General features: G+C 37.5%; 2 protein-coding genes across 2 annotated transcripts; one reads left to right on the plus strand and one right to left on the minus strand.

Moving 5' to 3' along the window:
* Positions 1-2,661: 2,661 nt before the first annotated feature.
* On the plus strand, positions 2,662-121,432 carry LOC125234489 (G-protein coupled receptor dmsr-1-like). Its single transcript, XM_048140749.1, has 7 exons — positions 2,662-2,810; positions 72,961-73,334; positions 82,837-82,995; positions 103,029-103,165; positions 103,797-103,899; positions 105,996-106,576; positions 118,990-121,432. The coding sequence occupies exons 2-7, from the start codon at positions 73,023-73,025 to the stop codon at positions 119,009-119,011; spliced, it is 1,314 nt and encodes a 437-aa protein (XP_047996706.1). The 5' UTR covers positions 2,662-2,810; positions 72,961-73,022; the 3' UTR covers positions 119,012-121,432.
* LOC125234920 lies at positions 8,297-9,343 on the minus strand. The gene has a single exon (XM_048141342.1). The coding sequence runs from the start codon at positions 9,341-9,343 to the stop codon at positions 8,297-8,299; it is 1,047 nt and encodes a 348-aa protein (XP_047997299.1).
* Positions 121,433-144,179: the final 22,747 nt, after the last annotated feature.

Here is a 144,179-nt window from a genome sequence, read left to right on the forward strand (position 1 = left end):
GTCCCCCCCCTCTAACTTTTGAACCATATGTTTAAAAAATATGAAAAAAATCACATAAGTAGAACTTTATAAAGACTTTCTAGGAAAATTATTTTGAACTTGATAGGTTCAGTAGTTTTTGAGAAAAATACGGAAAACTACGGAACCCTACACTGAGCGTGGCCCGACACGCTCTTGGCCGGTTTTTTTTTGCTATAATATAAGGTTCTTCTAAGTGCATATTCATCTTCAAATAGGTTTATGGGTCATAAGGTAGAACAGCAGGCGAAGCAGCAGCTACAACTTTAACAAACACGACCGTATAGACTGTATCAACTATAAATATTCGTTATGTGACATATACTTATATACATATTTACATATGGTTTGCCTGGTGTGGTGAGGGCTTAACAAAGTCACCACTCCCATTTCCTCCCTCAGGTGTCGTAGAAGTCCACTGTTTTTTCCGTTGTGGTGTACACGACGGGCAAGCAACCAGTCACTGAAATAAGGTAAGGTGGGGGAAGTTTGAAGGGATTTTCTTACGGGTTAAGATGGAAAGCCGCCCGTGGTGCTTCATTATACGGAACATATTTCATCTTATCCCTCAAGAAAAGCCCTTCAATCTTTCCCCACCCTACCTTACCTATTACAATTTAGCTTTCTTTCATCTCCATAATTTGCTATGGGTGGCACTGAAACTAGAAAACCAGATTCATGTATGTTGGCTAATCATTTCGGGAATACAAATTTGAGTTTATTGTAAGCCCTTCAATCAATTCATACATTTATTTCGTTTCTGCTGCCTCTTTTCGTTCATCGGCATATACACTGAGAGAAATTCGCATTGTGAATTTAACAAGTTCGACTTGTTGCGGTTTATCCGTTTGAATCAGCCAAACGTATGTTTAAAACAATATGTGTCAGGTTGTTTTTATAAAATCGACTTGTTGATTCAAATATATTGCCGATTCAAATGACAAGTAGCTTGTTGTTTGAACCAAAGAGCACGTAGGCGCTATTTTAACCAAAAAACTTGTTGAACGAACATGAAAACTGGTTGTATTTTTCTCTCAGTGTACACAGGGCACGTAGAAAGCGCCTGTAATCCCTCCTAATACACTAATACGCCGATTTGAGAAATAGGTAACTTTTGCTTCTAAAAATCCTTTTGTTTGTAGTCAGGTAAAATATATTCAAAAGATATATTATGTTCTTATCAACTAAAATAATATTCATGAATCAAAACACATCATTGAGATTTCAGTGGAATATACGTATATGCTTTTTCTGGATATAAGAGGATTACTCAGGCAACTTAACTCCCTATTCGATATTCAATCATTATATTTATTGCAATGGTTGCACTAAGTGGATCATAAAAGTTTTATAATGAATAATAACATAACGATGAAGCTGTTTAACGTTTTCAATGGAAACGTTTGTGTATCGGTTTTTAGGAGCTTTGCAGCGGAAAACAATTATGAACGAACGGAACGGAACCCACCGAGTGGATTTTTGTCTACATAATGTCAAACCACCTTACACCTTACACAGATCAACTTAGCCCCAAACTAAGCAAAGCTTGTACCTACTATGGGTGCTAAGCGACGATATACATACTTAAATAGATAAATACATACTTATATACCTATGTACATAGAAAACATCCATGACTCAGGAACAAATATCTGTGCTCATCACACAAATAAATGCCCTTACCGGGATTCGAACCCAGGACCGCGGCTTAGCAGGCAGTAATAGTTTATATTTAGATAATTAAAAAAAAACTTCGACTACATGTGGTCAGAAAATTTTATTTGTATTAGTGTAATTAGTTTATACTTATTATATTAAAAACAGATATACAAGCTATGCAATACATCATGTTTTTATAGGATTTGCTATTTTATTACTTTATTTCGAGCAGTGACCCAGTGGACATAGCTGTCCCTCACTTTTGTATGAAAAATGACGAAATGATGAAATGAAATGATGTTTTGTATGATGTGACGGGTGACAAAAGGGCTGGCCAGTATTTTGCTCAGAGAATAAGCATCGCCATTCAGCGAGGCAATGCGGCCAGCCTTTTGGGCACGCTGCCTGTTGGTGGCGACTTGCAGGGTGTTTTTGATAAATTGGTTAAAATAGTTATGACATTATCAGAAAAACTTCAACAAGTTATGCTGCTTATCATGCGCGAAGCGAATACTGTTACTGTATGTTTGTAGGTACTAAACCTACAACTTTTTGACAACACAAATATCTGAGTGACATAAGGACCAAAATATTTCTGATTTTCCGTTTTAAATTGGACGTAGTTACGCAATAACGTTCCAATCCATCTGAAATTGTCATTGAAATGAAAGACTTTTGTTTTCATACAAGGTCTAAAACTTAATGACAATTTCATGTGGATTGGAACGTTATTGCGTAACTAACGTCCAATTGCTGTCGTCAGTGCGATAGACTCTCACTGACGACAGCGATTTTACTTTATGTTTCAAAGCTCGACAGATATAAATAACGAACAAAATATCTTTAGTTGCATCTGTACAACATTTGAAAGTTGCTAAACTAAGATTGAATAGTTCATTTGGCCTGAACGTTAACGTTCGCGGCACCTGGGGTCCGCGGGCGAACCGCCTACTAGTTCAGTCTCAATCGCTTGGCTCTCGGAGCGACACGTACTGCGCCCTACGCCGCCACTGAGATCGCGGACGCCCTTAGTTCTGGTGAACAAAGTTACTTACCTAAAATTGTGAATTACTCAATCTGTGTTTAAGGACTCTTTGGACTTCTATTGCGAGTTTTGACAAGTTTTCAGGCAGGTAAGGGCCGAAATAGAGATTAAGCAAAGTTTGATTGTCGTCTTGGAAGATTTTTTTACATTGATATACGTTGATGATGCTGGTAGGTCAATTAGTTATTTTGTAGAAAAGTAAGAATTACAAAATAACTATATACATACATATTAATTACATAACTCAAGTAACACAAAGCCAATTATAGGCTCCTACCAGAAGCAACAGGTTGACAAACAATGGTGGTTAGCAATGAATTTTATATTATAACGTGTTACCTATACAACAAACGATGAATATTTTTATGTATAAAAACAAAACTTATTACTAAATTAATACTTACATCAACAATCGGTAATAAATTATTTTGCAATTTTCCATATTTGGTAACTTTTTATTTTGAAATTCAAGAATTTGTCTCTAAAGAAGATAAAAAGATCAATATCAGTTTGCCTACAAACGTAGCGCAGAAAACTGAAAAAATAAACGAAAACCGGCTTGATAAAAAAAAGCTTCACTCACGCGTCTCACTCCCTCGATCAATGAAAAGGATGCTGTCGAAACTAAGTTTAATTTGTAATTTAATTAAAACAGTCTCTTTAGCCGCAAATATAGCGCTATTATTGCAAATACCGAGATCAAGCGGCATTTTTTCTGAAAGTTTTTTCTTGGACCTTCTTTCTTGGATATTTATTGTTTAAGCTCTTAGATATTGTGATATGACCGCTTGTTTCAAAGATAGCCTCCAGCATAAACTATTGAACATTTATTTACACAATAAATAGGCATGCTGACAGATATACCATTATTATAGTTTAACGTTTATTGCCAAACGTTAAATAGTTACTATAATGATTCACTGTGGCGAACACTAAAGAGTCTATGGGTAACCTTTACTGGAGATAAATTAAACTTTAAATGTCCGATATTAACTCTGTATTTAATCCGACTTTATATGATCAGAAGGTTACAATTATAAGTACACAAAACTATGTGAGGGCCAGGCGGTGCCGCGGTACGACTACTAGTTTGTGTGCGCGCTGTATGCCTCGCGCTCAGTGACTGACTAACTGTTAGCTAAAGCTCCAAAGTAATAAGTTCATATTTGCTGACTCTAATGCATGCGTCACCGCCGTGCCCCTACATCATTCCCCCCCTTTTCTTTTTTTTAAAAAGAAAAGAAAAGGTCCAAATTAATACAACATCATACAAAAAATAATCAAAGCTAATAATAGCCAAGTATTTGCTAACAATGTAACACAAACCTTACAGTGCTAAAGGTTCAAGGAACGCTTACCAAGCTAACGTTCATATGGTAAACAAGAGTTGCGAAATCATATCCGCTCTAGTTACATTACATTACATTACACAAACACTGTTTCATTTATAATAACATACATCTAGTTCTGAGAACTTAAAACTTAATAACACAAGCTAAACATGTTTCTTCACATAATGACACTTATTGTTAATACACTTGTTGTGGGTTAGCAGGAACAGTATGAACTTTGATCGCTGTGGGTGGTATGTTCTCCACAGTTCTCTGTACCCACGATCTTGCACATTGCTTACATTTCGTTCTTACAATGTAACACATTGCCAAAAACAAAATTATTCCCAAAACGATGAGTCCAATTCCGACATAATTTAGTTTTGACTCCACTTGATTAGACAAATTTTCTACTTTTGCTATAGCAATAGCATTGTGTGAGTTACTATCGTCTTGCTTTCCTTGAGATAATCCCATTATTACACAATCAAGATGTTCTGACACTATGTGATACTCTAACGTCTAATACGTTTCGAGATGAATTTGGATTTAATACATGTAGTTAAAAAAACATCTGTTTAAATATGCTACAACAATCATGAATCAGTATATTACTACTTATGACATATCACGTACCACCTTGATACGCATACTTAGCAATTAAACATCGTCACAGTACCTACGCGACCTGCCGTACATTAACTCTAAACTAAGTTGCGGAACTCTTTTATAGAGCCCGACTTGAAACTGAAAAAAACTTTAGCGATAAGTAATTATGTTTGAATGTAGCCATCCACCCGGTGGAGTGACTAACGTCCTACTTTAGGGAATTTCCATTCCCAGGGTCCAGTCTCCATCCAGGAGATACTAAGTTAAAAGACAAATGTAGTGGACCCGGGTTTCCTGCACTTAGGAAAACCTGAATTAAGAAATGATCACTTGCGGGAAACCCTCCGCGCAAGTAACTTTACTCCTCAGCTCTCGACATCGATATTCTTAAAGTCATTGTACTCCCATATATTGACTGTGGTACTACTTGTATGTGACAACTATCCATCAAGCAAAAATCTAACTGGCCTATTTATAACTCGCCCGCTCCGCGTGGTACGAGTCACAGGTGTCGGCGTTTGTTGCACTAAAGGCTGTTTAGGCTCATTTGTGCTCAAACCTGTATTACTATTACCTGTCTTTTCAGAGGAACTTTCTACTTCTGGTTGTTCATTTAACAAAAATGCTGGTTTTAACCTATCTATGGATATCTCTACTTGTCTGTTAGGTAACTGAATTTTATAAGTCTTAGGCCTTCTATTCAAAACTAAATATGGTCCGTCATAATTAGGAGTAAGCGGTTTACGTACCATATCATTCCTTACAAAAACATGAGAACATGACTCTAACTCTTTATGCACAAATAATTTTCTTGAATCGCTATTCGCTCGTGACGTGGGACGTAGACTGTCAACTACAGATCTAAGTCTTTCTACATATGAAAATGGGTCGTCGGAACTTTTTTGTGATTGAACGTAAAAATCACCCGGTAATCTCAATACATGACCGTATAGCATCTCAGCTGCACTTACCTCATTGTCTGACCTGCACGCTGCTCGGAGTCCTAGTAGAACCGTTGGAAGCTCGTCCGTCCAGGATGCGTTGTCTGCTAACCTGGCTGTTAGAGCACTTTTAGCTACCCGATGCCAACGTTCGACGATCCCGTTGCTCTGAGGGTGATAAGGCGTTGTACGTACCTTCTGAACGCCTAGAAATTTCATCAAACCCCTAAATAGATCGCTTTCAAATTGTCTACCTTGATCCGTTGTAATTAAACTTGGACAACCGAATCTACAAATCCAATTTTCATAAATAACTTTAGATACTGTTTCCGCTGTCATGTCAACTATTGGTATGGCTTCCGGCCATCTAGTGCGACGATCTATCATAGTAACTATGTACCTAAAACCTTGAGCTGTCGTGGGTAAAGGTCCCACGATGTCCACATGAATATGCTTAAACCTTTCCGCGTCCTGAAATTTACCTAACTTCGATATCGTGTGCCTATTTACCTTTGCCCTTTGGCACTGTACGCACGCCCTTGCCCATGTGCCTACATCTTTATTCATGCCTGGCCAAAAATATCTTTGGGCTACCATCTTACGCGTGGTCCTAATCCCAGGATGACTAACGTTATGTACTGACTCGAACGCTATCTTCCTGAATTGTTCTGGTAAATACGGTCGAGCCACGTCACCTGATATTTCACAATATAACCTTACGTTTGAATTTGGCATGCCTAACAATTTATACTTTGTTCTATCTGTTGTAAACAGGTCCGCGAACTGCTTATCTGCTTCCTGTGCTTGCGCAATTTCTTCGAAATCGCTTGCTACAGGGCACGCTATTGTTTCTACACGTGATAGCGCGTCAGCAACTATATTCTGAGAGCCGCTAATGTGTTCTATTTCGCTCGTAAATTCGCTTATAAACATTAGCTGTCTCGCTCGCCTAGGTGTTTCTTTCGCTGAGCCTACTTTTGTTAACGCTACCGTGAGGGGCTTATGGTCCGTATACACTATCAACCTCCGGCCTTCTACCATGTTTCTAAAATGTGCTATAGCCATGTATATTGCAGTCAATTCCCTATCATATGTACTGTACTTTTTCTGAGCCTCTGAAAATGCTTTTGAGAAATACCCGAGGGGTCTCCAAACGTTATTCGTGCGTTGCTGTAGCACGCCACCTGCACAAGTTCCAGACGCGTCGGTCATAAGAGCTAGTGGAACGTCCGGTACCGGAAATGACAATGTAACGGCGCTTTTAAGGCTTTCCTTACACTGCTCGAACGCGGTCTCTGCCTCGGCGTCCCACTCAATTTTCGTCTGATCTTTTTTCTTCGAGTTGTGCAAAAACTTATTTAAATGATTCTGTATCTCCGCGGCTTTACCTAGATGTGCTCTATAAAAGTTAACCATTCCTAAGAAACGCCTAAGTTGCTCAACGGTCTCGGGTCTCGGATAGTTAATAATAGCCTTTACTTTGTCGTCGCGTGGTCGTAATCCGTTTTCTGAAACTGTATAACCTAAAAAATCTACCTGCGACAATCCAAACTGACATTTACTCAAATTAATCGTTAAACCGACTTTTTCGAAACGCCCAAAAATTTTTGCAAGATGTTCCCTATGCACACTATCGTTCTCTGAAGCTACTATTATATCATCTATGTAACAAAATAATGAAGACTTTGCGCCTAGGTTATCAGTGATCGCCTCGATGTCCTGTAATTCAGCGTTCATGAAACGCTGAAACGTTTGTGCTGCGTTACGTAATCCAAAACATAACCTTGGGAACTCAAATAATCCGAAAGGCGTAATTATTGCCGTTTTCTCGATGTCCTCAGGTGCGACTTCTATGGCATGATATGCTCGATTGATATCTAAAGTGGAAAATAGTGACTTACCCGCTAATCCGTACGTGAAGTCTTGTAACCTGGGAATCGGGTACCTGTCCGGCTTCGTGACAGCGTTCAGCCTCCTATAGTCTCCGCACGGTCTGATCTGCCCGTCCTTCTTCGGAACTATGTGTAGAGGGCTGGCCCAAGGACTCTTACTCGGCCTGCAAATACCTAAAGCTTGCATGTTACGAAATTCCTGCTTTGCCTGCTCATATCTATCTCGCGGTAACGGCCTAGCTCGCGCATATACCGGAGGACCTGATGTCTCTATGTAGTGCTTTACACTGTGTTTAGCAGGTTCTTTAAACGATACGGGGTTTGCTACGTCCATGTAACGCATCAAGATGTCACGGTATGGGTTATCATCCCGAATACATTTTATGGACACATGTTCACAATGCTCAATAGACCCTACGCATCTAAAGTTTGTCACTTTATCAACTAATATTCTACTGTCCAAATCTACCATTAACTTATGAGTCCTTAAGAAATCTGCACCGATGATGGCTCGAGTCACGTCACACAATATAAATGTCCACCGAAACGCTCTCCGCAGTCCTAAATTGAGCTCTAGCGACACTGTACCGAAAGTTTTAATTTCCGTGTTATTAGCTGCGTACAATTTTAAACCACACTCGCGACGCACTGTGGCACTGAATCTACTAGCTGGTACGATGGATACGTCTGCTCCGGTGTCTACTAAAAAATTAATACCACTATTGAAGTCTAAAACACACAAGCGGTGGCTTTCCGATCTCGGCTCCACGCACCCCCCAGCCGCTCCAGGGTGCACCGCGTCTAGTTTCCCTGCGGTGGCTGCCAGCTGAACGCGGTCGGCGGCTCCGCGCCTGCCGACTGCTGCTGCCAGGTATCTGCTGTCGGCGGCGCTACGCCTGCCGACGGCTGCTGCCTGCCCCAGGCACACGGCTGGGTACAGCTCCGTGCATTTTCTCGGAACTTGAAGTGGTATCTACACAACCAATTCGGATTCCTGTTCGTGCCGCGCGACCTTGAACGCGACCGGTTCCTGTTCCGACGGAAATCTCTCGTCGGAGGCCTTGACCTGAGTTCGTTCACTTCAGTCCTAAGTTGCCTTATTTCCAAAGCCATATCTCGGAATCCACTTATCAGGTCAGTATTTATCGCCGTGGTCAACTGGCTCTCCGGGGTTGCTACAGCTGCTATCACCCCCGAGCCCATGGACTCCTGCACCTTGTCGGCCATCGCTGCCAGCTCCTCCAACTTTGCGCTCTCTGGTACCATTGCGAGGAGCGCCCTCGATGCTGTCGGGAGTCTCTGCAACCATAACCTCCGGACAGTCTCTTCTGCGACGTTAGCGTCCCTGGCCGCTTCGGCCATTCTTCTGTAAAGCTGCGACGGCTTCTGTTCCCCTAAGTCCATTTCTTTCACTAGCTTGTTAAACTGCCGGTCGGCGCTTTCCTGAAACGCCTTGATGAGCCTAGCTTTCAGGGTGTCGTAATTCCTTTCCGTATTATCTAATATGTCTCCTATCGTGGTCAGCTCTTCTCGGCCTAATTTGCCCACTACCAGGTCGAACTTTGCCTCTTTGGACATCTTCTGGGGACCCACGATCGCCTCGAACTGGTTGAACCATTGCTTAGGCATATCTTTCCAGAAAGGATATATCCTAGCTGACACTGTAATCGCGGCTAGTTCACTCTCCATGGTCGCTGTTTTCTGTTCAGTTGTCCCTGTAGGCTGCTGTTCCAACCTCTCGGCGCTGGATACTGGACGCTCTGGCGGTATCTGTCCTTGCACGGTCACTGGCACTGGCACGCCCGCTAGAACTGGCACGCCCACTGGTCTGGATCCTCGATCGCACATTTACGCACTTGTCACTGCACGGAATGTCACTTTCATTCACTAAAGTCCTCACAACTTCGCAGCCCGCCTGGCTCCTCTGACTTAAATGATGTTCATCACACCGGTTTAAAGTTCACGTCGGGTACCAATTAGATCACGTCGGGGTCACCACTTTAACGTTTATTGCCAAACGTTAAATAGTTACTATAATGATTCACTGTGGCGAACACTAAAGAGTCTATGGGTAACCTTTACTGGAGATAAATTAAACTTTAAATGTCCGATATTAACTCTGTATTTAATCCGACTTTATATGATCAGAAGGTTACAATTATAAGTACACAAAACTATGTGAGGGCCAGGCGGTGCCGCGGTACGACTACTAGTTTGTGTGCGCGCTGTATGCCTCGCGCTCAGTGACTGACTAACTGTTAGCTAAAGCTCCAAAGTAATAAGTTCATATTTGCTGACTCTAATGCATGCGTCACCGCCGTGCCCCTACAATAGGTTTTACCTTCGAGTGGAATCAATGACATGCATGCTTAGTTGGTGTAATATTTCAGTTTCTGACTTTTTAATTATACCTACATGTAAATATATACCCATATAATTATATATAATACTGATAATAACGTGTTAAACTTTACAATAGCGTCTTATTGTTGTATACAGTTATTTCATAGGATGTTTTCTATTGAATGTCGCATGGCATCAGATCGTGAGTTACAAATAATATCGATCACAATAATTTGCTGTGACAAAGCCATTTCGCTGTTTGTCAATTCTCAGTTACTTAGTACATACATACGAATTAAAAAAATGCCTGAGATGTAAGTACTCAATAATAGTCTTGAGATGAGTACCTACACTACCTACAAAGTACATTTTTTTGTACCGGACCGGATTGAGCATAAATAGAAGAGATGAAAACTACAGTTAGATTTACGTAATAAAAATTACGTAATTTGAATTTTTTTAACGGTTTTACTTTTTTAAATTTATTTGTCATTCATCGTTAATTCACTTCTACGCATTTCCTCAAAGGTTGACTGGAAAAGATCACACTAAGGAATAAGTCCGCCTACATCGTATATTACTGACTCTGGAATTGTAGTAGTAGTAGTAGTAAAACACTTTATTGTACCAGAAAATAATACAACACACGGGAAACAGAGCTTATTATAAGTACAAAGGCGAACTTATCCCTTTAAGGGATCTCTTCCAGTTAACGTTTGAGCAATTGAGGGAGAATTGGAGATGGTAGGCAGGCATACAGTACAAACGGCGCAGGAAACGGATTCTAGGTAATAATAAATTATAACTTACATTAACATGCAATATATACGAATAAATACATAATATACAACTAAACAAATAGCAAATAACATAAATATATAATATATAAATTAAATATATATTTACATAATTGTTACATAATTGTGTCCCTTTATGTACGATAAAGCTTATACATACACATATACATAAAACATAAAGTAATTAAGTTTTTACTTTCCTAATAATCGAATGATTTTTTTAGTAATCAAGGCTTACAAACTTTTGGCAATTCATTTAGACCCTCGGCCTCACTGCAAAGTTTAGCCAAGTGTCATAATTAAACTTATACCTATAATAAGTAATTATGATATTTAAGTAGGTATATAGGTACTCGTTTTTTTATTTCGATTATATCACTTATAACAGTATGTAGTCATCTGGGCCACACTGGGTCCTTTTTTGTCAATTAATGATTAACTTTCATATGGCCTAGACAGTATGTCAGTCAAAGGAAATAGCATGAAATGTTCGTACGTTTCCGTTAAAATACGAAGGAAAAGCTTTTCGTAATTACTTAGATAGTGCCTATTTCTTGTGGCAGTAGGGTTGCAACTACCACTAAAACAGCGTTATAGTTACACCTAGATATTTTTCTAGCACGAACGTTACTCGTAAGTTGTTAGTGCTTGACAATCGACAAACGTATTATCGATTAGTTTAGTTTAGTTTTATTTATTTCATAATGATAAATTACATTATAAATTATGCTATGTTAACCTATACGAATTTACATTATGATCGTCAATATAATTATTTCACATGCATTCATTCAATTGTATAATATCAATAATAATAATCAAAACAAAAGGAGTTAACATAAAATCGAATTCAAACTAAAAAAATTAATACATAATGGAATACATTTCAAATGAACAAATCTAATAGGTGGGTATAGATATCTCATAATAATGATCGTCATATTAAAACTAAGAGCATTAATTAAGAAAATCACAATGTCGAATAATATAAATTTGACATAACATAGGTAGTACTGTCAGTTAATACAGTTTTAATTATAAATTCATGTAATCATTCACTGAATATAACGGATTATTCAATAAAAAGTTCCTCAATTGACGTTCAAATGCTTCGTCAGATATTTCAGTTCGTATTTCGGCGGGTAGGCGTTCATAATAAGTTGGGCCTATTACACGGGGATTCTTACATGAAAGTGCCAATGCCATGCGACGCGGCACTGTCCGCAGTCTTCCCGTCGATCTGATTTGTTTGCCCATAACTTCAACACGCTTGAACATACTTAGGCAAGTTTTTTCTGACAAACATCAAGACTTGGAACATGTATAGCGAAAAGTGCGTCATTATACCAAACTTTTTAAAAAGTTCTTTACAGTGGTGCATTTGTTTTACCCCAGCCAGTAAACGGATTGCACGTTTTTGTAGAATCAGTACTCGCCCGGCATCTGTGGAATTTCCCCAAATCAATGTACCGTATGACATCAAGGAGTGAAAATGCGAAAAATAAACAGTTTTAAGTGACTTCCCTGATATCAGAGGTTGTAGTTTTTTCAATGCAAATATGGAACTACTTAACCTGTTACAGAGCTGATCGACATGGCACTTCCAATTCAGATTTGAGTCAAGTATAAAACCCAGAAATTTTGTTTCCTTACATAATGGCATTGGAACACTACTGATCCACGGCGGTATTGAGGTGCTGCGACCAGAGAACATCATCACATTGGATTTAGATATATTTAACAGTAGGCCATTTGACGAAAACCATGTCTTTAATTGGTCACAAGCTTCATGTATTTTCTCAGCTAACTGCTCGTGTGTTTTTGCCTTAACAACAACAGTGGTGTCGTCTGCAAATAACACCGATAGCCCATTTGTGATGGCAGAGGGTAGATCGTTGACAAACAATAAAAAGAGTGTATTTCCAGCTGCTGACCCTTGAGGGATACCTAAATTGATATTGCCAGTATCTGAAATATGTTTTTGGCCATTTAGTGACATTTGAACCACTTGTTGACGACCAGACAAGAATGATGCAAACAATCTGTGCGCGGACCCATTTATGCCATACATACTTAATTTATTCAAGAGCGGATTATGGCTAATGATGTCAAAAGTCTTAGACAAATCGCACAGTATGGCAGCCATCTTGTACCTATCATCTAGACCAGTCAAAATGCAGTCGACGATTTTGTGTGCTGCAGTAGTAGTGGAGCGTTTTTGTCTATAGGCATACTGGTTGTCGGTGAGTAAATCGTTCTGTTCTAAGTAGGTCATTAGGGACGATGACAAAATGGACTCCACAATTTTCGAAACCGTAGGTACGATAGTTATGGGCCTGTAGTTGTTTACGTCACTCTTATCACCCTTTCCTTTATAGACCGGACACACACGTGTATTTTTTTATCGTATTGATTAAATCGATTATTAATTACCCCTTATAATAATCTCTATAGATAATCTCTAAAATTATAAATAATCATGTAAGAAATTATGTTAAGGTAACGGATCCAATCATGGACAGTTTAAGAAAAAAGTTTGCCTGTTTTGGATATTTCACTGATAAATCTAAAAATTCTACCGCCTAAGCGTGTTAAATCTTGAATGTCCTATCCTTCTTTTACATTTCAAGCGTATTGCAGAATAGATACTCCTATTGGTTTCTTCATAGTTAACAAATTAAAACTAGGTGTTTTTTCTCCAATTATGGACGGCAGTTCTCCAGTAATGGATCCCCCATTTTGGACAGTGAAATAAGTTTAAAATTTTACTTTTAAAACCAACTGATACTCAATCAGTCAATTTTATATACCATAAATAAAATTAGTTTGGGTTATTTTAACATAGGATTGTTTCTTGTAAATTTTGGTTTTGTAAATTGTTCCTTGTCCATCATAGGAGGTACGCAGTTTTTCGGTTCCAGTAATGGACAGTCGCAAAATAACGCTATTTCTTTATATCTTTGGAGCAACAAACTACTTAGTATGTTTTATACCTTATCTCATGCTTAATGCAATAAATAAAACTCATTTAAGTTTACACCGAGTATTATTTTTTTATTATTTTATACATGAACTCAACTCTCTTAGCAACATTGCTAAGAATTCGGCTTGATATTTTTTTCAGTAATCTGGTGAATTTTATCTTGTCGCCAAATCGTTCAGAAATAACCGAATTAATCGAAACTTCAAAATGAAACAGCTCTACAACTCTAGTTTATGGTACAGGGTTGGGCGGATTAACTGTCCTATTGTAATACATGTCGTTATCTATTTCGATATAACAGATTTCTATTTCCTGTGTATCATTTTAAATCCACAATTTAATGCCCTTCACGGATTCTAAAAGACACTTCTATTACAGTCTGTTTAATAATTTTTTATAACAAAATTGAAAAGTATTTACAGTTGGAAGTTATGACAGCGAACATTGCGGATTGGTCGAGATATTCAACTGACTGAAAAAAGGTAATATCCAATATTGCTTTGATATTGCATACCAAAAATCGTTTATAGAAGTATTTTTCTTCTGAAATCAAGTAAAGATTTTGTAGGAATTGGATGGTTTGTGTCAGTAAAGTAGCTACAAATAACCATGGGCGAATCATACAAAATTGTGCTTAAAATTATAAAATATTCAATAACATAACATAATTGAACAAAATAACCATGAACTAAGGGACCTAAACATAAAGGATAATTTATGTATGTACGCTGTTTCTTTTAAAAATGTGAGGGCTAGATACAAAATGTTATTTACGCGGCACGATGGCCATTTTGCAAAGAAAATGCATTTCGATTTCAGGAGTTCAACAAATGTCAGACTGATGTTGAGTATGGTGTTATATTAAGGAATAGAAACGAAGATATTTTAGCCATAAATTTATTCAAAAGAGAAACTCAGTCAGACCACATCTTCATGAGGAAAAGTGCCATTTTCGTCGAAATTTTTAGGCTGATATTTTATCTTGAAACGTACGCTACGCATCTTTAGGTAACTGATAACTATTAATATTTACATATAAAAATAAATGCAAAGTTTTATTGAGATGGCAAAAGGCTAAAACTGGCATTTATTTTGGGGTCGGGTAGTCAAGTATTGCATGACTTAGCAGATGAGCTCGTGCGTGCCGGGTCAAACTCCTTCTACAGCAAAATGCCTAAATTTATGCAAGTTAAAGAAAAGCAAGTAAAATATACATAACACTTTAAAACTTTAAGATGTTATGGATATAAATCATAGCACTAGTTTTCACATTATCGTGTTTTTAAAATTTTATAGCACTTTTTAACTAGGACAGTTATTCTGCCCAACCCTGTACATTGCCGTCATTTTTTAGAATCTAATTTACATACTTATTTTAAAGATTTGTGTTTTTTGTCCATAATGGCATCACCGTCCATTATAGGGTATTTTACGTTAACTATTAAAATATGGTTCGTTTTATTATTCTTCTCCATTTATTTTCAAACGTGTGACATTTGTATAAAACATTAATGTTATATACACTTAAATTCAAGCCTGTATTCCCTAAACGGGATAGGCAGAGCACATGAAACTACTCAAGATTCAGTGCCACGGTAATAATTAATGACATAGGTATTATAATGTAAGTTATGTCATGATTTAAAAAACATTAATACTTTTATGCTTGGCAACACTGACATCGTGCTCCCTTCTGTATGATCGATAAATAAAAATATAAAATAAGTGGGTACTTCGAAAAAAATGACTAGACTAAGACGGGCGGAACGGAATGTGGGGTTGATTGAGCGAGTGGTAAGATGGCGGATGGAGTTTATGAAACATAAGGTGTATTTGTGATTTGTGATTAATAAGTGGAACTTGTACCGAGTAAACTAATATCAAAGCAAGTGGTGAGTTTCATTTCAGTTATCTATGAACAAAATAAATATAAATAAATAAATATAAATAAATAAATATTGGGGATACCTTACACCAGCGGTTCTCAAACTTATTTTTCCATGGAACCCTTTTAGAAAGTAAAACATCTGACGGAACCCTTAAATTAAATATTTTTTTTTATTGCAATCTTTATTTTAATTTAATAAGCAATCATGATAGTAAAATCTAATCATACATGAAACTGTTTTTTATTTTTTAACAATTGGTGAATATTTGGTTTTATGGAAGAGGGTTGTAGTTGCATATCAGGTACCCAAAATTCACACGGAGCTCCCAGAGAGGCTTTGCGGAGCCCTAGGGGTCCGCGGAGCACACTTTGAGAATGGCTGCCTTACACAGATCAGACTTAGCCCCAAACTAAGCAAAGCTTGTACTATGGGTGCTAAGGGACTATATACACCGTGTCCAATAAGTTTGAATACAGCACAAATAGCCAATAAAACAAAATGAACAAATAGTTACTACATTATTATTATATTTTATGAATGGCACTCTTATTTACTACATTCACAACAAATGTTTTGGAATAACTCCAGCATTAACTTGTTTACCAGCCTCAAACGCTTCTCAAACGGATCACACGCGGCACGCACCGTTTTCTTCACATTTCATCCCAAATACTCTCAATAATCTTTTTGAAATGATCTAGGTTTATGATTTTATAAAAATTTAGTCTTCAAAGCATGTATGACCATACAAAGTAGTCTAATACGCCTAAACCTGGAGGCCTGGGTGGCCACTCATGTTTCGGATAAAAAACTGCCAAATTAGTCTGAAACTACGCTAGAATACCATTTGCCGAATGTGCTGGAGGTGCGTCTTGTTGGGACACATGATACTCATTCCCAAGCATCCTTTTTAACTTTAAGGCATTTTTTTCTCCAAAACCTTGGTTTTAAAGAAAAAAACGTTGATTTTAACGCTTTTATCTGTAAGTACTGAAGGTAGTTTACCTCGCTTACATACTGCATCCCACACCTGGGCCGATGGTGAGCTCTGGAACCTAGGCACATTTTTCTAGTTGCCCGGAACGTTATCTATCCTCGGTACCCATAATAGTTTATTTTGGACACGTGGCGTCTGTTTTATCACATACAGATTCTGCTTATAAAAAATAACTCGTCACCTGCGTGCCGAGCAAGTATTTTGTTGGCACTTTACCTCTTTGTTTTTCTTAGACACTTCGGAAATTTCATGAACTTTGTGCTTGTATTTTATTAAAAGGAATATACCCTTCAGTTTAAATAAGAATTTGATGGCCTGTGATCCCTATATCTTTAGAACTGAGGTAAAATGTGAGTATTCGGACTTATTGGACACGGTGTACATACTTCAATAGATAAATACATACTTATATACATAGAAAACATCCATGACTCAGGAACAAATATCTGTGCTCATCACACAAATAAATGGGATTCCAACCCAGGACCGCGGCTTAGCAGGCAGGGTCACTACCGACTGAGCCAGACCGGTCGTCTAAATATCGGGTCCTCGAAATATCAGAAGGAAGTCACTAGTGTCACTTCGTTCGTGCCAGAAAAATATCTAGGTATAGTTATAGTTCTCTTACAACAGCGGGAAAAATGAGACGTCACTGTCAATTTCTTTGATAAATTGCGCTTCCGTCGTAGCCAACATGCTGACGGCGTCTAAACGTGGTCTAAACGCTCAATACATCACGCATTATATCACGGATATTGACAATAACTGCTGTCATTTATATCGACTCGAACCGTGTGTGGTTGGATGGTATTTGCATCAAAAAGTGTCGCATTATTAATCGCGTCACTTACAAGTATCTAAGAAATAATTTTTAAGAAAAAAAAACCGCCGCCTTTGGGGTTCTGGTGAAAGCTACTTGCTAATGTTGGATTATGTAGAAATGTGTAGATATTTTTTAAAACTGCTTTTAATGCTTTAATTATTTGATGGCAAGACAAATCAATATACGTCGTATACTGTTAAGGTTTGTTTCCTCAATTCCTCATGAATCCGATTATAAGAAATCGAAGCTTGACAAAATTTGACTTAAAAACTCAACTGTTCTGGACGTAAGTGCATGCTGTTCTTATAAAAATACCAAAGTCACTATAAGTGTGCCGTTCAGATTTGAGGAGTTCGGTTCTGACCATCATCAGCAGTTCCACTGCACCCAATATCACTGTTCTGGACGTAAGTGCATGCTGTTCTTATAAAAATACCAAAGTCACTATAAGTGTGCCGTTCAGATTTGAGGAGTTCGGTTCTGACCATCATCAGCAGTTCCACTACACCAAATGTCACTATTCTGGACGTAATTGCATGCTGTTCTTATAAAAATACCAGTGTGCGTGTGGATTGAGTGAGCACCTTCCAAAAATAAAATAATTTTTAAGAAAAAAAAACCGTCGCCTTTCGGGTTCTGGTGAAAGCTACTTGCGAATGTTGGATTATGTAGAAATGTGTAAGAATTTTTAAAACTGCTTTTAATGCTTTAATTATTAGATGGCAACACAAATGAATATACGTATAACGTTAAGGTTTGAGGAGTTTCCTCAATTCCTCATGAATCCGATTATATTATAAGAAATCGAAGCTTGACAAACTTTGACTTGAAAACTGAATATGCTTAACAAACATAACTAAATAAATGTCACTGTTCTGAACTAAATGCATGCTTTTCTTACAAAAATACCAAAGTCACTATTAGTGTGCCGTTCAGATTTGAGGAGTTCGGTTTTGACTATCATCAGCAGTTCCACTGCACCAAACGTCACTGTTCTGGACGTAAGTGCATGCTGTTCTTATAAAAATACCAAAGTCACTATAAGCGTGCCGTTAAGATTTGAGGAGTTCGGTTCTGACCATCATCAGCAGTTCCACTGTACCAAATGTCACTGTTCTAGACGTAAGCGCATGCTGTTCTTATAAAAATGGCAAAGTCACTATAAGCGTGCCGTTCAGATTTGAGGAGTTTGCTTCTGGCCATCATCAGCAGTTCCACTGCACCAAATGTCACTGTTCTGGACGAAAGTGCATGCTGTTCTTATAAAAATACCAAAGTCACTATAAGCGTGCCGTTCAGATTTGAGGAGTTCGGTTCTGACCATCATCAGCAATTCCACTGCACCAAATGTCACTGTTCTGGACGAAAGTGCATGCTGTTCTTATAAAAATACCAAAGTCAATATAAGCGTGCCGTTCAGATTTGAAGAGTTCCGTTCTGGCCATCATCAGCAGTTCCACTGCACCAAATGTCACCGTTCCGTACCTAAATGCATGCTGTTCCTTTAAAAACACAAAAATCATCATATGTATGCCTTTCAGATTCGAGGAGTTCCCTCGATTTCTCCAGGATCCCATCATCAGAACTGGGTTCTGAGAAAAATGGGACCAATCTGTATGCATATACATTCAATAAAAAAAAAATTTCAAAATCGGTCCAGTAACGACGGAGATATCGAAGAACAAACATAAAAAAAAAACATACAGACGACTTGATAACCGTCCTTCTTGAGAGATATGAGACGACGGTTAAAAAAATATGCTGATCATTTAGTAAAAGTTCTAAAACAATTGTAAAACGAATCTCTGAATTTGTAAAAAGATAAATCAAAAGATACAGTCATTAACATGTGCTCACTCAGTTCTCACAAACCACCAATGAAAACAGTTATTGTATTCATTTAACATATAATATTTATATACTAACATTTAGTAAAAAATATGCCAACCTACCTCTATAAATTTTAGATTACCTAGTGACGTCTTTAATTTTTTACAACTAGTTTCTTATGCTCACTCAATCCTCACACTTTTGAAAAGCCGAATTTTGATGAAAAACATAAGATTTAGACCGCTATTATATGTGTATAGTTTAGTAAAAGTGAAATGGGAATTTGTAAAATACAAAACGAACCACTAACGTGTCAGGTTTTTATAATAAATTTTTGTAAGTGCTCACTCAGTCCACACGTTTTGAGAAAGTTAAAAATATAAATATCTTAAGATTTATAGCACCACAGACACTCGAAAGTACTTCAACATTTAGTAAAAATTTTTACTAAATATCCACCATCTAATATTTTATATTCGTTGTCTGGTTTTAAAAATATTCAGATATAACTTTTCTCATACAAATGTATCAAGTAGGGTGACCACACTATGTCGGCTCCTGATTTTCCCCGCTTTCCCATTGTCATATTGAGAGTGGGGAGTTTCGTTCCATTTTCGTTTCGCGTCGGAGAAATGCCATTCGGCTACGGGGCCTGAAGTGATACTTTGTGTGCCATATCCACATCGCTGCATAAAATACCTACCGTGACGTACCGTGTGTGTCATGACGATTTCATCAAATATCGTCCACACCAGTCTATTTAACTATACAGTGACATTAACACTTGACACTGAAAATGTTGTGGGTTGATTAGTAACATCATTGCTCAGCATCGATATTTCCTTGTTGAACAGGGAATGAACTTCGAAGTGTGATTGTCGGGCGACATTGTCATTATTGTGCCTAGTTCTGAAGTAGGTATAGTTAAGCCTGACCACGTCAATTAACCTACTCAGTTCCCGTAGTTTGAGCAACGGTGAGGCTGAGCTTATGTATGTCATCACTTGAATAAAACTTTCCAATACCGACTAGACGGCCAATTTTGGCTCTAGGATGTAAGTGTACCGAAAACTTTATCCCGACCCACAAATTCATATAGTATTCCCTATGAGCTTGAGGAATTGAATATATGTGGTTGCAGAATAACGAATTTAAAAACACATTTTAACCTCCTGGATCCTGAAGGTATTAAATCTGGAAAAACTGTATTTTTTTGGGAAAAATCGATTTAATAAGTAACCAGTAACGTAGGAAAAATAGTAAAAAAAATCATAGTGTTTTCCCCTCGATTTTTCCTTATGGGCTCAGGCGAGTACATGGGGACTTTGTCCTCACTCGAGACACCAAACAAATAAAACAAAATACTACAGAAATCAACTTTAATTACATAAAAAAATATAAAAAATACTTATTATATGAAAACTATATTAATTCAGTCTGAAATAAACCGAAATTCTAGAATCTTGCATAATAAACACAAAAAAATACTTCTGTAGGTACTTAATAGTACAGGCAAAAATAAATATTCGGTTTGATATTAAACTCTTCTGGAATAAATTGTGTAGGTACTATTAGTATAATAGTACATATGTAACAAAGGTACGTAAGTTGCATATTAAGCAAATTACTTGAATGAAAACTAAACTAGAAATTACAGTAACAATTTTCCTTACTAAATAAATAACATTTTATAGCTGACGCTTCTTAGGACATAATAATAATAATAATAATAATTAGACGGTCGGTGAAGGAGCGCTTTTTCAGTCGGCTCACAAAAGTCCTTAACAGTCTTTTGTCAGGAGGCAACAAAGTACGCGCCTTTAACGCCTGGGTAATGCCTCTACTCACATACTCCTTTGGCATACTACGGTGGACCCAGACTGAGCTGGACGCCCTGGATCGGAGGGTCCGTTCACTGCTTACCACACATCGTATGTTACACCCGCGCTCGTCTGTTATGAGATTGTACATCCCACGGAAGTGCGGAGGTCGAGGCTTCCTAAACGCCAAAGATCTCCACAACCGTGAGGTGTACAATCTCAGGAATTACTTCCTTAACAACGAGTGTGGGATGCATCGTGATGTGGTGGCAGTTGACGGAAACCTCACGCCGCTCTCCTTGGCGAAAGAGAACTGGCGCAAACCTGTGGTACTAAGTACTGCGGAACGCAAGGCGGTATGGGAGAGCAAGCAGCTACACGGGCGGTTCTACAAGGCCCTCACGGGACCCGATGTAGACCTGCTCGCATCGGTGAACTGGTTACGATTCGGGGACCTCTTCGGAGAAACCGAGGGTTTTACCTGTGCAATTGCGGACGAAGTTATTATGACGAACAACTACCGGAAATATATCCTGAAGGACGGTACGGTCGACATTTGTCGGGCATGCCGCCGTCCCGGAGAGTCACTCAGGCATATCATTTCCGGTTGTTCTCATCTTGCTAACGGCGAGTACCTGCACAGACATAATCTCGTAGCCAGGATTATTCACCAGCAACTTGCTCTTCAATACGGCCTTGTGGACCGCGAAGTACCGTACTACAAGTACTTGCCTGCGCCAGTTCTTGAAAATGGTCGTGCCACGCTCTATTGGGATCGATCTATTATCACTGACAGGACTATTGTAGCCAATAAGCCTGACATTGTGATAATAGATCGACCGCAACGCCGGGCCGTGCTCGTTGACATCACCATCCCCCATGATGAGAATCTCGTGAAAGCCGAGAAGGACAAGTCCAGTAAGTACCTAGACTTGGCTCACGAGATAACCGCCATGTGGGATGTTGATTCAACGATCATTGTTCCGATAGTCGTTTCAGCGAACGGTCTCATAGCGAAGAGTCTCGATCAACATCTTAAGAGACTCTCGCTAGGTGGCTGGATCAAGGGCCAGATGCAGAAGGCGGTGATCTTGGACACGGCGCGGATAGTCCGACGGTTCCTCTCTCTGCAGCCCTAACCACCGGCAGCTTGGGCCCTGCCCCGCTACTGGCGGCACCCTAGGTTAGGTTTTTTATAATGTGTTTATATGTTTTTTATATTGTTTTGTATGTGTTTTTGTATTTTACTTTTATATTCATATTATAAAAAGCTTAACCTAAGAAGCAAAATAAATAAAGGAAATAATAATAATATATACTTTATTGTGCACCACTTATTAAAAGGAGATTACATTAATAAAACGATTAAAACTAGGTAACAACAGGCGGTCTTATCGCTTAAAAGCGATCTCTACCAGACAACCTTTGGGTAGCAGGAAACAAATTACCAGAAACAATGAAACGGGTAGTGCCAACATGAAAATTACGTGTAGAATAAAACTGCACACATCAAAAACTAAGAAATAAGTAGTTACATAAACATAAATATTTTATTTATACCTAAATAATAAAATACATACAATACATAGCAAAAAAAATATATACATATAAAAACATACACAAATATATTATACTCGTATAAATATAAAGGCAAATCAAGGTAGTGAGAGGTAATGAGTTTTCAAAAGACTTTTAAATAAGGGAAGGGATTTTGCACATCTGACATCCAACGGTAATGCATTCCACAAACGAACAGCCCGAAAAGTGAAAGAGTTAACAAAGAATTTAGAAGAGGAAGATGGAGGAACAAGAAGAAGCTTCTCCGCACACCTCGTAGAAGACAGATAGCTAAAACGTTTTTTAAGATAAGGAGGTGTGGCTGGGTTATAGAGAATATTATACAGAAGGATTAGAATATGTGAGTTGCGACGCTGACGAATGGGGAGCCACTTGAGCTGAGCACGAAATTCAGAAACATGGTCGTATTTACGAAGGCCAAAAACAAACCTTATGCAGGCATTTTGAAGCCGTTCGAGTTTGTTGAGCTGATCTTCCGTAACGTCCAAGTAGCAAATGTCAGCATAGTCTAATATGGGAAGTAGAAGTGTTTGCGCAAGTGCAATTCTGGTAGCAAGCGGCAAAAAATTACGAAGTCTACGAAGTGATCCCAAAGAAGCAAACAATCTCCTGCTGACTTCACTGACTTGCGGAACCCACGAGAGTGTGCTATCAATTAGGATACCAAGATCCTTTACTTGGCCCGAATACGGAACTTAGATACCGTCAAACACTATGGCTGGCAAGTTGTGAAAGTCAATCCGAGCAGTGACATTTTTATCTTATCTTAACATATAGTTTAGTTTTAATTCAGTACCCAACTTTAATCTTCAGTTTTAGATTTCATAGGACATTTTTATCTTACCCTATAGATTAGCTTTAATTAAGTAACTTAAATTCTCAATATTACATTAAATAGGACTTTTCTCTTACATTAAAATTTAGTTTTTAGTACATGTGTTTTTCGGTATCAGTGACTAGTGAAGATAATTATTTTGTATCTTAATTTTATTAACAATACAAAATAATAAGACTCACAAAATTGACTGTTGATTGGTATGGAAATCAGTATACATACATAACAGTTTCTCTGAATAGTTAGACACGGATACCCAAAGAAGTAGTACCAAATGCTCTAGCTATAATTTAGAGCATGTGGTTCTACTCTTCTTATATTTAGGACAAAAATATATAATTTTTTGAGAAGTAGACCGAAAGAAAAAGTGCTTTCTTGTTTTTATCAGCTACTCGTAAAGAAAGGTCTTTAAGACCATTCCGTCCAGTTTTTTGAAATTACTTGTTTCCTTCCACGTTTCCACAATCAGTTGAGAGCACACGAGTATAAGGAGCATATATTTAGATGGAAAACCTTACAAGAATAGACATTCTTGTAAGGTTTTCAAAGGGAAATACGTAAGCCATTTTGAAAAGACTCCCCTCATTTGTCTCTTCTTCTAATAATATCAAATATATACATTAATGCTCTCACGTTAAATGTCTACCGACCTAGTAGGTTACTGTTGACCGCACAAAACCTAAGGAAAATATACGACAAAAACCCATAAAATATTTATCTTGTATCAAGTTTACCCGGAGAGTACATGATTGTACTGAAAAACCTTTTGTAAGGGCAAAATGGAGTACAAACAAGGTTTACGCTTCAAGGACTCGCCCGCCGTAAACAATGAACTGGGTCGCATTGGCCTACCTATATGACAAAATATTTTGGCATTTGTGTTCGATAAACACGTATCAACATTTTGAAATGTATGTTAACATTTTCGTATTTTATGTAGGTACTATACCTACTTACATATGTATAATGTATACAATTAGGTATGTCGATAGTTTCATAGGACCCATTTCTGCACTTTTGTATCTACTATAGTACTAATATCAGATGGTTTGAAGAATTGCTGTAATTCAGATATATTAGAAGGAAATTGAAAACAAAATTTGACGATTTTTCTGATAAAAAGTACCTAGCTCTCTACTTTTCTAATGTATATAGTAAAAATATGTAATTTATAGCCCTTTTCTTAAAAGCGATAAGCAACTTTTCTACGCGCCCGATCTGGCTGCATAGCTTGCTAATTGTTACAGCTTACTAGCGAGCGAAATGTATGTAAGGCCTGATTTAGACGGAGTGCGAACTCGCATGCGATTTTAGATACATTGAGGGCTGTTGAGGTTACATACAACTTTGCACAGCCATCAAATACCGCAATGTAATAAAACTCGTATGCGACTTCTCGTGCCGTCTAAATGGGCCCTATTGTCTCATTAAAATGGAAGAGTGCTAGAGAGATCCTGGGAACGCAAGTGATTGTCACCTTGGCGAGACCGGCAGTTACGGCGCAGGATATATATTATAATAGTCCAAACTCTTGCGGTTAATTTTTAGAAAATTAGATTTCACGAGCTAACTTTCCGTCGTAAAACTTAAAATAGACCACAACGTTAAGTGGTTAAGAGTTTTACGACACTATTTACCTGTCGTAGAAGTTAACTGTGGGATATGGGTTCATTTGCGGTGTGCGCGACGACCAAGAACTTGTCACTGCGAGATTACAATTTCGTTTCTGTCAACACTTTAATTGCTTATTAGGCCCACTTGCACCAAACACTTAACTCAGGGTTAGTGGGCTTTCATCTGTCAAATTCCATATGAAATGGTGGGTTAACCCTCTATTTTCGTTGGTGGAACTGGCCCTTAGAGTGCACTGAAACTTGAGCAGTTCCACGTGCTCTGGCTTCCCCTTTCGGGAATACATGCGTGAGTTTATATGTAACTATGTATAAAAGTATCATATTTTTAGAAAACAAACACACATTCTCTTGTATTTTTATTATTGACACGAAACTGGTAGGTATTCGTTTAAGCATAAGATCTGAATTTTTGTAGCAACACAGTCGTCATATTGAGTTATTCGTAATAGAAATGCTTCAAGTTTATCCTGTTGAGAGCGACTGAGTGTATTCATTTAGAATACATGACCCTTATAGAATATACTGTTACGTTGAAAGAAAACAGAAAACATAGTAAATAAATAAATATTAAAGGACATTCTTACACGGATTGACTGAGGCCCACGGTAAGCTCAAGAAGGCTTGTGTTATGGGTAGTCAGACAACGATATATATATATATATATATATATATATATATTAGTTTATATATATATATTATATTTAGTTTACCTATTTTTATTGTACTTATGTACAGTCAGCATCAATACTAGGTTGCTAGCGGATGAAACAAGGCATTAAAAGTATCTGAAATCTTGAATAACTTTTCTAAATATAAATAAATCTGTACATTTTGAAATTTAATTAGGTACCTATGTTGACGTAGCTGTAGGCTTAGCACATGATGGCCGCGGGAGTATGTCGCCGCGAGATAGATGACACGTCTTTGTCTAATTGTATTAATGACATAAGGACAGGTAGTCTATCTCGCGGCGACATACTCGTACTCCCGCGGCCATCATGTGCTAGGCCTGCTGGTGACTGAAAGCAATGCGATACAGCGAAGAAATTTATTAATTATAATTGAATTAGGTCTCGCAATCAACCGGCAGAAGACCGAATATCTACAGATGAGAAGATACAAGAACACCAGAATAAAAAGAGAAGATCTAGTAGTTGAACAAGTACCTACAAAGGTGTGGATCATTTCAGGTACCTCGGATGCACTGTGACTGATACCAACCAAAGGGAAGAGGAGATAGATATTCGGATCCAGAACGCCCTAAGATGCTCGGCAGCGCTCCACCGAGTGTTAGTGTCCAAGCTGATCAGTAGACCAACCAAAATTCGAGTCTACAAGACTGTTATTAGACCAATTTTGATGTATGGGTGTGAAGCTTGGACACTGACACTGAAAGAAGAGAACAAGCTTTTAGTGGCGGAAAGGAAAATCTGGCGGAAGATTCTAGGCCCAATCAAAGAGGGAGATGGAACCTGGAGGCGCAGGAGAAATAGAGAGCTGGAAGAGCTAATAGCGGTGCCTAATATAATTGGCGAGATCAAAGCCACACGACTCCGCTGGCTTGGCCACCTGGAAAGGATGGGAGAGGATCGTGGTGTGAGAAGAGCATATGTGGGACGCCCGGGTGGAAAACGTCCGCGTGGGCGTCCCAGATATCGCTGGTGCGAGGAAGCCCTGAAAGACCTGTCCGCACTTGGTGTACCCAACTGGCGTGAAGTGGCGCAGGATAGGGCAGAGTGGCGATCTCTTGTGTCGGAGGCCAAGATCCTTTTTGGGTCGCTGAGCCAGTGAAGTAAGTAAGTAATTGAATTAGGTACTTACTTATTGCTTTTTTTCAGTGTGACATAAATTATAATCTTCGTCTTCGCTGCATGAGGTACAGCGGGGCAAATCCCGACTGGGGGACAATAATTGTAACTGATCCATTTTATCCATTAAGTTGAGTTCCACATGTATCCATTGAACACTTTATATAACCAGTGGACACCCTAATTTATAATGCAAACATTGTAAAACAGTCGAAATTGCCCCGTTGTACCATATAGTATAAAAGTCGCTTCCCACCTGACTGTCTGTCTTTCCATAATTATGTATGTTGTATACTTAGGTCATTAAAACTACGCAACGGACTTTAATGCATCTATTTTAATAAATACTACTATATGTTATTCAAGAGGAAGATTTACATGTATAATACCTGTGCGAAGCCGGGCGGGTCGCTAGTTAATGAATAAATGAGTTTTGCCCTGACTTAAGCAACAAACTTTGAGGAAGAAAAAATAACAAAGAAGGATGAGAACGGATAGGATTTAAACAACATTAAGTTAAACTTGGTCACGTCTGGAAAGGATCGCAGGGACCAAGGCCCGAGGTAAGTTAAATGAGGGTCAAAACAAGCGTTTGTTTACGTGAGCATTAAAAAAACCTATTTATTTACTTATTAAATCAAGCCACTTTCACAAAAGTTCCGCCTGATACCACATTTACCGACCGCCGTGGTTAAGACCTAGGTTTTACTAAATCAATGCCGGTAAAAGCCCAAAATATTTCTCACATCGGGGTTTTTCCAATCAGCATCGGTAAACCTAGCATTTACCGGTAAAACCTAAGGTTTTACCTTACTTCGCTCAACCTATATATATATATATACATTTTACTGCAACTTAACGAGAACGACATAATTATATCATTATCAGTTATAGGGTCCTGATAATCGTTCGCTGGCAACCGCGCATCTTCTTATAATGACAAACAAGAGATCAATAATAAAAAAAAACAATATTGGCTTTGTGTCGAGCGCGACTTGTTAGTCTGTGTAAAAAGACAAGACTCGTAGAACTTATTGCATGAAGAATAGAGACTATTCTATTCTCCATGACTTATTGAATCCTGTACAATCTCAGACGAATGATCCTATAGACTTGACGTAAGCGTACACCCGTAAGGGACAGATATAGAATAATGGAGCGAAATTAAGAAGTACTTTAAAAATGGCTGACAGTTTACCATAAACAACCTACGTAATTTGGGCGGATAATAAGCTTGATATGTCACGTACTTATTTGTTTGCCACAAACTCGATTGTGGCAGCGGCGGAAAAGTGAAACTATGACAAAGACAAAAAACAAAATTTTGCTCTCTGTCACTCTTATTATAACTTGCATGAGACCATCTCGTTCGGTAGTGGTATTATTATTTGGCTGTCAAGTCTATAGGATCATTCGTCTGAGTGTACAATTCATAACTCTTTTCATTCCGCTCAAGGATTCCTAGCCGAGTTCACAATCGCTTACACTACCTACTATGTTTATCGTAGCTAGCTCTCTCAATCGCTCTTCCGTATTGACGATAGAGAGACTACTAAAACGACATTATCGTAAAGAATTGTGACGTTGGCTAGGAACCCAGACTCCATAATGGCTGCTGCTTCTCTTCAAATCTCGCACACGCGTTTCGTCTGACAGCGATATATGATTCTAAATTTGAATCATAGGTAATTTTCGACAGTCTACGCTCAAGAGAAGACTGTAAAGGTTTTTATATCTTATATCAAACAACTTGAACAGAGTGAACAGGCATCTTCTGGGCGAGCTCACTCCATCGTAGGCCACGTCTTTGCCTTTGGCTAGTCTGTGGCCAAGAGTAAGCCCATTTATAAAAAAAAAAAACTTTGGTGGGTTCCCGTTATGAACAAGTGAATATGTTTTGTAACACACTTTTATTGCTGATTGTTACTCAGTTTAAGATAAACAAAGAAAATGTTTTATTTCTCATATTTAATTCCTCTTTTCATATATAACTTTTACTTGAAATATTAATTTAAAATGTCCCTCATAAACATTGTTCAACTTTAGTCTTGTCTTATGTAAATACACGTGTATTTAATTTTTCATTTCTCGTGTCCGTAATGAATTTTACTCGGATTTCTCGGTATTTTTTACCTGTAAATTAACTATACGCTTGTGATCTCACTACGCTCGAGTGCCAATTAAATTACTCAAGAGGCAAGGTTGTTCATCCCTGGTTAACAATGTTTTACTCTGTAGCATTTGTTTGTTTGTTATCACTGCCACGCCTAACGGATTACGAACTTGTAACATTTGTTTCAAGAACGATTTAATACTGGACTGAAAGCCCATACAAAAAAGCGTACCCCTGAAATATATGGACCTTTAAGGCTTAAAACTAGATGGCGCTGTTTGTAACCTAGAAGTGGCCAATATCATATTTTCCTCAAATATTTTTGCGTGAAAAATAAAATCATGATACACATTTTGAAAAAAATATAATAATAATTTGTAGGCATCATCCATCAGTAGGGATTGTAATCCGGTCTGATATCCAATCCGGCCGGATCCGGCCGGGTTTTGGTCCCAATCCGGCGGATCCGGACACACTAACACTTTAACATAGATATAATGATCAGAACGAGACAAAGTATTGAATTTAACACTCTGATATCTAGTTTTAATCTTAAGCTTGCAATATCTATCCCTACACGATTACAAAGCAACACATGCATCGATAATATTATCCATAATATTCGAGGTGTAAAATCTGATGTAATAGATCTAGTGATCTCTGACCACACTGCCCAGATTCTTAAGTGTCCTGTGAAACCTACGTGTATACTATCTCATTGGTTCATACTAAAAAGAGATTTTAGCAACAGCAACGTTCAAAAATTCATAAACTGTTTAAAAGAGTTGAGCTTTGCCGATGTATACAAATCAAATGACCCCAATGAAGCATATAACTGTTTTAGCGACCAATTTGAACTATTTTATAACTTATGCTTTCCATATATTAGACTTAAGATCTCAGCATTAAATAAGCCGAAGTGGGTTACAAAAGGCATACGAAAGTGTTGTAAAAGAAAAAGGAGTATGTTATGGAAATGTAGACTAGAGCCAAACAAAAGTAACAAGAGCGACCTTAAAGTATACTCTCAACGACTTCGGAAAATTATATTATCAACACAAAAAGTACAAAACGATTTTTACATAAAAAAATCAGCAAATAAATCCAAAGCCACCTGGAACATCATACAATCGACAAAAAATAAACGCCTTAAAGATAATATTGCTGAAATAATTGTTGACAACGTATCTATTACAGAACCTACCCAAATTGCCCAGAAATTTAATGACTACTTTACCGACATTTGCGATCTAGACCAATTGAATAGGACACACCTAAATGATGAAAATAATTTGAATGATAATGTAATTAATCCCAAGATAACAATGACATACAACTCATCCAATTCTATGTTTATGAAACCATCGACTCCTGATGACATAAGAATACTAATTAATTCCTTAAAAAACTCTAAAAGTACCGGTTATGACGGCATAAACACAGTAATAATAAAAAATGTCGCGAATATAGTTTCATCACCAATAAGCCACATAGTAAATCTATGTATAGAACATGGTAGGTTTCCAGATAAACTCAAGTTATCAATCTTACGACCACTACACAAAAAGGGTGAAAAATCATTAATGAATAATTACAGACCAATAGCTTTGTTACCTGTGTTTTCAAAAGTGATCGAGAAATTTATATATAATAATCTAAATAATTATTTTGAAACCAAAAATTTATTCGCACAAGAACAAAAAGGATTCCGAAAGCACAAATCAATAAATATGGCAATCTATGACTTACTGAATATTATCATGAGCAATATAGATAATAAGGTACCCGTGTCTGCTCTCTACATGGATATGACCAAAGCGTTCGATTTTGTTGATCATAAAATACTATTGACTAAATTATACAGATATGGAATCCGAGGAAACGTTTTTAGTTTAATTGAATCTTACCTATCCGGGAGAAAGCAATTTACCCAACTGGACTATATATGCGTCAAGTCAAAAAACCAAATTACTGCTCTATCCGATCTTAGGGAAATAAAAGCAGGCGTCCCACAAGGTAGTGTTTTAGGACCACTCTTATTTCTCATTTATATAAATGATTTCCCTTTAGCTATCGAGGAACCCATGATTCTCTTTGCCGATGATAGTACCGTCATATTCACTGGAGAAGACTTACTGACAAACGAAACAAAAATAAACAATTGTTTAAAATCCCTTATTCATTGGCTTAACAGTAACAATCTCTGTATTAATTTGGACAAAACAAAAATAATGCACTTTAAACAAAGAACAGACAAAGTGACGGATTTAAATTTAAACGTATCCTACAAGGGACATATAATTGATGAAACTGACGTAACAAAATTCTTAGGATTAAGCTTAGATAATAAATTAACATGGAAATATCAAAGTGACAATATATGTAAGAAACTTAGTAAATTTTCATATGCGCTTCATCACCTTAGAAAGGTAGTAAACCAATCTGCTGTCCTAACCTCCTATCACGCGTACGTCACGTCAACTTTAAGATATGGTTTAATTTTCTGGGGAAACTCAACAGACAGAGATTTAGCATTTATAAGTCAAAAGAAATGTATACGTTCAATATGTGGCAGAAACAAATTTGAACCATGTAAAGATTTATTCACTTAAGAATTAAGAATTTTAACTTTTCCATCCCTATATATATATGAAACAGCATTATATGTCAAAACGAATATAGGACAATACACAAAATTTAACAGTGCTCGTAAAGTTGACAATATAAAAAACAAATTGTATAAGACAGCACTTCTATCAAAAAGTATATTTGGAATGGAACCTCGAATTTATAATAACTTGCCAGATAACATACGAAGACTACAGGACGTGAATATTATATTCAAAAAAGATCTTTTTAATTTTCTTGTTAATAAGGCGTATTACTCCATAAAAGATGATTGTGACATACAAAATATCAATTAGAAAGTAATGTATAATGACTATCTTTTGTATTTAATTGTAAATCTTTATTTAATTTTAATTGTGTCTATTTATTTGAATTGTAATTTTAAATCTGACTAATTGTAATTTATTAATTTTATATTATTCATTTGCTCTCGTGCCTCTCGTCCTTTTTGACATTTGTATGCCAACATAGTTTGTTCAGACCATTCATAGACCTAAGACCTATTATGTACCTATGTTTTACAAATAAAGCATTCTGATTCTGATTCTGATTCCGGCCGGATCCGGCCGGATTGGCCTTAAGGATTAAAAGTACCCAAATAGTAACTTTTTTTGTATGTTTTCAGCATAATATGACAAATAAGTATGACGGTATTTTGCTTCACGATTAATAAACCAAATGTTGATTTCTAAATCAACATTTTTACCAGGTAAAAAGTAAATTTTACTAAAATAATCAGTCGCAAAGAAAATTCTTTCGTTCTTTTTAAACTTTCATAGGATAACAAAATTATTTTTACTGTATTGTTTTACAGTAATACCTATAGAGCTTTTAAGATACAATTTTATTAAGAACGGACATTATAATATTACCTACATGCATTATGACTTCCATCAGTGTAGTTATGATAGTATGTAATAGGTGGCGCTAAAGTAAAGTGCTTAGTATGAAGTATGTAAATCCTATATAAAAAATAATCCTTGATTTGTTTCAACAATATCCAGTAGGAGTAAAATCAAAAGTCAAAATAATTGTTTTATAAATAAACTTGAATTTAAAATGTCGAATATTGGCAGCTTTTGAACTTATAATTTTGGAATTTTGCTTTTGGAGGACTCCGACCTGAGTGCTCCTGTGGGCTTCGTCGTTATTCGATATATATTTATTTTTACATTTGCCCCTCTTTGACTGTCGCCACAAGCGTTTCGAAAAATCATGCAACTGATTTGTGTTTTGCATAGGTATTTTGTGAACGCAAAATTTACAAAAGTCAAGCATTCAATTCATGAGAAATTCCATCAAACTTGGAACTGAAACTTCGTAGTGACTGTGTCAAATGGTAAAATGATTTTAGTGAGTTATTTAAATAAACGAAAAGCCGCTTAACCGCTCTCGCACAAAATTCAGTAAGTGAGTGCGAATGCTGAATTTAGTTTCGTTGATAATCGTCAACGATACGTGGCGATCGAAAGCTCTGCACCTACAGAAGAGCGATACGTAGCGTAAGCTATTGTCACGTTGGCTAGGTCTCCTGTGTGCGTAGCCGAATGCCCTGGGTGCCCTGAAAACCAGTGCCGCGTCTATTAGACACGGTATTCGCTGAGTGGCATCCTATTTGGTGTACTTCCTACTTGTTTTTATCATGTATCTGTATGCCAAATAAATATTTTCTATTCTATTCTATAATGCACAAACGCTCACGGAACGCTCACGATTATATCTCTTTCGTAGCTATCTATCTCTAGCGCTCTTGCGTAATGGTGCGACAGAGCCAGACTACATTTTTGCGGCGTTTCGGTAGCGTTCCGCTTCGCAGAACAGCCACAGGGCCTGATTCGGCTACAGGGCCTGTTATATATCAAGTTTTTGTCAGGTCAAGTCAAGTGAATTTCGCCAATTATGATTTTTCCGTGAAACAGGACTCCTTTATGTTCCACAGATTTTCCTCTTCGTATTAATCCAATTACAGACTTTTTGCATTTAAAATTTGTTTAGTAAGTAGATAGAACATTTCCTCTATCGATTGAAATAAAAAATGCAATTTGATAACTTGCATACCTAAACATTTCATTTTAATTCACAGATTATAAAAATTTCCCTTTATTCATTCTAAATCTAATAAAAATTATTAAAATAATTATATAAAAGTTTATTTATTTTATATTTAGATTCATGTTTTGGGGTTATGTATTTAATGTTATTTTGTCCCATATTTATACATTTATAAATTATAAGCCAAGCCATAGAGGAATAAGTAAGGGAAGAGTTGTAAGTATCAGTAAATGCGAGTTATTTGTATAGGCATAGTTATAGTGACATCTAGCGACAATCACCCGTCAACTAGCCCAAATTATCAGTACTGCTACTTGTCAATAGATGTCGCAACGAACGAAAAGTCTAATGCTCACCAAGTTTTAGCTAATATTACAATAGTAAAAATCAGTATTCTGTTTTCAATTCTTTCTGCTTGTAATAAGTTGTAAACTGTTCTAATATTAAAATTTTGGCAGACGAGACACTATAGACACCTAGTACCGAGTAGTGGTACTGATAATTCACACTATTTGACGCGTGATTGTCGCTAGATGTCATTATAACTATGCATATACAAATAACTCGCGTTTACTGATGTATGGAGTTCCTCCTCCCTTACTTATTCCTCTATGGCCAAGCATAGAATCTCATATTACCCTAGCAGAACTATGTAGATACATATCTACTGTCGCCTCTCTCAATGGGTCACAGACGTCACACTACTCAATAGAAGGAGCTGGTCAGATGGCTTCGTTTAGTCATTTATTTTATTACCACACCGTATGGCATTTAGTAGCAATAAAACCTTGACGCTCTACATCGTATTATACTTATATGTACCTACTAACTCGCAAAATCTATCCGTCAAATCTATCAGGGTCGGTAGCACGACTATTATAAATTTTGTGGCAATACCAAACCACCAGCACCCGTCCCCGTCAAAGCGTTCGCCTGATTTGTATTGTACGGGAAGTTCTATGTAGACTGCAGCGTGACGTGTATGTTAGATGTGGTTGATGCAACTGGCCCTAATTACAAGGTGCACCCGACATCAAAATGATATACATAATAGTTAAGGCGAGATGATCTGTCAAACTAACCAATCCAAGGGGGTGAGGTGCGCGGCGTCCGGGCAGCCCCGCCCGCGCGGCGATGTTCGCTTGTCGCACGCGGGAACTCAAATTCGCGCGGCAGCATGACACAGACGGATCGCAGTCATAATGATCGCCGTATTTTAACTGGGCTTTCTTAGTTTTTTCATGAAATAGGAGGCAAATGAGCAGCTCATCGCCTGATGGTAAACGATCACCGCCTTTATTTTTTTTATTAGGTTTCATAGGCCTTTGCCCAGCAGTGGGACACCACTATAGGCTAGATAAAAAAAAAAAGGTTTCATCATTTGTGTAAGTAATACTAATGATTTATAGTTACAGTGTGTTTGGTCAGCGTTGTCGGAGCTTTTAAAGACGTACCTAAAGTACAATCAATTTTATCAAACTTCTAGTAATCGCACTTATTTACAGATCGACAGGGTGAAATAAAAAGGACCATTCAAACTTTGCATAGTGACTTTTGAGGTCATTATGAACAACTTTTATTAAGGGTCCAATGCTGAAACATATACGAAAAAAAATTGGATGTTCCATAGAAATGAGCTGTATCATGACAGTCGAAATGTATAAAATAGATATATTTTTTTGCGTTTTCAGCATTAGTCCCACAGTAAATAGAAGCACAATTTGATTTGATTAGAAATTACGAGTTACAACTATTTACCTGCAAATATATACTGTGTAGAGAATTTTATGGAAATATACCTACTTCTCCTAAACATCATAACTGTAGCTATTCCTGAATATATAAAAAAAACTGAAAATGGGGACATAAAAATGGGGAGGAGGGTGAAGATTAACATCTCGGCGAGTTTTCTACTTCATTTACAAGTTTTTTCTTATAAACCTATTGTTAACAGAACACAGTAACCGTCAGCTTCTTTGACCATAAACTTTATACATACATACATACATACATACAATCACGCCTGTATCCCATAAAGGGGTAGGCAGAGCACATGAAACTACTAAAGTCTCAGTGCCACTCTTGGCAATTAAGGGGTTGAAAGAAAACGAAAAACGAAAAATAAACTTTATGTAAAAAGATATTATGTCATGTCACTGCTGTTTAAAAATACACATTATTTTTTTCAGCCGTGAATAAATAACGCTTTTTCATTTTCATATTGAATGCCTTTAACCTGTATACATGCCAAAGTTTCGAATTTTATTCTTGTTGTTCATGAACCTACTAATAGCAGGTTACTTACTCGTATAACGTATTTTGATGATCATGATGAAATCACTCATCCAGTCACTGATGAAATCTGTGCTATTTATATTAAGATATGAATAAAATCTAAAGTATGAAAACTATGCAATTGAAACTTTGTCTATTTAATAAAGTTGCTATTGATATCATATCCTGACAATTATCTTTATCTGGTTTAAACCAGACCCCAAATTCGAGGATTCAGAAGAACGACAAAATGCTTCAAGAAAACAGCTTTTCTCTTCGCTTGACTCGTGTTGGTGGGGGCACTACCGCCACTAATATCTCCAAATAAAATACAACCCAGCACAAGATAAAATATCATACTTCATAATAATTTATTGATAAATCAATACCATTCTATGCCTACCTCGAATTCTCAAGTAAATTCAAATCAAGTATCAACTTTTGTCAAAGGAGTCAGACAGCTTGCTGAAGGATTCGTATAAACTTGCAAATTAGACAAATATCTGTAAATATAAAGTACCGTAATCATACCCACCAAATAAAAATAAAAAAAATTGTCCAGCTTTATCAATGTATGATTATGGACTTTCATCAAAATTTATTGAGAAGTTAAAATACTGAAATCTTTTAACTATTATGGAAAAATGGCGACAGTTGACAAACAAAATTTCTGTCAGGCTGGCCACATGTTTGGCATAGACATAGAAAAAATATAGACGGAGGGTAGCACGATCTAATTAACCTTATACCAAATTTTGAAAGACAGAAATACCTACCCTACCTGATCTTCAATCAGTACTGTATCTACCGCCGCCTTTTCTTTCGAACAACTCAATATGTTTATGAAAATTATACGTAAGTTTGTTCACTAGTTGGACATCAGTCATATATTTTCTAAGTGGAAAGTTGTGCTGTAATGACGTCACAGACGCGTCATCTAGGGGTTTCTACAATCTATGATGTTTAGATATCGTAAATGTCACTTGATAACATCATATGAAAATGAAATACTTACGAGTATATATAAATTATCATTTTCTTACCTTTTCACAGTCTTTGGTTAGAATTTTCTTTATTTATTTGTTTTCTAGCACGCAATTATTTTTTCTGCCTCCTCAAAGCTTTGTTCCCCATTGTTTCAATGACACGTGACCACGCGGAGAAAACTGACACAGGTCCGTCCTCTGAAAGCGCCGCCGCGCGACTGAAGAGGCCATAAGTGCCATCGAAAATGTTTTCAATTTCAAAAAATTTTTCAAAAATTTTTTTTTTTTGCAAAAACAGGATTAGTAACGGATCTTTAAAATTGGGTTCATAGTTGTTCCATCTTTCCTTTGCGGATTTGGTAGTATTAGTTAAATATTATATTATTTTAATGACGCTACCGGCACAAACTCATCAGATTCGTCTAGATAATCGTATTACCTATATATTGAAGTAAAAAAGAAGTCAAAAAAGTTTTTATCCCAGCTATGGGAACGATTTATTGTTTAAAGAAGAGGTAACTTTGGGATCATTTTCTATCGAGCGAAGTTGTAACATTCATGTTGTTCAACTCCATAACATACTCACCAGATGCTGAAATTTAACATATATCGTTTTCAGATTTTTCCATTGCGTTTTCCTATGTTTTTAACGGCTTCAAAAAACGAGTGCGCGCAGCGTCTACGGAAATATATCGCCTTAATCCATATAATACTACAGCTACTCGTATAACACATGTCAATATTATCATAGCATGTGGTTTCACTAATAGAAGTATTTACTAGGTACATATATTTTAAATATGTATTTTTTAATGGTAAACGGGGATAGGTAATATTACCAAGCTCAGGTCTAGACCTAAGCTCTCATTAATCTAGTAATGATGTACCATTACCGTGTAAATTAAAAATTAAAATTTAAAGAAAATTTCCTTTCTTGTGGAGATTTTGTCTCGGAACGGCTGATTAGGTTACCAAGGCAACGTGACAATCGGTAATGCTTCGTAAGCGTAACGTAGGTAATCTCTCTCTCCCTATCGCACTTCTGTACTGCCGCAACCGAGCGATCCTGCGTTTCTTTCACCACCTAGCGTTAACGATTGCCACTTTTGGCCGAAGGGTATCAAGTTCCGACAGTGGCGAGAAGGGTCCCTCTTTTATAGGGTGTAAAACAGAGGCGTCTAGGCTTTTTGCTACCTGTGAGATGAGTCTGTGTACAGTCGAGTTCACAAACACCTTTACAAACCAACATTCCAAATATATGGATGCACGGTCATTTGTCATAAGCAGGGCCCGTAACTTTCATGCCGATGACATCATTTTGACGTCACGTTGCACGTTGCATATAGGGTGATTCAAATAGTTTTATTGTAATAATTAATCATTATTCATTAATCAATTTAATCATGTACATGTAAATGACTTGATATGTGAAAGAAAAGCAATTTGTTTTGTTTTAATAATTTATTGAAATTATAACAGAACTATGTGGAATAATTAATACCGTATAAAGTAAGTATTAATTATTTACTTGATATAGTTTTGAAAAGTTCATATAAAATTGGTATATAGATTAACGAAAATGTTTCTCAACAATTGTTTTGTTTTAATAATTTATTGAACTTATAATGTAACTAATGTTAAGGTGTTAGGTTGACCGTGAGCAAACCAGAAACGACTTTTTAATGTAAATTGCATATGTCAGTGTTAAAACTCCAAGCGCGCTTCTATAAATGGCACAAGTTTTTCATAGAACTTCCCCAAAACTTTTTAAATAATTTTATGATGAATGATTTTCTTAAACACACAATTATGAATGTTATTAAATATTTGTATAGAATTTATGATTAAAAATTTTCGGCTAAATGATTATTATGAAGAGTGATGATACTACTGATAAGAGTGATGAAACAAAATTATGATAAGTAAAATTATGAGAAATGATCATTCGGAGCACAAATCGGTATAAACAATAATTTTATAACAAATAATTTTATATGAACCAATATGGACCCGTTTTGAAGTCATGATTAAAATTATGATTAATAACGATTAATTATTAAATAAAACTCTTGAATCATCCTATATGCAACATGTCAAATTTATGTCATCGGCATGAAAGTTACGGGCCCTGGTCATAAGACGTTATTATTTATGTTAGACATATTTTTGGCATGTTGTCTGGTAAAGATGTTTGTGAACTCGACCGTACCTACATATTCACAATTTCAAATGTTAAACCTCCAGTTTTCGTCGGGATAATAGGTAGGCATCTGTGTTATTTGATTATGCAGACGCAGTTTCGCGAGAAGCAAACATTTCCGAATCGAGTATAAAATGTTTGTTAGAACCTGATACTATTCAAGTTTATACAGTCCACCACTAGTTTACATTGAACGGTGGTTTACGCATTTCTGACAAACAGTGAATAATATTTATTAGGGAAACATGGGCAAGAGAATATTTAGCTAGAGGTTATTTACTAGCCGATTTTTTGGTCTTGTCTGACGAGTTTGTATTTTGTACATACACATTATGTGTAGTTTTAGAAGTAATTCGACTATACATTTAATTAATTACATAGTATTTAGAGATCAATAATAGTAAATTCACTTAGAGATCAGTTATGACTATTCAATACACATATCATTGAACATTTGTAATGCTAACATAACATCAATAAAATTAAGAAATTTAACAATAGTAAGCTCATCAAAAATATTGCTGTCGTAACACAAAATTCCCTACTGCTATTAGTTCAGAGATCAATAATAATAAATTCACTTAGAGATCAGTTATTACTATTCAATACACATATCATTGAACATTTGTAATGCTAACATAACATCAAAAAATTAAAAGATTTAAAAATAGTAAGCTAATAAAAAAATATGTGTAAATTAACACCAAAGAAATCAAAGGTCACTTGTCTCAGACAATAATCATACAACTATACAGGAGGTAAAAAAAAAGGAAGAAGGCAATAAGCAAGTAGATACCATCGGCCATCCTCGTTAAGCGAGTCTCTTCGCTTCGCGCACTTCTAAGTGTTACAAAACTGAAGGCTACCAAATCTATCAATTACTATGCTTAGGTAACATCAATAACAAATTCAGTGAACTCATACACATTAAACTTTTCACCTAATAGACAAACGTTACCATAAAATTTATTAAATACAACAAACGGACATAAAATTATGAAATATAACAAGGACGGTAGTTGCATGAAATGATAATATAACAATCAATTGAATTTAATAAACGTAACATACGTAAGTACCACAGATGTCACAAACAAACAGTAGTAATTATAATGTATATATTATTGCGCTTATAGGTGCCTATACCTATCCTATCATCATGCTTATTCGCTTTCAGCCGCGCTTTGGCTAGATGCATCAGATTCTAAATCTCGAGAAAACACCATCCAAGGTTGCATTTTATCAATAGATATAATAGCCTCATACCTCCTGCCGTTCTTTCGAGTCATTGGTGTATCCTCTATTAAAAACCTGTCGTTAGGGAGAACTTTCATAATACGGTAAGGACCCTGATACTTCACCGTGAGCTTTTGAGATTTTCCGTCGTGTGGGACCTGTCTCGCTACCCGTACCAAATCACCCTCTTTATATTGCCTTGACGGCTTCCTATGTTTATTAAAATTAAGGATGTCTTTCGATTGTTGTGCTTTTATTTTATCACTAGCGTCCATCCTAACGTTCGGTAATTCTTCGATAGGGATTTTGTTTAGAGTATCATTAATTACTGAGCTGAGAATACCTTCTGTTCTGCCAGTAATGTTGAATCCGAATAAGAGTTCCGATGGACTCTTTTGTGTAGTCTTGTGTTTGGTCGTGTTTATACCCACCTGTATGTCGCTGACGTGTTCGTCCCACGATTTATCGTCCTCACCATGGGTCGACGTGGCCAACGCGTCCAGAATTGTCCTGTTGAATCTCTCAACCTGTCCGTTAGCCCGCGGTGTTGCCACTGCGTTAACAATGTGCTTTATACCAAGTGACGCTGTAAAGTCTCGAAAAGTCTTACTGGTAAAGCTCGAACCTTTGTCAGTAATGAGGCGAGATGGAACACCAAAGTAACTAATGTGCTCTTTTATCACTCGGACTGATGTCTTCGACTTCGTGTCTCTTACAGCTGTTATATTTACATACTTGGTGAATCCGTCGACTAACACCAGTAAATAACTATTACCTTTCTTGCTCTTCACAAAAGGCCCCAGATGGTCTGCGTGGATCGTGTGAAAAGGTATACTCACTTTTTCTATTGGGTGTAACTCACCTTCACGTTTACCTCCAGGAGTTTTGTGATGAGCACACTCAAGACAGGACGATACATATTTTTTTACAAAGCGACGCATCTTTGCAAACCAATAATGGTTTCTGATTCTCTGTAAAGTTTTTTCAAAACCACAATGTCCAACGTCATCATGATTCATTTTTAAAATCTGCCAACGGACACTCTTTGGAACTAGCCATTTTAGTTCATCGCCTACTACACGATAAACACGGTCGTTTTTCAGTTGGTAATTTTTGTGTACATCCGCAACTTCTGCCGTTTTCGAGTCCAGAAGTATATCTTTAATATTCCTTACCTCATCGTCGGCGGTCTGTACCGTTGTAATCCAGTCTGTTTCCGTTGTTTGTAGTTGTAATACATCCAACACATGTGATTCATGTGAAGTAGTGTCGACAGGGTTCCTGCTGAGCGCGTCCGCGTGAGACATCCGAGCGCCAGGTCTATACTCGATGGTGCAATCGTATTCGTAGTTGTACCCACCAACGAGCAATGCGAGATACTAAATCTCGTTTTGTCAATGTTGACCTAAGAGCGTTACAGTCGGTGAGAATCTTAAATGATATACCTACAAGGTAAACCCGAAAACGGTTTAGTGATGCAATTACCGCTAACGTCTCAAGTTCGTAGGAGTGCATCTTTTGTTCCTCAGGGCTAGTTTTGCGACTGAAATATGAGACCGGTTGCAGTACACCATTAATATTACGTTGTAATAAAATACCTGCCAGTCCCTCCTTGCTCGCGTCTGTGTGTAATTCTGTTTCCGCTTTAGGATCGTACAGAGCAAGCACCGGGCGATCTACGAGAATCTCTTTAATGGTTGTGAAAGCCTGTTGCTGCTGCAATTCCCAAGCCCACTTGGATTCTTTTTTTAAGAGATCAGTCAATGGAGCAGCAATCGCGGCATATCCCTTAATAAAACGTCTGAAATATCCAGATAGCCCGAGAAACTGTCGTAGTTCATGTTGGTTGGTAGGTTCTGGAAATTTTGAAACTGCATCTGTTTTCCTACTGCCAGGCCGGATTCCCTCAGCACTCACCTCAAATCCTAGGAAGTCTATTTTACTGAGGAAAAAGTGACACTTACTCAATTTTAGAGTGAGACCTCCTTTCTTCAACAGTTGCAGCACCTCTTCTAACCTCTGGATGCCTTCCGCAAAGTCCTTCGATGGGATTAGTATATCATCCATGTAAACTATTGCATACTTAACCTGGGCCTCTCTAAGTATTTTGTGGATAGTTCTTTGGAACACAGAAGGGGCATTCACCAATCCAAAGGGCATTCGATTGTATTCAAACTGCCCATCCGGTGTTACAAAAGCAGTTTTGTCGCGAGATTTTTCGGCTACCGGTATCTGATAATACCCGGAGGCAAGGTCCAGTGAAGTGAACATTGTATTACCCGACAGCAAATCCAACTGGTCCTCAACTCGGGGTAGTGGGTAATGTTCTTTTTTGGTCTTTCTATTGAGAGCGCGGTAGTCCACGCATAAACGCTTATCACCTGTCTTTTTTTGCACCAATACAATGGGGCTAGCATAAGAAGACGAGGATTCTCTGACGATCCCGCTATCAACCATTTCCTGAACCATGCCTCTCACCAGTTGTCGCTCAGTATGTGACATCCGATAAGGCCTGTATACAACTGGTTGAGAGTCCTCTAGATCGATTATCATTTCGGTGGTGTCAGTGAATCCTAAGTCTTTAAGCCCACTAGAGAAACAATTTTTATACTGTACAAGTACCTGCTCTAGTTTCGAGCGCTGCTCCTTAGTGAGTTCCTGGTTGCAATTTATTGTATTAATGTCAGTGCCAGCGATTTCGACATTAAAAACGTCCAAGGGAGCTACCTGATTTGTAGTATCGGGAGGCGAAGTTCTGGGTACGGATCTCGTCAATAAAGTTCCCTTTTTGATGATCATATCTTCGGATGTCATATTGCAAACTAATAGAGCGCCCCGACCATTTTTTATTTCATACATACCAGGAACAAGATAGTATTGCTTTTTTTCTTCACCACGCAGCGAGCCATTCACGTATACACTGCAATTTACTTGCAAATTCGAAGTAACTGTTATTGGCCACAATACATTACCGCTTATCGTTGCGTCCTTCTCTGCTACAAGATGTACACGACCTTGAGTCAGTCTTTGGAAAATGAGTTCGTCCGGTGTTTTAGTAATAACAATATCCGGTTTTTCAGTAAACGAGTGCCCTAATAAAGTAGGATGGTTGATGACATTGTCGTCAACAATGTATATTTCAATTGACTCTTGTATTCCTTGAACCTCGGCGACTACAGCAGAGACACCAAGAGGTAACGTCAGATTTTTTCCCACCCCCCTAAGCAAAGGTAAATCTTCGCGGTAATTAATGGGAATTCCTAAGTCTTTTGCCGTGCTAACTCTTATCAACGAGACTTCACTGCCTAGGTCAATAAGGCACTCAACAGTCGTATTATTAATTCGCGCATCCATTATAAATTTTTTTTTTGGATCGCCACTATTCATAGTCACTACGCAAACCTCTTTAATGTTTTTGTCTTTAGTAGTTTCACTCCTTTTATCAGAATTTCTATTTTTACTACAATAAGTATCAATGTGCCCTAACTTGTCACATGCCGTGCATCTTACTAGAGGTTTGTTACATTTGAAACTAGGGTGACCTGGTTCTTTGCAATTAAAGCAAATTATATTCGCATTTACATGACCGCGCCGACTAGAACCGGGGCGATTGGACGTAGACATGTTATGATCATTAAACTTCTTTTGTGGTAACTCATTATTTCCACGTACAGTCGCCACCTTGACTGTTCGAAAGTATTTAAGCACATCAGCAGGCTCTTTAAACTGCGCTGCCTGAGCCCCTACTTTAATTGCCCTATCCTCAATTCCATAAACAATGCAGTCTACGGCTTCTTTACCTTTAATCTTACAACGATTCAACAAATTCACTTTTGCATAATAATAATGTTCTAAAGATTCGCCATATTTTGCTTTCTTTGCTAACATATCAGTAAGAAGTTCAGCGTAGTCTTCCCGACAAGGAAAGGATTCTATTAATTTCTTTTTCCACTCTGTCCACGTAAATAGAAGAGTGGGTAACCCTTGATACCAGGTTTTAGCTACTCCGGTCAGCTTGGGTAACGCATAGTGAATTGTAGCCTTTTCATCCCAGCCGTATATTTCGGCGCATTCTTCCACTTTTGTCAACCAAGCTAACACGGTCTGTTCTTTCATCATTGGATCAAACTCGGGAATGACATTGGTGTTATAGGGTAATTTATGTTTACTCGGGCTCCTAACCTTGTCGAGAATGCTAAGAAACTTATTTAATATGACACTAGCCTCTGACTTTTCCCTTGATTCCCGACGTCTTCTTTTAGGTTGAGGTGACGAGCTGCCACCGGATCCAGATGACGATAAATAGTCCCTCAGCCTCCAGCATTCCCTGCTCCGACTTTTCCTACGATTGTTCTCCTTGTTTGAGTCGCACCGACGACTCTGCCTAGACCGACTCCTCCTAAAATCACTATCCGTTTGTGCCGGGTTCTCTATCCTCGAACCCGATGCACTCCTTATATAACCCATTTGTGCCGGGTTTTCCATCATCAAACCCAATGCACTCCTTGGTTTATGGCCATGTCCGAGCCCTTCCTCTCGACTAAGTCCAACAGCATTCCTCACTGGCTCTACTGACCCTCCTCCTCGATCAGTACCGCCATCCCTCCATTCCTCAGAACTCTCCATTCTGAAAATTTTAATCATATGTTACCCTTATATAGCTTTATTTCGAACCAGCTTTTGCCCATTAGACAGAGACAATAGTAGTCTATGTCACTCTCCATCCCTTCAATTATCTCCACTTTTAAAAGAAAGTCACGTTGGTTTGTCACTCCATTTTGCCAAGAAAGACGGACAAAGAAACAGACACACACACTTTTCCATTTATAGTGTTAGTATGGAGTAACTTCCTACAATCTCTTCCATGTACAATAATTTTTATGTACAATATTCACCTAATATACTGAATAGATTCTTTATTTATTTTTTTTCAGTAATAACAGACGAAGAAAAGATGAGTCACTAGTGTTCACAAAAATGTCACAAAACACCGGCCACTTCTATAGGCCAAAACTGTCACTGTTACGGTTTGTTTTTGTACACTACAAATCTAACTCTGATCCTTAGGTGGACCTCCTTATAACATGTATTGTCATTGACTTTTTGCCAAACATTCCAGTTATACTTTAAATGCAGTAACTTATAAGGCAGAATCCAACACAAATTGACTAAAAAGAAAACTGTCCAAGCACAAAAATATGTCAAACTTCCTGCCATTCAAACACTAAAATAAAAAATACATAAAAGTAATGATGTGAAATTAGTCAAAAAAAATACAGCAAAATGTTGAAACATTTTATGTATGAAAAACAGTCCTATACAATTTGAATAACTGTCTTGGATCAATGAGATCCATAAAGTACTGTGTGACTTTCAAACAACTGAATGGCATTTAACCAAAGGGTCAAAGTACATGGTGGAGTCTAGTGTTGAAACTTAAGATCCACTTTATGTCATTAACTTCAAAACCCCCATGAACTATTTTCACTGAGCTGGAAACTAACTTGTATATCAGAAATTAATTTCAAGTAGACATTATGCCAGTGTTTATAAAGCAATGTTCAGTTTGTATTTCATATCTGTAGATTTGAAATGATGCTACCTAATTAACTGAACGAATGAAAGACAATTCATTCGTAAATAGTAAGTACAACTTGATGAAATCCTTTGTTATCCAACTCAACATTCCAACCCTAGTAATTCTGTATAACCAGACAAAGCAAATGTTCCAGCCATAGGTATGTCTTAATTATCCATATCTCAACCTGTTATACAGTTCCAAACAATCAGTATGGCAGTATAGCTTCTCTCAAGATAATTTCCCATTAGTTGTTGATAACAGTTGTCATATCAATAATATCATTTTGAATCATTCAATTCTGTCCCAGATACTCTTAAGTAAAAGTAAAATTGTTTACCTGCCGTCCAGGCAGTTGTGGACGAGGTTTAGGCGACAGGACGCCACCGATCCCGCTTGCTGAACTGATGGCCTCGCTCCAGTCTTGAAATGAAACCACTTCTTTCTGCTCTTTTGTTTATTATGAGTCCAATCTCACGACGCACAACTCCAGTTACACAAACAGCCGTTATTAACTCAATAATATTGGTATTTCTAAAAACTATCCTCGCTTCGTGTTCCGTTGCCCTTTTGATATCGATACCTCTGGGTTCAATTGGCGTAAAGGACATTTTGGCGAAAATGAGTTATATATACAGTTTTGTTCAGAATTTCAAGCGCTATCGATCTGTGTAGTTAAAATTTCGATATCTCTTAAAAAGTTGCCTTTACGACCAAGATTTTCTACTATGGACTTGCAAAAATAGCTTTTCTGAAGGGGCGTAAATATCAAGTCATTAATTATAAATTATTATTTGTGTCGTAAAGGAAATCTACAAATAAAAATATAGTCGTAAGTCACCTTGATATATATTATTGCCCTTTAAGCCCTTACTTTTTAAGGATCACTTTCTATAGTAGTGTGGTAAAGTTGGGCGTAAAGGACAAGTTTTTTTGTTCTTCGTCCTTTACGACCAGCACTAAAAATATTTTATCCGCAACTGTAATCGATATCATTGGGTTCAATTGTCGTAAAGGACATATAATGCAGGTTTCCAAGAGAAAGATAAACCCACTTTTTTGTTTTTTTGGCCTATATTTGTGACGTGTATAAGAAAAATATGCAGATTACGAGTATCTTTAACCTAGTGTAACAACCGTAGTGATAAACTAAACGATTTAGAAGATAGATGGTTGTAAAGGACACGTCAAAAGCTATTAACGTCCTTTACACCCATGATTTGATAGGGTCGTAAATGACGGTCTTAGATGATTTTTATACAAAACCGGGGCGTAATTGTAACCGAAATGGTACAAATGTTGTGCTAAGTTTACAATTAAAAACTGGAAAAATGTGTCAAAACGTACTTAATATGGCATAGAATAGACATTAGTTTAATGCAGTGTATTATTTATCTAAGCTATCTTAGAAACAAAAAAGAACAAGACTATTTTATATCCAGTTTTGTAATAAAGAAACAATATTTGCTTAAAAACGATCTACTAATACTTTGGCAACAAGCTCAAAGTTATTTTTTTAGTATTCGCCGCTGTTGAATAGTCAGTAGGTTACGCATTCAGCCTTTAATTCTAGCGGGGAAACGCTTTCGTAGTATTATTATACTGCGACGAGATGTAGGTAATTTAAAAAAAACACTATGGTAATCAGGGTACGTACCCACAACGTATGCACAAACGCTCACGATAATATCTATTTCGTAGCTATATATTTTTTTCGTAGCTATAGCTATAGCTTTATCGCTCTTGCGTATTGCACCAGACTGCATTTTTGTCGGCGTCTGGCGTCGACGATTGCCATTCAGCTACGCCGCCAGTAAACTTTAACAGTAGACTATACTAACATTTAGTGCGACAATAACAGGTGCGTTTCGCTAGCGAATGAGCGTTAGCGTTTGGTGACTTGGCTATGTACCCACAGGTACTTAAAGCATTGACTATAATATTTCTAGGATTGAACTCATAATTAAGATTATTCTTACTTAACAGGTTAAAGACTAAATAACAATCTTCTGTTTTAAAATTATCAAAAATATGCATCAACATAGTAGGTAGTCTTGACTACAGTTACTATTATTTATTAGTTGGTCACAGTTTGTATACGCGTCTTAACTTGCGTTTATAAATTGGTACTTAACTCTTAGTTATTCTTAGAACTTCTTTCTACTTTATACTTAAAATTACTGTCGTATTAATATAGTCTACTGTTCACAGTTGCTGATTAAAGTTTACGTGATTACCATTAGTGTTTTTATATTTACTTAAACTACGAAAGCGTTTCCCTGCTAGAATTAAATACTGAATGCGTAACTTATTGAGAGTTGAGACAGCGGCGAGTACTAAAATAATAACTTTCCAAAATACTAGATAGTTTTTAAGCAAATGTTGTTTCTTTATTGCAAAACTGGATATAAAATAGTCTTGTTCTTTGTCTCTGCTAAATATTTAGATAAATATACACTGTAACACTAATGTGGCTATTCTATGCCATATTAACTACGTTTTGATACATTTTTCAAGTTTCTCAATTGTAAACTAAGCTAAAAACAGTTGCCATTTGTACCATTCCGGTTACATTTACGCCCCGAATTTGTATAAAAATCATCTAAGACCGTCATTTACGACCCTATCAACTCTAATTGTTCAAAAAAATCGTGGGTGTAAAGGACGTCCATAGCATTTTGACGTGTCCTTTACAACCATCTAACTTCTAAACCGTTTAGTTTATCACTACGGTTGCTACACTAGGTGAAGGATACTAAAAATCTACATATTTTTCTATATACGTCACAAATATAGGTCAAAAAACAAAAAAGATATAAACATTTTTCTAAAAAAAAAGTTGTTTTTTGCTTCTCCTGAAAACCTGCATTTTGTCCTTTACGCCAATTGAACCCAAAGGTATCGATATTTCATAAATGACCGTGACGTGGTTTGACCGAATGTATGAACCCAGCTTTACGCTGATAACTACGGTTATTATGGGGCCCTTGTTTACACACACACCCTGTCTGCCAGGCTTAAATAAGCAATGGCTTTTATCCAGTTTTTGTATTTTGTCCGAATTTTGTAGCTTACCTATTGCTCGGAGCCTTCATATTAATAGGTCAGGTTGAAATCTTTTACTTAAATCTTTATAAATCTGGCTTAAGTTAAGCTTTAAAACAGAATAATAATGAGGCTAAATAAACAAACCTACTTATAATGATATTCTATTTTCGATATTTTATAAAATCTGTATTCATTCATGTTTTTTATAAATATACTAGCTTTTACCCGCGGCTTCGCCCGCGTAATAAAAGTATTCTTATTGAAACGTTTACAAAAAAATAAGATTTTCATTTGGATCCGTAGGTTTCTTTGTAGGTACATCTGTCCGCGATTATTTCGATTAAGGTAAAGCGGGGCAATTCTCGACTGGGGGGCCATTGTAACTGATCTATTTGCTGTACGGTCAGCCAAGAACCTTACACTGCTTTTTGGCTGACTGTACCTTACACATATTACTATTGTTTTAAAAGAAATTCTTGCAATGATTGTAGAATTGTTACACAGCGACCACAGCGTAGGTAGTAGGTACGAATATGTATGTATTTTACCTATACATATAAATATTTATACTGGGGAAACTTCATACAACCCACATAGCCAGTATGTCGACGCTATGGTCGGTAGGGTAAAAAGTACTTCCTTGCATTATCGCTTACAATTTTTTCCATTTTGCTTATACTTACTGCAAATGTAAACATATAAAAGGCAAGCAAACAACGATCTTCTTACAGCACATTGTATATAATAGTTATCACGGATGCAGGATACTCGCCGATGCCTACTTACTAATCCCTTCCCGCTGAGCCACCTGCATTTTACACTGCCTAGATAGCGATTACCGACCGGAATAATTTCCGACCCCAATCCCTATTCTTATCCCCGTCCCTATCTGTATCCTTGTCCCCGTACCCATCCCCGTCCCGTCCCTGTCCCTCCCCTATCCCCATCCCCGTCCCCGTCCCCTATTTTTATCCCTATCCCTATCCCTATCCCTATCCCTATCCCTATCCCTATCCCTATCCCTATCCCTATCCCTATCCCTATCCCTATCCCTATCCCTATCCCTATCCCTATCCCTATCCCTATCCCTATCCCTATCCCTATCCCTATCCCTATCCCTATCCCTATCCCTATCCCTATCCCTATCCCTATCCCTATCCCTATCCCTATCCCTATCCCTATCCCTATCCCTATCCCTATCCCTATCCCTATCCCTATCCCTATCCCTATCCCTATCCCTATCCCTATCCCTATCCCTATCCCTATCCCTATCCCTATCCCTATCCCTATCCCTATCCCTATCCCTATCCCTATCCCTATCCCTATCCCTATCCCTATCCCTATCCCTATCCCTATCCCTATCCTATCCCTATCCCTATCCTATCCCTATCCCTATCCCTATCCCTATCCCTATCCCTATCCCTATCCCTATCCCTATCCCTATCCCTATCCTATCCCTATCCCTATCCCTATCCCTATCCTATCCCTATCCCTATCCCTATCCCTATCCCTATCCCTATCCCTATCCCTATCCCTATCCCTATCCCTATCCCTATCCCTATCCCTATCCCTATCCCTATCCCTATCCCTATCCCTATCCCTATCCCTATCCCTATCCCTATCCCTATCCCTATCCCTATCCCAATCCCTATCCCTATCCCTATCCCTATCCCTATCCCTATCCCTATCCCTATCCCTAACCCTAACCCTATCCCGTCCCCGTCCCCGTCCCTGTCCCTGTCCCTGTCCTTGCCCCTGTCAAATTATCATGCTAGGAGGTGAACTTTGAAAAATCCTTCCTATAAGGAACTTCCGTGTCAATTTGAAATCTTGAACCAGAAGTATAGGGTTCGTTCTCAAAAAAGTGGCACCGTCAGGGTAAAGTGAATGAAAAAAAATGAAAATGGTTTTTTGTACCTTTTTGGATTTAAATATGTTTTTGAGTGCATCAATGATACGGAATTTGCAGGAGGGAACGAAATAGTCGTAAAAACGTAGAACTTATAGCGAGTTGAAATTTTAGACATACAGGAGAAAGTGAATAGACAGGGTAGCAGGGAAAACGTGGCAGGATAAAGAGAGTTTGAATAAAAAAACAAGTTTACCACTAATAATTCAACGTATATCGACTATTATGATTTCGTTAGGATTCAATTTTTTTTCTTTAAGTAGAAACAAAAGCAAAAAAAAGTATTTTATTAAACAATATCCATTATTTTTTATTCAAAACAGTTGAAGTACAGTAAATATCTGATTATTATTTTCAGTCACGATGCCTGCAGTATTTGACTGGTAGAGAATGCCTTAAGGCATTATGTACACCATTTTGTACACCATTTTGTACTTTTTTATGTGCAATAAAGAATAAATAAATAAGTACCTACAATCACAGTCTTGTAAAACAACAAAGCACATATCATGATTCACAATGTGAGTTGTACTTGTGCATGTAATGCCTGCAATGGCTGCCCCAGTGGAAGAGTTGGTTCGTCTCCTTGATGTCTCCTTGGTAACATATGTCGAGATAATGAGGTCAGTATTTAAAATGAGGGCCACTCTAGGGCCGGACGGTGTGCCTTGGCTCTTTAAACATCTTGGAAGTAGATTACGTGGCCACATTGACGACTGCCTCCGAGAGGGTATAAATTCTCGTTGGAAGGTGGGCAGACTGTGCCTTTCGAAAAAAGGGTAGTCCAGCTGACTGTCCCTTAGGATACCGTCCCATTGCCCTCCTAGATGAAACTGGCACGATGTTGAGCGCATCATCGTAAGTCTCATCTACTGCTGTGCACGCATTTTGAAAGACACGTGCCCAAACATCAGAGATCGGGTTCTGGGAGGAGCGATAGACGCAATTGATGCGCTGATAAAATACAGCGGTCTGGTAGCAGAGAAAAGGCAGGGAGCTATCGCAGTATCTCTTGACATTGCCAATTACTTCGGCTTTCTTCCTTATGTGGTAATAAAATAGGCGCATTGCTTCCACGATGCGCCTTTCTATTTGAAGATCATCATTCACCATAGGGCATTACCTTGCAGATAGAGTACTGCTCAATGAATCAGGAGGAAGATGCCTAGAAAGACGAATGGAGTGTGGTGTTCCTACCGGCTGCGCCATATAAACGTATAGGGACAGGTCAATGAGACTACGTGCTCAAATCAAGACTGACTTCTTTATTATTCTTCTTACCCACATGCATATTCATAATAATCATAACCTACCCACAGTTTTCCACAGGGGTCGGTACTGGGCGCCTGCTCTGGAGCATTGGCTTTGACTTGGCTATCAGAGTAGTCCAACTTCTCCGCATGATCACCATTTGTTATGCCGATGACACAATAGTAGCCGTGAGGGGAAGAAAGTACCAGGATAATAAGGAGAGCCACAGTGGCAACTGAGCTCACAGTTAGGCGCATTAATTTGTTTGGGCTTGCGGTGTTACTTGCCACGACCGATGACGTGGTTTTCGAAGGAAAGGTTGGCTTCTGCCCGAAGAAAGTGATTGCTGCCGACCTAGCCAAAATGATAATCGTTGACGCTATACGCCGATCGAAATGTAATCTGGTTCTGTAATGCCTATATGCAAGAGCGATAGGGATGTTGCCTTGCCTATTGGCGGTGAGGCGGTCCCTCTTACGCCCCAAATTAAGTACTTGGGCTTAAATTCAAACCAAAATTGGTACTCCGAGGAACATTTTATCAAATTGGTTCCTAGCCTCGTCGGGACTGCTTCGGCGCTGAGCAGACTATTGCCTAATATCGAAGGACCCAATGCCCCATATCGGCACTTATATGCGAACGTCATCCGCAGCGTGTATACAAAATTTCAGCTCAGTCGGTTGAATATTTCTGCTTCAAATTGGGTTGCAAGATTTGACCTCCACATACATACAAACATACATACATACATACATTGCAAGTTAGTAAAAACCATGTCAAAATAGCTTTTTTTTACTTGTATTTCTTTATCCTGTCAACAGTCACTTTACCCTGCAGAGTGATGGCAGGATAAAGTTACACAGGGTGTAGTGAAAATCTGATTAACTAGATATTATCTCCGAAACTGTTGATAATACAACTGTCATAATTTTAATATACATAGTTATACTTCAATACAACATTAAAATGTTATTGGTAAAAAAACTGCCGTATTAATATTTTAAAATAATTATGCCAGAATAAAGTGGACATACCTGTTACAAACTCCGAACGTCACACTTTGAAAACTTCTAACCACAAGACCGCAGCACCTCACACACAAACCTTTACACCGGCGGCTAGAACCATACTGGCTACGTGTTTTACGTATGTTAGGGCCTCAATAAGACTTTCTGTGTGTGAGTGAGGTGCAATACCGCGGACGCACAGGATATGGAGAAAATATCGCTGGACAAACTTTGAAGGTGAAAATTAGTGTTCAAAAGTAATCGAAACATCCCGTGCAACGTATATTTAAGAATATAGTAGTCTATTCTCTACAAAAAACGATATTTTATTATCATAAAACTGCAATTTAATAATCTATAGAGCGAAAACTTGAGCAGTGTCGCGTTGTGACAAGGCAGGGTACAATAGAAAACGGTCTTCTTTATTTTTTTTTTACAAAAGTATTATATTTACAGAAAAAATATGTGTTGGCCTCGATGTGTCACGTTAATGCCCACTTATGAAAATTTTAATTATATGTGAAAATTATATATTTCGCATACTTTCTATTCAAAAACGTGATGGCAGGGTACGATGCCACTATTTTGAGAATTACCCATAGATAAAAACTAAACCTACACTTATGGCTATTTTGGATATTTTAACCCCATTGCACAACAACAGGGGAGAAAATATCTTTTCCACCTCATTAGATTTTAAAATCGTTGTATTTATCGTGATCAGCGACCCGATAAACCATAAAAACGATACCCATATTGTGTTTTTGACTTTACCTCCTTTAGGGGTCAAATTTTCAAAAAACCTGAAACATGTATTTAGTCATATGTCTTTAGGAATCCTCCTGTGAAGTTGTCCCTGTCCCTGTCCCTGTCCCTGTCAAATTATCATGCTAGGAGGTGAACTTTGAAAAATCCTTTCTTAGTGCTCCTCTTATGAATCCTCCTAGGAATCCTCCTGTGAAGTTTAGTATAAAATAGTCAAACTAATCTTGTTTCCCCATACAAACTTTGAACCCCCATTTGAGCCCTTTAGCAGGCGAATTTAAAAAAAATCCTTTCTTAGTGCTCCTCTACACTATATAAGGAACCTACGTGCCAAATTTGACATCTCTAGGACCAGCGGTTTCGGCTGTGCGTTGATATGTCAGTCAGTCAGTCAATATCTTCTTTTATATATATTTTTGATATTTAAACCCCATTGCACCACAACAGGGGAGAAGGTATTTCACTTCCGCCTCGTTAGATTTTAAAAACGTTGTATTTATCCTGATCAGCGACCCGATAAACCATAAAAACGATACCCATATTGATTTTTTGACTTTATCACCCCCTTTTCACCCTTTTAGGGGTTAAATTTTCAAAAAACCTGAAACAAGTATTCAGTCATATGTCTTAAGAAATATTCCTGTGAAGTTTCGAATAAAATAGTCAAACTAATCTTGTTTCCCCATACAAACTTTGAACGCCCATTTGACCCCCTTAGGAGGTGAATTTTGGAAAATCCTTTCTTAGTGCTCCTCTACACTACATAAGGAACCTACGTGCCAAATTTGAAATCTCTAGGACCAGCGGTTTCGGCTGTGCGTTGATATGTCAGTCAGTCAGTCAATATCTTCTTTTATATATATATTTTTGATATTTAAACCCCATTGCACCACAACAGGGGAGAAGGTATTTCACTTCCGCCTCGTTAGATTTTAAAAACGTTGTATTTATCGTGATCAGCGACCCGATAAATCATAAAAACGATACCCATATTGATTTTTTGACTTTATCACCCCCTTTTCACCCTTTTAGGGGTTAAATTTTCAAAAAACCTGAAACACGTATTCAGTCATATGTCTTAAGGAATCTTCCTGTGAAGTTTCGAATAAAATAGTCAAACTAATCTTGTTTCCCCATACAAACTTTGAACCCCCATTTGACCCCCTTAGGAGGTGAATTTTGGAAAATCCTTTCTTAGTGCTCCTCTACACTACATAAGGAACCTACGTGCCAAATTTGAAATCTCTAGGACCAGCGGTTTCGGCTGTGCGTTGATATGTCAGTCAGTCAGTCAGTCAGTCAGCTTCTTCTTTTATATATTTAGAAGTATTTGTATATTATATATATCGTTGTCTGAGAACCCACAACACAAGCCTTCTTGAGCTTACCGTGGGCCTCAGTCAATCTGTGTAAGAATGTCCTATAATATTTATTTGTTTATTCATCTGGTTCATTAAAATTCCGATAAAGGTGAATATCCGACTTAGCTATGTTCAAAGTTCATAAGTACGAAAGGAGCGCGTAGGTTGACAGTTGACACAGCCAGCACCAATAGAAGCTGACAACAACGTAACAAAAATAGAGTGCACCCTCTGAAAAGATTACCCGTTTAAGTCAGGTAAAAACAGGTTGACCTAAAACTCAACTTGCCATTAATTGACTAGTTATGTCAGTGAAATGAATTTAAATGTATTAAAAGACAAACATGATTTATATTGCTGTTTAATAAAAACATAATTTAAGAATAAAAATAACTTCGACACCGGGGGCCTGTAAAGCCTCGGGGCACCGAGGCTTTGCAAAGATAGGAAAATGGGTAACTGGTGATAACAGTTATTTATTATTTATTTATTTAAACTTTATTGCACAAATTATCAATAAAAAGTACAAATGGCGGACTTAACGCCTTGCATACAAAAAAATAATAATAATAATTAATTAATAACACTAGGTTAGGTTTTTTATAATGTGTTTATATGTGTTTTATATTGTTTTGTATGTGTTTTTGTATTTTACTTTTATATAAGGTCCTAATTTATTAGATGCAGATATTTTTACAGCTGATAGTACTCGGTCTCTGGAGTATATTAAACCGTGAAACATTATAGCTTTTACGATGTTTTTTTGGAGAAAACGGAAAAACAAATTTGCTACGTAAAAACACCCTGTTTATGTGATTATTAAATGAAAACTCATTAAACAGATTCTAGTACCTCTTTTACGTACCACTTAACTGTAACTGGCCACTTCAATGACATGTGCAGTTTTCCCGCCGAACCTTTACGACATTTACAACAAACAATTGTTGACATGACAGACAGTGTTATTGTGACATGTGATAATGCACATGATGATTTTTTAGATGAAATTATAATTAATTTTTTTGTTAGGAAAATGAAATCAAAAAAGTTACATGAAAAGATTTCTTAATTTATATTTAAAGTAATTAATTTTAATGTAAAGTATCATGTGTTAAAATATCTGCAACTAATAAATTAGGACCTTATATTCATATTATAAACAGCCTAGCCTAAGAAAGAAAATAAATACTGAAAATTAATTAATAAAAAATGAATTGCATTAGTTGCATTTTTTTGTAAATTTGTTTGAAATAAAAATATTGAAATGAAACAATTCGCATATAGACCATAAGCTTTTAAAGAGAAAGATTATACTTGAGTGTAGGAACCATACCATTTCACTTTGCCAGAAATGACTTCTCTAATACTTACCTAAATCTAGTAAGTCCATGAGATGTCATCTCATGTTCGCCTGGTAATGCCTTCAGGGAATAAATACTTAACTTTCGTGTTATCTGACGGGTAACAAGGGGAATGGTCACGAAACTAATTTCGCTGGCACGAAAATAGTTCAGGTATTCGGATTAAGCTACACGTGAGCTACACTCTTGTGTTTTGTAGTTGTTTTTTCTCAACAGCGAAATCAGGTAGGTAGTGGCACGAGGACTGTGCTCGACATGTCAACAACAACGAGCGATAAATATACTGCTCTAGTAATAGCGTGTGTCGTGAAGTGAAGTCGTGCAATTTCCCTTAGACATCTCAAGCGAAATAGCTCGATATATCGTGATCTTCCTTAGAAACCTCGCCGACACATCAGGTCCACTAGTGTATCGTGTATTCAGCCCAATTGGTAGACTTTGACGAAATTGGAAAACATCGACGAAATGTCACTTTTGACAATGATCTGGATACCCAACAAACGTCACAAGCGCTTAGGTTCCGTAGCGTGCAGAAATAAGAAGAGTAGAAATTAAAAACCGGCCAAGAGCGTGTCGGGCCACGCTCAGTGTAGGGTTCCGTAGTTTTCCGTATTTTTCTCAAAAACTACTGAACCTATCAAGTTCAAAACAATTTTCCTAGAAAGTCTTTATAAAGTTCTACTTTTGTGATTTTTTTCATATTTTTTGAACATATGGTTCAAAAGTTAGAGGGGGGGGGACGCACTTTTTTTTCATTTAGGAGCGATTATTTCCGAAAATATTAATATTATCAAAAAACGATCTGAGTAAACCCTTATTAATTTTTAAATACCTATCCAACAATGTATCACACGTTGGGGTTCGAATGAAAAAAAATATCAGCCCCCACTTTACATGTATGGGGGGTACCCTAATAAAACATTTTTTCCCATTTTTTATTTTTGCACTTTGTCGGCGTGATTGATATACATATTGGTACCAAATTTCAGCTTTCTAGTGCTAACGGTTACTGAGATTATCCGCGGACGGACGGACGGACGGACGGACGGACGGACGGACAGACGGACAGACGGACAGACAGACATGGCGAAACTATAAGGGTTCCTAGTTGACTACGGAACTCTAAAAAGCGGCAACATTGTAGTGTCGTCCGGTTTCCTCAAACATATTGATTTGAAAGGGATGACACTACAATGTTGCCACTTTTTAATTTTGGTCAGACTATATCGTAGATATCACTCGCCACGTAGCATCAGTGATGACAGTGATTGTAACTTCGAGGACTAGGTATATCATGTCGAAAACAAATCGAATATTAAAATTTGAATTTGGCTTTACTTTTACAAATTCAAAATCCAAATTGTGTCGCTTAACTTCAAACCTGGGTAAATCCATTCTGCTTTAAGGTTGATTATATAAAAAAATATAATATGATCTGAAAGATAATCAACCTTATAACAGAATGGATTTACCCAGTTTTGAAGTTAAGCGACACAATTCTGGCATACAAGATTGAAGCGCCTATAGCTTTGTCAAGAATGTCAAGTAGTGGCGTTGATTGTCATTATCACAAATACACGTAATTTTTACACACACACATCTTTTACATATAATTAACTACCTGGTAACTGTTGGAACAAAAAATCCATAAGATTTAATATGAAATAGCAGATCGGAGAAACTTGACCTTTTCTAAACCCTATAAACTAGGTTAATTTTTCCAATTAAGTATATGTCATAAAACTATATATTAATTATATGTGCTATGGATATTGTATTATAAGATAAAGGATCTAATAACAAATAGCACCACTTGAACGATGATCGATAAAGCCTTCATTAACATTCTACATATATTATAATGCTAAATATCCAACATACATTCTCCTAAGTACTTAGGAGATTAACGTAAAATTAAAGCATTAACGTCATATGTACGTCCGCGTCCGCCTTAGTTGATAACAGCCAAGTAAAATATGGTTATAATTTTAGAGATATTGCAGTAGATTTGTAGATTTTTCTGTCCTCCCCTCCGCTACGGCCGAAAAGCGTCAAATTTCAGGCCGCTGCGCTAAACGAAGTTACCACTTCCCGGCTCCGTCGAACAGAAAAGTAGTCCTTACCTTAGTTACTTTAGTACCATGGTCGATAAATAAGAGAGCCTCAGATCACAAGTTTGTTGACCTCGGTTCAGCCTCGGCCGATAATGACATGTGATCTGAGACATTTCTTACTTTAATAATCCAAGATAAAAAAATAAATGGATTGAAATGTAACGTGGAGGTAAGTCCAACCTACATTGACGTTACCCATAAGTCTTGTAACACTCAGCGTGTGCCAAAATCCATAAAAAAAGTTGTTTTATGATGTGTTTAGAATAAACGGTTATTGTTTGTAGACAACTGACTATGAAAGTTTTAAATAGCTGATAAATGCAGATGATTCAATCAACAAGATTAGCAATAAAAAGATACCGAGCACATAGCAGCGTGTGAATGAAATATAAACGTAGACGTGTTACAATTTTGTTAAGGTACTATTTTTATAGTCTCTGAGTTTTGTTAGGATTATTACTATAAATATTATAATTAGAAAACATCGAGAATAACCTTAAAACATGTATGGCACGGATTTGCGTCTACTCTTTGTAAGGTAAAATTTTCATACACACTTGTTTCTCGTTTATCATGCTTACGCTACAATTTCTTCGACAAATTCGTTCAATGCCGTCACGTTGCTGGAAATGGCAGGAAACTTTACAACATTAACCGATTTATCGTTAGCAAGAACCGTCGTAACACCACTAACGTAGTTTGGTACCGCACTACGAGTATTGCGTTAACTAGATGCAAAGTCCATGAGTGCTTGACATTTACTCCCGATTTTTGTGCCTTCGGTATTTGTGCATAAGGGCTGCACAGTTTAGTAGGTACATGAGGTCAGTAATTTCGAGAATGTCAACAAGCTTTAGAGAGAAGGATTTAACGTTAAACTGAAAGGAAAAGTGGTTGCTATTTTGAACATCTGTTGAAATATGATTAGTTTTCAAGGGGTGCGTATCGATCGATATAACTTTTTTTGATATATTTTTAGTCGTTATAACGATCATTTGATATAATTATTGAATCATATAATAACAAATAACATACTAACAAATTGTATAATAATAATTATTTAATATAATCATCATTTTCTCGAATAACATTTATTATAACATACTTTGAGTATAATGCTTATTTCCGATAATAAATACATTGTATAACACAAATTCTTTCTAAAGCACAGTTAGTATAAAAAAAAATTGTAAAATAAATTAGATCCATCATTTACCAGAAAAGTAGATTAGGTTAACTGTGTCAACTGTGACCCCTTCACACAACGCGCTGCTACAAAGAAAAGTAGGTTAGGTTAGGTTAGAACTGTGACCCTTAAACATATGTACTGCTATCAGAAAAGTAGGTTAGGTTAGAACTGTGATCCCTTCAAAAAAGAATAAAATTAATTCATGAAATGTTTTATACTGTTTGCTAGTTATATTATACTAGTCGTATATCAATAGATAGTTATATAACGGTTATTATAAATAAATGTTATACAAAATAAAAGTAAATATTTTGTGGTTATACCAAATGTTAATTATGTCAAATGAGTGATTATATCCTTTAAATATATACCAAATGTTGTTATATCAAATGTTACTATACCAAAAAAAGTTATACCAATCATTACACACCCGTTTTCAAGTACTGAGCTGAATAAATTTTGGTCAATTTGAAGATTATAATGTAGAGGGGCATTTTCAGAATTTGGGACACCTCAATTAGCGTAAGTTGTTAACAAAAATTAACTCACTGCCAGTTTTGTGACGATAATTAAGCAGAGTTTGAAGAGTATTTTTCAACGGACGTAATCCTAATATTTCATACCATGTTTGAGAACATTTTTCGGTGTTGTATATGCTATCAAGTAACGTACGGTTAACAAATTTGAATCCTAGGCTACTCTAGAACCCTGTTTTATTGAGTCCGTGCATCATTGTCCATAGAAACCATGCACTTTTGACGTTGACTGTGAAAAGGTTCTACGGTGGCCTAGGATTCAAATTAGTTGGCTGTACCTATCAGTGGCAGCTGGAGAAAATTTCTGCTAGGCAACACTGAGCAAAAAGAAACCTACCTTAAATTAGATACTTACTTTACTAGTACCTAATCAATTTTAGAAAGGATTTTAAGCCGCTCGGCTTCTGGTACCTATTCTAACGCCGTGTCTTGCGTGGGCGACGGTCTCGCGACCGTCGCCGTCGCGTCTCATACTTCCATATCGATAAGGTTTGATTTCGTATGCGTCGCATCGCCGTCGCGCGACCATCGCGCAACCGTCGCCCACGCAAGCCACGGTGTAAAACGTCAAAAGCCAGCAAAGGTTCTGAATCAGACACAACACAAACAAATCGATAACTTTTAGGAATTTACTTTAAATTGAATTAGGTCATTATTAGTTATTTGTTTTACAAGGGAGCAAAGTTGTTGTTTAACCGCACGTGCCAATATTGATACCCGAGCGAGCGAAAAATTCCAAATTTTTTACCACACCAACACGAACAAAATACTGACTATAAAACATGAAACTAAATCAAATCCATCACTTTATTCCATATTTATGATTCAAAATCTTCACTAATAGGTAAAATCTACCAGCCAGCTGAAGACATCATGTTAAAATTTGTATGAAATTATGAAATAAAACTATGGAAACGGATTAAATCGCGTTTTGACAACTAATCCTCAGTCACAGTCACAGTCAGTCCGAATGATGAATCCTCAGTCATCCGTTGACCACGAACGCTGTAAAGAGTTCGAAACGACAGGATGTATTTTAAATTCATTATACGCGATTTAATCCGTTTCCATAGTTTTATTTCATGAGTAACTATGAAATTAAAATGAAATTACTTTACAGTCTTTGCACTCTTGTGGATAAAATGCTTTATGTCTTACGATGGCCAGTAGATATAGTTACCATAAAGTAAACAATATATTTTGAAACGTCAAAATCTCGAGCGGAAAACCGGCCAAGAGCGTGTCGGGCCACGCTCAGTGTAGGGTTCTGTAGTTTTACGTATTTTTCAAAAAACTACTGAACCTATCAAGTTCAAAACAATTTTCCTAGAAAGTGTTTATAAAGTTCTATTTTTGTGATTTTTTTCATATTTTTTAAACATATGGTTCAAAAGTTAGAGGGGGGGGACAAACTTTTTTTTCCTTTAGGAGCGATTATTTCCAAAAAAAAAACGATTTTAGTAAACCCTTATTCATTTTTAAATACCTATCCAACAATATATCACACGTTAGGATTGCAATGAAAAAAATCACTCTCCACTTTACGTGTAGGGGGGGTACCCTAATAAACCTTTTTTTTTCACTTTTTATTTTTGCACTTTGTCGGCGTGATTTATGTACATATTGGTACCAAATTTCAGCTTTCTAGTGCTAACGGTCAGTGAGATTATCCGCGGACGGACGGACGGACAGACAGATATGGCGAAACTATAAGGGTTCCTAGTTGACTACGGAACCCTAAAAAGAGCGCTAGAGGCTCTAATCTCTCAAGTAAATGTACTTATGGGTTGGCTAATCGCATAAAATACTCATAAAACAAACAATCGAAACGAAAGGTTTTGCTTGTAATTCCATTTCCGAAATTAGTAATTTTGATTGCTCTTACTTTTGCAACGTAACTGAGCCGATTAAGATCTTGTTCAATAATTCCATTAAAAATAATTATGCTAACTAAATTACCTTCTTTTTAACTTCTGATTAGCAGAAACGTCTGCAATCGATGCCACTAGGCTTAGAATAAATTTAAAAGTGGAAAATGTCTGCCTTGGGTGAGACTTGAACTCACGGCATCTGGATCAATATTCCAGCGCTCTGCCAACTGAGCCATTAGAATAAATTTAAAAGTGGAAAATGTCTGCCTTGGGTGAGACTTGAACTCACGGCCTCTGGATCAATATTCCAGCGCTCTGCCAACTGAGCCACCAAGACTTCAACCAAGCCAGCGAAATTTTCCACTACTAAGGTCAATGGGACCCGTAGCGACATCTACCGTAAGAGTGTTAAACTTCTTAAACGGCAACCGGAGTTCCAAGTCATATTGGAAATTCACCAGTTACGATGCGCTAACCATGCTAAATTTTTAACTCTAACTACGGGTCCCATTGACCTTAGTAGTGGAAAATTTCGCTGGCTTGGTTGAAGTCTTGGTGGCTCAGTTGGCAGAGCGCTGGAATATTGATCCAGAGGCCGTGAGTTCAAGTCTCACCCAAGGCAGACATTTTCCACTTTTAAATTTATTCTAAATTACCTTCGTAAGTTCAACTATGGATTGAATCAACCAATGTTACATAGTTATGCCTAACAAGTTAATAATTGATTCTAGGTTTGCAATGGTTAGGAATAACAAAACACCTAAGTAATTAGTTCAATCATACATTCCCTTATTGTTTTTAGTAATCGGCTTTATTTGATTTTTTTTTAATCTTTTATTTTATAGAGGCTTCCGTACACTCGTGGTGACGATGCCACCTCATAGGAGATTTCACATGTGTACCTAACGCTCAGATCTTAGTGCGAGATATTTTTTAAAATACGTAAATATTTTCTCACCCTCTTTTGACAAAGGCTGGGAAAGCCAGATATTTAGGGATATTTATTTGAATTATATAAGATCGTAATTGTAGTGATTAACTTAACGTCAACTAAGAGACATCTGCTCTTAGTTGGTCTTCATTTTTTAGTGTGAAAACTCTACTTACCAGCTACGTGAAGCCTGACCAGAAATATATTATGACTATTGTCAGGAGGGCGCTGTTATTCTGATGTATGGAGTGACAGTTCAGTCTAGTATGAAGAAAATAGTTCTAATGAAATTCCGCAAGATGGCGCGTAGTCATAACTATATAATTCTGGTCAGGGTTCGTAGCCGAATGGCACAAACGCTCACGAAACGCTCGTAGATAACTACGCACCCTGGTCGCGAAACGAAAACGAAACACCGCGAAAGGTAGTCTGGCCCCGTGCCGAATGGCATTTCTGCGACGCGAAACGCCACCGAAACGCCGCAGAAATATAGTCTGGCTCTGTCGCGCCAATACACAAGAGCGATAGAGATAGATAGCTACGAAAGCGATATTATCGTGAGCGTGTGTGCATTCGGCTACGCACGCAGGCTTTACAAATGTAGTGCAATGGTTTTCCATATATTTTCGGAAATGTTCGTATTTGTCATGTTAGTTAGTTCAACTTTTGTACTTCTTGTATATACTGAGACTGGCTGTAATAAAATGACGCGTTCGGGAATTTTCATGCAAACACAAAGGAAAAAGGTATCCGCTTCGATGAGTGGAGACACATCAATGTAAAATAATTCCATGCAGACTTCTTTTGTTTTTAATTAACCCCCGACGCAAAAACGACGGGGTGTTATAAGTTTGACGTGTCTGTCTGTGTGTCTGTCTGTCTGCCTGTCTGTCTGTCTGTCTGTTTGTCTGTCTGTCTGTGTGTGTATCTGTCTGTGGCATCGTAGCTCCCGAACGGATGAACCGATTTAGATTTAGTTTTTTTTTGTCTGAAAGCTGAGTTAGTCGGGAGTGTTCTTAGCCATGTTTCATGAAAATCGGTCTGCTACGTCGCGGTCGGGGTTTTTTTTTTCAAAATTTTAATTTTGTTGTGATGGTCGGACTGGTTGGGACAGAAGGTAGGTACCTAGACCTACAGTTTTGGGATTATCGGACTATTTCCGGGAAAAGCAAAATAAAATGTAATTAATTTTTTTTTCAACTGAATAATTCAAGATTGCTAATGGTAGGTATTTACGTCAGGTAACTATATTTTCAAAATGTCAAATTGATAATCATCATCATCCTTCTTGCGTTAATCCCGGCATTTGCCACGGCTCATGGGAGCCTGGAGTCTGCTTTGACAACTAATCAAAAGATTTGGCGTAATTGCTAATGATTAACAAAATTAGTTACCTATTTAGTAAAATACATGCTGGTGTTATATTTTTCATAGCTACATTTAATATTTTTTGACCTTTTCGAACGACGCGCAACTTTTGTTGTTTTTGCAAAGTAGTCCGTCGACTTCATTCACTTTATCGGGAGTCGGGAGGACATGCGAAAAATCTCTAGAATTCCGCCTTATCTCGATCATCTGACAACCCTAAAAGTAACGTTCTATTAAATGTTGGCATGGAAATTTATTATTAAAATATTTCCTAATTTATGTACAATGTCATATTATTACCCTTCGGTACAATGAAGTTAAATTAATAAAGTTCGGGATTATATTATTATTATTTTGAATTTAGTTTTGGTTTTAATCAAATTGTCTCTTTGATGAGCTTTATTGTATGAGGTACAGTACGGTTGAAAACAACTCTTTTGGTTTTGTATACCAATACTTTTTTGTTGTTGTTTATTATGAATTAGTTGACCATTATTTATATTGATAGGTACTTACAAGGTACTAGTAGGTAGTTACCCTTTGAGTTGGAAGGTCATATGGCAGTCGCTTTCGTAAAACTAGTGTCTATCTATGCCAAATCTTGGGATTAGTTGTCAAAGCGGACCCCAGGCTCCCATGAGCCGTGGTAAATGCCGGGATAACGCAAGGAAGATGATGATGAGGTACCTATGAGTATACTCTTCTTTGTTGGTATAACAAAACTATTTATACGTCCAGCTAGGAATATCTTATTTTACCGTTTTGCCGTGAAAGACGGACAAACAAACAGACACAAATACCTTATCATTTATAATATTAAGTATGGATACAGCATTATAAATGTTAACACTCGTATATATTTAGTTACTCACGTGACATGTTTTGAATAAATGGCGGGACTAGTGTAATACAATATGTGTGTCATTGTACTCGTATCGTGTTCTTAGTTAGGTATGTGAGAGTAAGAGAAGAACCGAATTCGGAAAGTACTGTTTTCGATAAAACTGTTTCCAAAATGACCATTGCCGCACTCAATTTTGTTCTATCAATGAAAATTAATAATAATAGCCATGCGGATTTGTACTAATTTGTATAACATGTAATTTCGTGCGGATTATTTCACATATTGATGATACAAGTCGAATTTGTTCAAACAACAAGGTAAAACTTGTTAAATGATATTTGATTGAATCAGTCAAACATAATGTTTAAAACAATATGTGTCATCTTGCTTTAATAAAATCGACTTGTTGATTCAAATATTTCAAATATATTTTTGATTCAAATGTCGAGTAACTTGTAGAATGTACTAGTTACACTTAGCAAAATCTAACTTGTTGTTTGAACAAAAGAGCACGTATTTTAACAAAAAAACTTGTTGAACGAACAAGAAAACTGGTTGTTTTTTCTCTCAGTGTAGCGCTTTCATTCGACGCGCGTTTTCGATGCGTCTATGCCCCGTGTACTGCGGGCCCTACTCATAATAGCTCGTAGATACAGTCAACCAATTGGAACCCTAGGCCACTCTACAATCATGTCAAAATGACAAGCAGTAAGTATGAGATTTCCATTGCTGGGCACCGTTAATCAAATAGTTAACTTCGATAATCGCTAATCCGTTACTATAAAAGTTAACTTCGTTAATCGTTAAAGCGATACATTTCAACAAATATAACGGAAGTTAAAGTTAATCGATAATCCGTTAATCCTGATAAAACAATAATTTTACTGTAGCTAGTTGCATCAGTTATCAACTATTTAGTATTTGCGTAAGTTTATTTATGTCACTGTAAAATACTGAAGTTCGCCAAAATCTCTTAAGAAATCCCAGCTGCCAATGGGAAAAAGCGAAATGTTAATAAATATTGTTCTCTTTGGACTTATATCGACGTTGGTTCGGTAAATCCTAGGTTTTACCATGGTGACCTGTAGGCATTGGGTCATTCATGCGGTCGTAGTCATGGTGCGTAGGTTCCTCGGATTTAGACACCTCTAATCGAAGTTGTGATCCACGGTAACTTGGTAGATAGCGCGGCCCGCCGAACTCTGGCTTGATGATGCGTCGGTTGCGCGATTTGTGTGTCATGCCTGATGATTTACATTCTATTTCCCAGTTAGTGATGAGTCCAGTAGGACTAATAAACTTTGACAGGTTTCGAACAAGTGCATCCAAAGGCACCAATTGTAAACTGTGAATTTTCTGGAGAATCCTAGGTTTCGCCGTACTCCGGGCTTTTACAGTAGTCAGAGCAAGTTTTACTCGGCGCGTGCGGAACTGGATTAACGATTAACGGACTCGAAGAAATTTAACGGAAGTTAACGAATCCGTTAACATTTTTTAAAGTTAACTTAAAAGTTAATCCGTTAACCAATATGTTAACTTCGTTAATTAACGATTAACGAGTTAATGCCCAGCTATGGAGATTTCCTACAATCTGATTGATAACGTCGCTAATACTTTGAGTAATTATGTTAACTAATTACTCAATGCGCTAATATGACATAGTTCTACAGTAGCCTAATAGGGTTCCAATTCAATTCATTTATTTTGCCTGAACATACACAGTTACTTGGTTGACTATACTTGTTACTGCACTTAACCGTTGTTTACAGTGTGCAGTGTTTTTATCGAACATCATGAAAGAATTTGGTAGTCAAATATAAAATTACTGCTTGATAAGTAGGGGTTTTATTATAACAGTAAAGTTTAGGAGATTGAATAAACGCATAATGTTGTTTATTATATTGATTTTTATTCAATATTAGAATTTTCTTTTTCAGATTGTTATATAACAATAAAATTATAAGTACGTAAAGATCCATTACCTATATCATAGCCTGGTAGGTACACATTGTAATTACCTGAAAACCAATAAATAGATATTAAGATAATTTTACACACTTATTGAAAACTGTTTAGACAGTTTTGTGCCAGGGTTAATCTCGTAACGTGAAATTAAAATAACATTATTATTTATGCATGATAGTTTTCAAAAAGTCTGTGTCACCACTCTCCTGTGTACATTTGGAATACCTTGGTCATAATAGGTATGCAATGTACATATTCCATGAAAGGAATTTAATAAGTCATAGATCGTTTAATTATGGTAATTCTAGCCTTTGCCTGCTATTCCATAAGCGCAGACGTCGTTAAACTACCCCTCCTCTTTTAAAATTACCCCCCCCCCGTATCACCCCCCCCCTTATTCATAAACGTATTCTAAAGTTATCAAGCCGATGAAGTTCGTTTATCTGTTTTCTATCACACAATACGTCGGAAAGGGACAAACGAACTTTATCGGCTTGATAACTTTAGAGTACGTTTATGAATAAGGGGGTTATTCATTACCTATGAAACTATAGGGCACAGTTCCGTATTTCACTTCTTCGTATTATCTCCTAAACCGCAATGCGCACTACTAAGAGGCTAGCAGATTTTTTGTTTATTGTAATTTGTAGGTAACACATTGATGATTTTGATAGGAACATCCGTCCAACCACGTATCAATTGAGATTCTTTTATAAGTATTTGAAGAAATGTCATTTTAAGATTTTGATACTTTTTACTGACACATCAACAGGGCCCGTATCTTTCATGCCGATGACATCAATTTGACGTCACGCTGCATATAGGATGATTCAAATAGTTTTTTTGTAATAACGAAATGAAAACCATATTTGAACATTCCTGCTTGGCAACATAATATCAAAAACAACCCCTGTAATTTGGACGGGTTCATTTGGTGGGCAACAAGAAACGTGTACGTCGCTAAGGATAGACTTTTTAAGTATGTAGAAAGCAAAGGTGAGACTACTTATGACAAGAACAAGAACAAACACAACTCTCTCTGCTCTTGCTCTTCAAAATTCTTCAGAATTTTGGTCGCTAATTTCCCTCGTCCTTCGAGATCACATCTCTTCATAGTAAATACTATATTCATGGAGTGATATCTTAGAATATTTATTCGAATCGGACTGATCACGTCATGTTGCATAACATCACAGCACTAAACTGGGACAACGGGCAAAGCAAATTGTGTCGCTGAAATTAACACTTTCGCTACCAAGAACCCGACTGTCGGGCACACCGCTCGTAGAAGCGTAGCCGATTACATGGGTTTCCCCGTATGTAGCGAAAATGTCGTAGCGCCGCGTAGAGCCCGGTTTCGAAAGTGTTCATCGTTTTACACCGTCAGACCGTCGTTTGACGACCGGTCTGGCGCAGTCGGTAGTGACCCTGCCTGCTGCGCCACGGTCCCGGGTTCGAATCCCGGTAAGGGCATTTATTAGTGTGATGAGCACAGATATTTGTTCCTGAGTCATGGATGTTTTCTATGTATATAAGTATTTATATATTATATATATCGTTGTCTGAGTACCCACAGCACAAGCCTTCTTGAGCTTACCGTGGGCCTCAGTCAATCTGTGTAAGAATGTCCTATAATATTTATTTATTTATTTACGTGCCTAAATTTGACTGCGGTGGTATTACAAAATGCCACCAAATTGCTTTATTTACGGCCAATAAAGTGCCTCACTCTGCTCTGTTCGTGTTTTTATGATCTTATACAGGTAAACGCGCTGGATGTTGCTTGACGTCATTTATTTTGGTGATACTGGGAATTTCATACGCTTACCAAATTGCGTAGGTATACGTAGAAATTGCTTTGAATATTGAATACTTAAAAATACATGAATAAAAGGAACTGATTTTGCAAGAGCCCATCCACAGCTTCACAGTCAATAAACATATTATCTCCATAATATACAAAGCATTTTAGAAGATAAAGAGAATATAATAAATCCCAGAAAAATCTTTACAAAAATGATTTGTTAGATGGGCTTCCCAAACGCTTTAATTCCTTGCAGCTAATTTTCTTTTCGCATTTTTTTCCGAAAGCGATTATCCTCAAAAATGCCCTTTTTCACGCACCCTGTATGTTTCTTACAAAATCTGTAAATGTCATTTTTCTTCAATTTGAAATCGAGGGAAAGTCTTCTTAGACCATTTTCGCGTAGAACCACGGGATCTCATAGCTGCCCTTATTGACTATCCGCTATCAAAATACACCCTGTATAATTAACGGGCAAACAATAGACAACCATGAATTTATACGTAATATTCAAACGCGTTCACACAAGTTCAAGAAATTTGGTAACTCAAGCAGCGGCAGTGAGTGAAATTCGTAATTTGAGTTTTTTTCTTTTAAGTCCGACTTACGCTTGACTGTAAATTTTTTTGTAAATGTAAATTTCCTGTAATCTATAGATTGAAGGCTATCTCGTGTATCTTTTTGACAATTTTACGCTAAGTAGTTTCGGAGATAAGTGGGGGAATGGTAATTTTTTGCCTATTGTCTTAAATTACTTCAAAATTTGACTTGACTAAAAGTTATTAAAAAAAATATGTTTGAAATTCGTATAAAAAGCTCTTTGATTTCATATGTAACTTAATATAGTTAGAAAATATCTACAGGAAAATATGTTAGGTATACAGTAATAAACCGAATGGGAAAAACCACGTTTGTAAACAAATACGAGCATGTTAAAAATAGTTTTAGGGAAATAATGCGAGAAAAAAATATACTAAAAAATAATAAAACGAATGTGAAAAAATCCGTTTGTGAATGCGATCATAGAAATCACTACCAAAAAATAGTAACACAGGGGAATTAAATAAGTGGGAAATTTTGCGACTGTGAATAATGGCGAAAAGAAAATTAGCTGCAGGGAATAACTGCGTTTGGGAAGCCCATTTAACAAATCATTTTCATTCAGTATTCACTCAGTTATACATTTAATTAGGTATTGCTTTGTGTGTACAAAAGATCTTATAAATGGTAATGACTCAATACCACCCTGTAAGGGCACTGCAATAAAGTAACAAACTAAAACGAATTAACATTACAATTAATTAGTTTTGTGATGTTGAGGTGCAAAATCAATGTCGACGGTATAACGACGGTAAGATAATTTTGTAACTAAGTAAATTATAGTCCAACATTGTTCATGAAACATTTGCCTAGATGTTTTAAAATGTCCGAATCCACTTAAGAGATTTCCTGCGGATGAATGGCATTGTTATCTTTTATTACATCCAATCACTAGTTAGCGGCGCATATTGAATGCAATAACAACAATATAGATAGATAGATAGATAGATAGAATACTCTTTATTGGCACACCTCAGCAAAAAATACAGAAAAAATATACAGTGGAGACAAAACAAATGATTATAAATAGAAGCAGAGACAACAGGTATATTTCATACAATAACACAGTGCCGCTTGAAAAAACAATTCAATACCGTAACAGGGTGGGATTTACGTATTTTTAGGGTTCCGTACCTCAAAAAGGAAAAACGGAACCCTTATAGGATCACTCGTGCGTCTGTCTGTCCGTCTGTCACAGCCAATTTTCTCCGAAACTACTGAACCGATTAACTTGAAATTTGGCACAAATATGTGTCTGTGACCCAAAGACGGACATGTAATTTAAATTAAGAAAATTTAATCATAGAGGCCACTTTTGGGGGGTAAAAGTGAAAATTAAAAACCAAAGTTTCTAGAACTATATTGTGTTACATATATCAAATGAAAGAGGGTTTTATAAGTATTTCAAAAATATTTTTTTAATAATTTTTAGTAAGTTAATTTTCAAGTTATAAAATAAATAAATATTAGGGACACCTAACACAGATCAACTTAGCCCCAAACTAACCAAAGCTTGTACTATGGGTGCTAAGCGACGATATACATACTTAAATAGATAAATATATACTTATATACATAGAAAACATCCATGACTTAGGAACAAATATCTGTGCTCATCACACAAATAAATGCCCATACCGGGATTTAAGAAAATAGGCAAAAAATGACCATTCCCCCCCCACCCTATCTCCGAAACTACTAAGCGTAAAATTTTCAAAAAAATACACGGAGATAGTTTTCAGTCTATAGATTACAGGAAAAACTATTAGAAATATACAGTAAAGCGTAAGTCGGAATTAAAAGAAAAAAACTCAAATTACGAATTTCACTTACTGCCGCTGGAAGGAGTTACCAAATCTCTTGAAATTGTGTGAGCGCGTTTGAATATTACATATAAACTCCTTTCTGTTTCGTTTTGTTCAAAATATCGATTATTCGCAAAAATTACTTGTTCCTACTAAAAAGGAGGCGCTTAAGCCCTTCTTGTAGTGTACGGAACCCTTACAACGCGAACTAGTACAACTCGCACTTGGCCGGTTTTTACTATTTATTGTAACAACTAGGTAGTATCTACCACGGTTTTGCATTGAACGAATACATTTTTTAATGATCAAGCAAGAGAACAGCTATGCTTTTTTTTATAGGATAGGAGGCAAACGAGCAGACAGGTCGCCTGATGGTAAGCGATCACCGCTGCCCATGGACACCCGAAACACCAGAGGTGTTGGAGGTGCGTTGCCGGCCTTTAAGATGGGTGTATGCTCTTTTCTTGAAGATTTGAAGGTCGTATCGGTCCGGAAATACCGCAGGCGACAATTCATTCCACAGTTTAGTTGTGCGGGGCAGGAAGTTTCTGGAGAAACGCACAGTTGAGGACTGCCAGCCATCTAAATGATGACGATGGAAATGTTGTCGCGTAGGGCGATGGCGGAAAGAAGCGGTAGGGATTAATCCGAACAATTCCTCGGAGCACTCCCCGTTATACATGCGATAGAAAATGCAGAGCGAGGCCACATCTCTACGCAGCGCCAAGGGGTCTAGCCGATCGGAGATATGCTGGCAGTTGATAATTCGAGTTGGTGCACAGCAATAACTGTAATAAGTAATAGTCTAAATCAATACTAATACTATAAATGGGAAAGTGTGTGTGTATGTTTGTTTGTCCGTTTCTCACGGCCAAAACGGAGCTACGAATTGACGAGATTTTTTATGTGGAAATAGTGGAAGGGATGGAGAGTGACATAGGCTATTTTTTGCTTCTTCTGGCCCCCCGCTTCCCTAAAATGGAGGGTGGAAATTTGTGTGGAGCATTCCGAAATCTTCGAATTTAACGCGAGCGACGCCGCTAGCAAAAGCTATGTCGGATTGCTACCTTTTGGATATTATTAGTAGTAGGTACCATTGTTAGGTATTACACTAAAGCTACATATCTATTAGATATTTATTTGTTTTTATTGCGCGATATGAAATTGTACGAATGGCTTGTCAAATTAATCGTCTGTCCCGTTCCATCATTCCAATATTTCCAATACGTCGGAAAGGGACAAACGATTATTAATTTATTAACTTCAGTAAACGTTTATGAATAAGGGGGTAAGTAAATAAGCAAATATAATAGATATTTTATCTTGTTTCAGGCACATGATGCGGCTTCACACAGAATATCGAAGACATTAATGAAAACAAACAACTGAATTTAATGAAATCCCTTAACACAAGTAATACGATAACAATGTCGAACAAAACGCAAATCGTGTTGGAGAAAATTTTCCAAGATATTCTCGCGGCGGCCGGAGATTCCTCAGAGACCATCAACCAGTCGCAGATCATTTCGGTGCTTCGGAAGCAAGCGGGGAATGAAGACTTGGAGTCTCTGATGTTCAAGGTGATGAGAGACGCTCAGAGCCGCCTCAACCTGAGCTTGAAGCCTGAAGCCTGTGGGTACTGCGCAGGGGGCTTTAGAGAGGTCATTGAGGCATATAATAGCATCCATGGATACGTCAGCTTACTGGTAAGTGTTGAAAAAATCAGCAAACTTAATAAACTGGTACAGGAATGTAATTTTGTAACAAAAAAGGTATTGCAAAACTAAGTAACGCCAGTATGCGTTACGCCGTAGACAAACGCTTACCAGATGAGGCGAGAATGATTAGTGCTAAATAATTTTTCATCGTATAGACATTTACGTAAAAATACCTAAGTACTCTAAGCAAACAAGCAATATATCTGGGTCGAAAGAGCTATCTAGTTTTATGTACTTCCTACTTTTATGTATTTACATACATACTCTACATACACTCTTCTGTATTACCAAAAAAGGGTAGCCAGAGCACATGAAGCTCAGAAGAATGCTGAATTTTCAGCGCAACTCTGAGCAATTAAGAGGTCGAAACACAACAAATCATTTTTGACAAACCTAAATAGTCGATAGCTCGCCGAAAGGGACAGAGCAACGCATTAGAAAGGGACAAAACTATTCGACCGTGAACTGCAGAGAAAATTCGTTTTTCTAGGAAGTGTCCTTTATGTGCGTAAGTACTCTTGTGATTAAAGCGGCATATGTTAGATCCACACGTATCTAATTTGCTCACGGCACCTCACGTCCCGTGTACTTTGATGTTAAACACAGCAATTACATCCCACACACCATTTTCTAACAAGGACAGGGAGAAAATAATAGTAATAACAACTTACTCCAGCTCGTCTTAGGGCTGATTGTGTTTGTTAATCTAATTATTATGCTCAAAAATTAGTAGGTACTTAGAAGTCGATCCTGTCTTAACAATTCGTTAGGGTATTAATTTTTAAAGAATATGAAGACGGCCTACTCTGAGCTTTAGGCACATGGTCCCACCGCGAGCTAGTAAGCTATGAGCTATCGGGTATAAAAACGAACAAAAGATAAGCACCCCCGTGCAAATAAAAGAGACACGGCGATATTGATAGCTCACCGCTGGGCGAGTAATTATAAACATCGCCGTGTCTCTTTTATTTACACGGGAGTTATCTTTTGTTCGTTTTTATAGCCGATAGCTCATAGCTTACTAGCTCGCGGTGGGACCAGTGCCTTAAGGAATGTCAAACATTAGCTCTAGCTGCGATATGGCAGTGTCAAATAAAGTTTGGTTCGAACTGTGAACGACGACGTTGAAAACTGAAAATCGTGCATTTAAGTGCGCAGCAATCATACTGAACATCGTGTGAAATCCATAGTCCAGTGTGTGCACAAACGCTCACGATAATATCTCTTTCGTAGCTGTCTTTCTCTATCGCTCTTGCGTATTGGCGCGACAGAGCCAGACTACCTTTCTGCGGCGTTTCGATTTCGTTTCGCGTCGCAGAAATGCCATTCGGCTACGGGGCCTGGCTTTAGCAGCTTCATTTTATATAGAAAGCTTTCAGTGATCCTTATCATCCATAATTTTTAGGGTTCCGTACCAAAAAGGTACAAAAGGAACCCTTATGCTGCAACTTGTCCGTCTGTCACATTACTAAATATCTCGAAAACTAATACTTATGCTATTGATTTGAAATTTGGAATAGTTATTATGAACATTGTTAACCTCTACAAATTGAAAGTATTTTTTTTTTTAATTTATTTATGTTGTTAGAAAATGGACCTTTAATGTCAAGTTACTAGGTCAAGTGGGGTATAATTAGAAGAGCTTAAATTGTACATATTAATATTAAAACTTTTTTTTATATTTTTTTTGTTGTGGAAAAAAAAATTTTTTGAAGAAAAATGTAAAAAAATACCGTCCAGACCCCTTTTATACTACGTCAGTGGCAAACAAGCATACGGTCCACCTGATGGAAAGCGGTCACCGTAACTATGGACGCCTGCAACTCAAGGAATGTCACATGCGCATTGCCAACCCATTAGAAACGTGTACACTCCTTTTTACAGCAAAAAGGAGTGTACAAGTTCTAAGGAGGATTCGGGTTGCCGACGACTCAAAGGACAATAAACGGAACAAATTCGTTCCGTAGGTCCTTCCGTCACCAGCACACCGCACCCTCGTTGAGCTCTGGCAGCCTTACTCACCGGCAGGGACACAACACTATGAGTAGGATCTAGTGCTATTTGGCTGCGGTCTTCTGTACGGCGGAGGTACTTCCCCAGTTGGGCTCTGCTCTAAATTCGAGCGAGATGATATCCGCTGTACTGTGCCCTACCATACAAAACAGAATATCATTCGATATGCCCTACCTCCTGACATAGAAAATTTAGCGCCGATCACTTATGCCCGGTCCCGGTTAGTCAGGGACCAAACGACCTATTTTACAAAAAGTCGTCGACATCTCTTCTAAATACCTAAAACAGGTATGGATGTGTTCCTCGTTATCTCCAGATTACGAATTGACCTGTTTTAGTTTAAGAAGGGGGGGACGGGTTGAGAAAAAGGGGGGAGAAAGATGGCGGCCGACCATCATAGATATTTATCCACATCTCGAGTCCTATGGCACCAATCTGTTCGTGCAAGGTGTCGTTTGAAAGCTTATTAAACCTACTTTAATTGTTTTTAAATAACTATACTCTTAAAAGTAACCGTTTACGAAATATTTGAAAATATGTGTTTTTTTATCGCGCACGAATTGCACAAGTACTAGAAAAAATGCGTCTAACTCAATAAACAATAACTTTACCGCAATTGATGTTATTATAAAATTTTTGCGTCTATTCATGTTCTTTCTAAAAATATAAGTTTCATTGATATATGATAATATATAACCATGTAATTACGAATTTGGTTTAGCAGAAGTCACTCTGCCCGGTCGCAGAAATGGGCGCTGACCGTAGTAAAGTATTAAATATTTTAGAGGTTCTATTTTACGGATCCATATGCGAGAGCTATCGTTTCAAAGCTAATTAAACCTACTATATTTTTTTATAAATAACTATAGTCATAAAGGTGGCTGTTTAGAAAATATTTGAAAATATGTGTTTTATAGACCATGTCGCACAAGTACCTACTGGTAAAAAATGGTTCTTAATCAATAAACAACAACTTTTCCGGAATTGATGTTACTATGAGATTTACGCGGAATTTCGTGCGCTTTCTAATAACATAAGTTTTATTAGTGTATGATATTATATAACCAAGTAATTACAAATATGGTTAAGTAGGGGCCACAGCGTCCGGCCACGTATGGATGCTGACCGTCGCCAAATTTTCTATATTTTTCAGATCCTATTTTATTTAACAGGAATCTTTTGAAAGCATATTATGCGTACTATCATTAGTTCTCAATAATTTTAGTTGTAACTGTAGTAGCTAACAAAATATTTGAAAATATGCATTGGAACCGATGTGAGTAAAACATGCTTCTAGCTCAATGAATTATATTTTTTTCCGCAATTGATATAGTTAATAACAAAATAAACGGCGAAATGTATGACCTTTTCAAATAATATGTTTTGTCAGTATTGCATAAAGAATTAATGTTAATTTATCCATCATACTCACTGCGCACCGTCATATACATGGATGACCATTTTCGTTGCCGTTTTCATAATTTTTAAGATTGTATCTTGGTGCATGACCAATAAACAATAACTTTACCGCAAATAATGTTATGATAAGATTTACAGGACATTTCATATGCTTTCTAAAAATATAAGTTTTATTGATGTATGGTATTATACAACCAAGTAATTACGAATTTGGTTTGCAGGTGTCACTGCACCCCCGTGACGTAAATAGGTGCTAACCGTCGCCTAATTTTATGTATTTCTCAGATCCTATGTTAGCGATCAATTTGTGAGAGGTATCATTTGAAAGCATATTATGCGTACTATCGTTACTTTTTAATAATTTTAGTCGTAATTGTAGAAGTTTACAAAATATTTGACAATATGTGTATTTTTACTGTATATGAATAGCATTCGCACTGATACGAGTGAAACATGCTTCTAGCTCAATAAATTATATTTTTCCGCAATTGATATAATAACGAAATGAACCGCAAAATGTATGGCCTTTACAAAAAATGAGTTTTGTTAGATTTGCTTAAACAATTAATGTCAATTTGTCCACCATACCCACTGCGCACGGTCAATCGTCATATAAACGGATGTCCACCGCCGTTGCCTTAATTTTTTCATCATTTTACAGATTTTATTTTACTGATCAAGTAAGTAAATTCGATACGTGATAGATTATATTTATTATGAATATACGATTAGTGAAATAAAATCTGAAAAATCATGAAAAAAGGCAACGACGGTGGACATCCATTTATATGACGGTGCGTAGTAGGTGAGCTGAACAAATTCAAATTAATTGTTTATGCAATACAAACCAAACTTATTTTTTGTGTAAGTCACACATTTTCCGTTTATTTTGTTATTATTTCAATTGCGGAAAACTATAATTTATTGAGCTAGAAGCGTGTCTTATCAATTCCAATGCTGTTCATGCACAGAAAAATACACATATTACTAATCAAATATTTTGTAAACTTCTACAGTTTCGACATGAAATATTAGAAATAAAGATAGTACGCATAATATGCTTTCAAATGATACCTCTCACAAATTTATCAGTAAAATAGGATCAGAATAACGTAGAAAATTTGGCGACGTCAGTCAGCACCCAATATCGTGACAGGGCGCAGTGACACCTGCTAAACCAAATTCGTAATTACTTGGTCATATATTATCATACATCAATAAAACTTATATTTTTAGAAAGCGCATGAAATTTCGCGTAAATTTTATAATAACATTAATTGCGGTAAAGTTATGGTTTATTAAGTTAGAAGCATTTTTTATCTGTATATGTGCAACTCGTGCTCGAAAAAAAAAACATGTTTTCAAATATTTTGTAAACAGCTACCTTTATAACTATAGTTATTCAAAAATAATTATAGTATGTTTAATTTTCTTTCAAATAATACCTCTTACATATGGATCTGTAAAATAAGAACTTAAAAATATTGAATACTTTACTACGGTCAGCGCTCATTTTTATGCGACCGGCGGAGTGACCACTACGAAACAAAATTCGTAATTTCATGGTTATATTATCACTTACCAATAAAACTTATATTTTTAGAAAGCTCATGAATAGTCGCGTAAATTTTATAATAACATCAATTGCGGTAACGTTATTGTTTATTGACTTAGAAGCATTTTTTTACCAGTACTTGTGCGATTCATGCCCGATAAAAACACATATTTTCAAATATTATGTAAACAGCTACCTTTAATACTATAGTTATGCGTAAACAATTATAGTAGGTTTAATTATCTTTCAAACGATACCTCTCACATATGGATCCGTAAAATAAGACCTCAAAAATTTTTAATACTTTACTACGGTCAGCGCCCGTTTATGCGACCTGTAGGATAACCCCTGCCAAACAAAATTCTTAATTACATGGTTATATATAATCATATACCAATGAAACTTATATTTTTAGAAAGAGCATGAATAGACGCAAAAATTTTATAATAACATCAATTGCGGTAAAGTTATTGTTTATTGAGTTAGACGTATTTTTTACTAGTACTTGTGCAATTCATGCGCGATAAAAAAACACATATTTTCAAATATTTCCTAAACCGTTACTTTTATGAGCATAGTTATTTGAAAACAATTAAAGTAGGTTTAATAAGCTTTCAAATGACACCTCGCACGAACAGATTGGTGCCATAGGACTCGAGATGTGAATAAATATCTATGATGGTCGGTCGCCATCTTTCCCCCCCTTTTTCTCGACCCGTCCCCCCCTCCTTAAACTAAAACAGGTCAATTCGTAATCTGGAGAGAACGAGGAACATATCCATACCTGTTTTAGGTATTTAGAAGAGATGTCGACGAAAATCGTGAAGGAGACGACTTGTGGCCAAATTGGCTCTAGACTAGGTCGGATTTGACGTAATCCTTAAATTGTTAAAGTTACTTATTTGATCGCAGTATGCAAACAATTTAATTTTGTGACTACCAAAATGGCAAAATGACGTAGGTAACGTTTCAAACTGAAGTACGTCTCGAATGTTCGGTCAAAATGCTAAAATAAATAGTAAGGAGAGGCTTGCATTAGAACATTTCAATGAGTTCCATTTATTGAGGAACGTTCTGAAAATAACAGATAGCTTTTGCGATGGTAAAAGTAAAAGGTTTCTTGGATGATTTCATTTATAAATCTACTTGTGTAGTATTTTATATATCTTATGTAGTTATAGCTTATCTTATGTGTCTAATGTGTCTTATGTGTCTTAGCCCGTGTGGTGACGGGTTAAGAATTTCACCACCCCCTTTCTTCCCGTGGGTGTCGTAGAAGTTGGGTTAAATTGTGGCGTAGGCGAGAGGCTGGCAACCTGTCACTGCAATGTCACAATTTCGTTTTCTTTAACCCCTTTTTGCCAAGAGTGGCACATAAAACTGTAGTTCATGTGCTCTGCCTATACCCCTTTTGGGATACAAGCGTGATTGTATGTATGTATGTATGTAATTATGTTATGTAGTTATATCAACACATAAAAGGTTTTTATACGTTTTAATTTTTAGAGGTAGGTTTTGTGTTATAGGTAAGGTTGATTTTATAAGCAGGTAAAGTGTAATACAAACCCACTCGCGTTAAACGCTCGTTGACAGTTACTTTGAAAAGTTCATATTGCGTATGTTAATGTCATTTACTGTCATCGCAATCATCTTTACAGTACATTGCTGCTGATGAAATAATTATGAGGTGATCAAATTAAGAGTAACTTATAAAACTCTTAAATTAATAACACTAATGAATTCTATGTCTGGCTGGTTTAATATATCGCCCGTATATTTTTACATCTCCACGTTTGAATAATGAATGAAAATGAAATATTTATTTTTCAAGTAAGTAGGCATATTACAATGCGCATATGAACGTCAAATAAAGCTACGCCGGCTCTAACCCTTAACATGCATTAAATAACAAGATACAATTTAACATGCAAAAATAGTCATCAAAAAATATTAACAGTCTAGGTAGTCCATGGAAATTAATTTCAATAAATTATAATCAAATTCTACTTTGCCAATTATTAATTCCACGCAGACGAAGTCACGAGGAAAAGCTAGTTTTCACTAAGCTTAGCTTCTATTTTAGACAATCTATAATTGATAGACTAAAACATCGTTTTGGTGGTTAAATAGACCGATGCGGGAGCGACATAGGCACTTTGGCAGAGAGCTGACAAGGGAAGCTCGCGACAGATTGCGACGTTTCGCTACGGTGCCTTTTCCCTTTAGTTAGCTGATATACTTAAGAAACCAAAAATAGCACAGTATTTGTGGCGCGGACATTGAAAAGCTTTGAATGACAGATGTGTTTACGCCGCTCCATTTGCATAATCTACGGGTCGAACTTTTATGTTTTTATCGCTAATGGAGAGAAACGAAGATTTGTTTACTTCGATGAGTTTTTATGATTACTCAGGGGATGGTTAAAAATAGCAATATTGAGTTATTTCTGGGTGAATTTCAACATACTCGAAATTTGCCTAATTTTGGTGGATTTTTTTAGTTTTGTAATATTTGTTGAAATTATGTACTGATGTTACATTAACTAATTATTACCAATGTTATGTATCAATGACCTTTCATTATAATAAGTAGTTTTAGAAAAATTACGATTTCAATGACATGGTCGCCACCAAAATTGGTCTACCCACAAAAATAAAAAATAAAATCAAAAATAAAGCATTTTATTAATTTTTCTATTATTTTCTACTTGAAATAATAAACTTTTAACATGTAATAAATACTTTTCAAATAGAAACAAAAACGTTACTGCCCTCAATTTGTTCACCACCAAAATTTATGCAATTTTGGTGGAAAATGTATTACGACCCACCAAAATTAGATATTTTGTGCGGGGCGGACCAATCCAGCAAGGTATGACACTTGTGTCATGTCTAAATGCAGGAACGAACCTGAATGGTCATGTAACGACACGTTTGTTCGTCTTGCTGCGTCTTGTTTAACCATAAAAATTATTTCAATACTTACCACCAAAATTGGTTCTTTCCCCCGTACAACTTTTGGTGCTCAGTTATAAGTGTCAAATTGTATAATAATATTGACTTGTCATCTTAAAATATACTTAATGTAATAAAGAATGAAGTTATGGCAAGTTTTCTTTATAGCTGCGGATTTACTGGATTTACCATAGCAATAATCCGCTAAAAACAGGCTCTGGACGCTACACCAAAATTAGAATTTCGATGGAAAATTATTTTTAAATTACACATAACACATAACACATAACATAATTATACATAACACTTGTAACAATTTGCAATATTGCCGAAGGTAGTATTTTAGGATTGGTTTTCATAAAAAAAATAAAAACCCGGAAACAATTAGCCCACACAATGATTATCAGCTCCGCCACAAAAAAATCACGCTGAGAAATTCACCCTTCTAGTCGATTATTTTATTAACCTCGCGAAGCCTGGTGACGTCATCGTTTTCAAACAAATTTTACATTTATAATATGTGTTTAGGCTTATAAAGCCCCCTTCCCTTCGTGCTAACTATCCCGGCATTTCACCGTGGCTCACGTACAATAGGACCTATTGAGATTAGCCTGCATTCCTCACAATGTCTTCCTTCACAGAAAATTTACTAGAAAATATACACTTATGAATATTTATTTTAGTTGTAGGTAGTAGTTGTCATTATAATTATCTTAAGATCATCGTAACAAATGGAAACCCGTTATGTCTCCCTCTGAGAAACAGGCATGTAGTTATATAATTATGTATCAATTATGTATGTAGGTAATTATTTAAGTTGCAAATCTGATTCACACTGTTTTTATTGACTGTACAAAGTATACTCGTACTTACACAACACAAATATCTCTAATGTTTCATTTATCATTGACTTCCAACAGTTCTAATACCTGGAAAGGCTGGGAAACTAAAGTATCTTCATAATTAAGTACTTATGTGAGTATTATTTGTATGAGAGAACTTAGCGCTGCGTCTTAGGGTCCCCCCACATCTAGCGTCTCGCGAGCGTCGCGTCGGGCCAACGGGCGACGTCGACGCGGCGTCGGGCTTTGCCCATACAGTTGGCCCGACGCACGCTCGCGAGACGCTAGATGTGGGAGGACCCTTAGTTGTAGGACTTGTGCTATACTTGGAAGTTTGTTCTCTCATGCATTATCAGCAGCTGTATTCTTCATCTCAGACGCTACTGTGCACATATCTTATACTATTTAGACTATTCTTGTATGTATAATTGCATACGTATTATACATAATTATACACACAGCGTATTTTAACAGCATATTTCTGATCAAATTATCATATTAAACTATCTGGATTTGGCCAAGTTTCAGAGTCTTTATTAGGTACAGTAAGCGTCAGAGAAAAGGACCACCCTTGGAAATCTACGACAATCGCGAGAGGAAAGGGGGTGGTAAATTATTAATTTACACGGGGTCGAGTAAATATAAAATTTGTAGTCACTTAGGTATTCTTGTAAAAAAATTGGTTTAACATTCCCATTGGTTTCCAGGTATGCACCATTGGCGTGATAGCCAACTGCCTCAACGTGGCGGTACTGACTCGCAAAGACATGGCCGCGGCGCCCATCAACCGGCTGCTCAAGTGGCTGGCCGTGGCCGACGTGTTCGTCATGCTGGAGTACGTGCCCTTCGCCGTCTACAGGTACCTGGTGAGTGCTCTCTGTTACTACTCGTAGCAGTGCTGACTCGCCAGCACCTGGCCGCGGCGCCCATCAACCGGCTGCTCAAGTGGCTGGCCGTGGCCGACGTGTTCGTCATGCTGGAGTACGTGCCCTTCGCCGTCTACAGGTACCTGGTGAGTGCTCTCTGTTACTACTCGTAGCAGTGCTGACTCGCCAGCACCTGGCCGCGGCGCCCATCAACCGGCTGCTCAAGTGGCTGGCCGTGGCCGACGTGTTCGTCATGCTGGAGTACGTGCCCTTCGCCGTCTACAGGTACCTGGTGAGTGCTCTCTGTTACTACTCGTAGCAGTGCTGACTCGCCAGCACCTGGCCGCGGCGCCCATCAACCGGCTGCTCAAGTGGCTGGCCGTGGCCGACGTGTTCGTCATGCTGGAGTACGTGCCCTTCGCCGTCTACAGGTACCTGGTGAGTGCTCTCTGTTACTACTCGTAGCAGTGCTGACTCGCCAGCACCTGGCCGCGGCGCCCATCAACCGGCTGCTCAAGTGGCTGGCCGTGGCCGACGTGTTCGTCATGCTGGAGTACGTGCCCTTCGCCGTCTACAGGTACCTGGTGAGTGCTCTCTGTTACTACTCGTAGCAGTGCTGACTCGCCAGCACCTGGCCGCGGCGCCCATCAACCGGCTGCTCAAGTGGCTGGCCGTGGCCGACGTGTTCGTCATGCTGGAGTACGTGCCCTTCGCCGTCTACAGGTACCTGGTGAGTGCTCTCTGTTACTACTCGTAGCAGTGCTGACTCGCCAGCACCTGGCCGCGGCGCCCATCAACCGGCTGCTCAAGTGGCTGGCCGTGGCCGACGTGTTCGTCATGCTGGAGTACGTGCCCTTCGCCGTCTACAGGTACCTGGTGAGTGCTCTCTGTTACTACTCGTAGCAGTGCTGACTCGCCAGCACCTGGCCGCGGCGCCCATCAACCGGCTGCTCAAGTGGCTGGCCGTGGCCGACGTGTTCGTCATGCTGGAGTACGTGCCCTTCGCCGTCTACAGGTACCTGGTGAGTGCTCTCTGTTACTACTCGTAGCAGTGCTGACTCGCCAGCACCTGGCCGCGGCGCCCATCAACCGGCTGCTCAAGTGGCTGGCCGTGGCCGACGTGTTCGTCATGCTGGAGTACGTGCCCTTCGCCGTCTACAGGTACCTGGTGAGTGCTCTCTGTTACTACTCGTAGCAGTGCTGACTCGCCAGCACCTGGCCGCGGCGCCCATCAACCGGCTGCTCAAGTGGCTGGCCGTGGCCGACGTGTTCGTCATGCTGGAGTACGTGCCCTTCGCCGTCTACAGGTACCTGGTGAGTGCCCTCCGTTACTTAGTAGGTAGCTTTTCTAAAATAGAGGCGAAATACCTGATTCTTACAGATCGTAATATTTTTGGGCTTCGTTGAGCTCAGAACCACCAGAAAATTCAATTCTAATATTCCTGACGATAAAAAATACACCACGCATGTAGTAGTGAGAAAAGTCTTTTACGAAAACGACGTAGTGGAACGGACATGCTGGGATATTGTGATCCATTAAAACATTTGTAATCCAAAATCGTCATTTACACGTCAACTTTACCGCCCAGGGTAGGACTAGGTACAAGTAAAAAATTATATAAAATTACTTTGTGCTCTTGTGGATATAATGCAACTTTCTCACCCGTTTTCGAAGAATCAAGACAGCCTTTACCAGTTAAGTAGTGAGCTAAAAGTAATTGGCACGTATTTAACCGGGCGACTAAATAACCATAGAAATGGGTATCAAATATAATAGTTTGGCGACTAAAATGGGGCCTCAAATTATTTCAATATGAGGTAGCATTTTAATGTCATTACGGCTACGGTTTATTCAGACGCGAGTACCAACTATTTATTTGGCAACTGAATTATTATATTGGAAACAATTTAAGAGAGACAGTTTAATAGGAAAACGGCTATCTATTAATATAAAATATACAGTTCTTTTAAAATATTTATATAGCAAATTAACATAAAAAGTACATTTAAAATTTATACATCGGCACTCATCACCTGAGCTGTCATTTTAATAAAAAAAAAGGATTCTTATAAAATATAATGGTCGACAAAATATTGTACTTATGGGTATGAAATTAGGTGTTTGGGAGTGCTGGCAACTTCGTCTCTATACAATGAATTTAACTTTTCATGACGTTTACTCTATCGAATCTAAGGCCGGTCTTACGTCACTCTGAAAGATTCATTTTTTTGGCAGGAAAACCTTACTCAGAATATTCCTTGGCATAAATCGTTCCGCAGATTTTATAATATCCAATCTTATGCTGGCATAATGTTAATGAGCAAAATAATCTTCTAAATTAAGAGTACTTCCGTAGATTTTTGTTTGCATAATATTTAGGCAGTAAAAAGTTGTCCATCTTCTTCCTATTTCTGTTTTGATAGCGAGTCTTGTGTGTTGGGGATGCAAGATACCTAACACTCCTCCTCGCTTCGCTCGTCGTCGTACCTAACGGTGCCTCTGGGACTGTATTTCATTTCCTTTTTGCTATCGTTGTTTTGTTCATACAAAGTACCTAAGAATTATGCCATAGCAAATTTGGTAGGACTTATATTCTACTAAAAAAATAACCTAACACTAACCCACTTTTCTGCTAGCAGAAAATAATTCTGCTCCTATACCTCTAATATTATACTATACGATTAACACGGTACTTTTTTTTAAATGCCATGTCGGTGGTAAACAAGCATACGATCGGCCTGATGGAAAGTGGTCACCGTAACCTATGGACGCCTGCTACTCAAGGGGTATCATATGCGCGTTACCGACCCATTAGAAGCTTATACTCGTACACTCCTTTTTGCTGTGTATTTATTATAAAATGATTTGGTACGCGTTCCCTTATAGAGATATATTTAAATACTACTCGTGGTTTACAGGTCGCAAATACGATGTTTGAATAGAATAAGTAGAATAGAATAGAATAAACATTTATTCATGAACACAGGCAAGACAAAATACACATAATAACAACAAGACGGAAAGGAATGAAGTGCCACGAAATGGCCTTATCTCAGCGTGTTGCTGGTGACTTCCAGCGCTGATTTTCCGATGGGACCATCGTTTCCATAAAGAAACGATTTTATATGTTTTTTTTTTAAAAACCTACTTCCCAGTAATTTTTTTAGTTGCCTCTGCAATTTAAATACTACTTTAAACGATGAGCTAAGTATAATTATTTAGGTGCTAACATCTATATGACTACAAATATTAAAAATCTTACGCTTTACAATACTAGGTGCCGATTATTATTTTAGTCGCCAAAGTATTGTTTAATGTTCCCCGGCAATATTTTTGTCGCTTGAAATTTGCTGCCGTTTTTTCAATAATAATGATGCTTAATATTTGAGGCTCATATTATATGCCAAAGTAATTTGGCTAAGTAGATGAGATATCGATTCTCTGAGCTAATACGTATTTTGTAACTTCCTAAAAATGTATCACTGTTAAAGGTAGACATTGATTGAGCTGAGGAATAATTATTTACTTACAAAAGGATCAGCCGGCGTAGCCGAATGGCAATCGTCGACGTCAGACGCCTACAGAAATAATAATAAATAAATAAATAAATATTGGGGACACCTTACACAGATCAACTTAGCCCCAAAGCTTGTACTATGGGTGCTAAGCGACGATATACATACTTAAATAGATAAATACAGACTTATATACATAGAAAACATCCATGACTCAGGAAATAAATGCCCTTACCGGGATTCGAACCCAGGACCGCGGCTCAGCAGGCACTACCGTGAAAACACAATCTCGTTAAACGCTCGTTGACAGTTGTCATTGATTGTCATCGCAACCACGTTTACATACATTGTTGCTGGAAAATTTGTCAAAAAATCATCATGGGGTGAAAATTAAGAGTAACTAAAAACACCTCTCAATTAATGATAACACTAATGAATTATGTGCCTGGTTTAATTTATCGCCCTTATCACGTTTACGCGCTGTATAGTTAATGTCATTTTCGGTCACGTTTAAGCTGCTGAGTAACTTATTCAAAATAATTTTTAAGAAAAAAAAACCGTCGCCTTTCGGGTTCTGGTGAAAGCTACTTGCGAATGTTGGATTATGTAGAAATGTGTAAGTATTTTTTAAAACTGCTTTTAATGCTTTAATTATTAGATGGCAACACAAATGAATATACGTATAACGTTAAGGTTTGAGGAGTTTCCTCAATTCCTCATGAATCCGATTATATTATAAGAAATCGAAGCTTGACAAACTTTGACTTCAAAACTTATGCTTAACAAACATAACTAAATAAATGTCACTGTTCTGAACTTAAATGCATGCTTTTCTTACAAAAATACCAAAGTCACTATGAGTGTGCCGTTCTGGTTTGAGGAGTTTGGTTCTGGCCATGATCAGCAGTTCCACTGCACCAAATATCACTGTTCTGGACGAAAGTGCATGCTGTTCTTATAAAAATACCAAAGTCACTATAAGCGTGCCGTTCAGATTTGAGGAGTTTGGTTCTGACCATCATCAGAAATTCCACTGCACCAAATGTCACTGTTCTGGACGAAAGTGCATGCTGTTCTTATAAAAATGGCAAAGTCACTATAAGCGTGCCGTTCAGATTTGAGGAGTTTGGTTCTGGCCATCATCAGCAGTTCCACTGCACCAAATGTCACTGTTCTGGACGAAAGTGCATGCTGTTCTTATAAAAATACCAAAGTCACTATAAGCGTGCCGTTCAGATTTGAGGAGTTCGGTTCTGACCATCATCAGAAATTCCACTGCACCAAATGTCACTGTTCTGGACGAAAGTGCATGCTGTTCGTATAAAAATACCAAAGTCACTATAAGCGTGCCGTTCAGATTTGAAGAGTTCCGTTCTGGCCATCAACAGCAGTTCCACTGCACCAAATGTCACTGTTCCGTACCTAAATGCATGCTGTTCCTTTAAAAACACAAAAATCACCATATGTATGCCTTTCAGATTTGAGGAGTTCCCTCGATTTCTCCAGGATCCCATCATCAGAACTGGGTTCTGAGAAAAATGGGACCAATCTGTATGCATATACATTCAATCAAAAAAAAAATTTCAAAATTAGTCCAGTAACGACGGAGATATCGAGGAACAAACATAAAAAATAAAAAAATAAAAAAACATACAGACGACTTGATAACCGTCCTTCTTGAGATATGAGGCGACGGTTAAAAATCAAAAACCATAGTGGAGGGTCTGACCCCGTAGCCGAATGGCATTTCTGCGACGCGAAACGCCACCGAAACGCCGCAGAAATATAGTCTGCCTCTGTCGCGTAAGTCCGCAAGAGCGACAGAGATAGATCGCTACGAAAGAGATTATCGAGAGCGTTTGTGCATTCGACTACGCACACTGAAATCTCTTTTCTCTTTGCTGTGTGTCGCGCACCGACTCGCCAATTGAGACGCAGCAACGCCGAGTGAATCGCTAATGTCGCTGCTATTGTTCGCGTCTTTTCTACTGTTTCATGCTTCAGAAATGATTTTTCTACATTGTCTAATACAATTAGAATAGTTAAAGATTAATTGTTATCTATTAAGATGTTTTCTTTATCTTTCTTTCTTGGATATTAAGTCACCAACTTAGTTTATTTCTTATAATATTATGGTGCTGATCATGTCCTCGACGTATCTGTCGACGGCTACGTCCTGACAAGCCACAATTTTTTTGTATAGAAAGAAAGTGTGTATTTTAATTTTATTAGCTTTTAGATACGTGCATGGGCACGAGAGTAACTTGCAAAACCAAATTTAGTTTTGAAAGTACGGCAACACGGAGCGCAGTATAGTTGTCCAATGCATTATTTGTGTCGAGTCTTTCGGAGCTGACTTTTGGCGTCGTCTTCAAGCCGGGTGCGTTCAAAGTTATCAAGACCCGTATTGACTGACAGCTGTTCGCCAGTCTAATCTCCGTTTTGCAAGTTCCTCCCATGACCCATGACTCACAGGATATGCCAGTGGCCAACAGATGGCGTTTTACGACGTCCTTGTATCGCAGGTACCCACCAACCTTGCGTTTACCTAGAGCTAGCTCAGAGTAAAATACTGCTTTGGGCAGTCTTGATGGCGCCATGCGTACAAGATGGGTACCTAGGAAGTTTGGAAGTCACACGATCTGAGCTTTAACACAAATCTCGCCGTCTATAGATCAATAATACTGCCTTTGCTCTACGCCTCGACACATGGTGTCTGTACAAAGGGAACGTTAAACGACTAGACACATTTCATCTACGCTGTCTCAGTACCTACAGACCAATACTAAGGTTGAGATGGCAGGATCTTGTTCCAAACTCGGAGGTTCTGCGGGCATCCCGGGCATGGAGTAGTACTCATGAAGCGCCAATTGCGTTGGTGTGCGCATCTTGTACATATATTATGGTATTCTATTGATAGTGTTTTTTAGGGTTCCGTAGTCAACTAGGAACCCTTATAGTTTCGCCATGTCCGTCTGTCCGCGGATAATCTCAGTGACCGTTAGCACTGGAAAGCTGAAATTTGGTATCAATATGTATATCAATCACGCCGACAAATTAGTAAAATAAAAAGTGGAAAAAAATGTTTTGTTAGGGTACCCCCCCCCCCTACATGTAAAGTGGGGACTGATTTTTTTTTTCATTCAAACCCCAATGGGTGATACATTGTTGGATAGGTATTTAAAAATGAATAAGGGTTTACTAAGATCGTTTTTAGGGTTCCGTACCTCAAAGAGGAAAAACGGAACCCTTATAGGATCACTCGTGTGTCTGTCTGTCCCTCTGTTACAGCCGATTTCTCCGAAACTACTGGACCGATTTACTTGAAATTTGGTACACGTATGTAAACCTGTGGCCCAAAGACGGACATGTAATTTAATTAAATGAAATTTGATCATAGGGGTCACTTTTGGGGGGTAAACTTGAAAATTAAAAATCAAAGTTATTAAAACTATATTGTGTTATATATCAAATGAAAGAGCATTTTATGAGCATTGGTACTAAATAATGGTTTCGAGAAACAAACATCATAACAACTATAAATAAGCTTAGAAATAATAATAAATAAAATAAATTAAATTAAATTAAAATAACTTATAAATAAAAAACCTCGCCCAAGTCGCTGCCACCGGGTAGTGTGCCCAGAAGGCTGGCCGCATTGCCACGTTGGATGGCAATGCTAATGCGTTGAGCAAAATATTGGCCAGCCCTCTGGTCACCTGTAACGTCAATAAGGCGCGCCGCTAGTTCCTTGTACATCTGACGCGCGCTTGGCCCCCATGGCCCCAGTGTTTCCACACCAAACGCCGCAAAAATGTAACTGCTGCCAAGGGTAGCATATTTGCGGCGCTTGAGGTCTTCGGCCGCAGACGCCGCATGACCAGCACCACCGCTGGTGCCCTGAAGATGGGACGGCGCAAGTGTGTCAACACACGTGGCATCCCAAACCAGAGGCCGACCCAACTTCCAAGGCACCAGAGTCATACCGTCGGGCCTCTTGCCATCGTCCCTTGCCAGGCCGACTGGCTCAAGGATGGCTGGGACTTTGACACTGACAAAGGCCCTTCGGATGATATCGTTGATGCCGGCATGTCGGGGTATGCGGCCGGCGCTTCTGCCACAGGAGAGCCCATGATGCCCATGACTATCCACCATGGTACCACAGCGGCAGCGATGGGGGACGTTAGTTGTAATCCCCAGACGCAAACATGTCGCCAGTCGGAAGGTGGAGTTGTCGAGTAAGGTGCCTATGGATGGTGAGGGTACTGCTTGCAACCACAGGCCCGACTCCCACTCCGCAGTGGCAAGAAGACGAGCTCGCTCTGCCGAGCTAGTTGACGTATCAACAAGACTATTCCGTACTAGACGGCAGAGCGGCTCGTCCCACTGCCTCTGCGAGCAGAGATTGTCAGGCGGATCTGCGTTGCCACAAGTTAGTAGCCATACGTTCTTGGCCTCGGTGCAATGGGCTGCCTCTATGGTGCCGAGAGAAGGAGTTAATATGCTCTCAATCAAGGTTTGAGCACTGTGCACCGAGGATAAGAAAGCTGGGAGCGAAACACTAGAAATTTTGCGGATGCCCAGGCCACCGTGCCGAACTGGCAGAGTAGCCTGGGTCCAAGACCTTTCTTCGAAACGAATATTAAAAACAGATGACAGAGTGTCCTCAATTAGCGAGTCTAATTTGAGAAGTAGACTAGGATGCTTCCAAAGGTGACTGCAGCGGAGAACGTACGTAAATTTGGGCACAAATAGGCAGTGTCGTATAATGGAGTAGGTAGTGTGCATGTTAATGTTTAAAAGACGGTCCGAAATAGATCTGAAATTTTGAATTTTGTCATTAACGTATTCGTCGAAAGATTGGTCTAAAATTGGGCAGCCAAGGAGTTGAAGTTCAGTTTCGCGGATGATTTTTATTCCCGGGGCAGTCAAAGCAAAGTCGTCCGCTATTCTTTGACAGCCAGTAGCATGGTTTGAGATGAACAGTTCACATTTCGAGAAATTTAGAGTTAAGCCGATAGTCTTTAGGTCGTTAGTTAGTGCCTGTAAATCGGCTAAGACTGTGCTGGCATCGCCTCCAAGGGTCCCATCGTCGAGATACCAGATATTTAATTTAGAATTTAGTTTTTTGATGATAGGGTGGATAGCAAGGCTGAAAATAGCTGGGCCCAAGGGATCGCCCTGCTGACAACCAACAGATGAAGCCAAAAGATTACATTTATAAACAAGTTTAGATGGTGAACTATAGCACTGCCAAAGAAAATTGTATGTTTCGGGAATTTTTTCTTTGATTTGGGTCAGCAGGGCGCCTCGGTCCACGGAATTGAAAGCATTTGTTACGTCCACCTTCAACAGCACCTCGCCCGCCCGACGCTCCACGTAGGTTCGCACGGCATGGACGGCGGCTTCGCAACCGCTATTGGATCCAAAACCCAGTTGGAGGGGGCTAAAGTATTTGCCTAATTTTGTAAGAACAGCACGGCACGCTATTTTTGCAGCCAGACGGCGGAAAGTGGATCCAACGGCGATTGGCCGTATACCACCGTCTTTTTTTTGTAAAGCACACAAATTGGCACCGTAGAGGATGTCAATTACGTCTGCGGGTACTTCACCTGCCAGCATAATGTTTATTAGAGACGTGACTTGTTTAAGGAGCTCATCACGCGTTCCGTTACAGTCATTGCTTAGCAGATCCTTTAGGTGTTGTGGCGTCAGGCCATCTAGGCCACCAGCAGAGCCATTCGGGAACGACATGACGGCTTCCAGGACATCCTCGGCGCTCGCCTTAAGTGGTAGATCACTGGGCTGGGGAGGGTCGGGCAAGACGAGGCTGGCTGCTGGAAGTGGATGTTTGTCAGTTAGAGCTGAAAGTGTGTCTGTGCTGTTCGGTGCTACCACGTCGCTAGAAAATATGATGCGGGCGGCTCCCCTAATGTCGCCATCGGCTACCTTGCTTTCTACTAATTTATACAAGTTTCGGTTGTTAAAAGAGTGTTGAGGGTAATCGTGATGTACTGTAGAGTTATGATGGCAGTTTTCTTTAATTTTGGCTGTTAGGGATTTACTAGACTCGTTTTTATTAACATGTAAAACTTTAAAGGAAAATGTCAAAAGTTCCTCCCAGGCGTGTTTTGAGTTCTCGCTCACCGTTGTTTTAATAGTTTCAGCGAGGATTTTAGAAACTGCAACGCGAGCGCCCCTGGGTATACGTTTGACAGTAGGGAGGGTATTTTTTAGGTTACTGAGGGTTTGCCAAAAAGGTGGGTCGATAGTTGTAGATTGTGGTGGTACTGGTGGTGTATTGGGTATCGGTTGTGGGACGGATATTACAGGGGCCGAGCATGAGGTCTGGGTTGTATGTTTCTTGGAAATATGGATATTTAAACCTCTCGTACCTTTGAAGTATCGAGGGCATTGTGGGCAGCGAACATTTATATCCAGCGACGTGGTAGGGGCGACATTGGTTGCTAATAGGGACATTAAGTATAGGTACTAAAACTACTTATATATACTACCTAATAAAAAGGATAAAAATTAACCAATATTAGAGATACTTATAGTAATAAAACACGTGAACACTATGAAGTAGATTTCACTTCAAACAAAAAGTATATAGTTTTCGCCAATCGCCAAAGCTTTTGGGCATACATAAAGCACATTGCATATAAACAGTGACCACTCCAGGGTATTCCAAGTCTGGCAATTCAGCATAACGTATACAGTACAGAATAAAACAAAGCATAAATAATTAAATCAAAGCACGCACTCATACACTGAATTTTTTTTTATCACACTTCACGGTATCTGTTTCGTTATTCATTGATATAATATAGTGATAATAAACATGTAATTTGGCGTTCAAATACATTCAACAAAAAGTAGAACAGCGAGGAGGCGCTCCAATCACCAGCTGCCTCTACGTCACCGTGCCACTGCGACTACGGTCGTGGGCAGTCTTCGTTGTCGCCTTGGCCTTGACTAAGGCACGGAGCGCAGGATCTGCGCGGACCCATTGCCACAACATTGCACAGATGTGTCGACTTGAAGCCGTCTTCGCTTACACTTCTGATCGGCCACCTACCGGTTCGACTTCAATGCTACGAATATTATATGCAATTATTTGGCGTTTTTTCATGCATTTTTGGAAACCTTTAAAAACAAACACAAAATTTAATTTAAATTGAAACGGGAAAAAATTTGGCAGCTGCTTGACATGACAGCGTCAATCAATACTTATTATGAGCATTTGAAATATATTTTTTTTTAATTTTAAATTTTGGTACTTTAGAAGTAATTTAAGAAAATAGACAAAAAATGACCATTCCCCCCCCTTATCTCCGAAACTACTTAGCGTAAAATTTTCAAAAAAATACACGAGATAGCCCTCTACCTGTAGATTACAGGAAAACCTATTAGAAATCTACAGTCAAGCGTAAGTCGGACTTACGAGAAAAAACTCAAATTAAGATTTTCACTCACTGACGCTGCAAGCAGTACTAAACGTCTTAAAATTTTGTAAGCGTGATGGACAGGTAGAAAGAAATTCATTTCTGTCTTTTTCTTTTTAGAAATTGTTCAATTTTTTTTTTCATTTGCCAAAATGACTTAAGTTTCTACTAAAAAGGAGGCGCTTAAGACCGTTTGTAAGTGGACTGAGCAAAATTTTGTTCAAATCGGTCCAAAAAAGGTCTCTGTTGACGAAAACATAGAATTTGTGCCAACGACAGCCCAAATCTGAAGTCCATTTTGCTCTATCTCTTATCGTTTCCGAGATATATACGTAAAGTCTTGAAAGTGCGAAAAGTTAACTTTGCCATCACAGTCGTTCAGGCGCTCATGAGTTCTTTGTATGGAAAAGTCGAAAACCGACTCGCACTTGACCAATGTTCATAGAATGTGTTGTGGTTTTTTACGCGGGTCCGCGACTGACGACGTTCGAATGTTTTGTTCGGAAATGTTTGAGGGTGGTTTCTTTGAAACGTCGCCGGCGGCGGGTGGTTCGACGGGCGAAGGTCACACGCCGCACGCGACGGTCTGTATTCGTTTTGTACAATAGCAACGGACGGCGGGTGGCGTCTTGATATGGAAAATGACTGACTTCACTAAAGATAATGATGAACTCATTGAGGTAATACTAGAGAGGACACTGCGAGCAAAACGTTTGCGCTACAAACGTAAGTCCATTGGACTTATGTTTCTGCCTGCACACAAATAAAATGTAAAAATGCCTTCCTGCGCAACAAGATGCTGTTTAAGCCATACGAGAAAATCGAATAAAACTGACGTGTCACATTTCATCGGTTAGTATACACGCTATGTTAATCGATCTTTATTTAAGTAATTATTTCAATGAAGGGACGCGCTCCTCAAACGCGAAGCTATCGCTGCCATTTTATTGAACGAAATCATAGATTAATCGCATCATAATCGCACAGACTTGACATGTAGGTAATGAAGTATAGTAATTGTGATTATATTCTGTTTGTAATATATAAAAGAGAAATGTTAAATTTATTTCACGTTATACTTATGAATACTACACAGTTCTAACACGAGTTGTAATCGATATTTTCATACAATAACCTATGATTTTCTTCAAGGGCAATTAAAGTAGGTATATGAAAAAAATCAATAATGTATTTTTGTTTCACTTAGTAGAACTTAAACATAGCACAATGTATGATAGTGCTAAAATTAAACTACTTACCCCCTTATTCATAAACGTTCACTAAAGTTATCAAGCCGATAAAGTTCGTTTGTCCCTTTCTATCACACCAATACGCCGAAAAGGGACAAACGAACTTTATCGGCTTGATAACTTTAGTGTGCGTTTATGAATAAGGGGGTTAGTATTTTACAAAAAGTATAAAAAAAGGTCTACACTAAGAGTGTCGCGTCTAGGTGGTCATTGGTCAAGTCTTACTCTATGACACGGTACCTCCCCACGCATGCGCCGCGCGCTGCCGGCCGGAGCACAGACTTTGTTTGGGGTGTAATTTCTAGTATGTTAGTACATAGTAATTCAATGGATGAATTGTACTTCTGTGAACTGTTTTCGATATACTTAATCGAATATATGATGTAATTTTTTCTTTACTACAATGCAAGTTTTTGAGTACCAAGTTAAAAATTTCACATTCTTTTTGCCGGTTTCATACAAAAATATCGTTTGACTGTCTCTTTTTTTTGGGTAATATCAATATTTATATGGACGGATTAAGTCGCGTATAATCTTCTTCCTCTAAGAATTACAATGTAAGTATTTTTGCATTCATTTTGATCAGAGCACAACACAACAGTTCAAAAATCAGTCTACCAGAGCTTCTGAGTTCCGTCGCCGACGACGGGTGACCAAGGGTCAGAAAACCCACGCATCCGCGACCGACAGGGTGTGGCACAGCGGCACATGCGGCTCACATCCAAATGCCGCCGGGCGCGTGTGACGGGCCAGAGAAACCAGGGCCTTAGGGCTAGGTGATTATCGCCGCGCCGCAGAGGACGCGCTGAGGGGGGGGGGGGGGCGGTGCCTACAGCAGTTGTAGTTGTATGCATACCTAGCTCACGCAGGCTCACTCCGCTATCCTATCGCCGCGCTACAAGTATATCCTGGCGGCCGCGAGTTCGCGGCCTACTCAGGGGTGGCGCACATTCTCACGGAATGCACGTTCGCACTTTCTATTGTTACTTTACGTCGCGAGGTTTTTTAAGCGATGTCCGCGGGTGGAATGGCTAATATTACTTAATTAAATAGACATGTTGAATAAAATAAATACCAAAAGATATTCTTATACAGATCTACTACTGATTAAGTCCCACGGAAAAGTTCAATAAGGCTTGTGATGTTGGAACCTTGAACAAAAATATATAAATACAGCGTATATACCTAGAAAGTACTCAAGACTTGAATATAATAATATAACATTGAATGTGAGTATTAATTCGTTTGGATCCATTGGTAACCCTATCACCGGACGCCGCGCACGTGCGGCTCGTTTCTTTGTAAGAATGTTGTAGGTATTTAAAAAGGCGGCATTTCGGAAACATCAAAGCAGTGGGCCTTCTTTACTTGTGCTATTATATATTCTGTGGCGCCGCGCCGGTGTCCACGTGCGCTCTCTGCAGTGTGCGCTGCCGCTGCCACGAAACGTTTACCTACTCCGTGTAATACTGATAAAAGAAAGTATTGACGTGAATTCACACGTTTCGGAAATGACTGTAGGTATTTTATAGTTATTTGTTATACAAGGGAGCAAAGTTGTATTTTAACGCCGAGTGTGGAATTGAAAAACGAGCAAGTGAAAGGATTCTATAGTTGAACCACGAGCGAAGCGAGTGGTTCGAGAATAGAATCCTGAACTTGCGAGTTTTTTAACACACGAGAAGTAAAATACATTTGCACCCGAGTGTAACACAAAACTTTTCCCCTCACTATAGCGAGGAAACTACAACGCAAAAAACGCGTTTATCACTGCTTCCAGTAGTTCCACAGGTGGTAAATCATTTTTATTACTAGATTCACCTACTTTTATCAATTTTAAAGCAGTTAATTTGACATTATTCAAGGTCAAATTACTTTACCCACTAGTGGATAAAATGCGTTTTTACCCGCTGGTATTAAAGGACAAAACACGTGTTTCCGAGCTAGTGAGGGGAAAAATATTTTAGCACAATATGTTTTTTGCCTCTTATTGCCTATTATACAATATATACATACCTACTATGGCAACTCTATCACAGCGCAGAATATGCAGAAGCCACATGGTGGTCTGCGACAGAAACTCAATAGACATTTTTAGAGTTTTTAAAATAAGTACCTAAGTAGGTACCTACGTGAAGTAACATGGTAAATTAAAAAAATATCATTAGATACTTATTGCGAAGGTGTAAACAATTTCCTTCGTTTTGCCACATATCAATAATTACCTATCTATATTAAATTCATTAATCCGTATACATTACATTTTTACAGTACGGTAATACTCACGTTTTTTGATAATATTAATATTTTCGGAAATAATCGTTCCTAAAGGAAAAAAAGTGTGTCCACAAAAAATATGGAAAAAATCACAAAAGTAGAACTTTATAAAGACTTTCTAGGAAAATTGTTTTGAACTTGATAGGTTCAGTAGTTTTTAAGAAAAAACACTGAGCGTGGTCCGACACGCTCTTGGCCGGTTTTTTTTTGTGTTTCCATAAATAACATAATATATGTAGATCCCTAACTATATTATAAATCTTAATTAATAAATCGTCCTTACACCCTAGCGAGTGCTGTCTGTGCAAGCCTCACGGCAAAGGGCAAAGTCAGCATTCGATGGATATACGGGGTATATTAGAGGAAAAGGGACTCTGTGTGTTGGTTTCGGCTCCGCGCACGTCTCCCAAACGTACGGAATAACCGATAGTAACCGACAGTTGTTTCGGAGTTAAAGCTTCCGTAATAACAATACAGCAAATAATTCATTTAAATACGGTTGAACTCACGTTATTATATCGCTATTGCTGCGACATGTTTCGGGCCAATTCGGAGGCCTCTCTTTAGGCATATAGGAGTTCACGCGACGGCTAAACTCCGCAGACTAACCGCGCCGCTCGCCGCCGTCGTCGTCGTAAAAGGAAAAAAACCGGTCAAGTGCGAGTCGGACTCGCTCACCGAAGGTTCCGTACAAATTTTGCAATAGTTGAATCATCAAAATGTTATTCATAGAACTCTACAGACGACTCAATGCCCTCAAGACTAAATTTTCCACAAAACAAGTCATATTTTAATATACAATTTTATTGTTAGACAACGTCTAAATAAAATCAAGACTATTCGACTTCAATAGTCAAGACGGTCTTGAACCTACCTCATTATATCTGGAAAAACGCGATGTAGGAAATGAGTGTTCAACGTACAGCGACATCTATCGGCAAATTGAGTAAACTAATGCGCGCGAGCTAGTATTGGAAGATGATTTTTATGGGATAATTATTTATTGCGTGAACCGATTTTAACCATTTTTTTTTATAAATTAAAAAAAGTTTTCAAGATACGTGTACGATTTTATTTTTCCTGTAATATTCATTATAATAGCCATGAGAGCCAGATGAAATAAAACCTAGATAACTAATCTACAGTGTGAAGGCAATCAATTGTCATTAAAATTACCGTTAATAGTAGTTTTAGGCAGTCAAAGTTGTACTTTATATTTTAGTAGTCGCAGTTCCCCCGCTTGACCTTATAATATTAAACATTTATCTTTTTTTTGCATGGTAGAGAGCAATGGTCACCACGCGTTGAGTTGTTGTCGATATGCTGGAAGGTTTCCTCGCCATCATGCCCGGCTGTCAGAGGCGTATTTCAAGGATTTGGCGTTGGCATCCTGAGCCAGTCAGGATTACCGCCCCGTTAAGTGACGATAAAGTATGAAATTTAAGAAAAAATGCTGCTTTGCTACCCTAAAAGAGCCTGCCGCCTTTAATACGCCCCTGTATAAAATGAATAAAACAAAAGCAAAATATAACATCACTTTTCTTTTACATGAAGTAATTTTTCAACTACTTTACAGCACTTCTCAGTTGAACTAATTTTGAGGCGTTTGCAGAAAATTCCTATGATTTACTGTGCCTGACGTTCATATTTGGCACTGTCTCCTAATTAAGAGTTTTGTTATAAGCCAGTATTTGTTGCTTCATTTAATCTTCGTGTTCCTTGCATGTTTACCAGGGAAAGTTAATATTTACTGCAAAAAGCCTTGAAAACCTTTGCCCAACATTATCTTCATACAGGAGATGGATAAATATGCCGATTCTTCGTTACCTGTTAAAATTACCCATAATCGTTTACGAAAAACTTATTTACAGAATGTTTTCGCTCAAATCGTAGACTGTACATTATTAGTACTACTTTAAATTGATTTAATGAGTAATTGTTAGCAACTCGAAACGAAAATAAAATAAAATACTAATAGTTACCGACCTGCATATATCCAGTGCAAAGCTAGGTAAAAACAAGCCACAAGTTGATATTTTCAAATATCTAACACCACAAATTTCACACTTTCTTATTGGTTTGACCGAAATTTCAATAATTTTATTATTTACTTAACTTACAAAATTCAAACCAGTTACGACAGATTTGACGTTGACGACTTGACGTTTTGAAAAAAAAAACACGTAGGTCAGGCCATAGACTAAGGAAATATGAAACTCCATTATCTATGTATTTGTGCTACCAAAATATAATGGACTTTAGTACTGTTAACAATAGATGTCATTTTGATTTGATAGCATTTTTTTGTGTCGTAATGTTGGCAATCATTGCTTGGTGATATTATCATACTATGGAGTGACGACGGGCTGTGCCGGAATAGAATAAGATTTTATTTTTGCTTTTTCAGAGCAAATTGCGAGTAAAGTAAATTGAAAATGAGACGCCGAAACTTACTTTATTAAATGTCTATTGGTTTTCTGACAAACCTAGAGAACACCGAGACAATCAGTCTGAAAATGGCTATAGACTGACTCGTATTACTTAAGCATATTATTTAATAGATTAAAGCTAATGCGTGTATATCCCTGCAATACTTATGCTATATGTACTACTATTATTACTAGAGTTTTAGAATGTAGTTACCAGTTAGTTATGATTCGCTGTGACATCTCGTTTCCATTTAATACTTCTGCGAATACATTGTTATTCTCATACTACGATAAAATAAATATACAGCACGGGAAGCACTATTTGTAAGTGCGATATTGACGGCCTGATATTTTATCGTCTATCGCGTGACCATGCTTCCCGTGCAGGTAATATTTTTAACAAGCACTGAGCAACTTTAAAAAAAGTGTTAAGCGAGGAAAGTGAAAGACAAGCGTTCAGTTCTCGGAATTTTTGCCTCAGTGCCTCAGCGCACTGCCTGAATGAAATTAATTTTCACAAAGTAATTCACACATCAATATGTCTTCGTTCTAGGTCTTGAAAATATAAACAGAAAACTCAAGAGTGCAAAGATCGAGATATCCTTTTATGGATCAAATCTAAAACAAAAGTGCGAGATCATCGGTCGTATTTCCTTGTACGAGCACTGCACACTAAGTTCGCGGTTGTTTTATGCAATCAAAGCAGCATTGAAGGGTTGCATCAGCTCAATATATACATCTATCTCACAAAACTACCGCGTACTTAAAGTGTACCACTACTGCTGACTACGCTCGGATAGAACCAGGGGCGGCTCACTCCGCAATTCTATCGCCGCGCTACAAGTACATGCTGGCGGCCGCGAGTTCGCGGCCTAATCAGGGGTGGCGCGCGTTCTCACGGAACGCACGTTCGCACTTTCTGTTGTTACATTACGTAGAGAGTTTTTTCAAGGTTCATATGCGATGTCCACGTGTGGAATGGCTAATAATGCTTAGTTAAATAGACATCATGAATAAAATAGGACAATATTACACTGATCTTATCGATTAAGTCTAACGGAAAAGTTCAATAAGGCTTGTGATGCTGAAGGCTGTAACAAAAATATATAAATACTGTATATATACCTAGAAAGTAACCAAGACTTGAATATATAGTATAACTATTTATCTGAGAATTAATGCGTTCTAATCCATAGGCAACCTTATCCTCCGACGCTGCGCACGTGCGGTTCGTTTCTTTGTTAGAATTTTGTAGGCATTTAAAAAGGCGGCATTTCGTGAACATCAAAGCAGTGAGCCTTCTGTACTTGTACTATTATATATTCTGTGATAGAACAGGATTACGATACCGTTGATACCAGTCAAATCTTAAATTGAGCAACAAAGGGTCCTTTGTCCGCATAAAACCGAATCACGGCACCATTGTGTCACGCGACTTGAGTATACTGTAGGCAAATAACGTCATGCTCTCCGGCAGAAGCACATCGTCTTTCGTATGTAGTGTAATAATGGAAAAATGGATTAGTTACAATGGCCCTCCAGTCGAGATTTGCCCCGCTATACCTTATTCAGAATAAAAAGAGTGATATTATAGTAACATAAATATACACTGAGAGAAAAAACAACCATTTTTCATGTTCGTTCAACAAGTTTTTTGGTTAAAATAGCGCCTACGTGCTCTTTGGTTCAAACAACAAGTTAGATTTTGTTAAGTGTAACTAGTACCTACATTCTACAAGTTACTTGTCATTTGAATCATTAAGTCGATTTTATAAAAGCAACATGTACACATATTATTTAAACATAATTATGTTTACAAAATTACAAATGGATAACGGATTCGCCTAATATGTTAGATATTTTTTTGCACAAATATTCATACAACGTACTTTTCCGATCGCATCTGACAAAGAAATACTTCTCTACAATCGTGTCATTATCAATCAATCAATCAATTATTTATTCGTGATAACTACAATAAAATACACAAGTAAAAAAACAGAAACAGCAAATAAAAGTAATTAAAACATATAAGTTAGAACCACGAAATGGTCGCCCTAATATAAGGAAGAAAATGGACGAATTAAAAGTGCATGTAAGGCATTGCTTACTATATGAATTTCAGTCTGGCCATTCAGCATAAATGAAGTTGTGTCTAACCCGAGAGCATTATCAGATCTGGTCTTCCGTCTTTTGGGACCATTCACCATTAGTTGGAAAAAACTACAAATACAGTGTTTGGATACCGCACGAACTGATAGAGATCAACTAAACCGCCGTGCCGATATCTGCATACAACTTCTGTCTTTTCGGCATTCAACTGGTTGGACCATCTTATCACGAATGGGTCTTATATATAAATCACACACGCAAACGTCGCTAGCTCCTAACGAGGCACCAAAACAGAGCCTCACCCGAAAAAAGTTATGCTGTCCGTTTGGTGGGATATTCATGACAGTATTATTCACTGGGCCACCGCATCAGTATACTGTAATCAGCTTTGAAAATTTAAACCAAAAAATCTGTCAGAAATCGTCGGCACAGCATGCTAAAGTTTTTTGCCAATGCTCGCCCACACATTATAAAGTGCTTTCTAGGTTGGAAAGTGAAAAGTGCGTCCATTAGGTAAAGCCTTGAATGAAAAAAAGGATGAATCTACGAAATCCGGATCAAATGTTCAGTCCATTCGCAATATTGGTTATGACCATTAACACCAGAATTTACTCAGCATAAATACTTCATCTGGTCTTCCGTGTAATTACGCGGACCTGTGCCATTAGTATACCTTAAAGTGAGTCATGTGTATGATTATTGAAGGTTCAAAACATGTGTATGATTATTGAAGGTTCAAAACTTTTCTTTTCTTGGTCGGTCCTGGGTTCGGATCCCGGTAAGGGCATTTATTTGTGTGATGAGCACTATATGATATATTTTGTTCCTGAGTCATGGATGTTTTATCAACTCATTTTAGTTATTTGTTTATTTCCGTGCCAATATAGTACATTATGATACAAGTGCGAAAAAAGGAAGTTCGAACCGAGTGGCGATAAATTAAAACACGACCTAATGTACTATTCTATCTAAGTATGTTTAATTATAAACCTTATTTCCAGATACTTCCCGAGAAACTGGATTTCCCGTACAGTTGGGCGATGTACCTTCTCTTCCACATGCACTTCGCGCAGATAATGCACACCGCCTCTATCTGTCTCACTCTCTCACTGGCCATTTGGAGATACATAGCTATCAAGTGAGTTATAAAATAATTATGTATAGTCTGTCTAGCCATTTCTGTCACTTGAAAAAGCAGGCGCGAATGTTTGTGGGCATTTTCGCGGTAGGTAAATTTTACTTGTAAGACTGAATTTGTTTAATTTTTTATTTTGTTGGTATTCAAGATAACACAGAAGTAGAGTGTATTGGACCCCATACATTTCACGACTCTCCGAACAGACTCTATATAGGACATATTAAGTTTACTTAAAAATGTCATGACAGACATCCATTTGCAACTATTAAAATAAGTTCTTTTTATTTATGAGCGAAATGATTATAATTATTTGTGGCTCTGTGGGCTTTCAAACGTAGTTTTAACATTAATAAACAATTACATTAGCAAATAAATGTAGTAAAAACTATTTATAGTAGGTAATCTCCGCGGAAGTTCTTCATTATAACAAGAAAATGATGACTTAAAAGCATGTTTAATGAAATGAGACAATTTTACGCTTTCACCCAAAAACAAAATAAAGAAAAAAATGGGAGGACTTATACTTTCTTTAATCCTTTCATCGAAGGGCTGAGAAATTCAATTAAATACGGCTCGGCCACTGAAGCAAGAAAAACCTTAGATTGAAGTTTTTATCAATTTTTTTCTCCAGGTATTCGGATCGGAGTCACATACTGTGCACGGAAAGACGTTGCAGCATAGCAATATTGACATCGTTCATTTTGCCACCGATTCTCTGTGCACCTACGTTTATGGTAAGTTCAATAACTGCGCTACGTATTTCATATATCCTTTCATACACGACACGAGATTACCGTGAAGTGATACCTACTTTTCGTTAGGTCAGAAATTCTCAAATAGATTTCCCAAAATGTCCCAGGAAGTGTGTATGAAACTTTTCTGTTCTGTTGCTAGGTTTCAATACGATTTCGTTAACAAAAATGGTGCTACTACAGCACAGTATAATAAATAGTACCTACTATCGTACAGTATGGCCACTCCCACTCCCCGATGAAAGTGCCGCCTACCACCTCTCGGTTACCTCACAGTTACCGCCTGTCAAAAACGCGAACAGCGACCTGTTATATTTCCTTCATACAAACATAGTGCGCGTTCACCTACACGAGCTTAGACTGTGTGCGTAGGTAGTACATATAAAATAATATTTACCTATTCCTTTCCAAAATAAACAACCTATAAAAATACTCTATTTCAAAGACCTGGAATTACTATCATTTGTAGTCCTACCTATACAATTTCCAAATGAGTGCACGCGTTACACGAGTAGCTTTCTGAAAATTTGTTTTTATTTCAGTCCAAATTAAATAGAGAGGAATGTAGTGAATCGTTTTTTTTTAATTACACGAATGTGCAACAGACCGATTATCAGATAGTATAGAATATCGATTTTAAAGAACTATTTTATTATTATCGCTAACTAAATTGCGTGATCGCTTAGGCCGTTTTCACATTAGGAACTATGGAACTATTAGGAACTAGGAAGGATGTAAAATATAAGATTTATGAGTCTCCATGTCTTCATTTATGCATGTTATTAGATCATTATTACTAATAAAAGATATAAAACGCAAATACTGCGGACTTAATGCTGATGGCACTCTTCTGCAACAGTTTTTGTCCGAGGCGCCCTCGAACTGCCGATATCGGAAGGTGAATCCGACCATTTTGGCCATGTCGGACGATAATGTTTGATTATTTGCGAATATAATGCAGGTATACGTTTGAAGTAGTGACAAAAATGGCGTTTTATTAAACTGCTGTTAATGATCAAACATGGATCAAACTTCAATTCAGTTGACAATCCGATTGGCAATTTTTGTTGAAAAAAGAAGTAATCCGTGTAGTAATGTCCGGATTGCAGATATTACTTTTCTCGTCTTTTAGTGGATATAGTCAAATGTAAAATTATTTATTTTGCCTGACAATCTGAGTATTTATAATGCTCGCGATTTTAATTTTACAATTATACGTTTGAAATATAGTGCTTATATTTATTAAATATACTTATACAAATCTTTAAAAATATTTTTTGATACAAAATCATACTTCATTGATTTGGAACTACCTATGTGTTATATTCGCCGGTCCCAAGTAACACTGTTGGATCTACAAAATCGTCATTTTCATTTTATTGCATTAATGATCTTAAAACATCCAAATTTATAATATGACATTTTCCGAATTTTATATTTCTCTCTATTTTCCGAAATAATATGTCACAAGAACGTCGTATCTTACACAGCGTCTAGTTTACAATGTCGGATGTCGCGTTGTAACAATGTTAGCGGGAGCGCGGGTACCTACATCCGATACTATCGGAAGCGTTTTGCGGGTGCAGGATGTCGTTCCTACACCGATATCGGATCGGATAATGTGAAAAAGGCCTAACTCTATTTCGAACATTTAATTAAAGACAGAACTTAAATCAAAAATATTAAACACGATTTTAATCTTATAAATGTTTAAAAGGACGTAACTGAAATGGAAATAATAAACCTTCTACGATACGTTGAAAATTCGTAAATAATGGCTGTATGACAATCTGTTTTGTTAGATATGAGTACTTACACGTGCCAAGAGGGAATTGATAACTCTTTCTGTCTCGATTTCAAACACAGGGAGTCTTCTAATTCATTGCCCCTCGTTTCAAATTTCCTCCCATCAGCACTCGTATAGTTTGTTACGGCCAGAAGTTTTGAATACAGTGCGTTTAAAACTTCAAGCACCGTGACACTAGTCACTGAAATTAACACTGAGCAAATCATCAGCTCTTAGTTGTTGAGCAGTTAGTTGAGTATTATAAAATAAATGTTTCTTCTTTCTTCAACAGGTATTCGATATTCACACAAAGAACGTAACCGATGCACGTGGTAACCCCGGCATCGCATACCACGTCGACCCCGAGTTCAAAGGAACGCTCTACCAAGCCAACTTCTGGGTTCACGGCGTCATTATAAAGCTACTCCCATGTTCCATATTGACTATCATTAGTATATGGCTCATCCGAGCATTGTACAGTGCCAATCGGCATCAGAAAAACTTAAGGTCCAACACTGGTTGCCCGGCTGCGGAAAAAATGGTCAAGAGACAGATGAAAGCCGATAAGCGCACAGACAGAACGACGAAGATGCTTCTGGCTGTGTTACTGCTGTTTCTCGTTACTGAACTCCCTCAAGGGATTTTGGGTTTGATGAGTGGCTTGCTAGGGTTGTGCTTCTTCAAGCGTTGCTACAACCTGTTTGGGGAGCTGATGGATTTCCTGGCGCTGTTGAATGGGGCTATTAATTTCGTGCTGTACTGCTCCATGTCGCGACAGTTCCGACAGACCTTTAGACACATGGTGTTGCAGCCGCCACTCGCGCGATGGTTACCGCCTACGGCGTCTCACTCGGACTCTCACATTCAAAATACGTATGTACTTATTATCTTTTCTCACTTGAAAATACTTCACTACATCAGTGTTACAACGTTGATTGTGAATACTTTAGTGAAAATAATTAGTTGTGATATGCCTATAAGAACAGGTAGTTTTAACGAAATGCCAATTTATCCTAAGCATGAGTATAATTGTTCGCTTATAATCAACCGAATTGAATCCTCCACTGTACAACCTTTTCACAGTAAACGTCGAAGTGACTTCTTTGACAAATACAGCACAGTGTCAATAAGACAGGGTTCTAGAGTGGCCTAGGATTCAAATCGTTCGCTTACCTGCAGGCTGCATGGTTTTAGAGTTAAACCAACCTGCATTAGCAGCGATTCTGATACCACAGCCTATTCAAATGTTAATGTTTACGTCTTTATTTAAAAAAAGTTTTCTGCTTAGCCTGATCTGGCTTTCGTTGATCTGATTTTAGCAGTGTTTAGAGAAAGTCATTTTGTACAGGTGCCTACCCCTCCTGTTGTTATAATTTAGTATAATAGGGATGAGGACTACATACAGACAAAAAAATGGCATTCTGTTTAGTCCGTCAGTTAGATCGTCAAAAAATACTGAACAAATATTTTTCGCTTTTTCTAATTAATGAAAAAATACAAAGATATAGAGCATCAAAGTTCCGGAGTGGGGGGCTTGTGACGTCACTTCTAAGTAAATATTGTACCTAGGCGTGACGTCAGCGAAACTTCAACGCACTGTACCGTCGTCATTTTTCGTTTACGAGAAAAAAAGAAAAAATACGAGTCTAAAATTCTTTGATAATCTAACTGACGGACTAATTAGTTTCTTTTAGTCGTCTCGCCTATTACCAACAGGAAGGTACTTGGTTGAAACAACACAGGGTTTTGGTACAGTAGCGGATGGAACAACGTAAAAAGTATATATCTGATGACATTCTGCATCGAAGCGTTATTTAATGCGCTCTTTTTGTTGCTGACTGTACTATCAATTAGAAAAAAAAAAGCGTGATATTTCATACCTCTGTCGATAATCAAATGATAAATTTTAATAATTAATTTTAGAATCGTTATTAAAATATTAAATTACGATGAACAAATATTATGTTACCTACCAATTTCATTTACAAGGTAGAATACACTCGGCCCGAAATGAGTGAAAAAAATGAAAACACTACTTAAATTTGAGTAGTGTATTCACATTTCATGTTTTCATTTTTATTTTTATTTTTCCAATTACTATAGGTACTACGACGTGTATATTGCATGAAAAGTTTAGCATGTGCTGTTTGAGAGCGTAGGGGACGATCGAGTTTCGACACAAACGTTGTTCTTATTTCTCCCTGGGTATTGAGTATGCATATAATTAATTATAAATAAAAAATAATTACATATATGTAGAAACTAAGACGTAACATAAAACATAAGAGCTAGCTTATATCTTTAATAGGCTCTTGAGGCATTGTATCAAGGATGCTGGCGACATTTCCGCGTGCTGTTGTGTGAAGAAGTTACCAGCTGTTCGGTCACCAGTCACGTCAACCAAACGCTTCGCTTTTCTTGCGAAAACTTGTGCGCGCTGGACCCCACTTAACTAAAGATACTAACCCCGTTATTCATAAAGGTTCACTTAAGTTATCAAGACGATAAAGTTCGTTTGTCCCTTTCTAACACACCAATACGTCGAAAAGGGACAAACGAACTTTATCGGCTTGATAACTTTAGTGAACGTTTATGAATAAGGAGGTAAGTATATTGACATCATGAAAATAAATTGTTGTTTAATTACTAACTAACTACGTATTTTACGCATCTACCTTTCTTTTCGAATACTCAATCAATTGCTAAATTAAAAATCTTTACTCGTACCTAATCATTTTTGTCTCCTATTTTGTACAATTATCAAAAAAAACTACCGTATGAGCACAATGGCTACTGTTCGAATCGTGTAAAATATTTCTAATAATTTCAATATCCACGGAGAAAATGGACTACGGTTTACATGATAGACCGGTTTCGAAGTGATCGTTCCCTTCCGTCTTAATGCTTGAGCAATAACTCCTTTTTTTTTCTTGCCTCATACAGGTGCACGGAAAAGATTAAAAGATAACTTCAGCAACTGGTGTATGAACGTGTGCGTAAGTAAAGAACAGGCGGTATAGCATAACTTGTGCTATCGCGCGCGAGTCCATGCTTGAAAATCTTTAAATCTCTCTCTTGCATTTAACTTAGTAGAACTAGGCTTAAAATTACTTGTTTTACAAGGGGGCAAAGATGTTGTTTAATCGCACGTGCCAATATTGATATACCCGAACAAGCGAAAGATTCCAATATTGAACAATTGTTCAAAAAGTGAAATCTTGAGCGTTACGAGGGTTTCAAGGCACGAAAGTTAACCTCGGAAAGCCCACCCACCATAGTTAGTTTTCCCATTTTGAATTAGATCTTTATTCTATAAATAAATTGGCAAGATTTTCGTTTGTTTCAAAAATCAATGTAACAGTGGAAATTCTACTTTTCAGTTCATGGAAGGTTCAAATTAGATTATACATTGTAATGTACATTGGGCCTTACGAGGTTAAACAAACTTTGCCACCGAGTAAAACATAATATTTTTCACCACACCAAAACGAACAAAATACTGACTATAATACAACAAACTAAACAAATCTATCAATTTATTCAATATTTATGATTCGAAATCATCATATAGGTAAAATCTACCAGCCCGCATAACACATCACACTGTTGTCGATAAAATGCAATTTTGCTATCTGTTTTCGAAAAGCAAAGTTCACCTTTACTAGTTGGTGTGGTGAAATAGTTATTTGTTTTACAAGAGGGCAAAGTAGTTGTTTAACCGCACGTGCCAATATTGATACCTGAGCAAGCGAAAGATTCCAATATAGAGCCGCGAGCGTAGCGAGTGGTTCAAAAAGTGGAATCTTGAGCGTTGCGAGGGTATCAAGGCACGAAGGTTAAACAAACTTTGCCACCGCGAGTGAAACACAAAATTTTTCACCACACCAACACGAACAAAATACTAACTATAAAACATCAAAATAAATCAAATCCATCAATTTATTCAATGTTTATGATTCGAAATCATCATTTGTATGAAACTACTTTACTTTGGATAAAATGCAATTTTGCTATCTGTTTTCGAATAGCAAAAAAAAGCCTTTACCAGTTGGTGTGGTGAAAATAAAATTCAGACTTGACAGGTTCCATTGACTGATAAAGTGAAAAAAAAAAATCGATGACTTGGCTGAGTTTGGTGGCCCAGATGGTAACGCTGGTGGAATATGTATCCACAGGCAGTGAGTTCAAGTTCTCTTAGGTTAGCCAAGGCAGTAATTTTCCACTTTTGAGTTTTTTTCTCTGTGTTGAAATCATGAACAGGTATTACTCGCGCGCTATAACTCAAGCTGTGCTAGACGACGGTGTGTATTTCAGTTATTTGATAGATTATATAATTGATATAATTATTGTTAACTTACCTAAATATACATAAATGTAGGTATATCATTATACTATAATAATATACCTACGGACAAAAAAAAAACGTATTTTTTAAAGAATAAAATAATTCATAACATAATTATGTTGTGGATCTATTACATAAGTATTTTTTTTTATACTACGTCGGTGGCAAACAAGTATACGGTCCGCCTGATGTAAAGCGGTCACCGTAACCTATGGACGCCTGCAACTCAAGGAGTGAAAAGTATGAGTCAAGTATGACTCAAGTGGGAGTCAAGTATGAAATATTTTCAATTTATTGAACTCCCCATGGGCAGACAAACAGCCTCAAGGTTTGTCTTCGAAAAGTCCTGTACTTAACTAGTATGTCGTGTATTAAATGTAGTTAAGGTACAGCGGGGCAAATCTCGACTGGGGGGGGCTTATCACACTATGATGTTGAGTTCTACATGTATCCACTGAACACGTCTACCATATCGATACCTCTGGGTTCAATTGGCGTAAAGGACATTTTGGCGAAAATGAGTTATATATACAGTTTTGTTCAGAATTTCAAGCGCTATCGATCTGTGTAGTTAAAATTTCGATATCTCTTAAAAAGTTGCCTTTACGACCAAGATTTTCTACTATGGACTTGCAAAAATAGCTTTTCTGAAGGGGCGTAAATATCAAGTCATTAATTATAAATTATTATTTGTGTCGTAAAGGAAATCTACAAATAAAAATATAGTCGTAAGTCACCTTGATATATATTGTTGCCCTTTAAGCCCTTACTTTTTAAGGATCACTTTCTATAGTAGTGTGGTAAAGTTGGGCGTAAAGGACAAGTTTTTTTGTTCTTCGTCCTTTACGACCAGCACTAAAAATATTTTATCCGCAACTGTAATCGATATCTTTGGGTTCAATTGTCGTAAAGGACATATAATGCAGGTTTCCAAGAGAAAGATAAACCCACTTTTTTTGTTTTTTTTTACCTATATTTGTGACGTGTATAAGAAAAATATGCAGATTACGAGTATCTTTAACCTAGTGTAGCAACCGTAGTGATAAACTAAACGATTTAGAAGATAGATGGTTGTAAAGGACACGTCAAAATGCTATTAACGTCCTTTACATCCATGATTTGATAGGGTCGTAAATGACGGTCTTAGATGATTTTTATACAAAACCGGGGCGTAATTGTAACCGAAACGGTACAAATGTTGTGCTAAGTTTACAATTAAAAACTGGAAAAATGTGTCAAAACGTACTTAATATGGCATAGAATAGCTACATTAGTTTAATGCAGTGTATTATTTATCTAAGCTATCTTAGCAACAAAAAAGAACAAGACTATTTTATATCCAGTTTTGTAATAAAGAAACAATATTTGCTTAAAAACTATCTAATACTTTGGCAACAAACTCTTATTATTTTAGTATTCGCCGCTGTTGAATAGTCAGTAGGTTACGCATTCAGCCTTTAATTCTAGCAGGGAAACGCTTTCGTAGTATTATTATACAGCGACGAGATGTAGGTAATTAAAAAAAAAAACACTATGGTAATCAGGGTACGTACCCAAATGCACAAACGCTCACGATAATATCTATTTCGTAGCTATATATCTTTATCGCTCTTGCGTATTGCACCAGACTGCATTTTTGTCGGCGTCTGGCGTCGACGATTGCCATTCAGCTACGCCGCCAGTAAACTTTAACAGTAGACTATACTAACATTTAGTGCGACAATAACAGGTGCGTTTCGCTAGCGAATGAGCGTTAGCGTTTGGTGACTTGACTAATGTACCCAAGTACTTAAAGCATTGACTATAATATTTCTAGGATTGAACTCATAATTAAGATTATTCTTATTTAACAGGTTAAAGACTAAATAACAATCTGCTGTTTTAAAATTATCAAAAATATGAATCAACATAGTAGGTAGTCTTGACTACAGTTACCATTATTTATTAGTTGGTCACAGTTTGTATACGCGTCTTAACTTGCGTTTATAAATAGGTACTTAACTCTTAGTTATTCTTAGAACTTCTTTCTACTTTAGACTTAAAATTACTGTCGTATTAATATAGTCTACTGTTCACAGTTGCTGATTAAAGTTTACGTGATTACCATTAGTGTTTTTATATTTACTTAAACTACGAAAGCGTTTCCCTGCTAGAATTAAATACTGAATGCGTAACTTATTGAGACAGCGGCGAGTACTAAAATAATAACTTTCCAAAATACTAGATAGTTTTTAAGCAAATGTTGTTTCTTTATTGCAAAACTGGATATAAAATAGTCTTGTTCTTTGTCTTTGCTAAAAATTTAGATAAATATACACTGTAACGCCGTGTCGTGCGTGGGCGACGGTCGCGCGACCGTCGCCGTCGCGTCTCATACTTCCATATCGATAAGGTTTGATTTCGTATGCGTCGCATCGCCGTCGCGCGACCATCGCGCGACCGTCGCCCACGCAAGCCACGGCGTAACACTATTGTGGCTAATTCTATACCATATTAACTACGTTTTGATACATTTTTCAAGTTTCTCAATTGTAAACTAAGCTAAAAACAGTTGCCATTTGTACCATTCCGGTTACATTTACGCCCCGAATTTGTATAAAAATCATCTAAGACCGTCATTTACGACCCTATCATCTCTAATTGTTCAAAAAAATCGTGGGTGTAAAGGACGTTCATAGCATTTTGACATGTCCTTTACTATCATCTAACTTCTAAACCGTTTAGTTTATCACTATAGGTGCTACACTAGGTTAAGGATACTAAAAATCTACATATTTTTCTATATACGTCACAAATATAGGTCAAAAAACAAAAAAGAATATATAACCGGTGGACACTCTATTTAATAATGCAAACATTGTAAAACATGAAAAAAATGGTTCAACTTTGCATGTAAGTAGTGTAATATACTGTGTGAACAAGTAGATATATGTTCAATACTAAAAGTCCGCAGCCATACAATACACACGATACGATTAAAACAATAACAGGTCTGAAAGTGATCAGAAGTCAAGCAGAACATGAAACTCACAAATTCGATCAAAGATTTCAAAAGTAAAGATACGGCTATTCGCATAATTTCGAGTGAACATTCTCCTTTGACGCACCTTGTAACGCTAAAACGCGACAGATTTTGCATCACACGAGGAAATGCTCGCATAGGCTACAAGCCTACAACGCTTGCCTCGAATATCTGCTCAGAGTGCTGTGCTGGCACCATTTTTGGGGCTCGTGTGTCACGTTCTCACGAATAATATACTTAATATAAAAGCAGAAAAATTTGCTCTTCGCAGCATTTTGAGATTAATTTAGACGTTCCTTTAACAAGTACTTTCTTAAAGTTCCCAGACTAAACAAATGTTTTAATTACCTTTTATAATTAATTATACCTATACATTAAGTAAGTACATTATCACAGTATAATAAAGAGTACTATCGTACAGTATGGCTACTGACCACTCCCGCTCCCCGCTGAAAGTGCCGCCCTCCCGCTCTCGGGTACCTCACAGTTACCGCCTGTCAAAAACGCGAACAGTCGACCTGTCATATCTCATATCTCACTCATACAAGCATGTTACGCGTTCACCTACGACCTTAGAATGTGTGCTAGGAACGCGATTTCATATATTTGATCGCCAGTGTCCGATTAATACAAAATATATTGAAATTTTGGAATATTACAATAGGTAACTTAATTACTTAATACTCAACTAGCTTAACCGCCGGTAGTGAATCTCCAACACTTAGACTTCGCCATTCGCTCGTGTCCTATGCGATCATAAATGTCATTCAGTCGCTCGAAAGTACCACAGATCTTTTTGGACCATACGTTTTCCAGTAGATCGCCACAGGTTAGATCTTAGATATAAGTAACACACTATTTTGAAGGATCGATGGCGGGCTGGATAAAAGCAATTCGCGGGTCGGACTTGGACTCGTACTTTTATTTAGATTTTCTTTGATTGTTGTGTGGTTAGTTAAGTAGTTATTTTTCTGGCTCATCTGGCAGGGTCTATACAATCTTTCTATGATCACTAAGAGCTTATTTTCCTCCTTAGCATCCAAATACATATTTGTTTTTATTTTTAGTATGAATAGGTAGACGTTTGACCACGATCACACCTGATGGTAAGTGATGATGCGGTCTACGGTGGAGCACACTTACCTATGAGATACCTATTTACTCTTGTTTTAAAGAGACCTGGCCCCGTAGCCGAATGGCATTTCTCCGACGCCAAACGAAAGCGATACGCCGCTGGCTCTGTCGCGCCAATACGCAAGCGCGATAGAGATAGATATCTACTAGCGCTTCGTTTCGTGAGCGTTTCGTGAGCGATTGTGCCATTCGGCTAGCCACCCTGGATTGTGCTCATGCGGAAACATAGACTCAGGCAGGGCATTCCACTCCTTGGCGGTTCGCAAAAGAAATGTTGAAGCGAAATGCTTAGTGCGTATTTTTGGAATACTAACCGTGAAGCGGTGCCGCATTGCCGATTGTCTGGTGGTCCTATGGTGAAATGGGGACGGAGTAGGAACAAGGTCCATATACCAAGATCGGCCTGAATCATCATACTCCTTGCGTTATCCCGGCATTCGCCATGTCACATGAGCGCCTGGAGTCCGCTTTGACAACTAATCCCAAGATTTTGGCGTAGACACTAGTTTTACGAAAGCGACTGGCATCTGACCTTCCAACCCAAAGGGCCTTAATAGGGTCTTTTAATATTATGTTCCAATTATATTGGAAAATCCAAATTTCTCATTAATTTGTCTTCTATGAAGTGTATTAATGAAAGGGTTGGTCAATAATAAGGTTGATGGAGTTCATTTATGTGTATACAATGATTTGATTAAATCTCTGCCAGACAACTACTTGAACAACTTTATTCCTTTGTTATCGATGAGTGAAATGGATATGACTTAGAGAATATCTTACAATCATGCTACATACAAGAACAATCGACTAATTATAAAAAAAAAAACTTTGTTGTTGTTCTTTTCCATTAATTTGCACAGTAACAGTAAAAAATCTAAAACGTACCACTATAGGTAGCTACTTACCTCGTTTGTTGGAATGATAAATATGTCAAACATGATAACGGTTGACATTCAAAAACACACCGGGAAACTTTTCCACAGTATACCCTTGGGTCGTCTCGTTCGTTTTTCGTCATGTTCCTAAATTTGTCCGATTCTGCTTTCGTCAGCCATTCTTTATTCGTCACGATCGTCGATGGTCTTTGTCAACTACGGTCAATTTCGTTGTTCATATTTATCTTAATCCGTCTCGTTCTTTAGTTGTCATAATCTTCTTTCGGCATATTCGCTGTTAATTAAATCTATGTTTTTCGTGTTTTTTCGTAGTCTTACATCAGTACCAACTTAGAATATGACCAAATACGAAATGACGAAAAACGATTGAGTCGAAATAAGAAAAAGGCCAACAACTCATTATGGTCAAAGACGATAATGACGGCAGACTAAGTTGACGAATGAAGAATGGCTGACGAAAGCAGAATCGGACTTTAGGAACGTGACGAAAAACTAACGAGTCGACCCAAGAGGTATACGCTTTTTCACATTGTAATAAGTCTCTGTGATTTTAGTACCTAGTACCTTTCAGTACCTTTTAGCCTAGCGGTAAGTACGTGCGACTTTCGTTCCGGAGGTCGCGGGTTCGAACCCCGGCTAGCACCAATGAGTTTTTCGGAATTTATGTGCGAAATGTCATTTGATATTTGCCACTCGCTTTTCGGTGAAGGAAAACATCGTGAGGAAACCGGACTAATTCCAATAAGGTCTAGTTTACCCTTCGGATTGGAAGGTCAGATGGCAGTCGCTTTCGTAAAAACTAGTGCTACGCCAAATCTTGGGATTAGTTGTCAAAACGGACCCCAGGCTTCCAAGAGCCGTGGCATATGCCGGGATAACGCAAGGAGGATGATGAATAAGTCTTTGTCATTTATCTGTATGTGTTACGGATATGATTTACCGTTGTCAACAATATCATTTTTCAATGAGCCGGATCGGGGTCCAACCTCTATCCTTCAAACGTCGCCCCACGTTATTGATGAATATTTTAGCCCCAGCCACGAATTAATTATTGGTAGTGACGGCAGCCAACCTTCAATGATATAGACAAATAATTTGGTTTACCTACCTTAATTTCTTCGCAATGTCGAAATTTTAGTGAACAACCATGTTTAACCAAAAAATTGAAAAATGAAGGCATCAGAATACATAAAATTGTGTAAAACTACATGTTACCAATAATGAAAATTATGACTAAGTTTTTATTCAAAACCTGTTTCAGAAGGATCGACCCCTTTCGTCTTAAAATGGTTATAATATCATCAATACTTCAAAGAAAGCAAACATCGTGAAGCTTTATACTCCAAAACCAATAATTATGCGCTGGAGTGAAAAATGTTGAGCGAGTTCCGACTAAAAATACCCGAATGATATGTCTTACCTATTACTCGTATACATATGCAGTGTCTCACGGAAGTTTTTATTGCGTCAAATGCTAATAAAATATTTTCTACAGAACCTCTCTTTGAAGTTCAATAGAAATTAATATAATATCAAATAAAGAAAAGTATTTTTTATTAAAACAAATGGAATTGAAACATTCAGATGTCAATAGCAACTGTATTACTGTGAAGGAGTGAATTCCAATAACATGGCACGAGGAAGAAGCACCTACAGGTTGCAAATCGAATTGATTTCAAACCGACAGGATTTTTGCCATAATTCGGCTGGACCGGATCTGATTTTATATACTTAGGTACATATATCAAACATAAAATAGTACATTACGATACAAGTGCGTAAAAAAAGGAAGTTTGAAACGAGTGGCGATAAATTAAAACATGACCGAAGGGAGTGTTTTAAATCGACACGAGTTACGAATTTCCTTGCACCGTACACGTGTATCGTATGACGTTTTTAAGTGATGGCCCTCCAAAGTTTTGATCTGACAAAAAAGGAACCACTTCTCGCACTAGTGCATAAAAAAGCACCATCTGTACTGAAAAAAGCATTCATACATACATACAATCATACATACAATCACGCCTCTATCCCATAAAGGGGTAGGCAGAACACATGAAACTACTAAAGCTTCAGTGCTACTCTTGGCAAATAAAGGGTTGAAAGAAAACGAAACTGTGACATTGCAGTGACAGGTTGCCAGCCTCTCGCCTACGCCACAATTTAACCCATATCCCACAGTCGCCTTCTACGACACCCACGGGAAGAAAGGGGGTGGTGAAATTCTTAACCCGTCACCACACAGTAACATCATTCATTTGATATTTATGCAAAAATCACTTTTAATTATTAATTATTAAATATTACTTGTTCAATTTTGTTACTAACATAGATAATAAGACACATTTATTAGACCATTTTGATGTCTGAATTAAATACAAAGTAAGCGACCAATCACGCGGATGATGCGAACTCATCAAACAACCGTGTTCAGCCGATATATATTTAGGTATACTATCATAATGATTATGTTTATCACAGAAATATGATCATAGGTCTGTATGCCATCCTTTTTCTTCACGTTGGTGAAAAAGGGAGGCATATGTTGCCTATCATCATATTTTTATGATAAACATATGATAGTGGACCATCGGCCTTCCCCCAAGGCGCATCTAACGAGAATATATAAATTTACTTAAGTTTACTTTTGAAATCTTTATAAATACGAAGGTTAGGTTATGTTCGGTACGATGGATACTAAGTTTAAAACATGTTTTTAATAAAATTTTTAGTTAAACTTTCACGATTTTTACACATAATTGAGACTACAAACGTCAAACGCATGTTTTAAAACTAACCTCCGAGTTTAGAGACGGAATTTTCACCGTGGTCTCGGAGCAGTATATTTTTAATTTTGTCACTCTAGGTAAATACATGTCGCACCTTTAGAACGAAACCGACTCAACTCAATAGCGATTTATTACAGCGTTAGGTCGGTTTCGTTCTAATGGTGTGGTGTATTTTGTGCACGAACAGTAATTAGGTAATACAATGACAATCTTCGGAACTCTGGTATTTATATAAATAGGTTAAGACGATACGATACAGGTAAATTCTCCATACAAACGCTCTCGACTATTTCCTCCCTGGTTTTTGAAGATAGAGCAATGATTTTTTCAACACAGATTATTATTCTCAGTATTTATTTTCATTCTCTAGGCTACTAGGTTTTTTACAATATGTATATAAAAATAAAATATAAAAACATTTACAAAACAATATAAAAACATATAAACATATTATAAAAAACCTAACCTAGGGTGCCGCCAGCAGCGGGGCAGGGCCCAAGCTGCCGGTGGTTAGGGCTGCAGAGAGAGGAACCGTCGGACTATCCGCGCCGTGTCCAAGACCGCCTTCTGCATCTGGCCCTTGATCCAGCCACCTAGCGAGAGTCTCTTAAGATGTTGGTCGAGACTCTTCGCTATGAGACCGTTCGCTGAAACGACTATCGGATATATATTATTATTTTTATCTTTATCGGACCGTTTTGATTTTTTTGCTATTTTTATTTTAAAAGACGCTAGAGCCAATCAAAAATATCTAAAACGGCCTTTTTCAATAAGGCTCAAAAAAAAGGTGTGATATTCAAAATCGGTAACAATTAGCCAAAAAATCTAAACGGTCAGATTATTTCATTGTTATTCAGATTCTCAAATTTCGTTCAGTTTAAATAAGGTTTAAAGGAGGAAACAGTCGAGAGCGGAACCTCGATTTTAAAGATTTTTTCGCAATATCTTTTAACTGAGTGGTTCTTAATGGACATATTTTTTTTCGATAAATCTAGTTAATAACACTGGTATATTTAACTGAAATTCCCAAATTGAAAGGGCGGCTTTCCATTTTAGTATTTTCGCTCCCGTAGCGTCTTAAATTAACTTTTTTGTTTCAGAGCCAAGACATCGTTGCCGTGAGGGCGTCGAGCAAAACAGCAGCAGGTTTTAGTGAACGAACATTTTCTATGAACGAGATTCTTGTTGAGTGATTGTGGAGGTCTGATGATGGATCTAAACTGAAATAAATATGTCATATACAAAGATCTAACCAAGGGGTCCAAGGGCTCCAAGGGTCCAGAGCTGTATTCGAACCAGCGTCCTCCGGCTAATTGTGAATTGTGAATCAATGTGATCGAATCTTACTTTAGTGAACGTACAGTCTAACCCCTATTCATAACGTAGGTACACTAAAGTTATCAACGCGATAAAGTTCGTTTGTCGCTTTCTATCACACCAATACACGTAGGAATGGTGTACGTTTATGAATAAGGGGATAAGGATTTTGGATTTAAAAAAAAAACCTATTTAGTGTCAACATTGTCAGAGTTATTGAGTTTGTCGTCCGTTTTATGGCAGTCGCCGAGGAATGCTTGCTGTTACAAAGTATGTATGTACCTATACAGTGTGTAAATCTAATACGGGCGAATCTCTTAACGGTGGTTAGTATACATAAGGAATGTAATTGGATAAATTGATTTAGAATTGTAATAAAAACTGTATCCATAAAAAATAAACGGTTGTTGACAGTTGTCATTAACTGACATTGCAACCATGCTTACAGTTCATTGCTGCTGGAAACATTTTCAAAAGTTCATTATGTGGTGGAAATGAAGAGTAACTTTTTTAACACCTCTTAATAATTCGCCCGTATAAGGCGTACACACTGTATAAGAGTGACATTGACAGAAGACACGATAGATGATGTAGATATTAGTATACCTATTCATAAGATATCCATGTTTGTCACCTATTAATAGCTCAACAGCCGACCTAGACAAAGTTATCGCTTCGAGAACGAAATGCTTTGTGTATCTCAGTCACTCTTCCGTATTTTTCGTACAGCGATAGCGACTGTTTCGATCGAAACGGAGAGAATTGGTTAGTCGGTGACGTTAGCTAGGCACCCTGACAAAAACTGGGCCAACTTAGGAAAGTAATACTGGTTTCTAATACCCTTGTGTATCAGAATTATTACGAAGAAGTATTTTTGCCAATTACGATTGTTCTTGTAAAGATCATAAAAAATTTTGTTTTGAGTAGATGCCTAATAGGTAGAGCCTAAAAACAAAAAACAATTAAATAATAATGACACAATTTGCGCTCAATTCCAATAGCTTAAGTATTTTTAGCGCATGTGACTACGACTATATGTCTGTATAAATCCATGTTAGATTTCTAAACGAAGTTGAACAGATAGGTACATACATACATGTACACTATTTTATTTTTTTGTATTAGAACTATTAACAATTTTAGTGTACAAAATGTAAAAAAAAAATAGTTAAGACATTTTAAATTTCGTCTCTTGGCTCATTGAAGCGAACAGATATTGTTCGGGCACACAGACTTCGGTCCGGACACATTCCATTGAATAAGTTTGCACATCTGATGAGGAAAACTGATTCGCCCAACTCAACTGCAAAGTTTGTGGAACTGTTGAGGATGTGCATCACTTCCTTTTGGAATGTGTCCGGACTCAAGCGAAGAGAATGCAGCTCTTTGAAATCTACGGATACACAATGACCGACAAAGGGGTGTTCCATTCAATTCTCGCGGAACCCGGAAAGACTGCTGAATTTGTATATAGTTTCTTTTATAGATAAATATACAAATTCGGTTGTTTTATTTTCTACTTTTGTTCTGAATTATTTTTTATAATGAGTTTGTATATTTATTCTTAATGTTGTGAAGTGGCCTAACGGAGCCGGCGTAGACCCAAGGACCAAGGCTCCAAAATATATGCAGATTAAAAAAAAATCGTCTCTGAGTTTTGGTAATAATTTAATTTCTATTGTGGTACAGTCGGCACCAACAGCTACGAATGATACCTACAATACAACATTATTTTTTACAGTGTAGGTCGTCTCTCTCGCTATATCGTAATCCTGCAAAAGGATTCATATACCTCTATTGGGTTCTAATATATAAACCTCCTTAACTTTTGCCGGTTATACAAATTACACCCTGTATGAAAAACAATGAATATTGGTTGGACGAATGGTAAAAAATACTTCTGTATTAAAGCCTTTGTTGCTGCACTGTACTACTCGTATTACATTAGTAGTAATGTCACATGTGTAAAGCGATATTTTGACCACAAATGAAAACGGTTGCAATGCCTAAATTCATTATTTTGAACTGTGATTGAATGCTGACTGTGTATTAAATAGTACATTTTAATAAATATTTAGCTAGGCATGTGTGTTGACATGTGAAATATGTGAATATTAGGAACTAGCATTTGCCCGCGGCTTCGCTCGCGTTTAATTCGAAAATTGCGGAATGCTGCATACAAACTTCCACTCCCTATTTTAGGGAAGTGGGGGGTTAGAGACTAAAAGTAGCTTATGTCACTGTCCACCCTTCAATAATTTCCATTTAAAAAAATCACGTCAATTCGTCGCTCCGTTTGGCCTTGAAAGACGGACAAACAAACAGACACACACTTTCCCATTCATAATATTAGTATGGATAATTGGTATAAAAAACGGTATCTATTGGTTCCCATAAAGCCTTAAGTCATAATGAATCGTTTGTCCACATTTTCGTTAGTTATAATTTGGTTTTTCTCCGAAACGCGTAACTTTTCAGGATTGCCAACAAACCTAACCTAACCTATCTATAAATGACCTTAATGAAAACCGTGAAAAGTTAACAGTTTTAGAATAATGACTAATGATAATCTGGCAGCCATTACATTATCACTTTCGAATATTATGTCCAACAAAGGAATCCGATAGAAAATCATAGAGTATCACGTAAATCAGGCTTTCCTTCAAAATATACCCATAGGTTGGCGGTTGCTGGCTAGAAATGCATATGCATATATGAAAAACTCATGATAGAGCCTCAACTCGCCTCAAATATTTAAATTATTATATTAAGCTACAACTTTTACGCAGGTAAAGACATAAAATAGTACTACATATGTATATCAAGATGATCGTAAGATTAGCAAATATAAAAAGTATATCAAGAAAATGCAGTTAAATTATATAAAAAAAATATTTGTATTTCTGGTATACGATGTTATCATTGTTAGTATTAAGTTTGTACAAAATAAATGTTAAATGTTTTATTTATCAGAATTTCATTGTGGAAAATAGAAACCCCTGGGTGCGTAGCCGAATGGCACAAACGCTCACGAAACGCTCACGAAACGAAACGCTAGTAGATATCTATCCCTATCGCTCTTGCGTATTGGCGCGACAGAGCCAGACTACGTTTCGTTTTCGTTTGGCGTCGGAGAAATGCCATTCGGCTACGGGGCCTGGTGCCGTAGCCAAATGGCATTTCTGCGACGCGAAACGAAAACGAAACGCCGCGAAAGGTAGTCTGTCGCGCCAATACGCAAGAGCGATAGAGATAGATATCTACGAGCGTTTCGTTTCGTGACCGTTTGTGCCATTCGGTTACGGGGCCAGGTACCTACCCCGTAGGTATTACCAATGAGTGAGGAACACCGAGATCCGTCGTCGCACCAAGGTGCAAGACGTAGGTTTCGTTATTACCAAACTAAAATAGAGTTGGGCGGGACATGTTGCTAGGCAGAGTGATGGCAGGTGGACTAAAATGTTAACGGAATGGTGGCCGCTTACAAATGTAAGAAACGCCTGGCGTCCGTTGGGTCAACACGACATGCGGAAAATAGCGGGTCACAACTGGATGAGACAAGTCCAGGACCGGGACAAGTGGCGTACTAGAAGAGAGGCATAGCTCAGAAGTGGGCGATAAAGGGCTGATATGATGATGATGATGATGATTATTACCATTGACATAAATCCAATACCTGCCGGCTTAGCCGAAGTGACAATCGTGACGCTAAGTGGCGATCGAAACGCCGTATGTCTCTATCGCGCTATTAAAGACGGCCTATATGGAGAGCTAACTATGATAAATTTACGAAGCGTAAGTGATTGTGGCGTTGGCTAAGTACCCTGCAAGGCCGAACACAATTGCTACTTTTTGTGAGCATACACGTCAAACATCGGTTCGGTTATATGAGATTTTCTTCAATAACGCACATATCTCTCACGTATAGTGAATTATTCTTTGCTACCTTTGCTACGGCATTTTCGCTATTTTCAGTCTCAGTACAAAACGTTCTGAAGTTAGCTAAAGTAACATGAAAAAAGCTTTTCTGAGAAAATAGTATAAATAAAACACATAGCAAACCGTTTTGCACCGCATCCTTGGCTCTGTGAACTGTGTAGATCTTGTAATTGCAACAAGCTTAGCAAAAGAAAAATTTAAAATATTCATTCGAGTCATTAACACGGTATACTTTTATACGAATCTTGGGAGAAATGAGAAATGCGCCAAAGTAAATAGATAACTTTGTACATAAGTTGGAAGTCTCAATCCCAAACAAGAAACTAACGAAACAATATTCCGACGAATCGTAAACTTAATCAGCCCGTCTGCCTGCTCGTTTGCTGACTCTAACATAAAAAGCTTCGGGCCCGAAGAAGGGTGTATTTTTAACCGCCGCCTCAAATCTCTCAAGGAAGGAAGGTTTTCAATTCGTCTGTATGTTTTTTTTATGTTTGTTCCACGATATCTCCGTCGTTACTGGACCGATTTTGAAATTTTTTTTTGATTGAATGTATATGCATACAGATTGTTTCCATTTTCCTCAGAACTCAGTTCTGATGATGGGATCCTGGAGAAATCGTTGGTACTCCTCAAATCTGAAAGGCACACATATGGTGATTTTTGTGTTTTTTAAGGAACAGCATGCATTTACGTACGAAACAGTGACATTTGGTGCAGTGGAACTGCTGATGATGGCCAGAACGGAACTCCTCAAATCTGAATGGCACACTTATAGTGACTTTGGTATTTTTATAAGAACAGCATGCACTTACGTCCAGAACAGTGACATTTGGTGCAGTGGAACTGCTGATGATGGTCAGAACTGAACTCCTCAAATCTGAACGGCACACTTATAGTGACTTTGGTATTTTTATAGGAACAGCATGCACTCACGTTCAAAACAGTGACATTTGGTGCAGTGGAACTGCTGATGATGGTCAGAACGAAACTCCTCAAATCTGAAAGGCACGCTTACGCCGTGGCTTGCGTGGGCGACGGTCGCGCGACGGTCGCGCGATGATCGCGCGACGGCGATGCGACGCATACGAAATCAAACCTTATCGATATGGAAGTATGAGACGCGACGGCGACGGTCGCGCGACCGTCGCCCACGCAAGACACGGCGTTATAGTGACTTTGGTATTTTTATAAGAACAGCATGAACTTACGTCCAGAATAGTGACATTTGGTGCAGTGGAACTGCTGATGATGGTCAGAACCGAACTCCTCAAATCTGAACGGCACACTTATAGTGACTTTGGTATTTTTATAGGAACAGCATGCATTTAAGTTCAGAACAGTGACATTTATTTAGTTATGTTTGTTAAGAATATTGAGTTTTCAAGTAAAATTTTGTCAAGCTTCGATTTCTTATAATCGGATTTATGAGGAATTGTTGAGGAAACTCCTCAAACCTTAACGGTACCTATACGTATATTTATTTGTGTTGCCATCAAATCATTAAAGTATTAAAAGCAGTTTTAAAAAATATCTGCACATTTCTACATAATCTAACATTCGCAAGTAGCTTTCACCAGAACCCCAAAGGCGGCGGTTTTTTTTTCTTAAAAATTATTTACCTACATAAGATACTTTCGATACCTATGATAAAGTAAAAAGCACGCATCTAACCAACATTGGTAGACTCTCGAGGGCTACCGAAGGTACTTAAGAATAGGTAAATATTTGGATTGCGATGGGGTCGGCATCCCTATACCTTCTGTTATGGCAGGTGGGCAAGGCAAATTCTCGGAACGATTTTCGGCTTAGGGATTTTTTTAACTTATACATTTTTCTTACACGAGCCCAATTAGCCAAATTTTGATATCGTAGGCAAGTACCTATACTTATCGGGTTCCTTGCGAACTCGGTGTACTTATTACAAGAATATCTGTTTATGTAGGGAACAAATCAAATTATTTTATTATTATTTTTTTTCTATTTCAGTTTATAATATCTGTTTAATTGTAAAATGGATTAAATGTCATAGCGTAATACTGTCTAGACTCAATCTTCATTATTAGCCTCCCCTCCTAGATCAAGAGCCCAGGCCCGCCAGACCTTCCTCAAATTCTCAAGGATGAAACTTTGGGACAATGTAGAGTTCACATCGGCGTTTAATGTGTGCATATTTTCTAGTTCGGCCCATCGGCCAATTTTTTGCTATCAAGTGATGAAGGTGAAAAAAAAAAGTGCTTACTTTCCTTAAATTCTCAAGGCTGATTTTTATATATGTGTTAGAGCACGTTGTTAGAAATTGGTTATCATCAATGCCAGACCGTTTCCGCCGGCCATAACTTTTACCAGACGCGACAAAGTTGGCAAAAAACGACTCTAACTTACCTCATTTTCTCAAGCCTGATTTTGATATATGATACGCAGGGACCTGTAACTAGACCGTTTGTAAGCAGCCAGACCAATCGGATGGACCCAACCATCCGCCAGACCGACTTAAAGTTTCGATATGAGCATTAGTAGAATTGAAATATTCCGGGTCTATAAAAGCTAAAAACTTGAATTTTCTACATTAAGCTACGTGTATATTGTATACTTGACGTAATAAGCGACTTTAAAAAATTTTACTTCTAAGGAAATAAAAAAATGAAAGTTTATATGTGGTGCAAGATTAATTTTAAGCTATGAATTTTATTTACACTGCGTAAGTACATGTGTATTTTATTATAAATATAACTTTTACCAGACGCGACAAAGTTGGCAAAAAACGACTCTAACTTACCTCATTTTCTCAAGCCTGATTTTGATATATGATACGCAGGGACCTGTAACTAGACCGTTTGTAAGCAGCCAGACCAATCGGATGGACCCAACCATCCGCCAGACCGACTTAAAGTTTCGATATGAGCATTAGTAGAATTGAAATATTCCGGGTCTATAAAAGCTAAAAACTTGAATTTTCTACATTAAGCTACGTGTATATTGTATACTTGACGTAATAAGCGACTTTAAAAAATTTTACTTCTAAGGAAATAAAAAAATGAAAGTTTATATGTGGTGCAAGATTAATTTTAAGCTATGAATTTTATTTACACTGCGTAAGTACATGTGTATTTTATTATAAATATAACTTTTACCAGACGCGACAAAGTTGGCAAAAGACGACTCTAACTTACCTCATTTTCTCAAGCCTGATTTTGGTATATGATACGCAGGGACCTGTAACTAGACCGTTTGTAAGCAGCCAGACCAATCGGATGGACCCAACCATCCGCCAGACCGACTTAAAGTTTCGATATGAGCATTAGTAGAATTGAAATATTCCGGGTCTATAAAAGCTAAAAACTTGAATTCGTCTGGTAAAAGTTATATTTATAATAAAATACACATGTACTTACGCAGTGTAAATAAAATTCATAGCTTAAAATTAATCTTGCACCACATATCTCCCGCCACCACCATACCACCACCACCACCACCATATATCGCCCACCATACACCACCACCACCACCACCACCACCACCACCACCACCACCATATATCGACCGGTCTGGCGCAGTCGGTAGTGACCCTGCCTGCTACGCCGCGGTCCCGGGTTCGAATCCCGGTAAGGGCATTTATTTGTGTGATGAGCACATATATTTGTTCCTGAGTCATGGATGTTTTCTATGTATATAAGTATGTATATATTATATACATCGTTGTTTGAGTACCCACAACACAAGCCTTCTTGAGCTTACCGTGGGCCTCAGTCAATCTGTGTAAGAATGTCCTATAATATTTATTTTATTTATTTATTTATATAAACTTTCATTTTTTTATTTCCTTAGAAGTAACATTTTTGAAAGTCGCTTATTACGTCAAGTATACAATATACACGTAGCTTAATGTAGAAAATTCAAGTTTTTAGCTTTTATAGACCCGGAATATTTCAATTCTACTAACGCTCATATCGAAACTTTAAGTCGGTCTGGCGGATGGTTGGGTCCATCCGATTGGTCTGGCTGCTTACAAACGGTCTAGTTACAGGTCCCTGCGTATCATATATCAAAATCAGGCTTGAGAAAATGAGGTAAGTTAGAGTCGTTTTTTGCCAACTTTGTCGCGTCTGGTAAAAGTTAGGGCCGGCGGAAACGGTCTGGCATTGATGATAACCAATTTCTAACAACGTGCTCTAACACATATATAAAAATCAGCCTTGAGAATTTAAGGAAAGTAAGCACTTTTTTTTTTCACCTTCATCACTTGATAGCAAAAAATTGGCCGATGGGCCGAACTAGAAAATATGCACACATTAACCGCCGATATGAACTCTACATTGTCCCAAAGTTTCATCCTTGAGAATTTGAGGAAGGTCTGGCGGGCCTGGGCTCTGGGTCTATCCTATAAATTGTCTTTTATACCGCATTTAAGTAATCGGCCGAAAGTAAGCGAAGGTCTCTTCTTCAGCTTAGGAAAAAATACATTCGTATGTTCGAATGTTTTCGTTAACGTGTCACGCTGAAATAACATGATACGTTCGTGAGTTTCCGTGAAAATACGAAGGAAAACATTTCGGTCTACATCTGTAAACAAGTTCCATCATGAATAAATGCAGGTAGAAATAGAAGTTTCCTTGTTTCTGGTTCCAGCGTAACGCAAGAGTACCAAGGCACAGAATTACCACATTCAGTGACGCTGACCCGATATCGGGTTATCTGTCCGTAGACGCAATTTCTGAAATATGTGCACTTTTTTTTATGGGATAGGAGGCAAACGATCACACAGGTCGCCTGATGGTAAGCGATCACTGCCACCCATGGACACCCGAAACACCAGAGGTGTTGGAGGTGCTTCTTCGTATTATTATTGGCTACGCTCGTATTGGCTACGCTCGTAGCGCTGACTGACAGACAACCGATAATGTGTCCATTGTCGGATCCCTTTGTTTGATATTTATTTAGTCGTATGGCAAAGAACAGAAACATTCATAGGTTAAAATTAAGTCCAATCAGCCATTTATTGGCCTCGTCGCTAAGGGTGATCAGGTCTTCTGTAGGTCCATTGGCATAGCGCGTCACGGGGCAATCCTCTATTATGTGCTGGATTGTTTGTGCAGTCTCGCCACAATTGTTGCAAACCATTTGTTTGATATAATTATGTAACTAGGTACTAGCTTTTATCCGTTGCATCGCTCGCGTGAAATTCAAAAATTTCGTAATGCTCCATACGAACTTCTGCCCCCCATTTCAGGGAAGTGGGGAATTAAAAAGTGACAAAAAGTATCATATTTCACTCTTCATCCCTTCAACTTTTTCCACTTAAAAATCACGTTTTATCGCTCCATTTTGCCGTGAACGACGGACAAACAAACACACACATTTTCCCATTTATAATATTACTATGGAAGTATGGATTAAAAGTCTTAATTTAATGATTTCCAGTCCAGATTACCATTAGTCATAATTCTGAAACCATTTACTTTTTCGTTAAGGTTTCCGTAGAGAACTCAGTTTAGGTTTGTTTTATGGTAATTCCGAAAAAAATGCGCGCCTCTGCTGAGATAACTAAATTATGACTATTATACCAGACGAACGTGTAGGTAAACATGAAAAGTGTGAACCATAATCTGCCCCTCTAGCACGACTTACCTTGTCGCGCGCGAGTCCATATTTGAAGTCGCGCTTGATGTATGGACTCGCGCGCGATAAGGCAGTTGTGCTAAAGGGTCTGATGAAACAGGAAGTAACGACAAGCCTCAGTACCCATGGACATAAGTGACACCAAACTTGTTACAACACGCCACATAGGCGTTGCCGACCATGAATAGATGCCGACCGCCGACCAAGCTGAAGTGACAACATTTGACGTTGCGTGGCGACCCAAACGCAGTCAGATTCTGTCGCAATATCTTTTTTTTTTCATTATGTTCAAAGAAAGAAAACATTAATAAATACTAAGTTACGAGGAAAACCTTTGATGCTTTAATTAAAATTAATCTTAATTTGGCGAAGCTCAAGGAAATTAAAAAAAATACTGATACCAGGAACGATTTAATACTGGACTGACAAAGCCCATACAAAAAAGCGTAAGTAATTCTGAAATATATGGGCCTTGTAGGCTTAACACTTTCGCTACCAAGAACCCGACTGTCGGGCACACCGCTCGTAGAAGCGTAGCCGATTACATGGGTTTCCCCGTATGTAGCGAAAATGTCGTAGCGCCGCGTAGAGCCCGGTTTCGAAAGTGTTAAAACTAGATGGCGCTGTTCGCAGCCTGGAAGTGGCCAAAATCATATTTTCCCCAAATATGTTTGCGTGCTTTTGTTTTTTATAAGAACAAATGACATATTTCTTTATTTTAAAATCATAGGAGCGAATGGCGGAATATTGTGTCGGAGGCCAAGATCCACTTCGGGTCGCTGAGCCATCGCAGTAAGTATAGTAAGTAGTAAAATCATGATTGCACGTCAATACACATTTTGAAAAAAAATTGTAGGCATCATCAGTGTAGAAATCATCTTAAATAAAACTGAAGCTAAATTCGTTAGATAAAATAAACATAGCCTTCGTATGATGGTGTAATTAGGGCCAATACAGAAGAATCTGCAATTTGTATGGGTACTGACTGCATGTCAACTGCAATGCCCGTGTAAACCGACCATTAAAAACAAATCAAAACCTACAGGTCATCGGCTACATCATTTCAAAAACTACGAGTAGATGGGTAGATAGAAAAAAATATCATCAGTGCAAGCTTTTGTTTTGACGACAAAACGATTGTACGTAATCCATGGGTAAGTAAGGGTGTCCGCATTTTACACCATGTTTTTATTGAATTCCGTTAACTTTAAGGGAAGGTTGTTTAGATTAAATACAATTAATTTCTCTAAGAAACTAGCATCTTAACTCTTACGGTTCTCGAGTTATTAAAAAAAATACTGAACACGTGTGTGCCTTTACCACTTCCCAATGTTATTTGTTTGTGTGTGTGTGGATTGAGTGAGCACCTTCCGAAAATAAAAAAAAATATGCTGATCATTTAGTAAAAGTTCTAAAACAATTGTAAAACGAATCTCTGAATTTGTAAAAAGATAAATCAAAAGATACAGCCATTAACATGTGCTCACTCAGTTCTCACAAACTACCAACGAAAACAGTGAATATATTCATTTAACATATAATATTTATATACTAACATTTAGTAAAAAATAGGCCAACCTACCTCTATAAATATTAGATCACCTAGTGACGTATTAAATTTTTTACAAATAATTTCTTATGCTCACTCAATCCACACACTTTTGAAAAGCCGAATTTTGATGAAAAACATAAGATTTAGACCGCTATTATATGTGTATAGTTTAGTAAAAGTGAAATGGGAATTTGTAAAATACAAAACGAACCACTAATGTGTCAGGTTTTTTTATAATAAATTTTTGTAAGTGCTCACTCAGTCCACACGTTTTGAGAAAGTTAAAAATGTAAATATCTTACGATTTGTAGCACCTAAGACACTCGAAAGTACTTCAACATTTAGTAAAAATTTTTACTAAATATCCACCATCTAATATTTTATATTCGTTGTCTGGTTTTAAAGATATTCATACATAACTTTTCTCATACAAATGTATCAAGTAGGGTGACCACACTATGTCGGCTCCTGATTTTCCCGACCTTCCCATTGTCATATTGAGATTGGGGAGTTTCGTTCAATTTTGATAATAGTTTACCGGATTTGTAAGTGGGAGCGAGAAAAGAATAACTATTTCTCGCTCCCACTTACAAATCCGGTACGCTCATCTGTTAGCGCGATTAGATTACCAGGTTCTGGTTTCTTACTAGTGAAGTATTATATTCTTTGTTTCTTACCAATTATCATTCATGTCCTTTTTAATGCATGCATGTCGATATGGTTATTATCCTGACGTCGATAAAAATTACACAATACACATCATCACTAGGCCAAGAACATAACCTAAAAACAGTTTGCAGATGGAGAATTAATATGGTATTAGTTTAATATTATCAAAATTGAACGAACGAAACTCCCCAATCTCAATATGACAATGGGAAGGTGGGGAAAATCAGGAGCCGACATAGTGTGGTCACCCTACTTGATACATTTGTATGAGAAAAGTTATGTCTGAATATCTTTAAAACCAGACAACGAATATAAAATATTAGATGGTGGATATTTAGTAAAAATTTTTACTAAATGTTGAAGTACTTTCGAGTGTCTTAGGTGCTACAAATCGTAAGATATTTACATTTTTAACTTTCTCAAAACGTGTGGACTGAGTGAGCACTTACAAAAATTTATTATAAAAAAACCTGACACGTTAGTGGTTCGTTTTGTATTTTACAAATTCCCATTTCACTTTTACTTAACTATACACATATAATAGCGGTCTAAATCTTATGTTTTTCATCAAAATTCGGCTTTTCAAAAGTGTGTGGATTGAGTGAGCATAAGAAACTATTTGTAAAAAATTTAATACGTCACTAGGTGATCTAATATTTATAGAGGTAGGTTGGCCTATTTTTTACTAAATGTTAGTATATAAATATTATATGTTAAATGAATATATTCACTGTTTTCGTTGGTAGTTTGTGAGAACTGAGTGAGCACATGTTAATGGCTGTATCTTTTGATTTATCTTTTTACAAATTCAGAGATTCGTTTTACAATTGTTTTAGAACTTTTACTAAATGATCAGCATACTTTTTTTTATTTTCGGAAGGTGCTCACTCAATCCACACACACACTATTTGTTTTGACATGTGCCATCAATCACTTGATACTAACTACTAATTAATGAAAACGATGATTTTTTTTGCGAATTTAACTAAAAGAGATATACAGAGTGGTTCTCAGTATGAGGTCTCCGTGTTAATTATCAGCAGAGTAGTTTGTGGTTAAAGAATTTTATTAATCTCAAAAGAAATTTACATTTATAATTTAGTATTTTTTTGTTTTGTATCTTAATTTAAATGAGGAATACGGACACTCAGACTTCATTGATTATTACTTGGAAAATATACCTAAAACGATTAACTCTTCTTTCTGGAACAAACGAGTTTTAGGATATTTTTACGAGCCTTCCGTCGACAACATCATAATCAGAGTGTATAAATTACTGTCGTGAGATCACGCTATGCAAATTTTATGACGCAATATTTTTATTATTTTGTTATCTTTTCAGCTAACCCTTTTTTAACGCGATGTCGTGTGCCGGCAAAATGGACCCTACGGCAAGAAGAAACGGTTACATTTTGTATTTTATTAAAAAATCATAATAATGTGAACACCTCTTCTATACATAATTTATGAACGATAATGTAAGTGATACATGTATACGCAAAAGCGCTGGTGGCCTAGCGAAGCGCTGGTGGTCTAGCGGAGGTCACGGGTTCGAACCCCGGCTCGTACCAATGAGTTTTTTGGAACTTATGTGTGAGATGTCATTTGATATTTGCCAGTCGCTGTTCGGTGAAGGAAAACATCGTGAGAAAACCGGACTAATTCCAACAAGGCCTAATTACGGTAAGATGGCAGTCGCTTTCGTAAAACTAGTGCCTACGCCAAATCTTGGGATTAGTTGTCAAAGCGGACCCCAGGCTCCCATGAGCCGTGACAGATGCCGAGATAACGCAAGGAGGATGAATGTAAGTCTACATACAGTCAACCAATTGGAACCCTAGCCACTCTACAACTCAAAATGACAAGCAGTAAGAGATTTTTAACCGACTTCAAAAAAGGAGGAGGTTCTCAATTCGACTGAATGTTTTTTTTTTTTTTTTGTATGTATGTTCCTCGATATCTCCGAGAATTGTGGACCGATTTTCAAAATTTTTTTTTTGATCGAACGGGTATAACCCCGAGATGGTCCCATTGGCACCAAGTCAGGGTCTGATGATGGGATCCTGGAGAAATCGAGGGAACTCTTCAAATGTTATAGGCACATGTAATGTTTTCAGTGTATTTTTCAAAGGTAAACCAGTATTTACGCCTGATGGTAATAATTTTATGTGGCTGAGATGATGATGGAAGGTCAACTCCTCAATGGTTAGGAGTTAAAGGATAATTCTTTCACTAGTGTACATGTATTCGGACTGATACATATAATATCAATAGGAACCACTAAAAATCAACAAATAAATAAACTTTTTTAACAAAAAATAAAACCGCCTTCAAAAATAAGCGCGTTACAAAACACGGAGAAACTAAAAAGCAAAAAAAAATAAACCTTTGAATTCAGATTTCTTATCGTATTGCAATAATCTAAACATCCAAATTATAAACAAATCAATTATTTTTGGAGTCGGTGCCAGCCTGCGTATGGTTGGGTGGGGCAAACAGGCAATAGCAAGGCGACGAACAGGTCTGGTACCGACTGCAAAAATAATTGATTTGTTTATAATTTGGATGTTTAGATTATTGCAATACGATAAGAAATCTGAATTCAAAGGTTTATTATTTTTTGCTTTTTAGTTTCTCCGTGTTTTGTAACGCGCTTATTTTTGAAGGCGGTTTTATTTTTTGTTAATTCTACAATCTGATTTATAACGTCACTATGATATAGTTCTACAGTGGCCAGTGGTTCCAATTGCTTGACTGTGAAAGTGACAGTTTTGAGCCTCTACCATAAGTTTTTGACGTTTTAGAATTCAGTACAAGTACCTCGTTACCTAAAAGAACGTTTCAGTTATTTAAACTCCACTAGATCCTCACAAAACTTGCTTCTCTCTGTTCCTCCTTCCTCTTCCAAATTCTACAATTCTTCTTTCACTTTTCGGGCTGTTCGGCTCTGGAACTCTCTTCCTGTCGAATTGAGACGCGCTCAATCCCTTGCTACTTTTAAATCCCATCTGAAAGACTATTATTTGTCCCTTCATTAGTGTCTCTGTAAATTCTCCACTTACACGTTTGGCACGAAATATTGTATGTATTATAATATATGTATGTAGGTATATAATATGTAAGTAGTATGTATGTATATGTATGTGTAGGTATTATATGTATTATGTAGGTATATGCTTTTTAGCTACAATAAATTACTTTTAATTTAGTTTTTTTGCACCTCCTAATTAGTTAAAGTTATGAATACCATTTTTCCACTACCCAAAGGTTGCCTGGAAGAGATCGCTCTTTAGCGATAAGGCCGCCTGTTGTTTACCTCTGTAATAAAATTTATTGTAATGTGTGTGTTCCTATGTACATTTCTGAGGTTGTGCAATAAAGTGGATTTGTATTGTATTGTATTGTACAGGGTACGTAGCCGAATGGCACAAACGCTCACGAAACGCTCACGAAACGAAACGCTCGCTCGTAGATATCTATCTCGAAGGTTAGTCTGACTCTGTCACGCCAATACGTAAGAGCGCTAGAGATAGATATCTACTAGGGTTTCGTTTCGTGAGCGTTTCGTGAGCGTTTGTGCCATTCGGCTACGCACCCTGTTTGCATTACGGACATCAAACGGAATTAGATAATACCATAACTGCATTCGTATCAAATAAAACTCGCACGAAAGCAGCCTAAACCCTAATTACCCTAAAATAATTTAAATAATAATTTTATAAATATATTTAAGTACCTACACTGAAATAGCATTTGTTTTAGCACCAACCAACTATGTATTTCAATTCGATTAGCGCGTTGTAGAAATTATAGCATCTAAAACAAAAACCCTGATTACTGAAAATACGAGAATCCCTAAGTACTGTCCCGAAACTTCAATCTTTGCTAAGAAATAATTGTACACTATTAGGAGTTCCAAAAAGCGTAAAACAACTCTCTTCAAACAAAATGTAGTTAATTGGCAAAATTTCAATACCTATTTTAATTAAAACACTTCAAAGCCGTATTTCAAGATATAAACTTGTAAAATGGCAATTAGCGCACAATTTAATGAGATTACCTACACCCGGACTATAAACTTGTCATAAATACCTACATGGGTACGTTTAAAAAGCCCCATTTAGATGGTACGAGTTTCTCGCCAAGAATGTACGATTATCGAAGAAAAAAAATAGTATCATGTAAACTATGCGTGCTATATCGCACGAGAGGGGGTGATACTCGCCTCGCCTTTGATATTTGTATGTCTCCATGTAAACAAAACTCGTAATTATGCGAATATGTATATCTATTCACATACTCCGTCGACCGGCGATAATCGCCTGGCGAAAATCACCATACGATACCAACTCGTATGCTAGTTTTTATTTCTCGCACGAATGTAAACGAGTTCGTACGATGATACTCGCCAGACGATTATCGCATACCTACGATAATGTCATACGAGTTGATCAGGACGGGGGAGAAACGTACGGTCACGGACTTTAATTGTTGATCTGACATCTCACAGTTAAGCATAGTTAAGCTATGACGTTCCAGTATAAAATGAGCTAGAAGTGGATCAACAATTAAAGTCCGTGACTGTACCATCTAAATGGGGCTTTTTAATAACAAGTTATGATTGTTATGAAACATGTGATGCACATAACTGTATAAGTACCTTAGCAATAATCGACAAACTAAACGTAGAAGTGCTACAGTCCGCTTCAAAGTTGTTTCACAAAAATGTTGAGTTCCACTTGGAAGCTTGGGAGTTCGAATTTTAACCTAGGGCTTGCGGGGATGTCAACATAGCAGATGAAACAAAAATTTTGCGCCCATAAAAATCAAATAGGTAACTATTTAATTCGTTCTCTATTTAACAGAGCGTGTTAAAAAGTTAGAAGTAATAAAAGTTTCAGGAAATAATATGAAGTAAGAAGCTTGAAAACAGTATTTCGTTAAATTTATCTACAGGGAATGCTATTTTAGACTTTCAAAGGGATTATTTATCAAAATTGGTGTTCACTTCATGAAAAAATACCGTTTAACCTTATTGTTACGGATCTATCCCATGGCATTTCTATCGAACGCGTAAATATTTACTGTTTCCCAAGTTCCGGTACATGTTTGTATTTTATACCCTCCTTAAATTATGACATTATATTATTATTTTCATAATAAAATCTAAACTTTGGTTCGGCTTATAATATAAAATAAACCCTATATTAATATTTGAGAAAAACAGCTGAGGTGAGGACCTACATACTCGTGTCAGTAGGTCCATTTGGTCCCTCTTGGCAATGAAACCCTAAAACTCCGGGGCTTCTTATAAACTAATAACTCCAATCTTTACTGTACTAGAGAATATTAAATTTCAGGGAAAACGCGATTCCATTTAATGTTCGATCCTAGATTATTGAAATTGAGACCGGAATTTCAGCAATCAAGCAACTTGTTTTTTTGCTATATAAAACTGCCTTTTTTTGGAAAGGGGACTTTAGTTTTATGTCGTAAAATACTGTGAACTATAATTATTGGTATTTTATTTTACTGATGAATGCCGAGAGGATGACAAGCATGATTGGCCAGACGGCGCTTACATCACATGACACGGTACCCATTAATTTGTTTCTAAACAATGTTACCACACGTTGCCAACATACTATTTTATTATATCCTCTGGTTGGATAGCGTCAAACTTGAAGCCTCTGAGGTAAACGAAGATACCACTTCCCGGCTCCCAGAAAATGGTATACACATCTTGTCTTGTGAATAAGAAATCCTCAGATCACGTTTGATGCCCTCGGCTCCGCCTCGGCCTTCAATTACGTATGATCTGAGACATTTCTTAATTTACTGGTCTAGGTTGCAATTGTGAAATTGTATCCTCTTTATAAAATAAAATTAAAGTGATAGGTTGAAACTTGAAAGTCATTAATTGCGACAATAATGCAGTCGTTCATATCACTAATTTTTCTTTTTTTATTTTTATTAAATGGGCTTACTTTTATTTTACCAAATAAAGTAATAGAATTAGAGGCGATGAGCAACATCGCCGGCCTTGTAGTATTATTGCAACGGTAACGCAGATGCAGTACAGTTGACATCTAAAGGATAGTTTACATAACCATTCTGCGGGAAAGGGCTGAAATAGTATTTTTTCTACTCCCGTGTTGTTATTCGTCATTTACCGTGTCGTGCATAGATCGTTAAAACCCTACATAAAAGATGCCCGCCCCCGGCCGGCGCCCCGCGCACCCACGCATACGATATAGCTCTTACAGCATTGTGACGTAGCCGTTAAGGGATATAGCGGGCCGCGGGGCGCCGGCCGGGGGCGGGCGGCGGCGCGGGGGAGTGAGTGCAGAAACATTGCAGATTTGCAAGTCAAAATACATAGGAAACAGTTCGAATTTCAGGAAAGTTTTTCTAGAAAACTATTCAAAAGTAAGTGCATGGTCGTAGAAAAAGTATTGTATGCAACGGTGTTTAACTGAGTCAAAAAATACTCGTGGCGTACAAAAAATAATAGTATTTTATGCAACAGGCGTTTAAAGGAGGTCAAAAAAGGACGAGTGGCGTGGGTAACAATTTGAGGCGAAGCCGAAAATTGTTAATAAAGACGCCACGAGCATTTTTTGACTCAGTTAAACACCGTTGCATACAATACTTTTTCTACGACCAAGCACTTATTTTGAAAGAAAATTATAAATCAACAAATACCTACTTTCAGTCATCTTAGTTATCTAGTGGACCGCCTACCATTTTGAATATTATGCAGTTTGAGTGCAAACATGAAAATAAAACTGTCTATGGTATGGTTCTTTAAAGCCTGCCGGCGTATCATGCTTCCAATTTTATCACTTATCCACGTGGATAAAGCATCCGTCACACTTTGGCAAGTATGTCAGCGTGAGAGTGACAGTTGTCTTATCCACGTGGATAAGTGATAAAATTGGAAGCATGATACGCCGGCAGGCCACTAAGACGATCGAGCCGAGTTGAATCGAGTTCTCATACATTTGAATGCGATTCGACGCGTCGCCAATGAACGCAGCAGAAAACGAAGGAGTCTCGACTCTGCGAATTGGTCTGTTAAGTTGGTAGCAATGTATTTACTGAACTGTAACAGCTATATCGTGCTACTGCTACTAAATGTTTTCAGGGTATAGACTAGATAGACTTGTCCTGACATCTTTTATGTAGGGTTTTAAAGTTCTATGCACGACCTTGTAACTCACGAATAACAGTACGGGAGTAGAAAAAGGGATATTAATGCATATTAAATCTAAGCTCATGAATTTTAATGCAATGCCTCCGAGGACCTTAATCCGCTTTGCAAGTACGGATTGAAATAGAAATTAGCTGTGTGCGTTTTTGTATGATGTAAATTTATAGGTACACGTGATCAGAATAAATAAATAAATATTATATACCTATATTAGGACACAGATTGACTGAGTCTCACGGTGAGCTCAAGGAATAAGGAAATGCATTCAAATTATGGCCTCAACATATTAAAGTGATAACAAAATAATAACTACTAATAAAAACGATTACCTGCCTATCATCTGGTATCTACCTCAGCATAAGTAGGTACAGTAGAAAAAATCTATCATACTAGCTACAATATAAATCGAAAACAATAAGTCGAAAATTCTTAAAATTAGACTTTTATATCAAGTAAACAACTATTGTATCACCATTACAAATATGTATTTGAATACTTACGAGTTTTAGGAGTCTTAGGACCTACTGCACGTGGCCTGTGGACAGCCAGGAGAGCCTTATGCAGATTAGTGACTTTACACACACCAATTGTATAAGTTACTAATATTTAACTTCTTATTATAAAAACACAAAATAGCGAATCCTACTAACAATAAAATATATATGGATTGATTTTTCAATCTCAGATCAGGGCACGTAGCGGAATGGCACAAACGCTCACGAAACGTTCACGAAACGAAACTCTCGTAGATATCTATCTCTATCGCTCTTGCGTATTGGCGCGACAGAGCCAGACTACCTTTCGCGGCGTTTCGTTTTCGTTTCGCGTCGCAGAAATGCCATTCGGCTACGGCACCTGATGTAGTGCGAAAAGGGTTTCCTTCGTATTTTTCCGGAAACGTTCGTATTTCTCATGCTATTTCAGTCAGTGTCAGTACATCATGTACTGAGACCTCAGAGCATTAAATACTATAGAGAGGACAAGCCGCGCGCGGCCGGGTCGCAGATGTACGAGTAGGCCCATTCGGCTACGGGGCCTGAAGTCGTTGGTATGAATATTACTAGAGATGCAACGAATAGTTGTTTGGCCGGATACCGGATACCGAATATTCGGCCTAACCATCGGCCGAATATTCGGTATCCGGCCGCCGAATATTCGGACAGCAGAATTTTACCTACAATACCTATCTACAATTTAAGCAGGGACCGGGCGCGTCGTGCAGGTTTTGACTTGTTTCGTAGCGAACTTCGCGCGGAGTCCGTTTTTGTTTAAATGTTTATTTTTTTTAATAATAAAGGGCTATGATTATAAGTATTATAACCGTAACGGTTTTTTTTACATTTAATTTGTTTACTCCAAAATCATTAAATCAAAAATAGCACATCCGGTATCCGGCCGGATAGTACGTCACTATCCGGTATCCGGCCGAATATTAAAATAAGGGCCGAATGGGCCGGATACCGAATAGTAACCGAATATTCGGTGCATCTCTAAAAATTACACCACATCATTAATTCATTATTTTACTAAAAAATATAATAGATTATTTTCCGCCACTGCGCTAGTAGATATACTAGGTACGTATGTAGTACTTCAGGAGTACCCCTTTTATACATAAGATTCATTCCGTAACCAATGTGTATTAGAAAATAGACGAAGTACTCTAAAACAAAATCTATTTTAAACTTAGTTTACCAACAATCTATTGCGGTTATCCGCCATCAATCAATGCCCGGGAAGCAATGTCTTAAGTTCGTAACATTGTTTTCATTAGATGTCATTACACGAAGTTCTACTGCGATCGATAATAGGTATTTACTTAGTACCTATCTTTTGTTTCAAGATACCCTATAAGAAAACAAACATGATAATAACTAAAAGCAACTTTTCTTTAATCTACGATACTGAAAAATCATTTTAGATCCTATAAAAAAGCTGTTTTCAGAATGAGGTTTCACAACGTAATAAAATTCCGCACAAAATATATAGTTATTTGTTTCACAAGGGGGCAAAGTTTTTGTTTAACCGCACGTGCCAATATTGATACCCGGGCAAGCGAAAGATTCCAATATTGAACCGCGAGCGTAGCGAATGGTCCAAAAAGTGGAATTTTGATCGTTGCGAGGGTTTCAAGGCACGAAGATTAAATAAACTTTGCCGCCGAGTGAAAAACAAAATTTTTCACCACACCAACAAGAACAAAATACTGAGTATAAAACATCAAACTAAACTAAATCGATCAAATTATTCAATATAGCCTTTGACCGCGGCTTCGCTCGCGTTGAAAAGAGACAAAAAGTAGCCTATGTCACTCTCCATTCTTTCAACTATCTCCACTTAAAAAATCACGTCAAGTTTTAGGCTTTTTGTGTCTTATTTTATGTACTATCAGCTGCAAAAGTGCATGGCGAATTTATCAATGACTTCTTTCATAATTTCTCCATGCAATTTTGCAACTCACTGTACCTACCACTCCCACAAGCAAGTTCCCTATTTCCGGTTTCCTGTATGTTTCACGTTGGCTTTGTTTGGTTACGTCTAACAGATTAAATTTTGGTTAAATATTTAGTTATTCATTTCAGTTGTTAGAATAGTAATATGTACCTCGTACTAATATTGACATCCGAGCAGGTTATGCATTTTAAAGAGGATAAATTAATATACTTACCCAACTTCCTATACCTATACGACGAACATAACTACTGTAATAAAATAACTTTTATCGCCGACTGTACCTTCCTTTCAACAGTCATCTACTACTCTCCGAGACGTTTCTAAAAACCTCTTACTCGATGGGGACACGACATTTCATAACGGAGTTCTTATGACCACCTTTCTGCTCCATCATCAGATCAGCTCCATGATACCGTAATATTGCATTGTCACGTGATTTACATATGTGTGCAAAATTTCAGCTCAATCGGAAACCGGGAAGTGGGTCAAATTTTACTTCTACGTTTTGACCCAAACTAACATACTAACAAGGCAAGTTGAATAAAAGCTTGTAAAAATTGAAACCGACCAACTCAATGATTTCACTCATAATGTACATATTACTACGAAATGTAAACATTTGTGAATTAAAAGGTTTCCTAATTATTTAAAGAAAACGAAACAGGAGCTTTTTATTTTTATTTTAATTAACTTAATTACCATAATGAAGTACTTTACATGGCTGGCAGTGCTGGCACGTTTCGAATGTCGATTTAATTAACATTGATATCAAATCTTATACGTATACGAGTATAAAGACGCCTAAAGGCTCTTAGTCTGAAAATTTGAAATTAAATAGTTTAAGGGTACTACAAAAAAAAATCAAAATAATGTGAAATAGTAGTCTGTGAAATGCTACACTTTTCGTTATCTAACAGGCATATTTAGTTCAAGTTTTGATTAGGGGATCGCCTGGTCTACATTTAATTGATTGGAAAAGTCACTTAATTTTAATTATCAATTATCATACTTTTTTCTTTGCACGTATAGAAAAAACCGCACTCAGTTTACGCACTTTAGTGCAGTTTAGACTGATTGAAACGCATCAGTCTGGTTCTGTCGCGCCACTATAAAAACGGTTAAGGACCTAGCTGCGATAACAATATGAACGTAAACTATTGTAAGGGGAACTAGCAAAGTAACGCTAAGTACCTATATATTAACTTTATTTACGTTAATAATATGTATGGGAATAATACCGTTTCATTCCGTTTCCTGTAACGATTGTCATCCTATTTACTTATATCCCTAGTGTATTCTCCATAAAATCGGAATATCGATAGAAAGTCAGCGATTGTAACTACGTATTCCGTGCGGAAAATTTATGGAGAAAGTGTGATAAGATAAGATAATGACCACGGCCGATAGGGCCACGGCGACTGCTTTCAAGTCCATTGCTGTCTCTGGTGTGCTCGCAAATGGCTAACATAGCCGAACTTGTTGGTAAATTTTAATGTTCGTGGACACTGCGGACTTGTGAGCACACCATATTGATATAGTTGTATTGTATTGGAGAAAGTGTACAGTGCCACAAGCAGTGCTGAAATGTTTAAATCTTACAATTAGCATCGCAACGCATCAAAAGTGTCTGACATCCGGAATAACTTTTCTAAATAGGTATAGATAAATCTGTACAGTTCGCGGTCAGAACCACGATTTACCACCATATTATTATTATAGTTTACTATATTATGTGCCTACCGTTCTTCACGCCTAAAAGACCCCACTAACAATCGCCGGACGGCAACAGCCTGCCAGTTAGAAAAGTAAAAAATAACAGCTATTGTCCCGGATTTGTAAGTTCACATTTTTGACACATTTGTTTTGAAGTATGTTGGGATGTGGCTAAGACGTATCGTTTGCCAAATCTAACGATTAATTTCGAATTGGTGGAATCGATTAGGCCCTATGTACAAGGAGGCGCTTATACAAATATACGATTTCTATCAACTTACTGAAATGTCTTTTGAATCGAAATGACAGACTGCCACAGCACTAGTTTAAAAATAAAAATGAATGATAAATGACATAATAAGTAAATCCTGCGTGATAAATTAATATCGTAAAATACTCACTAACGAAGATCCGCAAAAATGTAACATGTGCTAGATTACGTTTAAAGTAAGCGAAATATTGTTTTTAAGTACTTGATTTTTTTTAATAATATTACAGGATTTTATTTAAAATTTCATTAGGTTGCGCGAGTTTACGTATTGTGGACGCTGTCATGTGTCAAAAAGAGGTTCTTACAAATCTGGGACAGGGACTTCCGGTACGGGCGCCATCTTAGCGGTATCGTGTCGTGAATAATTTCTCCTTCTTTTGCTCATTAATTTTGTTTAAAGTGTAATATCGATAGCTTATTATGCAGTAAACTAATGTTATAGTGAGAAGCTGATGAAGAATTAATCTCGAAACGCGTTTAGCCCCTTTTTTGTCGTCAACGGCCGATAGTCCACGTGCCCTTGTAAAATCTAGCTATCAATTTACAAGTGCCAACTACCGAACACTGTCGTACTTACCGTACCAAAATCTAAAACAATTAGCTTATATAAATAATAAATAAATAAATATTATAGGACACCTTGACACTGGCAAAATAGTCCCACCAATGGGACTGCCATTTAATTTTAAAAATCTAATCTAAATCTGGGACAATAAGAAGGCAGTTGCCTTACCGCAGACTTATCGTCAGAAGGCCCTTCAAATTAATTATTTCTACTATCTACATATATACACATGCAAATACTTACGAGTGCTTTATTTCAGCGTCGGATAGGAGTTACATTTCATCAAGCACTATATTATACACATGTACAGTTGCACACACACACACAAAATATCAAAATACATCACTGAAAATAATTATTCGTGTACACTTTTTTTACAATCTTTGACAATCAACTAAACTGAAGAACCTATTCTTTGGTTGCCAAGGTAACTAAACTTCATTCAGCATTCCAAATTTAATATCAATGGTACCATCATTATAGCTTGGCGCAAAAGGACGATCAACAAAATACCGTACGATGTACCTATAGGTACATATCCTTCCGGCGTAACTTTTGTGTCTTTTAATATCCAAATCCTAGGTATTCAGATTTTTCACAGCTATCCTTGCTTTTTATTTCACTAACGAAGGTAATACTGAATCCCAGCATGCAAATTCTTGACAGTCGAGAATATGTCATTGACACAAGAAAAAGGATGCAAACATCATCAATATTTCTCATACCATGAGTAGATCAAAGGGTTATCGTCTGACCCTTTCTTGTTGGGTATTATGCTGATGTTTTTACTATTTACAAGATATATTGGATAGAATAGCCAATCGCTTCAAGCTATCTAAATGTAAAGCACGTATTCCGTAGACAAGTTAATTCATCTACCTTGTAAGACGAAGCCGTGTTCAGCGAATTGACATTGAAAACTGCGGGACGAATGTGATTTGTAAGTAGGTATCTTTAAGTAAAACTAATTGTTTTTAC

The sequence above is a fragment of the Leguminivora glycinivorella genome, chromosome 16, assembly GCF_023078275.1.
Source record: "Leguminivora glycinivorella isolate SPB_JAAS2020 chromosome 16, LegGlyc_1.1, whole genome shotgun sequence".
In the NCBI taxonomy this organism is placed as follows: Eukaryota; Metazoa; Arthropoda; class Insecta; order Lepidoptera; family Tortricidae; genus Leguminivora; species Leguminivora glycinivorella.

Excerpts from the sequence above, each read along its gene's own strand:
- LOC125234920 (XM_048141342.1), bottom strand. The coding sequence starts at position 9,343 with ATGTGCGATCGAGGATCCAGACCAGTGGGCGTGCCAGTTCTAGCGGGC.
- LOC125234489 (XM_048140749.1), top strand. The coding sequence starts at position 73,023 with ATGAAATCCCTTAACACAAGTAATACGATAACAATGTCGAACAAAACG. Across the intron at positions 82,996-103,028 it reads TCGCCGTCTACAGGTACCTG|ATACTTCCCGAGAAACTGGA; the intron begins GTGAGTGCTCTC and ends CCTTATTTCCAG. Across the intron at positions 106,577-118,989 it reads GACTCTCACATTCAAAATAC|AGCCAAGACATCGTTGCCGT; the intron begins GTATGTACTTAT and ends TTTTTGTTTCAG.